We start from the raw sequence: 130166 nt of genomic DNA on the forward strand, positions 1-130166 counted from the left end.
CTACTTCTGGAGAACACAGCCCGCAATGTGAAGTGAGCAAGCAATCCCTCTTAAGCCCATTTCATGCCTACTGACCATTTTCTGTTGAGTATTTCTCCTCCTCTTCTTCCTCCTTCTACTTCTTCCTCTTCTTTCTCCTCTCCTCCCCCTCCTCCTCTTCCTGCTCTTCCTCCTTCTTCCTCTCCTCCTCTTCTTCTTCTATCTCTCTTCTCTCTTTCTCTTCCTTCTCCTCCTCCTCTTCCTCCTTCTCCTCTCTCTCTGTCTCTCTGTCTCTCTCTCTTCCTCTTTCTATTTTGTGCCACTTCTGGGGCTTGAACCCAGAGCTTCATACTCTGACTTGTCCTTTTGGCACCACGCTGGAGCTCTACCAACTGAGTCACACCTCTACTTGGGGCTCTTTGCTGGTTCATTGGAGATAAGAGTCTCGTGGATTTTTCTGCCCAGGCTGGCTTTGTTTAAACTGTGATCCTCAGATCTCAGCTTCTTGAGTAACTAGGATTAAAGGTGTGAGTCACCAGTGTCTGATCATCTTTTTTTTTCTTCCCAATTCGTAGGGTTTCTGTTTAATGTGCATGCAGGTTCTTTGTCAGTTATGTGTGTGGCAATATTTTCCCACTCTGTAGCTGGCCTCATATTTCTTTTTTGTGTGTTTGAAGAACAGAAGACATTCATTTGGACATAATTCAATTTGTTATTTTTTTCCTTTTGGGAAATGCTCTTTGCATTCCATTTTAAAATATTTTCCTCGCCTAAGGTCAAGAATATATTCTCCTATTTCGTATTCTATATTATATTCTTAAGGCTTCTATTGTTTTGCCTTCCAAATTGAAATTTAGAAGGCACCTGGAGTAAATTGTAGAAAGCAGGTTAGAAGAGCCGTCTAGCCTTTTTTTTCTCCAAATGGCTATACCACTATCCCTACACTGTATTTGCTCAAGGCTAGTGCTCTACCACAGTGCCACTTCTGGTTTTCTGGTGATTAATTGGAGCTTAGAGTCTCACAGACTTTCCTGCCTGGGCTGGCAGATCTCAGCCTACTGAGTAGCTAGGATTACAGGCCTGAGTGGGCCTGAATAGATCTCTTATTAGATACATGATGTGCAAGTATTTTCATATTTTCTTCCACATTGTGGGATTTCTTTTTACTCTGTTGATAGCATCTTTTTTTTTTTTTTTTAATTTTTTAGCCAAGGTCTCCGTGTATCCTAAACTAGCTTCAAGGCTATAGGAGCCTTGGCTCCCAGATGCTGAGATTATAATTATATAGATTTGTGCCACCATGCCTGGCTCAAAAGCATTTGTAGTATACAAAATGTTGTTTATGAAGTCTGAACCTTGAATGTCGTATCCAAGAAATAACTGAAAAAATCCAGTATATGCAACTTTTATCTTATGTTTTCTTCTAACCCTTTTTGTAGTCTTATAAGTCTTTAATACTTTGGGGTTAGCATTTGTATTTCACATTAAGGAAGGGCCCAACTTCATTCTTTTGTCTGTGAATATCCAGTTTTCCTAGCACTATTTGCTGGAAATACTTCATTAATTCTTTTCCCTCCATTGATATTCTTGATATCCTTGTTGAAAACCATTTGAGGGTGACATTACCCAAAAAAGAAATGTACTCATAACCTGACTTATGAAACAGTTACACCTTAATAATAAATTTTAAAAAGTCATTTGACCATATATGCAAGGGCTTATTTCTGGACTCTCCATTCTGTTTCTTTAGTCCATATATCTGTCTTTATGCTAGTATCAGAGTTTTGATTACTCTTGCTTTGTGGGAAGTTTTGAAACTGCAACATGTAGAACCTTCAGCTTTGCTCCTTTTAAAGCCTGTTTTGGCTGTTAGGAGGTCCTTTGAAATTCCATGTGAATTTTAAGATTTTTTCTTCTATTTCTGCAAAAAATAGAGATTTTTTTTTTTTTTTTTTTTTTTTTTTTTGTCGGTCGTGGGGCTTGAACTCTGGGCCTGGGCGCTGTCCCTCAGCTCTTCAGCTCAAGGCGAGCGCTCTACCACTTGAGCTACAGCGCCACTTCCGGTTTTCTGGTGGTTTATTGGAGATAGGAGTCTCACAGTCTCTCCTGCCCGGGCTGGCTTTGAACCACGATCCTCAGATCTCAGCCTCCTGAGTAGCTAGGATTACAGGCGTGAGCCACCAGCGCCCGGCCAAAATAGAGATATTTTTAAAGTTTGTTAAAAAGGATAGCATTAAGTCTGTAAATCACTTTGAGAAGCACTGACATGATGAACTTTATATTTCTTTTTAGTAATGTTTTGTAGTTCTCATACTGTAAGTCTTTTATCTCCTTGGTTAATTCCTATTTCCATTCTTTTCTGATGATTTTATAAATGGAATTGCTTTAGTAATTTCCTGTTTGTTTATTGTTACTACTATATGTAACTGCAACTGTGTGTGTGTGTGTGTGTGTGTGTGTGTGTGTGTGTGTGTGTGTGTGTGTGTGTGTGTTTCTGGTCATGGGGCTTGAACTCGGGGCTTGCATGCTATCTTTGAGCTTATTTGCTCAGGCTGGTGCTTCACTTTCAGATTTTTATGATTAGTTGGAGATAAGAGTCTCATGGATGTTAAATGAAATGAACCTCAAGATAGGGACAAAACCGTTTTTTTTCCTTGCTTGCTATTGTTTTTAACATATTTAAAATGTACTATGTGATTTTTTTTTTGCTTCTTTTGTATGTGCTTCCCCCATGGTATAGCCCCTGTTTTCACTGTATTTGATGTCTGTGCCCTGTATTTTGTATATACATTTTTCTAATTTGGGGAGGGGAAGGGAAATAACAAAATGCTGGCATAAGGAAACAGGTTTACCCATTATAACAATGAGATGTACAAGACACTATGTTGAAAGTGAACTCTACAACCGGGGTGGGGGGGGTAGGGGGAAGAAGGAGTTGGGGAGGGGAGGAAGAAAGGGATGGTAGGGGATAAACAAAGGAGGAGGTAACAACGCTGGATAGGAAATGTACTCATGACCTTACTCATGTAACTGTAACCCCTCTGTACAGTATTTTTACAATAAAATTTTTTTAAAGAGTCTCATGGATTGTTCTTGCCCTGGCTGGCTTTAAACTGTGATCCTTGGATCTCAGCCTCCTGAGTAGCCTAGAATCACAAGGATGAGCCACCAGTACCTAGCTACAGCTGATTTTTTTTTTTAATTTTTTTTACTGCTATCTTTAGTTGAACACAACAGTTTCAGTTCAACGAGATAGTTATGAGCACAGTGCATTTCGAACAATGGCGCCTCTTCCATGGTTATCTCCATCTTTCCCCCCCTGCAACTGGTTTTTGTATGATTCTTTGTTCTGAGTTTACCCGCACCGCAGGCTCTTCCATCTCTGCACCCTGCTGGCTCCCAGGGAAGGGACTCTGAGGTGCTGGGTGACTTGAACTCATCAGGCTGGAGAGCTGCAATGAAGCCGGTGGTCACATGGCTACACAGCTTTCCCACAACAGCAAGGAACAGGCTGCCTTCCAGATCACAGGGCTGCCTTCCCCTTAGGTCTTCCTGCTCCTTGTAAGCTTCTCTCTCCAGAGGTGAAATCCAGGTAGTTGTGAGGAGGTCCTTCTCCACCAGCTCTTCCCCAATGAATGCATGTTAATAAATATTAGATGCTCAAACTGAATAGGAGAGGTTTCTTGGCAGCAAGGGGAGGAATCTAACCTTCAAATATTTATTCTGACAGTTCAGAACCCCTGCTCAAATTTCAGTTCAATAAAATGTGCCATACAGTGAGTTAGACTTCAGCTACGTTCAGTCTCCTGCTGCAATTACTATGTAAGAAACTCAAGTAGCTGGTGACCAGCGTTCAAGAGAGATCCAAAATGTTTGCATCTTATTCGGTGAGGATATATTGCTGAGGTACATCTTCCTAAGTGGGGTGACAGCAAAATGGACCTATAAGAAGGAATTTTAGTGTGATTGAATTGAAGCCAATGATCATTTTTCAAACACTACTTTTTCCACCCTCACTCAGTTCCCTCAGGTCAGCCTTCAGCCCGGATGTAGAAAGTATTCGTTAAGTGCAAAGAAGTTCACCAAGAAACAAATACTTGGCCTGGTAAGAGGGATGCTAAAGTTTAGTAACAGAACTTGGAGCAAATCCTTTAGAAGAGTCTGGGTTGAGAAGTGAGATTGAAGGCTACTGGCCCTCTCGGAGAGGTCAGCCTGGGCTGTCTGTTCACCTGTCTATGCCATATCTTGGGCTGCTAAAAGCAAGGTAATCCCATTCCAGACTGAGGGAGACTTTGTTTCTTCTTCAAGATAGGTATCTACAATGGCAGCACTTGCATCTTCCCATGGGGAGCCTTCATGCGCTCGGATTCACCGAACATGGAATCTCACACATCTTGGTAAAATAGGATCTTATGCCAACACAGCATGGGAGCTCTGAGATACACTCAAGTATAAACCCAACCTGCCATCCCAGAACATAAATTCTTGGCTGTGGTAGGGTACAGTTTGCAGTCATGTTAGATCTGACCCAGTGTGTGTGTGTGTGTGTGTGTGTGTGTGTGTGTGTGTGTGTGTGTGTGTGTGTGTGTGTGTGTGTGTGTGTGTGTGTGTGTGTGTGTGTGAAATAGATGGAGGGATGCCTGGGTCCCAGCTACATCTGGCCAGTCCTTTGTTTCCATAACCTTCTCTCCCATGAATTTGTGTCCTCTGTGCTCAACAGGGAGTGCAATTGGCTCTAAAGCAGAGTATCAGAAGAAGCCCCACAGCACTCATCTCTTTTAACTCTCTCTTTCTCTTTCACTAACTTCACCGCTATGGCTCTCCATTGCACTCAGTGATTTTGTTTGCATCCCTACATTACAGCTCTGCTCCTGTTAGGTTGTAGAGATGCTTGGGAGAGGGATAGCTCAATCCGATTTTAAGTACTTTATCCCACATGCAAAGAAAACTGCAAAGATCATACTAAGGTAGAAGAAGCTTTTCTAAGGTTTTATTTCCACTAAAAATTATTCCTTCTAACGCGCTGAATCATTAAAAATTCTACTCAAAACTCAGTATTGCCAAACTTACGGCATGTGAAGTGTGCTGCGCCGGAGGTGTCACTGGTGACATTTAGTGAGATACCCTGTCATTAAGTAGGCAGACTTGAAAGATGTGGAGGCTCCTGGTGTATGAAAACATAATGCTGTGATCATACCACCACAGTTCATCCCCCCCATTCTCAAAAGCACTTTGCTGATAATCACATTAATCCTTATGATTTCCATGACAATAGACCCAGACTGGGAAGTGGGGGCAGGGAGAGGGGGTGAGTAGGGGTGAGTAGGTGGGGCAAGTTCTCCTGAGGATTGTGGGAAAACTAACACCAAGTTCTGAAGCAGGCTGATGTGAGCCCCTTGAAAGGGTGGCCTTGCCTCATTTCAATGTGGGGGCACCTCTCTTGGCTCACTCTCTTCTTATTTTTTATTTTTGCTAGTCCTGGAGCTTCAACTCAGGGTCTGGGCACTATCCATGAGCTTCTGCTCAAAGCTAGCACTCTACCTGAGCCACTGTGCCACTTCCCGCCTTTTCTGTGTATGTGGCACTGAGGAATTGAACCCAGGGCTTCATGCATGCTAGGCAAGCACTCTACCACTAAGTCACATTCCCAGCCTTCCTTCTCTGTTTAATATGTGTGGTCATGTCAAGAGGAACAGTAAGCTTTTGGAGTGACAGAGCATAGCCAGTGACTGGAGAAGGATGTAATTATCAAGAAGAATGTTTTAGCAAAGGTCGGGGCACAGACTTGCACTGTGTCTCTGGGAATCTTCAGACTGGATTCAAAGATCAAAAACTTTATTATAGTCTCTCACTGAATTTTAGATTCATTAAATGCTTTATCATCATCTTTATATATTTTTTTCTCAAACTGCCTGTCAGCAAATTTGCCATTCCCATTCATCTAAATGACCTTTCTGTAGTTGAAACAAAACAAAATCTTGCCTTTTAGAATTTCAACTAGGTGCCATCTCTGAAGTTCTCCATTATTTCAACCAAAGAAGGTCTAATGGCTCCCTGAGCTTATTTGGGCAGTATATTTGGAAAAGAGGCATCACTGAAAGAATCTCAACTGTTCTGCAAGGAACCAGTTCACTGGATGGAGGCACAGGTTCAGTTTGTCTGGAAGGGAAAGGTATGGGTTTTGTTTGCTGGAAACGGAGGGAGAGGCAGCAGTTGGATCCGGAAGGGCACAAGAGCAATTACCAAAATCTTGTATGGTTACAACATACACTAAACAGTACTTCCTTTTTTTTTTAGACACTCCATTTTCTATTATACAACTGACTAGATTCAACTTGGAAAATTCTAGATTTTTTTTTTTTTTAGTGTATAGGTTAAGTGAGCTAAATTCAGTTGTAACATAAAATTATCTTTTGACAATAAGACGTTTTCCAGAGGCTTAAATGTGCCTTGTCATATGCAGTTTCACTGGTCCTAACTTTCACTAAGTAGAACTCACTCCTTACAAAGTAAGAGTTCAATTCCTCTTTGTAAATAAAGATTACCTTTTATGGGTTTCTCACCTTTCTGCATGTTTGTGAGTAAAGGCTCAGGGGCTTTTGTTCCACAGTCTTCTCAGAGATGTTTATATAGCAAACAACCTTGGCAGGCAGAAGGCGTTTGTTCACGGTGAGGATGAGGTGGGCAGGCCGGCTCACATGGCTTTAGGTTAGGTTCCTAAGCCGTAAGAACCCACTGCCTGCACAGTACCTACCTAGCACCACCACCTCCGCCCATATAGAACTTGGGATAACAGGATGCGCAGATGGGGACGGAAAGCTCAATCTGCTGTGACTCTGACCTTCTAGCCATCACCCTAGCAGGTTACCTTGCAGAGTAAAAAAATGCAGACCCTTCATAGACCTCAATCATGCAAAAAATATAAATTGTGTAAAGGAATTTATGTCTAGACTGCTCACTTCTCTCCAACAACATAATACCTCTGTGTGTGTGTGTGTGTGCTAGTCCTGGGGAGCTTAGGGCCTGGATGCTTTCCCAGCTCAAGGCTAGTGTTCTATCCTTTGAGCCACAATTCCACTTCCATTTTTTTTTTTTTTTGTAGTTAATTGGAGATAAAAGTCTCACAAACTTTCCTATTCAGGCTGGTTTTGAACCTCAATCCTCAGAACTCAGCAAGGATTACAGGTGTGAGCCACCAGCACCTGACCTACTATTCATTCTACCACAATGGGCACACACAGAATATCTGTAGGAGTCTGCTGCAAAGGGACTTAGTTCCCAACCAGAAGTAAATTTAGTGAATTAAAGAACACATAATACAAAAGATATAGGTTAGAGGAAAATTCAGAAGATTAAAGAGGAAGGTAATTCTAGAAGGTGCAAGTAGAAATAAGCTGGGTACAGTGGTACATGGCTATTGTCCCAACTACTTGGAAGGCTGGGGCAGGAAGATGGTGAGTCCAGGAGTTTGAGCCCAGCTATACAAACCCTGTGAGACCCTGTCTAAATTTTAATTAAAAAAAAAATTGGTTTAGTCCCACCACTCTTTGCTAAAGAAAATTATAGCCATATCGCCCTCTACTGGAATCAGGTTGGAAATGACAGGGCAATTACTTGAGGGTTACTGCACACGAAGTGGTGTCCATTGCTGCCATCATCCAGGCTTTCAGCTCCTTTCTGTACCCAGGCTCAATTTCAAGCTGAACAATGCAGTGTGGAAAGAGCAGACATCCCTTCCCACACTCACCTTTTTATCAGCAGCAGTTACTGACTGCCTGGCTGTCCTGTCTACTAACAGCTATAGCCTTTGCTCAGAGATCCTAGTTTTGTCCCTTTTCACACCTAACCCACTTCCATTCCACACGCAACAGCCGCACAGATCCCTCCCATGGACTACAAGCCCCACCACCAAGCTACTCAGCTCCACAGGGAAAAAAGAAAGCAGCAGAACTAGACACAGCAACTTCATCTCTATCAGACGATGCCACTTTATGCTCTCATGGCTGAGCATCAGAAGGTCCAAACAATGTACCCAATCAAACCACAAAGCAGTAGTGTCCAAACGTTTTGATCATACACTCAAATCAGAAAAAATATGTATATATTGCACCAGTAAATGTATCATTTATTTATAAATTGTAGAAGTGTACAATTGTACAGTAGATTATGTACATTATAAAACACACAAAAATAGAAATTTAAGAGGATGAGATTAAATACAAATAACCATTTGAACATATTCTCGATGGATTGATCACCTGCATACCCCTGGGATGTACATACCCCCATCCAAAACCACAGCCCTAAAGCCAGCCAATGATTGCTGTTACTTGGGGTTTTTAGCTCATTTACAGGAAAATGTACAAGATCACATCTGTTTTAATTTTTGCAAAATAGCCCTAGCATCAAGTTTTAATGCGTAAAGATGCTTGTTGCTTCTTGAGACATATTTGGTCTAATCACTACCCAACTGGTAAAATGTCACATTACAGTCCACTTACAGTTGTTTTTACTTTAAGGCAGACTAAACAGAGGATTTCATAGATTTGGTCAGAATGGGGGGGGGGGGGGGAGAGGGGAGAGGACAAGGGGAATTTAAAGAAACATTTCATTTAAAAAATAAAGTTGAGGCTTGCCTGTCACAAAGGAAAAGGTCAACTTAGCTAGTCCTAAGAAGAAAATTCCTCTGCTCACAGTAGAAGGACAATAGGGGGTGAGAAGACAGAAGAAACAGTCACTAGCCAAGGCAAATGGATTCCAATGACTGCCACACACAAACTATATCCAATCACATAATGAGGATATAGAAACTCAGTAACATGACCATGAACAATCCCACAAAACTGCCTAAGTATAAAGTACATCTGCAATATGGATTGCTACTAAACTCCCCAGTATATAGTTTGGATTGGCTGAAGCAAGTAAGTGAATAGACATTGTGGTCAAAAGTAACACAGAGCCTTGTCCCATTCCTCAACACCCTGCTCCCCATTTCACATTGGGCATTAGCATCCACACCCTCTGCTTCCACACAGCAACTCCTCCTCCACCGCTCAATGCAAGCTGAGAGTATAGAGCAGAGCACAAGGTACTAGTCTGGGTGCACAGTCTCACTCAATGTGCTCAATTCCTTACAATATTCATAAAGATGTTAAACAGGACACAAACAGTTAACTAATTTGGAGATCTTTACAAGGCAAACATAGAGGCCTCAGTCTCATGAGAAACTGCCATCCTTTCAATGATGGTAACTAAATTTCCTATGGATGCTTGCATTATAAGAGGTTTAAAGGAAAAAAAATGTTAATTTCATAAAAAGCCAATTTCACTTCATATATACATATTGTATGTTTTCATCTAAATATTCATATATTCTACTGACCAACTGTCATTATTTCTGATAAGGAAATGAGAACCAAAATGAGTCAATCCCATGCCAGACAAAGAAAGAAGGGATGTGGAGTCTGGCCATTTATTGGAGAGCCTAAGGCTCAGTTCTCACTCCTATAATTTGGAAAGAGGTTGCCTATGGTACTTATTAGAAGAACACCAATTGTTTTGGTTGGGAAAGTAAAACAGATGAGTGGAATTTCCTCATGTGGAAGTGCTGATTTTCAAAGCACTGTGGCAAGTTACTAGGTTAAGCCCTTTCCACAGTTTCAAAAGCAGAGAAGTCACTTGTGTGAATCAACTTTGCACAGCCTCTCTTAGGGGAAAAGGCCACGAGTAACATTTTTCTTGAGAGGTAAGCTTTAAGAAAACTAGGAATTACGAATACTGTTGTCTTGTTTGCTCCCTTTCCTTGGTCTTCTGCCACACATTTTCTGACCTCTCATTCCTTCCACTGGATGCAATCCCTTGCATAACTATCAACAAGAGCTCACAGCAAAACAAGTTTGAAAACTAAACTGACCCTCTAATAACAGAATCAACTAAAACAAATCCTCAACGTACAGATTTTTGCCATGGAAGGGATGTACCAAACTGGTGATCAATGTTCCAATTAAAAGACTACTTTTAGGGCTTCAGGTTGTGGCTCAAGTGGTAGAGGTCTCGCCTACCAAGCACCAGGCCCTGAGTTCAAATCCCAGTAATGTGAAAAGAAAACAAAAAAATCATTTGTGTTTTTGGTAATCTTCAAATTTTATTTCCAACTACTATAGTAACAAAATACCAGTAGTAATTCTGCATGAAGAGTAGCGACCTTAAATAAGCAAGGTCACGAGTTAGTAGTGCAACAGTGCTTTGGCCTATGGAGATTTTGAGGACTATTACAGTCAGTTTTTCAATATTATATCCTTGGGGTTCCTCCCTATCTAGCACTAAAATATGCTTCTTATCTCAGTGATTCATCATATGAATATTTCTACTCTATATTAAAAGGACTGCTAGAAGCCAAGCGCTGGTGGCTCACACCTGTAATCCTAGCTACACAGGAGGCTGAGATCTGAGGATCGTGGTTTGAAACTAGCCCTAGTAGGAAAGTCTATGAGACTCTTAGCTCCAATTAACCAGAAAAAAGCCAGAAGTGGAGCCGTGGCTCAAGTTCTAGAGCAAAAAAATCCCAGGGCCAGCACTCAGGCCCTGAGTGCAAGCCCCAGGGCCAGCACAAGGGAAAAAAAAAAAAAAAAGGACTGTTCTTCTGGTTCGATTTTCCTATAGTTTACAAAGACAGCAGCAATGACATAAAGTATTACTAAAATTTTAGTTGAATTGCCCTGTTTATGCACTTTGAGAGTAAAAGGACAAAACACAATTACAAACATAAAATGAGTCAAACTTTTGTTTTATTGACTGGAGTCTAAAATGAATACAAAAAAAAATGGCCTCTTTTGCACGTTGTTTTCCTTAAAAGGCTTCTGATATAATCAGGTAGATTAAAAGCCAAGAATGTAGTTTAGCTTTTCTAGTGAACCTTTTAAAAAAGGTTTTGATTACATCAACCACCAATATCAGAGAATGTATGGTCCCACAATTACTTTTAGATCTACAGCTTTATCAAAAGAATTAGATCCTGCAATGATCTGCTAAGAAAGAGGCTTAAAGATTTTGTAAGCCATTAAAAACCATTCATATTGAGATAACTTGGGCAATTAAGAAAGAAAATCTCAAAATGTAGCCCTCTGCATTACGTGGAATGTGAGAGAATGCCAACTCATGATCAAATAGGTAAAAATTAACTCATGTATTGAACTGTTATCGTCTCATCACTTGCAAAATATCAATAAATGAATAACAGAGCTTATCATGAGATTGGACACTTGAACAGATGTTATTTAAATCATATTTGTGATGGTTATCATAGTGTTTACTAAAACTAAAAGTGAACAAAGAAAAGTTGTTCATTTATACATTGCTTTTCAAGTACCTTGACTTTGACTGAGACCTTAAATTGATCAGATAATACATAGCCCACACTGCTGGACAGTTAGAATAACAAAGGATTTATTATCATTTGCAGATGAAATAAATGCACCAACTCATATTCGAAAGGCTTTAAATCAGCCTTTTTCAGATTGTACCAAGGCACTGCCAACTGCCTAATTAGCTTATGAACCCATTTCTAATGAAGAAACCAACACTTCCCTCAACATTAGTTCTGCACTGCTTCTGGTTTATTATACATGTATAAAACAGCAAAAGTTTGCACATATGTGCAAAGGCTGTGGTCCACCCATAGTACTGATTAGTCATCATCTTCGTCCTCCTCCTCTTCTTCCTCAAAGCTATCTTCAAAGCCCTCGCTGTCTTCCTGGTCTTCATCTCCCTCTATTGCTGTATCCCATTGTGGATGATTTTCTGGCACAGGTTTAGCCTCATGAACCTCCAACTATAAAGACAAATTAACTGTAAGCATCAGAAAATTTGAAAGGAACAATGGAATATCTGATAAAGATTTCCTATGAGCACAGTAATTATAAAGAAACAGACATCTATAGATACAACTCAAAATTCAACACTTCATTCAAAATAGGTACTTTATGCTAGAAAATTCTAAAAAGTAAATTTACTAATACATAAATGAAACTAAATTTCTAATAGTTTGATATTTTGGCTTTATATACATTATAGTATTCAGGAACATATGTCTGTGCCAGTCCTGGGGCTCGAACTCAGGGCCTAGGCATCATCTCTGAGCTTTTGTGCTCAAGACTAGCGCTCTACCACTTGAGCCACAACTCCACTTTAGACTTTTTGTTGGTAATTGGAGATAGAGTCTCACAGCCTTTCCTGCCTGGGCTGGCTTTGAACCACAATTTTCAATCTTAGCCTCCTGAGTGAGGTACCAGCATCTGCAAGAATAGTAATTCTTGAGCAATGATACCTACTGGTATTTTAACAGAAGTTTTCTGCTAAAGGAAGAAAAAGCAAATATGACTTTCAAAGAGATATAGAGCAACTGGACTTGTAAAGTAAAATTCTATGTATGGCAGATGCAAAAAATATCTAACTCTCATGGAGAAAAATGACTCACATTGGTTCCCTTCACTCTTTTTTTTTGTTTTGTCGATCATGGGACTTAAACTCTGGGCCTGGGTGCTGTCCCTCAGCTCTTCAGCTCAAGGCTAGCGCTCTACCTCTTGAGCCACAGAGCCACTTCTGGTTTTCTAGTGGTTTTATTGTATATAAGAATCTCACAGCCGGGCGCTGGTGGCTCACGCCTGTAATCCTAGCTACTCAGGAGGCTGAGATCTGAGGATCGCGGTTCAAAGCCAGCCCGGGCAGGAGAGACCGTGAGACTCCTATCTCCAATTAACTACCAGAAAACCGGAAGTGGCGCTGTAGCTCAAGTGGTAGAGCGCTCGCCTTGAGCTGAAGAGCTGAGGGACAGCGCCCAGGCCCAGAGTTCAAGCCCCACGACCGACAAAAAAAAAAAAAAAAAAAAAAGAATCTCACAGACTTTCCTGCCCGGGCTGGCTTTGAACCGAGATCCTCAGATCTCAGTCTCCTGAGTAGCTAGGATTACAGGCGTGAGCCACCGGCGCAGGCCCCTTTACTCTTTACAGTATAACATACTTTAAAAGCATGATCTCTAATGATATAGAATGCCTGTATAAAAACCTGAAGTGAGCCTGGTGTCAATTGCTCACACCTATAATCCTAGCTAATCAAGAGATTATGATCTAAGAACTATAGTTCAAGGCCAGCCAGGGAAGAAAGGTCCCAGAAACTTTACCTCCAATTAGCTAGAAAAAAATTTGGACTGGAGGTATGGCTTAAGCGGTAGAACAATAGCGAGGAGCAGCAAAGGAGTGTGAGACCCTGAGTTCAAGCCCCAGTACTGGCACACACATAAAAGCAGCTCAGGAAAGCTATACTCTATGATGACAAAACAAGTAGAAATGAATAAACTATTTCAATAAAATCTGTGGTAAAAAATGTGTTTTTTTAAAAAATAGAAGGGTGCCTCTGCCATATCAGCTTTATAACAATATAAAAAAAATTTTTTAATAAAAGTTAAAAAAAAAAAACCCACCACCATCTGGCCCCAAGAGTTACACTTTTACAGAATATTAAAATGTATCACTATGGGCTGAGAATGTAGTTTAGTAGTAGAATGCTTGCCCAGCATGCATGAAGCCCTAGTTCAATTCCTCAGTACCACATGAACAGAAAAAGCCAAAAGTGGCACTGTGGCTCAAGTGGTAAAGTGCTAGCCTTGAACAAAAGAAGCTTAGGGACAGTGTCCAGGCCCTGAGTTCAAGCTCCAGGACTGGCAAAAAAGAAAGAAAGAAAGAAAAAGTATCAATAAAGTAATTTATAGTCAGGCCCTAAAACATTACATTCCTTATTTATTATTGAAAGAATATGAGATGGTCTCTTTTTCCTTGTGTTATTCTACATTTCAAAACTAGAACTGCTTCTCTTAGGTTTAGTTACTCAAACAGGCTAATTCACTTCACCATTATTCTTACCTTTAATGGTTTAATCTGATCCAAACCCATATAGGAGTCAGATCTCAGAAACACTGTATACTGATAATTTCCAGGCTTGCCTGGTGCAGGAAACTTCAGTTCTACCTAAAAGATAAAACCAGCATTTAAAACCTGTATTTTAATGGATGGATATACAACAAATCAATTCAAATGAGGTAAACCAAGCTCAGAGAGACAAATGGCTCGTTTTCTTTCATATGCAGAAGCCAGATGTAAAATACTGTGACATGATTAATTATACAGGACTCTAGGCATTCACACACAGTGAGACCAAAGGAGGATATTCTTAGGGGAGGAACACAAAGGACCAATGCCCATGTGCATCTGCTCATATAAAGTAGTATCTATCAAAATGAACTCCAGGAAATGGAAACAAGTTTTTTTCTTTGTTGCTGTTTTTGTTTTCTTTATGTCATTTGTTCATTTATCTGTCTTTGGGAGGAAGAGGAAAGGGGGAGGGGGCACAGAAATGGAAGGACAAAGGATGAACAAATGCAGCAATGGTATTCACTAGATACTGTGTTGAAAATGAACTGTACAACTGGTGGGTGGGATGGAAGGGAAAAGCTGAGAGAGCAAGGGACACATTGTCCAAAAAGAAATGTACCTTTTACCTGACTTACGTAACTGTAACCACTCTGTAACATCACCTTTCTAATCACAAAAAAATTAATCTAAAAAAATTTTAGGGGCTAGGAAGGTGGCTCAGTGTTAGAGCGCTTGCCTTGCATGCATGAGGCCCTGGGTTCGATTCCTCAGCACCACATAAGCAAAAAGAAAAAAGCCAGAAGTGATGCTGTGGCTCAAGTGGTAGAGCGCTAGCCTTGATCTGAAGAGCTGAGGGACAGAGCCCAGGCCCAAAGTTCAGGCCCCATGACCGGACCCCCCCCAAAAAAATTAAAAATTAAAAAAAATTCTAGGATAAATGCCAATGCCTTAACAGTCTAAGAAAATATTTTATTTCTCATCAAATCATAAACCTTTGTACAAATAGGTACAAAGCCTTAGAGGTTCTAATTCCACTATGGCAAAGAAAAAATACATCGTTTAAAATGACATTTGGGTGTTCTGCTTCCAATCTCCAAAATTTTGTAGTTAAGATTATATAACATATAACAAGTTAAGCTATCAAGAATTAAAATTTAAAAAGCCAGAAGTGGAGTTGTGACTCAAGTGGTAGAACACTAGCCTTGAGTAAAAATGCTCAGAGACAGAGCCCAGGCCCTGAGTTCAAGTTCAAAGACCAGCAAAAATAAATAAATAAATAAATAACTAGGGCTGGGAAGGTGGCTCAGTGGTAGAGCACTTGCCTTGCATGCCTGAGGCCCTGGGTTCGATTCCTCAGCACCACATAAGCAGAAAGAAAAAAGCCAGAAGTGGCACTATGGCTCAAGTGGTAGAGCGCTAGCCTTGAGCTGAAGAGCTGAGGGACAGCGCCCAGGCCCGGAGTTCAGGCCCCATGAACGGACCCCAAAAAAATAAAATTAAATAAAAATTAAAAATAAATAAATAAATAACTAGGCCACGTACAGTGGCTCACACATATAATCCCAGCTACTTGTAAGGAAGGGGATCACAGTCCAAGGTCAGCTCCTGCAAGGTAAAAATGCAAGATCATATCAGAAAAATAGCTAAAGCAAAAAAGCGACCAGGGATGTGTCTTGAGTGTTTGAGACTCAAACTAGTACCAACAAGAAAAGAAAATCATGGGAGAATTTTTAACAACAAAACCCCCCAAATGTTCCTAACTAACAAAACTTACTCCGAAGGCTGAGATCTGAGGATTGCAGTTCAAAGCCAGCCAGGGCAGAAAATTATGTAAGACTTTTATCTTTAATAAACTACTCAGAAAAAGCCAGAAGTGGGGCTGTGGCTCAATTGGTAGAGCACTATCCTTGAGCACAAAGAGGCATAGGGATAGCTTCCAGGCCCCAAGTTCAAGCCCCCAGGATGAGGGGTTGTCCACAACAACAAAAAATAACTAAGAAAATGGGTAAATTTATACTTCTTAGTTTATACTTGCCTAGAATGCTCAAGGGCCTGGGTGGGTATGATCTCCAACACTATAAAAAACCAATCACACTAGAGAAACAAACTGGGGAAAATATTTCCAATACATATCACAATAGGGATACAGGTGGACCCATTGCAACAATGAGATGTACAAGACATTATGTCAAAAAATGAACTGTACAACTTTGGAGTAGGGGGATGGGAGGGCAGGGACAGTAAGGGGAAACAAAGGAGGAAGCAACAATGCTTGATAAGAAATGTACTCATTTCCTTGTTCATGTAATTGTAACCCCTCTGTATGGTATTTTCACAAAAAAAAACCTTATTAATAAAAAAATACATATTACAAAGGTCTGATTTCCTCAAATTAATAAAAAACAATCCCAAACTCAATTTACAAGAGCCAATATAAATGAAGAACAGTCACAGACACAGATTGATGACATGAATATAATGAAGGCATTCGATTTTAATCTTAGAATAGAAAAGCTGGGCGCAGGTGGCTCACACCTGCAATCCTAGATAATCAGGAAGCTGAGAGCTAAGGATCTCAGCCAGCTGGGCAGGAAAGTCCATGAGATTTATCTCCAATAAACTACTCAGAAAAAGCTGCAGTGGTGCTGTGGCTCAATTGGTAGAACACTAGCCTTGAGCAAAAGGAGCTCAGGGACAACAGCCAGGCCCAGAGTTCAAGCATTAGGCCTGGCCAAAAAAAAAAAAAAAAAATCAGTGTTACATAAAAGCTGATTTATGTAAGAATCATACATATATACTAAACCAGGTAAAAAACTGTATGAGAACAGGGTAGACCTATATGGCCAAAAATATCACCCCATGGATAAGGAGAAATACTTGTACAATATAGAGAAAAATGTAAATAAGCAACCCTGGTATCACCAAAGTAGGACAAACCAATATAATATTACATTTATGTAATATATTAAGTACATCATCAATATAGCATGTTTGTCAAAGTATTTAAGACAAATATAATGGGTAACCAATGATACAAATTCACAGATATTCTACAAAACATTTTTCTTAAGACTTTTGAAAATGTCAATAGTATGAAAAAAAAAAAAAAACCACGGGGGGGGGGGGGGGCCTTAGGATGGACTTCTGCTAGAATACTGTTTAGCTTGCACAAGGAAGTTAGGCCTTAGCATCTTCACAACCCCTCAACATTACATAAGAAAGTGTCCCAGACTATGGCGATATGGTAACTAAATGCAAAGTTTGTTCTTCGGATTCTGAACTTACAATGATATGAATTATGTATTAGATGATAATGTTAAATTCCTTGAATACTGTGCTCCTGGAAGGAAAAGGCCAATTCTTTTTTTTTTTGGGTCCGGTAGTGGGGCCTGAACTCTGGGCCTGGGCGCTGTCCCTCAGCTCTTCAGCTCAAGGCTAGCGCTCTACCACTTGAGCCACAGCGCCACTTCCGGCTTTTTTCTTTTTGCTTATGTGGTGCTGAGGAATCGAACCCAGGGCCTCGAGCATGCAAGGCAAGCGCTCTACCACTGAGTCACCTTCCCAGCCCGAAAAGGCCAATTCTTAAGAAACACATATCCAAGCTATACATATCCAAGTATATCATTATATGACATCCAAGTAATATATATCCAACAGAGAGAGATGTAAAACATAATGTATGCCACTTTTTGTGTAAAATTTGATTGGGGGGGGATTCTAGGAGGGTGATTATTTGCTTAAGATTTGCAAACAATATCATATGAAGGCTATATAAAAATTTAGTAACATCAATTGATTTTCTAAAGTGGAAGAGTGAAATGCAGAAGGCAAAGTTGTTTGATTTTATATCTTCTGAAATATTTAAAACCAAGTAAAATTTAAACTAAAACCAAAAAATTGCTGTAAAAAAAAAAATCCCTAAGTTGGCTCTACCTTTTAATGCCAAATGAGCAATATTAAATGATTCCACACATTTACCACTTGATTATGAAGATTAAAAAAGAAAAAAAAAGTTTATAGCAGGACGCTAGTGGCTCATTCATGTAATCTAGCTATACTCAGGAGGCTGAGATCTGAGGATCATGGTTCAAAGCCAGTCCAGGTAGACAAATATGAGAGACTTAGCTTCAGTTAACTAGCAAAAAGCCAAAATGGAGCTGTGGTTCAAGTGGTAGAGTGCAGGCCTTGAGCAAAAATGCAAAGGGACAGTGCCTAAGTCCTGAGTTCAAGCCTCAACACTGGCACACAACACAAAAAAAAAAGTTATAATAAAATTCAACATCTAGAATTATCTTGAAATTCAAAAGTTTTATGTCCACCAAGATCACTAAAATCAAGGCTGACAGGAGCTCCTTCCTTGAAAAGATAACAGAAAAATAAATTATTAAAATATACTGTGACAGAGAGTCTTAAAGATTCATACGTGTAATCCTAGCTACTCTAGAGGATCATGTTTCTAAGACCATGCAGAAAATTTCCCAAGGCATCTTCAGTTAACCATCAAAATTCTTGACTGGAGGATGGTGCAAGTGGTAGAGCCATGAGAAAAAGAGCCAAGCAAGAGGTGCTGGGAAGGTGGCTCAGTGGTAGAGTGCTTGCCTTGCATGCATGAGGCCCTGGGTTTGATTCCTCAGCACCACATAAGCAGAAAAAGCCGGAAGTGGGGCTGAGGCTCAAGTGGTAGAGCGCTGGTCTACAGCTGAAGAGCTGGGGGACGGCTCCAGGCCAAGAGTCCACGTTCCACAACTGACAGAAAAAGAAAAAAAAAAAAGAGCCAAGGAAGAATGAGAAGTCCTGAGTTCAAGTTCCAATACTGGCATCCCCTACCTTCTTGTCCTCAAAAATCAAGTACACAGAACTTCATGCCCACTGGTAAATATGCTCATCACAATCTTCATTTTGTGTTATCACTTTAATGACTAATCTTGATTTTCATTTCCTAATCATTTCTTAAGATGAATGAGAAATGACTAAATCAATGAAAAATATATGTCTGGGTGTGTCTGGAAAGGTGTTCCCAGAAATAGTATGTCATGAGGGCTTTAACCTAATCAATGATTCCTCCTCTGATAGAGCCATAATTTGATAGCATTATTGTTGGGGTGTGTGATGGATTCTTGAGGCAGAGCTTAGGGGAAGACGTAGGTTGCTTGGATGTGCCCTTGAAAGGCGCATCTCATCTCTGATAGCTTTCCTTGAACTCCCTGGCTGCCGTGAGGCAAGCTTTCTTCTGCCATATCCTTCCTCCATGATAGTTCTTAAACCTAAAAGCAATGCAGCCAACAGACCATGGAATAATATTTCTGAAACTAGAAGCCTAAATAAGTATCCTTTTTCCTTTCGTTTCTCTGATATGTCGGTTACAAAAAACAAACAAAACCTAACACAGACATTAACAGCGGAGAGTGACATACAAATCAAACTTCCATTCTAAAACCTAATCATTAGCTCTTAGGGCTTTTTGTTTTGTTTTTGCATTTGGATTTTGAAATCAGGATCTTGTGCTTGCTAAAGAGGTGCTCAACCACTGAACCCATGTTCTTTTCCAGGGTTTCTTTTTAGTACTAAGCATATAATACTTAGCAGGAATCCAACAAGAACAAAACCTTATGCATTTTTTTTTTTTTGGGTCTGGTTGTGGGGCCTGAACTCTGGGCCTGGGCGCTGTCCCTCAGCTCTTCAGCTCAAGGCTAGCGCTCTACCACTTGAGCCATAGCGCCACTTCCGGCTTTTTTCTTTTTGCTTATATGGTGTTGAGGAATCGAACCCAGGGCCTCAGGCATGCAAGGCAAGCACTCTACCACTGAGCCAACTTCCCATCCCCAACCTTATGCATTTTTATAAAACATTAAATTCTGGGGGAGAGAAAAAACTGTAAGCTTATAGATAGTAATGGTAAAAACTAATAAAAATATCTTGCTTTTTAAAGACTAACCAGCAGGGCACTGGTGGCTCACTCCTGTAATCCTAGCTACTCAGGAGGTTGAGATCTGAAGATCATGGTTCAAAGCCAGCCCAGGCAGGAAAGTCCATGAGACTTTTATGTCCAATTAACCACCAGAAAACCAGAAGTGGCGCTGTGGCTCAAATGGTAGGGCACTCGCCTTGAGCTGAAGAGCTGAAGGGCAGACAGCACCTAGGCCCAGAGTTCAATCTCCACAACAAACAACAACAACAAAAAAAGATCATAAAAAGAAAGACTAACCAAACTGCCTACCTTTAACAATACTTCATACATTTCAAATAAGCTTATCTCCCAAAACACTACAGAATGATTATAACATGTGTTATAATGGAATGCAGTAAGCTAACTGTGGAAAAAAAATATGAAGCATTATGAAGGAGATATGCTACATTGTTAAAAATGGAAATATCGTTGCATAATTACCTCTTCTGTATCTTTTAGTGTACACACATGATATGGCATTGATATTAATGTCTGTTCTTTCCTATCTGCAATATAAAGCCACCACCATTCTTGTTTTTCCTGGAAAGAAAAATGGGAGTACAAATAATCAGAATTAGAGGAACAGAATTTAGTCTTATTTTAGACATATTACATTTATTTAGTTCATTGCTACACCGTTAGCATTGACACAGTATCTGGTTCAGTAAGTATTTACTGAATGAATAAATGGTTCTTAACCATTTATAGATCTACTTACTGTTCTCCTAAATAATTCTGTATGCAATTTTGAGGGTTTTAATGATTTCTTGAAGTCTATTGATGGGTCTGGGTCTGGGTCTCCCTATTAAAAAATTCCCAATTTACCTTAAATGGGAAAAGAGATTCTAAAGAAATACATTATTATGGGGCTGGGAAGAGGACTCAGTAGTAGAGTGCTTGCCTTGCATGCATGAGGCCCTGGGTTCGATTCCTCAGCACCATATAAGCAGAAAAGGCCGGAAGTGGCGCTATGGCTCTAGTGGTAGAGTGCTAGCCTTGAGCTGAAGAGCTGAGGGACAGCGCCCAAGCTCAGAGTTCAGGCCCATGACCGAAAAAAAAAAAAGAAGAAATACATTATTATAATACCATATGGCAAGTAATCTTAGCAATTTTACTTCTTAATAAATAAAAGCCATAATGTAGATGTGGAAGGACTTGGACAAGCCAAGTTAAAGATAAATACATTAAAATATTTTATACTCTTTCATAAGAGAGCTTCTTAGATTCTAAGAGCCTGTGTATACCTTTCTTTGCATATCATCAATAGTAGCCACAGCAGCACTGAGATCTGAATTTAGGGCTTCATGCTCTGCTAGGCAGGCACTCTACTGTTGAGCCATATTTCAGTCCCAATGCATATTATTTTAATAAGCCTAGCATTTCTAGTTGAACTTTAAAACATCAGGAACCAATGTACAACACCAGAGAGAATAACAGAACAGAGGTACAAAACTAGTTTCTAAAACCACTAAGGAGACTAAACAGTTTGAAACACCAAACCTACGAATGCCTGGCAACCATGGCTATATTATGGTTCCCCTCAGTAACCATATGATTATCTGCTTAATATCATTTGTATAAAAAACTGGGTAGGGAAGATATCTTTTTTTTATTTATTTTTATTTTTTTTATTTTTGGGTCTGGTCATGGGGCCTGAACTCTGGGCCTGGGCACTGTCCCTCAGCTCTTCAGCTCAAGGCTAGTGCTCTACCACTTGAGCCACAGCGCCACTTCCAGCTTTTTGCTTATGTGGTGCTGAGGAATCGAACCCAGGGCCTCATGCATACAAGGCAAGCACTCTACCACTGAGCCACCTTCCCAGCCAGGGAAGACATCTTTTAAAGAGAATCTAAAGATATGTTTTAAAGAAATGTTTCAAAAATAAAATTCTAGGATGTTCTAAATATTCATTTAATCAAAACAACACTACATTTAACTTTCAATTTTCAAAATTAACTGTAAAAATCATTGGGGGGAGGGGTCCTAGGTTGTTTTGTTTCCTACTTTTTTCATTTTGTGACTTTAACCCAAAATTGCAACATTTTCTATTTCAGCCTTTAACGTAGGGTTTAATATTTTTTAAATAATGCTACACTAGGTTCAACTAAAAACTCTTCTGTTAAATACCTTTGGCTACAAAGCACTGCAGCATTAATAAGTCGAACAAGTCACAAAATGTATAATGATATAAACAAGCATCTAATAAAAAAATTTCAACTCTGCTTAACCTGAGGGTTAGAAAAACCTCAGTAGAGAAACATATGTATGCTTGTATATGTGAGTTTTACGTTCACAAACTATATAAAAAACATAGTGGTCTCAAAATGAAGTATGAATACCTAGACCTTATTTAGAGTCACAAAGCCTCTCTGTTTTTTGTTTTTTTTTTGGCCAGTCCTGGAGCTTCAACTCAGGGACTGGGCATTGTCCTTGAGCCTCTCTGTACTTAAGGCTAGCACTCTACCACTTGAGCCACAGCACCATTTCTGGTTTTTCTGTTTATGTGGTACTGAGGAATCGAACCCAGGGCTTCATGCATACTAGGCAAGCACTCTACCACTAAGCCACCTTCCCAGCCCCACAAAGTCTCTCTACTCAAATCTACTGGTACAATATGAAAAGAATAACTGGGGCTGTGCTCTTTTTCTTTTCCAGAAGTCACCAGATTTGGAATTTCAAGGTCTCACGCTTGCTAAGCAGGCACTTACCACTTACACCACCCCACCCCATACCTTAGCTAAAATGATGCTACAGTCTAATAAAAATTTGTTTACAAATAAGGCCTAGGGAGCTAGAATTGGCCTGCTGCAGGCTGTATTTGCCAATACTTGCTTTAAAAATCACAAAGACCTGGGCTGTTTGGTCTCTCTAAATCTAGCTTTCCTTTCTTTTAAATGGAAAGTGCCCACCATTGATTATGTGGGAAGATGGAGATAACACAAGTCAAACACTTGTTAGAATTTTAGCACACAAAGTATACTGACAACCATAATTACTAGTGAAATGAAGTACAATAATAACATACGCCCCTTTTAAGTATGTGGTTCTGACATTTGTAGTAGTACCACAGTTTATATATAATATAAGAAATATAAGGAAATGTTCTAGAACATGTATTGCTTCTTAATTTACCTCTCAACTTGGAAAATGCCTCTCTCTCACTTTCCTGTGTATTTAATTACAATGACATTTATTCAAAAATATTTTTACCTATGGACATTTTTGACTGATCTAGACTTTAACATTTTATGATACTACAGTTAGTATTTGTACATTATAATTTAATTAAAAATAAAAACAATCCTAATTAGTACATAAGTTAAAATAAAGAAATGAGATCATGTTAGACTTATAAATGCATAAAAATACATGCTTTAAATATATCCCACTTTCAATAGTGTTTGGTTACTATTTTTATCCAATAATAGGTCATAGAAGTTATGGTATTATAGTGAAGATAGTATTTGAGTTATTTAAAAATCCTGTTTCTGATTAAGAAAATAAACAATTTGAGATGATTATAATTCAACTCACAGAAAGTACTAAAAAAAACCTCAATGCATTTTTTCTTCCTGAGTTTAAAATTTTTAAGAAAATAATATTTAAAAATTCATTAAAAACTAGTAATCTGAAAAGGTAACCTGAAGCTACCTAGGAGGCTGAGATCTGAGGATCACAGTTCAAAGTCAGCTCTAACAGAAATGTCTGTAAGACTCTTTTTTCCAATTAACCAGCAAAACAAGTCAGAAGTGGAGGTGTGGTTCAAGTGATAGGGTACTAACCTTGAACAGAAAAAAGCCAAGTGAGAGCATGAAGCCCTTAGTTCAAGCACTAAAAGACAAAAACAAAAAAATGCTGGTGTCCCAGAGAGAGAAAACAAAATGGATCAGAAGGAAATAGTTGAAAACCAAGACAAAAATGTCAGTTAATTTTAACTAAAGAAATACTAAACATTGGTGTGTTAGTGCATATTAATCAGTAATACTACACCTATGGCTGACTTATTAATGTATATGTTTAAAAAGTGAAACAGATGTTCTAGCCGTTAGTCAATAATTACAAAATAGGTACACACAAAAAGGTAGAGAATTGAATGTCAAGAAGATTCTAAATAAATTTCCTATGATAAATGGGGCGGGGGGGGGGGGGGGTGTCAGTTGTGTACTTGAACTCTGGGCCTGGGCGCTGGCCCTGAGCTCTTCAATTCAAGGTAAGCATTCTACCACTTGAGCCACAGAGCCACTTCCAGTTTTCTGGAGGTTAACTGGAGATAAGAGTCTCACGGACTTCCTGCCTGGGCTGGCTCTGAACCACAATCCTCAAATCTCAGCCTCCTGAGTAGCTAGGATTCCAGGCATGAGCCACTGGTGCCCGGCTTGATAAATGGTACTTTTCAGGTATTTGCCATATAGATGTAGATTATACTAGAAAACAGTCTTTCACTTAAGGGAATAAATGAAGTATTTCAATTATCAACTAAGCAAGGTCCAAAATGAACTAGTTACATGGATACCAATTATGTAGTTTTCAGCATCCTACAATACGAAACCAATCCATGGACAGGACCAATGCTTGATTTTGAGATGCCTGATGCTGACAGACTACTGCAATGAGCAAAATATACTTAATAGATAGGCTAAAACTCAGGACATACCAAAAGATCAGTATGTACATTAAGACAGAATCCTGAGCTGACTTCTTACTAAGTCAAAACAACAGCCTGTGCAAAGCCACTCATTTATCTAGGAGAGTCAAACTACTTAGGAATTTTCCTTAAGCAGCCTCCAGCATCTCTAGATTAGCATTCTCAAAGAGAAAGGAGATTAATATAGGAAACCACTAGCCAAACATGAGTAGTATGTGGCAAAGCTGTGAGGCATCCTGTGGAATAGTTTTCCTCAAATGGGAGAACAAGTTGTTGACCTCAGCTCCACAGGGTATGGTGGGAGATTTATAACGGTCAAGTGAAAAGCAAAATATATGTGAAGTTTTGCACTACCAATGACAAATAAACTGTAAGCACAACACTGAGTAATGTGCGCACAGAAAATACAAAAGAACAGGAAACCCTGGAAATGCTTAAATCGTTAACAATCCCCCCCCCTTTTTTTTTTTATTGTGAAGCTACTATACAGAGGGTTACAGTTACATGAGTGAGGTAATGAGTACACTTCCTCTTGAACATTGTTACCCCCCTCCATTGTTTTCCCCCTACCATCCCCTCCCCCTCCCTCCCTTCCCCGAGGTTCTTTTTTTTTTTTTTGAACAATCCCCTTTTAAAGAACATTTTCATTAAAAGTAATTCATATTGTAATAAATTCTTCAAAAAGGTGACCTATCAAGAGAAGACTGCACTCAGTATGCTAAACATAGAACAATAAAAGTCAAATGAGACATATTTGAGAAAATGAACAGAATAAGGAAAACCCAAGAATTGAGTGAAACTTACTTCAGGAAAGTAAAGACTGTATACAGGATGTGTTATTTTTGATTTAGTTTCCAGTAGCGCTCTCTCCTTTCGTTGTATACTCTGTTGTAATTCTTGCCACTCCTAGAAAAAATAAAAATACTTGAAATATGACACATTTTTGACCATTTTAAGGATTTTGTAACTGTTTTTTCCTGACAGTGTTAATTAACTACTGAAGTTTAGTAAAATCTATTCATCCTCTGGCTCAAACTTACTATTCCTGTAACCCCTGTAAGCATGCACAACATGGTGTTCTTGATCTGACACAGATTACTGCTCCACCCTCCTGGCATTACTGCTTTCCTGCTTGTTTTTTTATTCTCATCATTTTAAAACTACCTACACTTCTCGGAAAGTTACCAAATGACTTCACTCCACTTAAATACCATCTGGAATTTTATTCTTCCCTTTCTGTCTTGTAAATGCTTACTCAATCTTCTTTTAGGACCATTAAAACCTAAGGTATCAAGTCTACCACAAATGTTCCTCTGACTGAGAACTCAGCTGATCACTCTTTCCTTTGTGCTATCACTACACCTTGTATGGGCTCAAATGTTTATTTATAAGTCTATTGACCCTACCAATCCATGTATCACATCTGGCTTACATTCTTTGTCATTCAAACAGTGCTTGCAATGGGATAGATCCTGAGTAATTATTTGTTGGTTGCAATGAATGTATTTTTGGTCTTCTGAAGAAACAAGTCTGTCAAAACCTTAAGACTCATCTCTAGTAACACTAAAATACTAAAAAATGAATATTCTTAAAATGAAGCTACGGAGAAATTAACCTCTCTTATAGATTTTGATTACCTAACAATCACTTTAATTCTCAAAATATAAAAACAGTGAAGGCAACAACTAATAAAAACCATAACCTACATTTACTTCCCATTATGCCCAAGTATGAGTTTATTATCTCTTTATACTTTTACCTTCTGCCTCTACCTCTACATCCTCCTCTTTCTGGCCTTTCCTTCTTTTTCAGAGGTTACTCAAAGGATCCCTTTTTCTCTTCTAAACTTCCAGGGGATCTTTTAGACTGATAGCTCAGTCATAAACATACTAACAAACACAATGAGAATAGCAAATCAGGTTATACTTGACTTGCATTAACTTCCACTGTTTGTCCACCAAATATATTCTTCTCTATAGCATGTGTTTCTTTACAACTTAATACACATATACCATAAATTCTTTATCTTACCATATTCTGTATGAAGCTTTCCCTTAACTAACTTCTTAGAATCTCTGGTAAAAGCCTTCTAAATAACAGCTACCATTTCACCACCCATCTTTGCTCATTCATTCCATTAAAAAAAAAAATGCCCTTAAGAAGCCAAACTGATGTACTTAGCAAACTACTTTTTTTTAAGTGAACTTAAGAAAACTAGGGACGGGTACTGGTATCTCACGCCTGTAATCCTAGCTACTCAGGAGGCTGAGATCTGAGAATCACTGTTCAAAGCCAGCCAGGGAAGAAAGTCTGTGAGACTCATCTCCAATAAACCACCAGAAAACTGGAAGTGGCTCTGTGGCTCAAGTGGTAGAGCTCCTAGCCTTCAGCTGAAGAGCTGAGGGACAGTGCCCAGGCCCAGTGTTCAAGCCCCACAATTTAAAAAAAAGAAGAAAAAAGAAAACTAGGATTCCAGCCTTTGTCTGATACAATTTTAGTATATAAAAAGCAAAATACACTAGTAATAAAGTTGTAAAAATATATGGGTATTAGACAAGTAAACAGACAAGCAAACAAAGAATAACAAAATCCATGAGAAATATTATCCCAATTCTTTAGAACCGTAAGACTTACTGCTTCATCATCTTTGTTTTGTTTTTCATCTTGCTCTCTATCAGATTCTCTGTCGCTACCATCATCTTTTTCACTCTGGGAATCTCTATTGGTTTCTTCTTCTTCAGAATCACTGCCTTTGTCAGATAGTTCTTCTTCATCCTCCTTTATTGTAGCTTCCTATAAGGAAAAGGCAAGTATGAAAGTTCTGAATATCTCACTAAGTCTATCGTTCTGAATCCTTGACATTTCTTAGCATCACTAAATACAGCATACAGAATTATTTACCATATGTAGAGAATCTTATAAAAATATGAACATTATAATAAGAGACAGAAAACATCTCATTTCTATTTGTAAAATACACTACACCACAATGGCTAAAACTCAGCCTTCAAAAACATAGCATATAAAATACTTCAGTTGATGAGAGGAAATAGGCTATTTGTAGAAGAATACCACTTTGGGAGTTTAAGATCATTTTCTGTAACTGCCAGAGAATAATTTAGAAAGAAAGATAACACTCCAGGTAAAGTATCTACTAGCTCACTTCAAGAAGAAAAACAACAGTAATGAAATGCCAAGAAAGTAAAATGACTAGAAATCAGGAAAAAAAAAAGTTGATACACAAAAGAGAAACTCAAAACCAACAGTTTTCTGAAGATTAAAAAAAGTAATAAGTCCCTTAACAAGAATGCTAAAGAAAAAGAAATCAAATTATAGTACAAGAAATAGTACTATATCTGCATTAAAAAATAAAAGGATAGTATGAATTGTCATCCCAATAAACACAACTTAAAAGAAAAAGACAAATCCCTTGAAAAAACTTACAAACCAGTAAGAAAAAAAGCAGAATGTTAAAGAAAAAGACTCTACAATTAAAGTGCTCTTAAAAATTCCAGACTCAGTTTATCTAGAAAATAGCTTCCAAATAAAATAAAACATGAACTTACACAAACTCCCTAAAAAGGGAAAGAATATTCCCTAACATGTGAGTATAACCTGGTAAGAATATTACAAGAAAGGTGAATAATGAAGCAGTATTCTCCTATAAATATAGATGTAAGAGGGCTGGAAAGGTGGCTCAGTGGTAGAGTGCTTGCCTTGCCTGCAGGAGGCCCTGGGTTTGATTTCTCAGCATCACAGAAGCAAAAAAAGCCAGAAGTGGTGCTGTGGTTCAAGTGGTAGAGCGCTAGACTCAAGCTGAAGAGCTAGCTGAGGAACAGTGCCCAGGCCCAGAGCTCAGGCCCCCACAACCAGAAAAAAAAAGTAAATAAATAGATGTAAGAATTCAAACAGAATATTATCAAGTCTAAGGGACCACTATTTTTTTTTTAATGATCCTATGTTATCACCAAATGAAATCTGACTCAGGAACAAGGATGTTTTAAGACTTTTTTAAAAAATTCATCAATTCAGCATATTAACAAAAGGGAAAAAAGAAATTTTATCAACTGACTGAATTCAGACAAAGCATGCGAAATACCCAAAAGAAAATAAAATAGACGGAAATACTTCTTATTCTAAGTAAAGAATATGTCCAAAAGCCTACAGCTAAAAACACACTTAGTGGTGAAAGTGTTTGCTTTCTTCCTAAGATCAAAAGACAAGTCAAGGGTGTTTACTTTTATCACTCTTAATCAGTATTACACTGAAAATTATAGCTATCAGAGAAAGACAAAAAGGAGGACATAAAGCTTAGAAACAGTAGTCTGCATTTATATGAAGAATGTCTGGACTAAAATATCTGCAAAATTAGCCAGGCATTTTTATTTAGTAGGCTGAAAGTCAAAGGATCATAGACCAAAGCCAGACTTGGTAGAAAAGTCTTATGAGAGTCTGTCTTCAAAATAACCAGCAAAAATACCAGGTTGAAGACATGATTCAAATGGTAGCGTAAACTACATAAGCAAACCTCATGTAAGTTCAAACCCCAGTACTGCCAAATACATACACATACACACACACACACACACACACACACACACACACACACACACACACTCTCTCTCTCCACACAATTAAGATGTGTCAATTCATTAAGATTTCTTGATACAAAGTCGATATTTAGGGAGCAACTTCATTATTATATACCAGTAATATTGAAGAATGAAATTTTACAATAATTTCCCTTTTCCTAAAAGCATTAAATCATGTATATCTAGTGAAGGAAATGCCCTATCTGTGGTATTGGAAATTACAAAACAATACTAAAAAAAATTAAGGAAGATCCAATTTAATGAAGAAAACACATGATCATGAATAAAAGACACAATACTGGTCACATGTCAATTCTCCCCATACTGAACCATTGATATGATGCAATAACAAGCTAAATTCACTATTTATGATGAAATTATTAAGCTCATTGTAAATATTTAACCAAAATGGAAGAATTTAAAAACTGCAAAGCTGTTAAGACAACGAAGAATTAGTAAAGTAAGCTATGGAGGACTTAACAGTATTTCAAAATAACATAAAGCTATAATTAAGTCAGTATGATTCTATACCAAGAATAAACAAACAGAATGGACTAGATAATGTGTAGATTAACATATCAAACTCCATAGTTACTTGTTTTATAAAAAATACCATTAATATTGTTAGATTTCATAAATAGTGCTGCAAAAGTGACCCATATTTCAAACCTCATACCATTTTAATTAATCCAGGATAGATTACAGAGCAAAATACAGTAAATGAAATAGTACTTCTAGAAGAAAAAACTACCTCTACCTCCTTGAGGTAGGCTGAGATGCTTTAGACAAAATACAATAGCATTAACCGTGAGAGAAAAGAAAGCTAAACTATACTTTATTAAAATTAAGAACTATCAAAAGATACCATTAATTAAGTGGGAAAAGATACTGATGAACTTCAACAAATCTAGAAATAAAAAGGTTATCCAAATAGCTAGTGTGGTACATGTAAGTCATCAGATAAATACAAATAAAGACAAAGTAGTATTGGTATAGTTCAACCAAATGGCTATAACAGAAGACTGGAAAACCATGTATTAATGAAGATGAAGAACAATTTGGCTCTCATATTCTGCTGGCCAAGAGTGTACACTTGGAAAACAGGATCTTTTGATCAGTTGAACATACTTCTATCTTATAACCCAGCAATTCCATAGCTTTATTCATATTAGGTTAAAAACTGTAAAGCACAGAATAGAGAAATAAAGTATAGTATATTCATACAATGAATTACTACACACACAAGAATGGATAATAATACATAAAAATGAATAGCACAGGTATGATGTTGAATGAAAACACCAAGACAAAATAAGTCCACTAAAGTTTAAGAACAGGTAAAACTAAATTATGCTCATCACAATCAGAATGAAAGGATGGGTCACTGACTGAGAATACAAGGAAGTGCTAGGGTGCTGGGAATTTTAAAATCTGGGTTTGAGTTTAATGGGTATATATATATACAAAGAAATATGTGAAATGTATGTAATCACCTAATCTCATTTAAAGAAAAACAGTGGGATGGGTTAAGAGAGATGGTGACAATGTTGGAAACGCGCGCACACACACACGGAGCTATGCTAAACCATACTCATCACAATCAGAATGAAAGGACAGGTCACTGACCGAGATGAAACACTAGGAAGCTCTAGGGTGCTAAGAATTTTAAAATCTGGATTTGAGTTTCATGGGTAAATATATATTTTATATATATACACAAGGAGCTATATACATAAGATACGTATGTGTGTAACTATGTACACCATAACAACACCATCAATAATACACTTACATTCCCAACAACTCCATTAGCCTGCTTTTGTCTCTGTTGCTTTGACTGTGGTAATGGCACAGATGCAGGCTTTTTTTTCAAAGGTTTCTTTTTTTTTGACTTAGCTGTTTTCTTGGGTCCTTTGCTCTTCTGCTGCCATCCTCCTTTTGCCTTGTTTTTATTAGCATCATTCTGCTGTAAGTCACAACACATAGCACATTCAGTAATAGGATCATTTGGAAGTCACAGTAATTCTTACATGAGATTGGCTCAAATAAATGTTTCCTAAGTTCTTCTTCCACAGTAACCTAAGTTAATCAGAGAAATAAAACATTTCTTTCACCAGAAAGGACAGGTTAAGAAAAGTCAATTTTTTACCCCATCTTCTGCAGGCTGTTCCTCAGCAGCACAGATGGACTGTTCCTTTTCAAACACTTCCTAGAGATTGCAAAAGAAAAACATAAAATGTTAGCCTATGTTTATCTTCCAGATGAACAAATACAGCTTCCAAAATGTCTATTCGTTTAGCCCTTTTGAGGCTGGCTATAACTTGGGGGAAGGGAGGAGATTTAGCAATTACTAATGTATATATATTCAGGTAGATATCTTTTTCTATGTATGTGTGCCAGTCTTGGGCCTAGAATTTTGCTCAAGGCTAGCATTCTACCACTTAAGCCTTAGCTCTACTTTCAACTTTTTGTAATTTATTGGAGGTAAGGGTCTCAGACTTTCCTGCCCAGGCTAGCCTTAAACCATAATCCTCAGATCCCAGCCTCCTGAGTAGCTAGGATAGCAGGATGAGTCACAAGCACCCAGCTAGTAGCTACTTTTTGAAGTATACTATCTTGAATATATTTTGAAAACTATAGTGTACTTAAATTCAGTAACTTAATATATAAATTTATTATAAAATAAAAAAATTTCAGTTAAAAATTTCACCCTACTTTAACAGCAACCAAATGAATATTTAAAATTTTTGAATGTAAGCCAGGCGCCGGTGGCTCACACCTGTAATCCTACCTACTCAGGAGGCTGAGATCTGAGGATCATGGTTCAAAGCCAGCCCGGCAGAAAAGTCTGAGACTCTTTTTTTTTGTTTTTTTTTTTGGGTCCAGTCGTGGGGCCTGAACTCTGGGCCTGGGCACTGTCCCTCAGCTCTTCAGCTCAAGGCTAGTGCTCTACCGCTTGAGCCACAGCGCCACTTCTGGCTTTTTTTCTTTTTGCTTATGTGGTGCTGAGGAATCAAACCCAGGGCCTCAGACATGCAAGGCAAGCGCTCTACCACTGAGCCACCTTCCCAGCCAAGTCTGAGACTCTTATCTCCAATAAACCACTAGAAAACTGGAAGTGGTGCTGTGGCTCAAGTGATAGAGCGAAAAAAAAATTTTTTTTGAATGTATCACATTATTTTCTAACATTAAAAGTTTAATGGGACTACTATTAATTTAGTTTATCTTTTTTTTTTTGCCAGTTTTGGGCCTTGAACTTAGAGCTTGGGCACTGTCCCTGAGCTTTGTTTGCTCAAGATTAGCACTCTACCACTTGAGCCACAGCACCACTTCCAGCTTCTTCTGTTTAGGTGGTGCTGAGGAACCGAACTCAGGGCTTCATATATGCCCAGCATGCATTCTACCACTAAGCCACATTCCCAGCCCTATTAGTTAATTTTTTATTGCCAGTGATACTGCTCATTGGATCTGTGCTTAAGGAGATCAGTAAGAAAATCAACAAATCCTAAAACAATAATTACAACCACTACAAAAGCTGTGAATTTAAGATCTAAATCTCACTAAAAACCTGACCAGAATCTATAGTAGAAGATGGAAAGTAATATGGTTATGCTTAATATACTTCATGGAAGTAATAAACAAGTAAGCACTTAAACAACAGAGATGGTCTAAACAGGTTAAATTGAACTATAGCATACCACCAGCTTTTCTTGCTTGCTTTTGGAAGTAGGGTCTTGAGATGTACTGGAACTCTGTATTTTTTATTTATTTATTTATTTTTAGGTAGTACTGGGTTTTAATTCAGGGCTGTGTACATAGCAGGCTGGTAATAATACCAGCTGCTGAGCCATGTCTCCAGGCTTTTTGGTCCAGAATTTGTGATCCTCCTGCTTCAGCCTTCCAAAACTAAATGTTTGGATTACAGATGTACCCTACACCAAACTAGGTACCATCAGAGTTTTTGTTGGTTTTTGGTATTCTGTTTTATGTTACTGGGATAGAGCCTATCATGCTAGGCAAGTGTCTTGCCACTAGTCATATCCTGGGCTCACCACAGCTTTGGAAACAATTGCTTTATAGAAACATAAGTGAGTTCAGCAGATGTTCCAAACATCTGTAAGACCTGTGAAAACTAAAATATTTACTATCACTTTCTCATTTCTTCTCTTATTATCCAGGTTCAACTACGACATATGTCATCAGTCGAAGTCTTAATTTACTGCTTGTGTCACATAGTTCAGAGCAGAGTATGTGAGGGTTTAGTTTTAGGTTCTAAACCTGATTTTGAAAATAGGTTAATTTACCCTTCTCCTAGGAAGCACATTTCATCCAGAATCCAAATGACACAAATGTTTCCTGACCACTTGCTATCACAAAAATTAACATTTTATTTGGTATCACCAGATAAATACCCACTAGGGTATTTAAAACAATCAGTTTCAAAATATATCATTCAAAGTAGTGAGACTTTGGGTGATTGTTTATTAATCTATTGTGTTAATTTTTAATTCTAAAAAGTATATATTAAACTATTATATCTATTTACCTAGTATATGAAACTATGACTCATAAAATAAAATTCCAAAACAGCTAACCTGTTAATAAGAGTAGTTCTGACTTTAAGACAGCACTTAAGGTGAGGAAAGTAAGCATAAAAATCTTGCCAGGAGTGGTGGCTCAAGGCTGTAATTCTAGCTATTTGGGAGACAGAAATCAGGGGATGGTTGTTTGAGGCCAGCCCAGGCACAAAGAAGTGGGCAAAACTTCATCTTACTCAATGGACAGGCACAGTGCCATGTGCCTGTTATCTCAGCTCTGGGAAAAGCACAAGTAGAAGGACCTTAGCCCAGAACAGTCCAGGTATAGAAGAGTGACCCTACCTAGAAAATAACCAACATAAACAGGGGCTATCGCTGAAGTGGTAGGGCATCTGTCTGCTTAGCAAGTTAAAAGCCCTGAGTTCAATCCCAGTACTGCCAAATAAAACAAAAAACAACAACAACAAAAAACTTTGAAACTACAAATGGATTACTTACTGCCATTGTTTGCCTTGTCAATTTAACCAACACTGTAACCAGGGAACCTACTGTGATGTTGTTACTATCTTCATCATCCAATACTATAAAATCAAAGAGAAAATAAAAATTTTAAAAACTGTTATAAGGTAATATAAACAATAATTATTAAACTTACAAAAATCAATTTGATACTTCAGTACTCCGAGCATATTATATTATACTAAAAAATCATTTATTGCTACTCTGTATATGCTTTAAAACGACTGATTCCTTTAATCCTTACAATAGCTCTACAAAATATAATTTTCACTTTTAAAGAAGAAACCCAACTCCCAAACTGAAGTAAAATGTCCCGTAACACGAAAGCTGGCATTGGTACTGCCAAGTTTCAAACCCAAGTCTTTAAAACCAATGCTAATGTGAGGACTAACAACACAGCTCTGTCACTCTATTATGAAATTAGCAAAGCTTAAAATTCACAAGATTTTACTCATCTACTTAGTGCTTGAACACAAGATTAAAATAATGAAAACTAATACTCTAAAACATCTTAAAGAGATATCTTTTTTTTTTTCTTTTCTGGGTCATGGGGCTTCAACTCTGGGCCTTGGTGCTGTCCCTCAGCTCTTCAACTCAAGGCAAGCGCTCTACCAATTGAGCCACAGCACCACTTCTGGTTTTCTAGTGGTTTATTGGAGATTGAGTCTCAAGGATTTTCCTGCTGGGGCTGGCTTTGAACTGAGATCCTCAGATCTAAGCCTCCTGAATAGCTAGGATTACAGGCATGAGCCATTGGTGCCCGGCTTAAAGAGATATCTTTTAAAGGAAGAACATCAGTATCTTTTCTTTTCACAAAGAAAAGAGTTGTAACCACTCAATTTGGCAGCACATATGCTACAATTAGAATGACAGAGATTAGCAGCCTTGCCCTTGTACAAGGATGACATGAAAATTTATGAAGTGTTCCATAGTTTTTTTTAAATAATGTTACTAATAGTCCAAGCTTTATAATAGGTATTAATTAACTAATAGGTATTAAATTAAATTACACTCAATGTGACTGAGGGAAAAGGGAACCAGAACTCTATGCTATTATTGCAACTTTTTCTCTTAAGTCTAAAATTATTTCAAAATATAAAGTTTAAACAATAGGATTATTACCTGTTAATCTACCATTTAGGAGAGTGAGGTAGGAAAATATAGTTTCAGGCCAGCCTAGACTACACAGTGTGACCATGTCTCAAAACAGAAAAACAAAACAAAACAAAACAAAAAACAACCAAAAACCCACATATATTTCTTATTAGCAATGCACAGTGGTTCCTAGCTGTTTGCAAGGTGAAACCAGGGGACTGTAGACTAAGGCCAGACTGGGCAAAAAAAAAGTTTACAATACTCGACTAATGGCTGGACAAGGTAGTACAAATCTGTCATCCCATTAACACAAGGAAGCATAAAAAGGAAGATCAGAGTCCAAGACAGCCCCAGATATAGAATAATACCTTAAAAATAATCAACCTAGGTGGGCACTGGTGGCTCACACCTGACCTGTAATCTTAGTTTTTCAGGAGACTGAGATCTGAGGACTGTAGTTCAAGGCCAGCCCGGGGTAAGAAAATCCCTGAAACTCTTATCTCCAATTGACCACCAGAAAACTGAAGTGGAAGCACTTAATTTCAATTAAAGAAAATAAAAAAGAAAAAGAATAAGAAACAATACTGAAGTTGAGCTGTGGCTCAAAGTGGTAGAGCAATACCCTTGACAAATGTGCTCAGGAACAGTGCTCAGGCCCAAAGTTTAAGCTTTACAACCAACCGACAAAAAAAAAAAATTTATCCTAAAGAACTCCAGGGAAGGTGGCTCAGTGGTAGAGCGCTTGCCTTGCATGCTTGAGGCCCTGGGTTCGATTCCTCAGCACCACATAAGCAGAAAAAAAAAGCCGGAAGTGGTGCTGTGGCTCAAGTGGTAGAGCGCTAGCCTTGAGCTGAAGAGCTGAGGGACAGCACCCAGGCCCAGAGTTCAGGCCCCACAACCGGACCCAAAAAAAGAAAGAAAGAAAGAACTCCACAGCCAAGGATAAGATACTGAGTTTAAACTCCACTATGCCAAAATGCTTTTTAATTTTCAAGAATTGCAGCCAGATGTGCAGAAAAGTTCGAGAGACTCATCTCCAATAAAATACTCAGAAAAACCTTCAAGTAGTGCTGTAGCTCAAGTGAACAACACCATCCTTGAGCAAAAGCAGCTCAGGAATGGCATCTAGGCCCTGAGTTCAAGCACCAGGACTGGTACCAAAAAACAGAATTATAATAAATAGTGCTAAATATAATAAATGTTCAGGTATTTAATGTTTAAAAACTGTGTTTGTCATGTCTTTCCAAGGGTAAGGGGAGGGCACAGAAATAGAGACAAAGGGTGAACAATGCAACAGTGGTACTCACTAGACACTGTCGAAAATGAACTGTACAACTTGGGGGTGGGGGGGATGGGAAGGGAGAGTGAAAGAGAACAAAGAAGGAAGTGACACTGTCCAAAAAGAAATGTACTCCTTACCTGACTTTGTAACTGTAGCCCTTCTATACACCACCTTTTTAATGAAAATATTTAGAAAAAAAACCATACTTGACAACTGTATGCTAGTGGCTTATGCCTGTAATCCTAGCTACTAAGGAGACTGAGATCTGAGGATTGAGTTTGAAGTCAGACAAAGCACAAGTCCATGAGACTCTCATCTCTAACTAACCACCAAAAAGCTAGAAGTAGAGCTGTAGCTTAAGTGGTAACACCCTATCCTTGAGCAAAACATCTCAGGGATTAGAAATAGTGCTGTAGCTAAAAAGTGGTAGAACACTAGCCTTGAGCAAAGGAGCTCACAGATAGTGTGTCCAAGCCCTGAGGTCAAGCCCCAGCATAGAAAGGAGGAATGAAGGAAGAAGGAAGGGAGAGAGGGAGGGAGGAAGGAGGAAAAAGGAGAGGGAGGAGGGAAGGAAGGAGGGAAGAAAAGTACTGGTCCATACATGCTCAAAAACTCTATAATTAAACTGAAGTTAAAATTAGGGAAACTTAGCAAACAGACTTTCCATTCAATCAATCTATTCTTTTTACTGTTTTATTTTTCCTATAAGAGATTTCTTTACTATTTGGTCAATTGTTTTGTTTGTTGTTTTGATGCCAATACTGGGGCCTGAACTTAGAGCCACACTTCCATTTCTGGTTTTTTGCTCATTAATTGGAGATAAGAGTCTCTTGGATCTGTCTGCCTTGGCTGGCTTTAAACTACAATCCTCAGATCTCATCCTCTAGAGTAGCTAGGGATTACAGGCATAAGCCACCGCGCATAGCAATGTCCAGTTTTTTTAAGTTTGTTATGACTGTTTTACAGATTTAATGTAGCATATAGTTCTGGTCTTTCTTTTTTTTGGGAGGGAGGGTCCGGTTGTGGGGCCTAAACTCTGGGCCTGGGCGCTGTCCCTCAGTTCTTCAGCTCAAGGCTAGCGCTCTACCACTTGAGCCACAGCGCCACTCTGGCTTTTTTCTTTTTGCTTATGTGGTGCTGAAGAATTGACCCAGGGCCTCATGCATGCAAGGCAAGTGCTCTACCACTGAGCCACCCTCCTAGCCCCTGGTTCTGGTCTTTATTAAACACCAACAACTGTAAATTAATGGTTCTAATACCTTATAACTGTTAACTCTACTACCAACTTCCAGGTATGATATCTGTACATCAACCAAGTATATAGTATTTTTTCTTTAATCTGGTCCATGTGCCTATCTATATTTTTCATTTTGCAAAGTTGTATATATATGAGAAAAACATTTGATATAGCTGCCCTTTTTTTTTTTTCCTTTCTTTTTTTGTCAGTCGTGGGGCTTGAATTCTGGGCATGGGCGCTGTCTGGTCTTTTGTTTTTTTTGGGGGGGGGGGGGGGAGGGCCTAGATGTGGGGCCTGAATTTTGGGCCTGGGCGCTGTCCCTCAGCTCAAGGCTGGCTTTGAACTGTGATCCTCAGATCTCAGCCTCCTCAGTAGCTAGGATTATAGGCATGAGCCACCAACGACCAGCAATATAGCTGCTTTATTGATGCTGACATGCTAATTTGTTGCTTTAGTGAAGAAAAAGCCTACAGAGAGATTCTATACACCCCTGGTGATAAGGGAAACAAGAGGCTCAACATCTCTACACTCTACTATGATGTACCTTTGCTTCTATAATTCTTCTCTTGTTTCCAACTACAACCCTCACATTACAGTTTGATAACACTATAAAAATATAAACTGTCTATAGGAAGTGGTATACACTAGGACACATTGGTTTTGTGGTTGAGAATGAGTATTCTTTCCTTGATCCTTAAAGGATAATTTCTTGTAACATATGTTCTTCTAAGAAGCAAATGCTTTTTATAATTCTTAATTATATGAAAGTTTATCACTAAATCCTAAACTAGATTTTGAATCGTCATTTAAATTTCCTTTTTGGTTAAATCACTGTAACCCTTTAAGTGCAGCCTTTATATTAGTATTTATAAAGTCTAAAAACTCATGGACAACAAAAAGAAACCACAAATCAGACCAGTAATCCTAGCAGTTCAAGTCCAGTCTGAGCAAAAAAAAATAGGTAGCAAAACCCCAACTCAACAAATAAGCTGGGTATGTTGGCTTATTAAGGTAGTACTGCAGGATTATTGGAGTGAGCCTTCAGTGCCCAGCCTCACTTGGTTTTAATCCTCTCATCTAGCTAAATGATAAAGACAAACTATTTCTAAGATGTCCCTATATTTCTGATGCCTATAGGAATGTTCTTACAACAGTATCTCAAATGTTAAGCTCAGAACTATACCACTAAAAAGGAACAGATAAACTCCAAGTCTATAAGTGTTCAATATGTTACTCAGCTATTAAATGGTCATGGAGCAATTATGTAGATAGAAAAATAATCATTTGCACTTAAAATAGACTAAAAGGTAGAGATACTGTTAAATATGGCAGGAAGCATGATACTTTCAAGATAATATAAAGTTGGGATTTTAAAAATTAATGGTTATTCCTTTCACAGATATTTAACAATATATTTGAAATATCTCATTCTTTATTATACCTAGAAATCTCCCAGGTATTCCTTAAAGCTAAGTTACAAAATAGAATTCTCACAGTTAATACTACTATAACAAAAATAAAAACAAAGTTGTTTGTGTTTTCCTAAAAACCAAATAGACATCATTTTTCATAATAGAAGTCTAATAGTAAACTACCAATCTGTAAAGTCTACTTGCAAGCACTGTTATTAAATGTTTTGAGAATCCTGAGTCAAATAAATGAGAAGCAATCAACAGGGGAGCTTTACACCTACCCTGGGATTTTATATCCATGGTCACATATGGAAAACTCCCAAGGACAGCCATAACTTCTTCATATTTTTCATCTTCAAGGAAATGTAGTAGACTATGACGATCTGATTCTTTTAAACTCACCAAATCCTGGATAGTTTTAATTTTGTACTATTGAATAAAGAAAGAAAACAAATACAACTTTTCAGAAAAAGAAAACTCTTGACATGTCATCTGCAGGAAAATAGAGCAAGATAAGTCAAGCTCAAAAAGTTAAAAAGCACGTGTTTTTGCTCATATCTAGACCTAAAATAGTGTTGTAGTAGTAGCAGTAGTAGTTGTAGGAGCAGCAGCAGCAGCAGCAGCAACAGGACATGAGTGTTAAAATGGAACTGTCTGGTGGTTAGAAGCTGTGGAAGAGAGAAGGTACTGGATAGTGAATATGACCAAAACACAGTATGTATGTACATGAAATATATACAATGAAACATACTAAATACTGTTTGTTCATTGCTTTTGTCAGTTATAGGGCTTGAACTCAGAGCCTGGGTATTGTTCCTGAGCTCTTTGGCACAAGGCTAGTGCTCTACCACTTTAAGCCACAGCTCCACTTCCAGTTTTTGAGTAGTTAACTGGAGTTAAGAGTATCATGGGGACTTTTCTGCCCAGACTGGCTCTGAACCACTATCCTCAGATCTCAGCCTCCTGAATACCTAGGATTACAGGCCTGAAACTCCTTTTATATCAATTTACACTTATTAAAAAAAAAAATCTATTGGTATGTTGGTCACAATAATACCCAGCAACTTTTAGAAAAATGTTAAGATTACAGGCTTTCAAAGCAGGAAGAAATAAAAACTACAATAACAAAAAACAAATACAAAAAAGCTACTATACATCTACCTTTTAATTAGAGGAAATAAAGTTAGGGAAAAAAAATATTCATATAGAACCTTGACCAAATTAAAAACTGTTGTCCTTTAACTTATATTTCCAACTTTAAGAATAAAAATCTTTAATAATTAACCAACATATAAAAATAAAATTCCCAAGTATAGTTGTACCCTTAGGATTTTACTATATAGTATCTTCAATTTATTTAATTCTTAATATACTGCAATATATTTTTTACCATACTAGAGTAATACCAACCTTAGATAAATGGTTACTATGAGTGTTCTTTGATTTCTAGGTGTCTGGTATTAATTATTTAATGTTATATTTTTCAAAGATTAGACCACAAGGCAGGTAAAATTTCTGTTTTGAGGTTTTAAATTATGACTCAACATTTTCATCAAATTTCTAAGAGCAAATCTGATACTAATGTTCTAATATTGACTCTACCAAAAAAATCAATGTCAATGCCTATCTTATGCTTACTTTATCTACTATATTAAGTAACATAGGAAATCTACAGAATTAGCAGTTTCTTACATTTTCTCAACATTTTCATTTATGTATTTTTGTAACTCCTTATGATTCAATATAAAAGCATGGTAATGTCTTTATTTAGATATATTGTCATTACTTGATTTACTTATTTTTGAAAGCTTAATCTTAATCTATTCATTCTCAACCAATAAAGCACTGTCCAAAAAACAAACAAACAAAAACAAACCAGGGCTGGGAAGGTGGCTCAGTGGTAGAGCGCTTGCCTTGCATGCCTAAGGCCCTGGGTTCGATTCCTCAGCACCACATAAGCAAAAAGAAAAAAGACGGAAGTAGTGTTGTGGCTCAAGTGGTAGAGCGCTAGTCTTGAGCTGAAGAGCTGAGGGACAGCGCTCAGGCCCAGAGTTCAGGCCCCACAACTGGACCCCCCCCCCCAAAAAAAAAACATTGTCCAGCTTCTTTTAAGCCAAGAACTAAATGACTAAAATGTAGAAAATTAATTTTTGACCTACTAAATCTATTTCTAGTAATTCAAATGAGCAACATATTAACTGCTAAAACACACTTCCCCAAAAAACATTAACACTAAACTAGCAGAATTTTGTAAGATAGATACCTAACAAAGAAAATATTACCAGAACCACTTGATAGTTTTAGAATCTTGGAAATTCATAACAATCTTTCAAAGCTTTGTATTCTTACTACCTTTAAACTGTACAATAAATTGCTAAAAAAAAAAATTATCTTTGAAGCAGCAAAGAGTTACCTTTTTATGATTAGAAACTCTTCTAAGATTGTCCTCTTCAATGTGAGGAAGCTGCAGAAGGGGAGACTTAAATTGCTGAAGGCCTTGAACAGCCATTTGGGAAAGCTTCATGCAGTTTTCTAAGGATGCCAAAGTTGGAGCACGAAACTCCCTTTCTTAGAAAGAAGAGCAAAAAAAGAAACAACAGAGCTGGACTTATTACAAGTTTAGGAATATATACTTCCTTCATCATAAAAACAAAAATCACATGGTTACTAGAGAAAATATTAAAAATATAAAAACTTGGTCAAATGCACATGACCTAGGAATGATCACTGATTTATGTGTGTGTACGCGTGTGTGTACACGTGCGTGCGTGTGTGCATGTTTCAGTCCTGAGGCTTGACCTCAGGGGCTAGGCCCTGTCCCTGAGATTTTTTTTTTCTTTTTTGCTCAATGCTAGTGTTCTACCACTTGAGCCACAGCTCCATTTCTGGCTTTTTTATGGTTAATTGGAGATTAAGAGTCTCAAAACGGAGTTTCCTGACTGGCTTCAAACCTTAATCCTCAGATCTCAGCCTCCAGAGTAACTAGGATTATAGGCGTGAACGTCCATAGCGTGGATTTGTTGACAAAATTTTTAAAAATTGTTTGTACCAATTCCAGTAACAGTATACTGCAACCATGCCCAAAACTAACATCACCAATAACAAATGACAGGCTGTCTCCTTTTTAAGTTCTCTTTTCCTTAATGACAAAATAAGAAAAAGGAAAAAAAAACAATTATTTTCCTTAAAAAAAAAGTTACATATCAGATAAGTCATCATTACAAGTTAGATATAGATTATACAGAATTAGCTGGGAGTCAGTAGCTCCCAGCTACTCAGGACACACTCAGGACACAGATCTGAGGATCTTGGTTCAAAAGAAAGCTATGAGACTCTTATCTCCAATAAACCACCAAAAATCCAGAAGTGGCCCTGTGGCTCAAGCAGTACAACACTAGCCTTGAGCTGATGAGGGACCAGTGCCCAGGCCCAGAGTTCAAGCCCCATGACACACACGCACGCACGCACGCAGAATTAACCAGCTCCAAAAATATCCAGAAGGAAAAGGAAATTTTAAATTGTTGCAAAGTAAACAATAAAGTGGTAAGAAAAAGCATGAGCAAATCTAAAAAAACTGATTGAACTGGTAGAATTATAATAAGCACTGTAAATCCTAAAGCTATCAAGTATAATCTGCATGTGATTGCAAGAAAAAGTAAAATATAATTAATTACATTTTTCCTCCTCACCTTCACGGCTCCGGGCCATTATTATTAGTTGGCAGATTACATTAACCATTTCTTGAAGTAGTGCAGGGCATTTTTTCAGCATAAACTGCTGATCTGCAAAAACAATCAAAAACCCAAGACAAATCATTCTAATTTTATTATTAAAATATCTTTAACACTCAAAACCTAAGGCTAGTACTAAATTTGTCTTACATATATTTCATATGGTCTCAGAACATGGGGGATTAAAGGGAAGTTCCTCTTCAAATACTGTCAAAAATTAGAAACCTTCACTCTCAAATGTAGCAAGGGCAAATTTTCAGTATTACAATGTTAAAGCTCAGTAAGTCAATTCGCTATTTTCTTTAAAACATCCCTAATCAGCTGGGCGCGGTGCCTGTAATCCCAGCTACTCGGAAGGCTGAGCCCGGAGGATCGCTTGAGTCCAGGAGTTCTGGGCTGCAGTGCACTATGCTGATCGGGTGTCCACACTAAGTTTGGCATCAATATGGTGACCTCCCGGGAGCTGAGGAACACCAGGTTGCCTAAGGAGAGGTGAACCGGCCCAGGTTGGAAACAGAGCAGGTCAAAACACCCCTAATCATAAATTTTATTTTATCATAATATATTAAAAACTAAGAGATTTCTTCTTGGGCACTTAGTTCCTATAGGACTAATTATGAGTAAGCACAAAGACTTCAAAAGAATATGTATCAACTACAGAAAGAGATGAGGACGAAGGCAACACAGACAGATTTATACTGCATATACTACTGGCTAAAGACATAGCTGAAAGCCAGGCACTGGTGGTTCATACCTATAATCCTAGATACTCAGGAGGCTGAGATCTGAGGATCAAGGTTCAAAGCCAGCCCAGGCAGGAAAGTCTGTGAGACTCTTATGTCCAATAAACTACTAGAAAACAGGAAGCGGCACTGTGGCTCAAGCGGTAGAATGCTCGCCTTGAGCTGAAGAATGCAGGGACAGCGCCCAAGCCCAGAGTTCAAGCCCCATGACCGACCAAAAAAAAACAAAAACAAAAAACTGAGTGGTAGAGCACTCACCTAGCATGTGTGAGTTTTGAAATTCAATCCCCAGTACCACAAAAAACAAAAACCCATGGTAACTATAAGACTATCCATTGGGTCTAGAACTCAACTTTTTAAAAATGACTATTTGAAAATAGTAATAATGATAAAAATTATGGGGAAAATGAAAATAGCAATTAGCAACAGAATTACTAATTAATATTTTAAAGGAACTCCTGTGACAATGACTTAACAATACTCGTTCATTCTACCAAAAGCATCCTTCTTCCAGGCATCAGTGGCTTATACCTGTAATCTTAGCTTCTCAGGAGACTGAGATCTGAGGATCGAAGTTTAAAGCCAACCCAGGCAGGAAAGTCTGTGAGACTATTATCTCCAATAAATCACCAGAAAACTGAAAGTGGTGCTATGGCTCATGTGGTAGAGTACACGCCTTAAGCTAAAGAGCTCAGGGACAGTGCCCAGAGTTCAAACTCTAAGACCACCACCACCACTACCAACAACAAAAAGCATCCTTCCTATTACCAATTAGTAGGTGCATCAAAGGTTAAGATGATTTCATTCAGAAAAAAAAACAAAAACACCTGTTTTCTAGGGTAACAAACTTCTTTTAAAGCTTCAACTGAAATAATACAAGTGAAATAGAGAGGGCACTCCAATTATGACATCCCTGAAAACACTGTTGTTTCAATCAACTGTTTCTATTTTAAAGAGAGATGGTTTCAGTAATTATGAAGCTTTAAATAAATATCCAACAGATATAACCACTATCTAAAAGAGTTGATGGAAGGAGGAGTGTGGTTAACAGACACATTTGCTATGAAATCCATTTATATCCCTCTAAAAAGCTTATAAGTTCTTTTATAAATGTCATTAGGAACTAATTCTTGGCTGGAGGCATTTTTTTTGGTTGGGGGAGGGAGGAATTGTAGGGCCTGAACTCTGGGACTGGGGCTTTCCCTCAGCTCTTCAGCTCAAGGCTAGTGCTCTACCACTTGAGCCACAACGCCACTTCTGGCTTTTTCTGCTTCTGTGGTGCTGAGGAATCGAACCCAGAGCCTCATGCATGCAAGGCAAGCACTCTACCACTGAGCTACCTTCCCAGCCCATTAGGAACTAATTCTATAATCTACAATTAAACATTTCTCATATTTTCATCATTTGCCAAAACAACTGACTTAGACCATCAAATTATTTTGTAAAGTAATTATGAAATATGTAAATTTTTGGAGTTTTGTGGGTATGGGTGTGTGCACGTGCACACATGCACGTGCACACACACACACACTAGTGCTGGGGTTTGAACTCAGAGCCTAAGCTTTTCTGTCCTTGAGCTTTTCTGCTCAAAGCTCTACCACTTGAACCACAACTCCACTTCCAACTTTTTTTTTTTTTATGGTTAATTGGAAAAATGAGTCTCACAGACTTTATTGCTAAGGCTGGCTTTGGACCAGGATCCTAAGATCTCAGCCTCCTGAGTAACTAGGATTAGTCATGAGCCACTGGTGCCTGACCTTAGATTTTTGTTTGTTGTTTTAAATCCCTTTGAACAACTAATTATCTGATTGAGCACAAAGGAACACCAATAAAGCTGTGTATCACAAGGTCAAATTATAAACTGTTGCTTTGGTTCCACTAAAATTATGTAGATATTAGAATCACAAGTACCTTCTTCAAGGGTCTCAGGAATTTTCATTCTAGCAAGATGACAAAGTAAAAGAACTCTGGCTTTCAGGCTATATGGGCAGGTAAGTGGAGGCTCATTCTTCTTTAAGTTAATGCTGCCAATTTCTCTGATTAGCTAAAGTAAATAAAATAATTAGTCAAAACTATATACTTAAAAAAGGATTCATTTTAGTAGTAACTAACTGCTCATCAAAGAGTTGGGAGATTAGCCTAACCTGTGGTATAAGAATATTATCTGTTGGTCTGCTTGTGGCATCTTTATTATACTGAGGATCAAATTCAGAAGCACCAGCTAAAACCATAATAAGACCTATGGAAACAAAAGGAATATAAAAGTAAATAAATAAATCTTCTTACCTATTTCTCTTCCTGAGATATTTCCTTAATCTTAGAGTGAGAAACTTTTTTTTAATCAGGTACAATGCTAAAAGTTATCTGAACTCCACTACAGACAAGTATTAATTTCTCTCATAAAAGAAGAAATATCTCACCTTTTAAAATGGACATAGTATTACCTAACCTCTGTTGTATACTGTGTATCATTGGGCAGGATAACTTTTCTGCACTCAGGTTGACTCATGAATAAGATAAGCTTAGTATAAATTAAATGAGATAAATGCGTAGATAGTACACTTTGTTGTACCAATCATAGTACAAATAAGAAATGTTACCTGATAATATTATAAAATTTGCACTTAAGCATTTCTAGATTTTTGACAAGACACATAACTGAATAAATGGTAATAATGGAAATGGAAATCAAGAAAAATGATAACAGGTCTTAACATCTCCCTCTAGTTTTAGCTATATAACTGATTATCTATAAAACTACAAAATGGAATCTCTCCATTATGGAGTTAAAAATATATCAATCACACATAAATGACTCAGATAATAATACCAAAGTTACTTAAGTTTACTTACGTTTCATATCCATATTTCGGGTTTTATAAACGAAGTATGTATAAATCTGTGTTGTCCGTATTAGAATCTGATCTCCACTATAGCGTATTGAACGATACCACCAAGAGCCCTAAAACACAAAATTTAACAAGTAGTAACACATAAATACTAAGTTTGATGCAGAACATACTTAGGTCAAACTTTCAAAATATTTATAAAACAATAGAAGTACAAGCTTTAAACAAATGACTGTTATATATTTCAAACAAGTATATTGTCTAAAGCCTAAACACCAACAAGTTACTACATATCTATGATTAAATAGTTCTAGGTTTCAAGTTAAAACTATTTAAAGATAAAATAGGAGGTAAAGAGGCTGGGAATGTGGCTTAGTGGTAGAGTGCTTGCCTAGCATGCATGAAGCCCTGGGTTAGATTCTTCAGCACCACATACACAGAAAAAGCCAGAAGTGGCACTGTGGCTCAAGTGGTAGAGTGCTATCCTTGAGCAAAAGAAGCTCAGGGACAATGCCTAGACCCTGAGTTCAAGCCACAGGACTGGCAAAAATAAATAAATAGGAGTAAAATTATTTTTAAAAAATTAGCTGGTTGCTAAAATGTATCATGTTACTGATAAATATGTGATAAATATAAGAGTGATTTTACAATTACTATAATATTTTCACATAACTATCTCACAAAACAAATTTTTTAATTTATTGTTACTCCAGAGGTGATATACAGAGGGATTAGGGAATGAGTACATTTCCTTTCATACAGTGTCTTCTGTTTCCTCACCCTCTCCCAGTCCCTTCCTCCCATTCCCACCTATGTATAGTTCACTTTCATCCATGTCCAGTGAGTTCCACTGCTGTACTTTTCACCTTTTTTCCTTGAGTTCTGTGCCCTTCCCCTCATCCTCCCAAAGATATACAAAATCATCAAAAACTAACAACAACAACAAAAATTGTTTCATATCTTGGAGTTCATTTCAATATGTATATTATTTTATATAAATATGAAGAGACACTTAAGTATTGCGCCTTATAAAACAATCCTATGAAAAAATTAAGACAGACTCATTACTATCCTCCCTACAGGACCCAGATACTCAATCATCAGAAAGTATACATGTCACAAAAGTAACAAGTGATTAAAATCACAAACTATATGATAGCTGCACACTATAACAGTATGCAGCTGTTTTGAAAACTGAGGCTGCTGTAAATGTTGCGCTTCTAATATGTTAATTAAAAAAAATTACAACATAAAGAATCATATAAAAGTTTTAGAGTATCTATCTATCTATCTATACCTAGAAAAAATTACAATAAAGAACCAAGGTAGCAGTGGTTATCCATGAGAGAAAAGGAGTACAAGATAATGAGAAGACTTCCATTTTAAATTCAAGTTAATCTAAATTATCTTAGTTTTGTGCAAATTTTAGATTGAACCAATTATGCCTTTAGATATTTAAATGTTATCATCTTTAGAAAATCTTTAAGTACAGTTGACTAAGAGTCTCTTAAATTCAAAGATCAATGGATGGGGCTGGGAAGGTAGCTCAGTGGTAGAGTGCTTGCCTTGCAAGCATGAGGCCCTGGGTTCGATTCCTCAGCACCACATAAACAGAAAAAGCCGGAAGTGGCGCTGTGGCTCCAGTGGTAGAACGCTAGCCTTGAGCTGAAGAGCTGAGGGACAGTGCCCAGGCCCAGAGTTCAGGCCCCACGACCGGCAAAAAAAAAAAAAAAAAAGATCAATGGATTGCCTCGCCATAGCGCCACTTCCAGTTTTCTACTGGTTTACTGGAGATAAAGAGTCTCACGGACTTTCCTTGCCTGAGCTGGCTTTGAACCATGATCCTCAGATCTCAGCCTCCTGAGTAGCTAGGATTACAGGCGTGAGCCACTGGCGCAATTGAAATCTTATAGGGAATCCCAAAACATGTCTTAACCCTCCCAAACAAAATAAATAAAAAGTTAGACGTTACCACAACAACTGGAAGGATAACCATAAATGCCAATCCATACACAAGTAAAACCTAGAATTGAAGACAAAAATGTTATGGCCTTCATTAAATTATAGCATTCGTACTTATTTTCAAGCTTAACAAAGGGGAAGTAATGTTAAAAGTACTCCAAATGTATTATTTTACTTACACCTTATTATCAAACTCTATATAGAAAGGTACCATTATAGTCTTTCTTTTGTGAATAAGGTACCTCAATAGGTTACATAGTTTGTGCATGCTGGTAATAATACTCCTAGAGATGAAGTCTAGGACGTATACTTTTATCCATTATAAGAAGTCACCTTTCAATTTTCTACTTACTGAGACAATATAATTAACAACAAAACAGTTTCATGAATTATGTCCCCCATTCCAGTCAAGTGCTTCCTATATCCACACCTTGAAAACAGTGTCCTGAAAATAAACCATGTAAGTAAGATGCTCTTGGACAAACTGGCTCCTCTGCCTAAATATCAAGATGCAATCTCATTAAATTTTTGCTAGTAATTTTTAGCTACTGATTTTTTTCCTTCCTACTGCTTGATCCTAAAACTATTAGCTATCTATCCCTTCTTCATTATGCCCACAGAGTAACCCTAAGAATGATAAATGCACCAACAATAGACACCTGAAGATGACCAATTTTATTGTCATATAATAGCTTTTTTCAATGAAAAATTACAACAGAGTGTGTGGATTTTGCTTCTGCTACTTCAAAAATAGTTCCTAGACAATTATACTAAAGAAATTTCAAGTTAGGAATCATCTATACCTGAACAGTAAGTTAAAACCAGTACTTCCCTAAACCAAACAACAGTAGGGCCTGATCTAGAAAGACTTCAAAAAGTAAACAAGAAAAATGAAACTTTCAAAACTACATTTAGCAGGGCACTGGTGGCTCACACCTGTAATTGTAGCTACTCAGAAGGCTGAGATCTGAGGATCGAAGTTCGAAGCCAGCCCAGGCAAAAAAGTCTGTTAGACTTTTATCTCCAATAAACTACTCAGAAAATGCTGGAAGTGGCTCTGTGGCTCAAGTGATAGACTGCTTGCCTTGAGCCAAAGAAGCTCAGAGATAATGCACTGGCCCACTTCAGAGTTCAAGCTCAGGACTGGCAAAAAAAACAAAATTAAAAAAAATTATATTTGGGGGGCTGGGAAGGTGGCTCAGTGGTAGAGCGCTTGCCTTGCATGCCTGAGGCCCTGGGTTCGATTCCTCAGCACCCCATAAGCAAAAAGAAAAAAGCCGGGAGTGGCGCTGTGGCTCAAGTGGTAGAGCGCTAGCCTTGAACTGAAGAGCTGAGAGACAGCGCCCAGGCCCCACGACTGGACCAAAAAAAAAAAAAAAATTATTTTTGTTTACCAATTATGTAAAAACTTTCACAACATAGTTATTTTAAAACAGTAAACTAGTACTTTTTTTTTATTTGAAAGCACTTGTTTTTATGTTTTTATTTTTTTTTTTTGTCGGTCGTGGGGCTTGAACTCTGGGCTTGGGTGCTGTCCCTGTGCTCTTCAGCTCAAGGCAAGAACCCTACCACTTGAGCCAAAGCACCACTCCCGGTTTTCTGGTGGTTTATTGGAGATAAGAGTTTCACAGACTTTCCTGCCTGGGCTGGCTTGTTTTTATTTTTAATTTTAAATTATATTTTATTATCTTTAAGTAGTTATACAAAAGGGGTTATGATTCAACATGACAATTTATGAGTACAAAATGCATCTTGATCAATATCACCCCTTTTGCCATTCTCCCCCATCCCTCCCAACCCACCTGTCCTCTCAATTTTCCTAGTTTCGTACGATATGCAATGGATATTATGATTGCATTCTAGTACTTTCTTTGTTAAACTAAGAGACAAACTACATAACAAAAATTATGTCAAACATATTACAATGTGTCTTATTTAAATGCACTCACCAAAATTGAATTTTTTTGGTCAACTATCCAGGCTGGCAAGGCAATTCCAAAACTTGTAGCTAAAATAGAAAGAATATCATAGTTTCCAAAGAGTCTCTATTTCTAGTTTTATTTATATCTCAAAATTCTACTTTTTCACCCTTTCCCCAAAAACTTTAATATCATATTATGTGGATCCCTATTAAATGAAGGAATAAAAATACCTGAAATTTCCCATTTCCAAAGAGAGAAAAAAAACTAAGTATACAAATTTCTTTCTAGAAAATATTATTGTCAGTAAAGCAATATAGATATACCTAATTTTTACCTACTAACTGGCAAGGATTAATGATGATAGTACGTATTCTTCTCTCTAAATCAATCTGTTTTATATTTCAAACCAGTCTTCAGAAAGGAAATTAAGTAAAAATTATACAGGAGCTCCAGCTCTGTATAATTCCTGATTGAAATTTTCCCATCCATAAACTAAGAAAGTCAAAATATTCCTTCTAATATAGTTAACATTTTCATAATATGTACAATATTACCAACATCTTATAATCATCATTTACCACACCTTGTGGCCCATCTGGATTTCCAAATTCTTCCCAATTTTTCCGGGACTCTTCATCTGTTAAACTGGCAGGAAAACATCAACTTAGCAAAATTAGAAAGCCACATCTGGAAAATAATAATCTTAGAAACAAACCAAATCAACAAAATAAAAAATCTTACAAGATATAAATCAAAGAGTCAAGAATTAAGTCTCTCATAAATTCTGAGGGGAATACAGAGGAGTAGCACAAGATATGTATCCTGAACTTTGATAAAAATTGCTGACTGACCCTTGAGTTTTCAGATTCAGCTAGTAAATTTTAAAAGCCATCAAATTTTCTAATACAGTAAGAAAGATTAAGAAATTTTACTTTTCCTCTTACATTCTATCTCTCAAAATGTCTTCAGTGAGTAGATTTATACTTCACAATGAAAAAAAACAAATGAACACCACCTTGGAAAACTACTGCTGTGGCAAAGGTCACATGTATTATGTAAGATCAGATGTTTTTCCTAAGCTAAGTACCAGAAGACCTAGGAACACTCTGAAACAAGAGTTTGCCAGGACAGGCAAGATAAAAAGCAACAAAATAATTTTAAACACCTAAATACAATATTATCCACAACTTGCACAATGGCTTCAGGCAGAATCAAATGGTATTTTCAACTGGGCCAATAGTGACTCAAGCCTGTTATCCTAACTACTCAGGAGGCTGAGTACAGGAAAGTCCTGTACAGGAAAGTCCTGAGACTCTTATTTTCAATTAACCACCAAAAAGCTGGAAATGGAACTGTGGCTCAAGTTGTAGAACACCAGCCTTGAGCAAAAAAAGTTACGAATACCTCCCAGGCCTGAGTTCATGTCGTAGTACTAACATTAAAAATGGGGGGGGGGGGGGGAAGGAAGAGGAAGGAGGAAGCAGGAGGAAGGAGGAGGAAGGAAGAGGAAGGAGGAGGAGGAAGAGGGAGGAGGAGGAGGAGGAGGAGGAAGAGGGGGGAGGAGGAGGAGGAGGAGGAAGAGGGAGGAGGAGGAGGGAGGAAGAGGGAGGAGGATGGGGGAAGGGGAGGAGGAGGAAGAGGAAGAGGAGGAAAAGAAAAGAAATTTTTCCAGATTGCAATGCAGATATTAAAAGCACTAAAAGAAATTTTCAGCCAGGCATTGATGACTCATGCCTGTAATCCTAGCTACTCAGGAGGCTGAAATCTGAGGATCACTATTCAAAGCCAGCCCAGGCAGGAAAAGTCTTATCTCCTCCGATAAACCACCAGAAAGCAGGAAATAGTGCTGTGGCACATGAGAGCTCGGGAGGCTCATCCCAACGCCCCCAGCTCTTCAGGAGAGGAACAGCCAGCCAGGCACTGGAGACTCACACCTGTAATCCTAACTCTTCAGGAGACAGATCTCAGGATCCATGTTCTAAGCCAGCCAGGCAAGAGAGTCTGATGACTCATCTCCAATTAACCACCAAAAAGCTGCAAGTGGAGCTGTGGTTCAAGTAGTACAGCACCAAACTTGAGCAAAAACAAAAAGCTAAGTGACCGTGCTCAGGGCCTGAGTTCCAGCCCCAATACCAGTGCACGCACATACAAATTGAGACCCAGGAAAGAGGAGGATGCACCCTGTGTGTGCGCGGAAGTGGGACAAGAACTCTGGCTGTATCCCTCCCCCTCCCATCCCCCATTATCCAGACCCTGGGAAGGAACCTCAGCTTAAAGTGGTAGAGTGCTTGCCTTGAGCCGAAGAGCTCAGGGACAGCACCTCAGGCCCAGAGTTCAAGCCCCACGACTGACAAAAAAAAAAAAAAAATTAAAGAAAAAAGAAAATTCCAATTTCTTAAAAAACCTTGCAATGCAGATAAGGAAGACAAGGAAAATCCATTTTTTAAAAAAAATGACCACTATCAAAGACAGCATTCCGGCATTCTCTTTCTTTTTTTCTGTTTTCTTTTTGAAACAGAATCTTTGTATGGTAGCCTAGGCTAGCCTCAAACTGGTAATCCTCCTGCCTCTGCCTCCTAAGTGCTCAGATGACAGAGGTGCATCAATCACATGCCTAACAAGGAAGATATTCTTGTAGACCAACTGGTAAAAATTCCACTCATGAATAATCCTACTTGTAACCACATTTCTTTTTCCAAAAACTTAAGCAGCAATGCAGTTTTAACTCTACAAAGCTCCAATTGAAAGTGGCAATGAAGAAATTTTTATAAAATAGCAAAAAGTACACTTATTAATTAGCCAGGTACCAATGGCTCCCAGCAATTCAGGAGGCTGATATCTAAGGATCACAGTTTGAAGCCAGCATGCGCAGGAAAATCTGTTAAATACTGATCTCCAAATAACTACCATAAAAACAGAAATAGCGCTGTGGCTCAAAGTAGTAGAGTGCTGGCCTTGAGAGAAAAAGCTCAGGAACAGTGCCCCAGGCCCTGAGTTCAAGTTCCAGAACCAACAACAACAAAAAAGTGAAAACAATTTTAAGCTCATCAAATTTTTTAAAACAACTGCTTTGAAATCTGTGGTTTTTTATTTAACTATAACTTCACTTATACTATTTGACCCAAGGCCATAGTAAACTAGAAAAGCCAATGAAAGCATTTGGTTTCAGATTAATAGTACCAATTTGTTTTCTGCTGGGGGATATTCCTCAAAATATTTTACACTGATTTCCCTGTACAGTTATCTACCATACATAAAACTTTAGCTGTGTTCTTCTCAATATTAAGTCTTCTAATAAACTCTTCCTTCAAAATAATTCTGTCTCTTCTGCCTTTTTGATGATGGTGGCAAGAAACTTCTTTGCTCTCTATATGTTCAGATTTTACAAACTACAGTTCTTGATTTTACAACCTGTACATGCATACTTGATGATGACACTAGCTCATCCATTAAACTGATTCATATAATTGCTGTGGCAGGCACCAATCAACCAGAAGGAATCACCAATTCTTTTTTTTTTCTATTGAGATAAGACTCTTCCAATTTATGTCATGTTAGCTTTGAACTCACCTCAGCCTACCACGTAATGAGATTAATGGCATGTACCACCATACCTGTTTCAGCCCTTTTTAAAAACTCAGTTTAAAAAAGTAATTTTTTTACTTATGAATATTTCTGTATATTATTCCTAAAAGTTAATATAACTTTGCCATCTTTCTACACCACTGTGAACATCCTGGTCAATGAGAATATGGTTAAAGAATTTTATTTGCATGTATCAAAGCAGAACCATGAAATATTTATATAATTAATGCATGCCAATCCAAAAAATACTGAAAATATGACAGCAACATTTAATCAAAGTATATGACACACAATTTCCTTGTTTATTAAAAACAGAAAACTATCCCTTCTTTACAATGTACACTTGGACCTATGGTACTCACGCTGCATAAGCCTTTGCTATCCTCATAAACATAACTTCATCACCTCCTTTGTCTGGATGGTATTTAAGTGACAGCAACCGATACTGTTTTTTAATTTCTGCTACAGTTGCTCCCTAAAAAAGAAAAGCTTTGTGTAAATAAAAGTAAGCAAAATGTTGTCAATAAACAATTCATCCTATTTTGAACTTGAAATACAAACTGCTTAGTATTCTGACAAAAGAAAATATTTTATCCTCCATTTTTTAAGGGCAGGGTGCTGGTATTGGGGCTTGAACTCAAGGCCTTGAACTCTCACTTAACTTTTTCCACTCAAGTCTTGTGCTCTACCACTTGAGCCACAGCTCAACTTCTACCTTTTTTGCTGATTAACTGGAAATAAGGGTCCCACAAATTTGTCTGAGTTGGCTTTAAATGGAGATTCTCAGATCTCAGTCTCTTGGGTAGCTAGGATTACAGGAGTGAACCATCAATGCCTTGCCATCCTATGTACTTTATCACATACATTTTTTTTAACCAAAAAAAAAAAAAAAAACCCTTATCTTGTCCAATATAGTTATTTACTGAGCACTGGTGTGATTTCTCTTCCATTAATTTCATTCTAATGTTTTAATGATAATTCCAAAAGACTAATGTTCTATGGAAGCTCATTCATCAAGTTCAATTTTATAGATATAGATGTCTTTTAAACACTTGTTTATTGCCTTCTCATTTTCAAATATTCTTACATGTCAGCAATTATAAACCAATCCTTACTTAATAGTATGGCAATCAAAAGCTGGAAGCTTTAAAAAATACATATTCAGAATGATAATAAATTAGATAACCTTTTTCTTTTTTACAGTATAATGAGGATCGCACCCACAGCCTCATATATGTACTCTAAGACTAGAGCCATGTTCCAGGCTTTATGTTTCCATTTGCTTTTGAGATAAGGTTTTACCAATTTTACCCAGTCTCACTAACTTTATTACCTTTAGCCTCGAACTTGTGATCTTGGCTTTGCTCCTCAAGTAGCTGGAATTATAGATATGTACTGCCACACTCACATACATATTTTATTTTAATAAAAAAGACTTTAATTATTGAATGTTGGTGGCTCATGACTGTACCCCTTGCTACTCAAAAGGCTGAGTCCTAAAGATCACAGTTCAAAGACATCCTGGGCAGGCAAGTTCATGAGACTTGACTACCAAAAAGCCAGAAGTGGAGTTGTGGCTCAAGTGGTAGAGTACTAGCCTTGAGCAAAAAAGCTCAGGAACAGAGCCCAGCCCCAGGTCCCAGATAAACCAAAACAAACAAATAAAAAAACTTAACTGATGGGCTGGGAAGGTGGCTCAGTGGTAGAGCGCTTGCCTTGCATGCATAAGGCCCTGGGTTCAATTCCTCAGCACCACATAAGCCAGAAAAAAAAAAAAGCCGGAAGTGGCACTGTGGCTCAAGTGGTAGAGCATTATCCTTGAGCTGAAGAGCTGAGGGACAGTGCCCAGGCCCAGAGTTCAGGCCCTCTACTGGACCCCAAAAAAAAAAAACTTAACTGATCAAAGCTGGACTTATTTAGGTAATGATTCAATTTCTTTTTAAGATGTGGTCCTATAGAATTTTCACAAGATCTTTAAAATAATGTTCACTGTATAAAAACATTACTTACAGGATCCAAATTTAATACTTCATAAGGATTGTATTCTTGATATTCTCGGTCTGTTTTGGAAACTTTGTACGCAAGGAATAAGAACAATGCCCACCCTGCAAGCAGAACTATTTTCCTGTTTAGGAAGAAGATAAATGAAGTAAATATGAATACATATGAATTCATATGAATTTGAATTCATATGATTATGAATAAATATGAATTTAAGTCTAATTTGTGGAACAATCAAGGCATAAAAAAAATCTAAAGTAGTTCTATATCATGATACTGATTCAATTTCTATACATGCTAACTTGCAAAACTTGTATACAGCAAGGATGTCTTTTTCACCTCTGAACTGTCTAAAAATCTATGCAGTGTCTCCCATGTAAGATTTCCTCAGCTACTCTTTGCATAATTTCAAGTACAGAAGGTCACAATGGACTCATTAAATAGGTTAAAATATATAAGAAATATTCAGTAATCTAGTTAATATAAAAAAAAAATTGTTCAAACTAAAAAAAAACTGGTCAATCTGTGCAAAGATTAATAAATAGAAATATTTGGAAACAAGCTAATGTCCATTTGTAATAAATTAAAGAATTATTTGTAAGGGACTATTAAACAATGATGAAGTCATATAATAAGACATTTTGTAGTTAAAACATAAAGATATGAATTTGTTTAAAATAAATTTAACATTTTGAGGCAGAATTCTCCCTCTAGGGCTAGGAAGGTGGCTCAGTGGTAGAGCGCTTGTCTTGCATGCATGAGGCCCTGGGTTCGATTCCTCAGCACCACATAAGCAAAAAAAAAAAAAAAAGCCGGAAGTGGCATTGTGGCTCAAGTGGTAGAGCACTAGCCTTGAGCTGAAGAGCTGAGGGACAGCACCCAGGCCCAGAGTTCAGGCCCACGACTGGACCCAAAAAAAAAAAAAAAGAATTCTCCCTCTAATGTGTTAGATTTAGTAATAATATTTAAAAAAACTGGTACTGCCATCTAAAGAAAAAAATTCTTCCATATTCTAACCTGATAAACATCTGATAATAAAGTACTAAACGCCTTCAAGAGTGCCAGCCAGGTACAGGTAGCTGACACCTGTGATTCTAGCTACTCAGAAGGCGAGAATCTCGGTTCAAAGCCAGCCCAGGCAGGAAGGTCCATGAGACTCATCTCCAATTAACCACTAGAAAACTGGAAGTAGAACTGTAGCTACCAACACCCGAGTTCAATCTCCACAACTGACAAAAAAAAACAACGTTAAAGAACTAGGTGCCAGGGCTGGGAAGGTAGCTCAGCGGTAGAGTGCATGCCTTGCAAGCATGAGGTCCTGGGTTCGATTCCTCAGCACCACATAAACAGAAAAGCCGGAAGTGGTGCTGTGGCTCCAGTGGTAGAGCGCTAGCCTTGAGCTGAAGAGCTGAGGGACAGGGCCCAGACCCAGAGTTCAGGCCCCATGACTGGCAAAAAAAAAAAAAAGAACTAGATGCCAGTAGCTCACAACTGTAATCCTAACTACTCAAAAAGGTTGATATCTGAGGGTCAAGGTTGTAATGCAGCCTGGGCAGGAAAGTCCATGAGACTCTTATCTCCAATTAACCCACTCTAAATGCTGGAAGTAGATCACTCTGGTTCCAGTGGTAGAGCACTAGCCATAAGCAAATAGGCTCAGGGACAGCACCTAGGCTCTGAGATTCAAGCTCCAGACCAGAGGAAAAACAAAGTAAAAGAAAACATAAAGTCTTAAAAAAAAATACATCCCAGCCTGGTGCTGGTAGCACACGCCTGTAATCCTAGCTGCTCAGGAGGCTGAGATCTGAGGATCGCAGTTCAAAGCCAGCCCGGGCAGGAGAGACCTATCTCCAATAAACCACCAGAAAACCGGAAGTGGCGCTGTAGCTCAAGTGGTAGAGCGCTAGCCTTGAGCTGAAGAGCTGAGGGACAGTGCTCAGGCCCAGAGTTCAAGGCCCATGACCGACAAAAAAAATACATCCCCATTTTAAGCTATACATTCATTACTTTAAGAAGTTAGTAGGAGCCGGGCGCTGGTGGCTCACGCCTGTAATCCTAGCTACTCAGGAGGCTGAGATCTGAGGATAGCGGTTCAAAGCCAGCCCAGGCAGGAGAGACCGTGAGACTCCTATCTCCAATAAACCACCAGAAAACCGGAAGTGGCGCTGTAGCTCAAGTGGTAGAGCGCTCGCCTTGAGCTGAAGAGCTGAGGGACAGCGCCCAGGCCCAGAGTTCAAGCCCCACGACCAACAAAAAAAAAAAAAAAAAAAAAAGAAGTTAGTAGGGGGGCTGGGAAGGTGGCTCAGTGGTAGAGCGCTTGCCTTGCATGCATGAGGCCCTGGGTTTGATTCCTCAGCACCACATAAGCAAAAAGAAAAAAGCCGGAAGTGGCGCTGTGGCTCAAGTGGTAGAGCGTTAGCCTTGAACTGAAGAGCTGAGGGACAGGGCCCAGGCCCAGAGTTCAGGCCCCATGACAGGACCCAAAAAAAAAAAAAAAAAAATTAGTAGGAAATAAACTAGAATTAAATGTACAATAAAAGGAGTAGTTACGTATATTATAGGAAAAAAATCCTAAACATCTGAAATGTCCATCAATAAATTACTAGACAAATAAGTTAGTGAAACAACCACACAATGAAATACTTTCTACCCACTAAAACAGTTCATTCTGAAAGTCTGCCTACCTTACATTGCTGTATTTAAGAAAACAACTTTTATACCATGTAAAACATTATCCAATTTCTAAACCAAAAAAGTATACCAGAAATAAATACATGCTATAATCATACTGCTGGCTACCTTTAGGTGATGAAATTGAATGACTAATTTGTTTACCACTTGTGTGACAATTTGTTACAATGAACAAAAATATAAAATGAATCATAAGGTCAAATCAAAATCAAAGTGATTTGTTTTTAAAACTGGGAAGAAAAACCTTTATTACTTGGCATGAACCCCGCCATTTGGAATGATCCAGTTCATCTACCTGCTTACCTTTAGTACCCCAATTTTTCATATAAAACAAAATCCCCATGTCCACAGCTTTTCCCACCATTGTACATTGCTTTTTTGATATGTCTGCAAAAAATTCCAATGTTTCATCACTACTTACCCAAAACTCTATATTCATCCTTCAAGAGCTAACTCAAATAATTCATCCTCTAAGAAGTACTTCTTAATCTTGGGGAGAGATCATTAATGGGAGATCATAGTTACAACCACAAAGAAGCACAACCATGAATGACTCTTCTCTGAGTCATTTCAATTTCAAGTTCTTTGGGTAGCTGGGGCAGATCTTACTCAGTTTGTTTTATTTTATGTGTGTGTGTTTTTGTTTTTGTTTTGCTGGTCCTGGGGCTTGAACTCACGGCCTGGGTATTGTCCACAGCATCTCTGTGCTCAAGGCTAGTGCTCCACCACTTGAGCTACAGTGCCACTTCCAGATTTTTTTAGTTCTTTTTTTTTTTTTAAATAAGAATTTCATGGGGACTTTTCAGCCCAGGCTGGCTTCAAACCATGATCTTCAGAATCTCGGCCTCCTAAGCAGCTAGGATTACAGGCGTGATCTTATTCAATTTTGACTAATTGCAAAAAAGCTTAAACAAAACTAGCACTCAGATACAAATTTCTATCCATTTAGCCAAATTAAATATTATAAAATTAATTAAGGGCATATAATTTCAAACTGCTTTCCATACTACAGATGCCCATCTATGCCTAAAAAGGACAGGAAGTCAATGTGGAAGGCTTTCCCACTTTTACCTGGTTATTTATTTATTTAAGCCAATTACTGGGGTTTGAACTCAGGGCCTTTGAACTCTCAGTTTTTTTACTCAAGTTTGGCATTCTACCTCTTGAGCCATGCCTCTACTTCCTTACCTAGTTCTCTAAGAAGAGAGTTCAGAACATAGACTTACAAAACAAAACTTCCTCAATTCAACCTCCTAGCTTTACCACTTAACAAAGAAAGCTTGGCAAACACCATTTACACCTCTGTTTCTAACTTTTTCTTTTGCAAGGGCTGGGGGGCGTGGGGAAGGGGGTCCTTCCAGTACTAGGGCTTGAATTCAGGATGAGAATACTTTTTCTCTTAGCTTTTTCATTCAAGGCTGGTGCTTTGCCCACTTGAATCACAGTTCCATTTTTAGCTGTTTGCTGGTTAATTGAAGAAAACAGTCTCATAGACATTGTTGCCTAAGCTGGCTTTTGTTGTTGTTTTTTGTCAGTTGTGGGGCTTGAACTCTGGGCCTGGGTGCTGTCCCTCAGCTCTTCAGCTCAAGGCTAGCGCTCTACCACTTGAGCCACAGCACTACTTCCAGCCTTTTCTGTTTACTGTGGTGCTGAGGAAATCAAACCCAGGGCCTCATGCATGCAAGGCAAGCATTCTATCACTGAGCTACCTTCCCAGCCCTAAGCTGGCTTTGAACTATGATTGTCAGAGCTCAGCCTCCTAAGTAGGTAGCATTATAGGCAGGAGCCACTGGCACCTAGCAGTTTCCAACTTCCAAGGTAAATTTGAGAATTAAATAAAATGTGGTATGCTAAGTACTTAGAAGGTACTTGCATATTAGCTATAGCCTGTTATTAATAACTGTTAGCCAAATCTCAGCTATTACTATCAGCTTAGATCTCACTCAAGAAAGCATTTCTGTCTTAGGCCAAAGTTAGGAGCTCTTCTGTATCTTTATGGTACTCTCCCTACCCTCCAAGCCCATAGGTATAGGGAGAGGACCAAGAAGGACCACTGATCTGAATAAGGTTATCCTCCGAGGGTACTAAGTAAAAGCTTAATCTCTACTGTGGCAGCATAAAACCTTTAAGAGGTAAGGCTGAGCAGAAAATCTCTTATCATGTCTAGCCACAGTATACCCAACATCTAATACACCTGATACTTAGTTGGCATACTAAGTAATTATAAATGAATGAGGATAAATTTGAAATAGATAATTTTAAATTCAAAGCCAACATTTGCTTGTATCTTCAAAATGCTAACACTCAAGAAATACATTATCCTCACATCTTTACCCATTCAATAATGCTTACCAAACAAATAATTCCATGTTTTATTGTGTCTACTATCTCAAAGACTATAAAACCTCAAAAGATAAAAGTGAAAATGAAAACCTGAAGAAAAGAGCAAACATGGGAAAGGGAACAAAATGCCTCATGTGCTATACTGTATGTTAAATGCTAATTCTCAGAGCCAGTAGAAAAAGGAGGAGTCTCTTTTTTTTTTTTTTGGGGGGGGGGTCCAGTCATGGGGCCTGAACTCTGGGCCTGGGCACTGTCCCTCAGCTCTTCAGCTCAAGGCTAATGCTCTACCACTTGAGCCACAGCACCACTTCCGGCTTCTTTCTTTTTGCTTATGTGGTGCTGAGGAATCAAACCCAGGGCCTCAGGCATGGAAGGCAAGCGCTCTACCACTGAGCCACCTTCCCAGCCCAGGAGGAGTCTCTTGATAGACTCTCCCATGTGGATCAAAATTACCACAGCCAACAAAAACATACTATAATTTCCTAAGCACCAAAGCAAAAGTAGAAAACATATTACATCATACTGTGTTTTGTTTTATTTTTAAGAATTTGGTTCTTATTAGAGGCTCACACATAATCCTAGCTAGTTACAAGGTTGAGATCTGAGGATCCCAGTTTGAAGCCAGCCCAGGCAAAAAAGTCCATGAGACTTTTATCTCTAATAAACCACTCAGAAAAATCTGGAAGTGGTGCTGTGGTCAAGTGGTAGTGAGTTAGCCTTGAGCACAAAGAGGCTCAGGGACAGTGCCCAGGCCAAGTTCAAAACTTAGGACCAGCCAAAAACACAAAAACAGAATTTGGTTTTTCAATGAAGATAAGCTTCTTCCCTGAATGTATAGTTTCAGAAAATACTTGTGACAACTTGTATTTTTCTTTCAAGCATATTTTTAATGTTATTTTGGAAGCAACTTCCAAAAATTACATACTTGGTTACAGCTATATTGTCAGAAAAGAAACACAATATCTGCTTAATTTTGAGAGTATGCTTAAGTAGCAAAAAGATTTCATAGTTTATAACCTTACCTACACTGTTACTAGTGTTTACTTAGATAGCTCTTAATCAGTACTTCAAATACATCAGTTTACTAACCACTAGAAAGAACTTGAGTTTTTTTCTTGATTACTCAGGTTCAGATGCTCTCAAAATATCTAACAAAATCAGAAAAGTTTGGGGATAGAAAAATGGGGAGAATGAAGAAAAAAAGGCTGACAGTGACCAAGGTACAGTATACTCATAAACTGACATGTTGAATTGAAACCCTTTTATATAGCTACTTAAGTATATGTGACTTAGCCGTAGAGTGCTTGTCTAGCATGCATGAAGCCCTGAGTTCGATTCCTCAGTAGCACATAAACAGAAAAAGCCAGAAGTAGCACTGTAGTGTTAAGTGGTAGAGTGCTAGCCTTGAGCACATAGAGGCTCAGGAACAGTGTAAAGGCCCTGAGTATAAGCCCCAGGACTCACAAAAATAAAGAAATAACACAAAATTTTGAAACATGGAAAGTAATATGCTACACTACAAATGTTTACTTTAAATGAGAATGAACAGCAAAGAACAAAAGAAATGTACAGAAATCTACTGTGATCAAGACTAACTCTGTCTTAGTTCACATCATTGAATAATGCTTACCACTAAAGCTAAGGTTTTTCTTATTTTTGTAGGATACCTAAGCAAAGTCAAACCTACCAAAAAAAAAAAAAAAAAGTCCTGAGGAACATGACGACATGGAAAATTATAGTCACTTAAACAAAATTTTAGGTAGACATGGGTAATTCACAAGATGGAATCCTGCAACAATAGCAACTCCTTCACTTTTTGCAGTAGTTTCATGATTTCAGGTAAAAGGAGGTGTAAAGCACATCTCACAGCAGCCTCATGGAATCAAATAGATCTGTGCTAATTAAACATGCCAGTAATCTATTTAAGCAGCTGGGCCTGCCAAAATCATTAAGGTGCCTTGGCACCTGTTTCATCCACTACTTTAGCCTATTTGAAAAAAAGGAAAAAACATTTACCTTGAAATTTAAATGAGATATTATATAAAGCACTTGATATACAGTATGTGCTCAATGACTTCAATTATTATGAAATACTAATGTGACTGTGTCACTTCTGTAAGATATCTATTTTATCTAAAATACACTGGGACATGATAAATTTTAAAGGACTCTCAGCATCCACATACAATGACACCAAAGGAGGATACTCAGGTGACGAACACAAAGGTACAATGCCAATGTGCACCTGATCATGTAAAACAGTATTTACTGAAATGAATTCCAAGAAATGGAAACAAAGTTTTTTCTTTGTTGCTATTTTTTGTTTTCTTTTCCTTTTGTCTTGTTTTTTTATCTGTCTTAGGGAAGCAGCAAGGAAATGGAGGGACAAAGGCTAACAAATGGAGCGCTGGTAGACAAGGTTGAAAATGAACTATACAACTTGTGGATGTGAATGGGAGGGGAAAACTGAGTGAGAGTTGGGTACTCTTTACCCAACTTATGTAACTGTAACCCCTCTACTGTGGCTCAAGTGGTAGAGTGCTAGCCTTGAGCAAAAGAGCTCAGGGACAGCACCCAGTCCTTGAGTTCAAGCACTACAACAGACCAAAAAAAAAAAAAAAGTATTTTAAGCCAGGCACCAGTGGCTCACACCTCTAATCCTAGCTACTCAAAAGGCTAAGATCTGACCATAGTGTTTACAAGCCAGCCTGTGCAGGAAAATCCTTGAGAGACTCTAACTCCAATTAACTACCAGAAAAACCAGAACTGGAGTTGTGCTCAAAGTGGCATAGAGTTAGCTTTGAGCAAAAGAGCATGGGGACAGTGCCCAGAACCCATGTACAAGTCCTACAATCATATATATATATATATATATATATATATATTTTTTTTTTTTTTAAGATGCTTCTACAGTCTTTAATGTAAAACTCAAATCATAGCACACAGTACATAAAGTCTTCACAATTTGAAGCTCTCTTTCCTACTTTGGACTTCAAAAACTACTCTTTTCATACAGTTCTTAAACTTACTAATAAGCATGTATTACCTCTACACAGGTTATAATTTCTTTACAGACATGTATTTGTCACCACTAAACCCCTACTTTGTATGATAACTAGCAAAAAGTAAGCAACATTTCTTAGCAAAATTCACCACTTACTTTACTGTAGGAATAATATTTGGCTGGGGTTTCAATAACCGTAAGCGATACCACATACATCTTCCATATACTTTTCTGATATTCTTTAGTCGGATTTGCTCTGTTAATAAAGAAAAATTACATGAATTAAGTCATTTCTCACAGTTAAAGCAAAACCATACTAACCTCATTGCCATCCTAATATGTGTGTGTGCACATGTACACATGCGACTGCCAGCTACGGGCTTGAACTCAGGCCTAGGCACTGTGCCTGAGAGCTTTTTTGCTCAAAGCTAGTACTCTACCACTTGAACCACAGTTCCACTTTCCATTTTTCAGTCATTAATTCGAGACTTTCTTGCCTGGGCTGGCTTTGAACACTGATCCTCAGATATCAGCCTCCAAGTAGCTAGGATTACAGGCATGAGCCACTTGGCATGCAGCACATCCTGATATTTTATTGGAGCATGAAAGTGCTTTCTATTCAAATAATCTTTATAAAATTCTTAAGGTAGGTTAATTTTCTGTTATTTAGAACAAATGCTCTATCTGGAAAACCATCCACCAACTACTTTTCGTATGAGACTATTTCTTGTTGAAAACAGACTTGAATCCAAAATATTAAGTTAAAAACAGACTTGAATCCAAAATATTAAGTCACAGAATCAATATATCTGAGAAATTTCTCTATTCTCTTCTCCTACTCAAGAAATAAAAAGTAAGGGTAGAGATGTGGCTCAGGAGAAGAGTACCTGCCTCACAGCATGAGGAGGTCCTCAGTTCACAACCTAATACTGTAAAAACAAGAAAAATAGGTTTTGTTAAGGAAGCTAAGGAGAAATGGTATTTTCAAACATTGAAAATGCTTACCAAAATACATTCTAATCAATGAAGTTTAGAATGATACCTATTTAAGATGTAAAACTAATAGAATTTGAAGTTCTGACATAAACTCCAAAATCAGCTTCCAGCTGAAGCAACAGTAGAGAAAAATTCAGTATAATTTCTAAGGTATTAGAAAAGCTGTCCAGGGCTGGGAAGGTGGCTCATTAGTAGAGTACTTGCCTTGCAGGCATGAGGTCCTGGGTTCGATTCCTCAGCACCACATAAGCAGAAAAAAAAAAAGCATGAAGTAGCCTTGAGCTGAAGAGCTGAGGGATAGCACACAGGCCCAGAGTTCAGGCCCCACAACCAGACCCCCCCCCAAAAAAAGCTGTCCAAACCCCTAACTAAGGACTTTAGATTGGTTTATACAAAAGTTGTGTCAAGGAAGTGGCGCTGTGGCTCAAGTGGTAGAGCACTAGCCTTGAGCTGAAGAGCTGAGGGACAGCACCCAGGCCCAGAGTTCAAGCCCCACAACCGACAAAAAAAAAAAAAAAAAAAAAAAAAAAACCTGCCAGCAAAAGTTGTGTCAAACTGGCACCAATGTTTCACACCTGTAATCCTACTTACTCAGGAGGCTGAGATCTGAGGATGAAGGTTTAAAGCCAGCCCAGACAAAAAGTCCCCCTGACACTCTTATCTCTAATTAACCACCTGAAAATCAGAAGCTAAACTGTGACTCAAAGTGGTAGAGCATTAGCCTTGGGCAAAAGAACTCAATGACAGCACTATGAGTTCAAGCCCTGAAGCCAACAACAACAAAAAAGTCCTGACAAAATTTTATGTCACAATGAAAAAAAATTGTAATTCAGTCAAAAGTTAAACCAATGTTAAAATATATTTTACCTTAATAAAAACATGATTTGAATAACCCTCCCAAGACTTAAAAAAAAGTTTCACTTGGGAGAGTAAAGGAAGGGGCAACGTTGTCCAAGAAGAACTGCACTCAGTACCTGACTCATGAAAGTGAAACCCCTCTGTACAACTCCTTGATAACAATAAAATACTGAAAAATTAAGTTTCAAAATGAAAATGTATTTTCATAAAGCTGATACAGAAAGCAGAAGAAAGCCCCTGACAATTCCAAAACTAAACTCAAAGCAAAAGCTGTAAAGGCCAGAAAGGCAGTACTCAAAGGCATACACAAACTGCCACCACCGCCACCACCCATACACACACAAAAGAGCTACATGACACTCACGTTGCAGTAGCCTAGTACACTACAGATTTGAAAGTATCTCAGACATCCTCACAAGAGTACCCTCACAAGCAACAAGCTTGACCATCATGCCAATCAAGTTCCTCTGACCAATGAGTAAATCATGAAGACAGAAGGCAGCCACCCACTTGCGTTCATTGTATATACCAAAATCAAATGAGCTGTGAAGAAGCTCCATGACATTAACAGGCTAAGGTAAACACACTGATTAGGCTTGATAAAGAAAAGTGACTACTGACCATGCAGTATGGATCCATGGGTAGATGGATGGGTATATATACTGACATTTGCACTCAGGACTTCACATTTGCTAGGCAGGTACTTTACCACTTGAGCCGTGCCCCCAGCCCCAATGTTTTAAATACAGCCAACAAGGTTGGGGACCATGTGAACTGAGTTTAATGAATTCAGAATATATCAATTTTTCAACATCTTAAAAAAAATTGTGGCTCAAACCTGTAAGCGTAGTTACTAGGGAGGTAGAGATTTGATGATGTGGTTTGAGACAGACCAGGCAAAAAATAAGTTTGAAAGATTCCAGCTTAACTAATGGCTAGAAACAGTGACAAGTGCTTGTTATCCCAGCTACATGTATGAAAAGCTAAATGGCTGAATACACTGGCATATGCCTCTCATCCCCAGGTAACAGGTAAATACAAGTAGGTTGATTACAGCCCAGACCCATCCAGGCATAAATCCTTATCCTACCTTGAAAATAACTTAGGGTACTGAGTGCTGTGGCCCATGCCTGTAAGTCTAGCTACTAAGTAGGCTAAGATCTAAGTTACCAACCCAGACAAATCTTCAAACTGTTAGGTCCAATTAACCAGCAAAGAACTGAAACTGAAGACAGGACTCAGTGGTAAAACACCAGCTGTGAGCAAAAAAATCTGAGCAAGGAGGCCGAGTTGAAGCCATAAATTAAAACTCATAAATTATATAAATAACTAAGAAAAGGGGTTGCAGGTGCCGTTGCTCATGTGGTAATGCTCCTGCCTAACAATCACAATGTTTGAGCTCAGTCTTCAGTACTACCACCACTATCCCTCCACCAAAAAAACATAAAAGATGACAGGTAGGGAAAAAAATGGTATTCTGAATGAATCAAAGCGATTTTAATGTGTAATAAGTTCAACTACCCTAATACTACATGTTGAGGAAGGCATCCACATGGGATATTCCTAGAAGTATCCGAAGAGGTTGAAGAAGGATACATAGGAGAAGAGTTGGTGACAGAAAAGGGGACTTGTATATATGCAGTAAAATTGAGAAATAAGTTAATATATTGAAAAAAAACTGAAATACATTTTTCCTGTCAAAAAAAGACAGTAATACGAGAATATAAACAAATAAATTTGGTATTACATTGATCAGTATGAATTAATACCTTAATACAGAAAAATAGACACACACAACTGTATAGATATACATACATACTCCCTAGCTCTTTTAAGAAGGACTAGGGCCAACAAAACAAGAGTAGTATTACTGTACCCAGCTTCTGGCTTCTGAACTCCATTCTCCACAACAGAAATCCAGGATTCCAATACTTTCCCTCAAAATATTATTTGCCAATGGGGAAAAGAGTGATTTCACAATAAGGAAGTATTCCCCTCAGGAGGTCCATATCTTAGCCAGACACCACTGGCTCACATCTGTAATCCTAGCTACTCAGGAGACTGAGATCTGATCAAAATCAGTCCAGGCAGAAAAGTCTATGAGACTATTTAGCAAAAAGAAGCAGACGTATGGCTCAACTAGAAGAACTACAAGTGTATACCAACCTTGTCTTGCTGTTTGACTTTTTCTTTCATCCGTGTGTGTGTGTGTGTGTGTGTGTGTGTGTGTGTGTGTGTGTGTGTGTGTGTGGATGGGGGAGGGAAGAGCAGGGCAGGCAAAAAACTCAGCCTTAAGGTTTTCTAATATTGAAGCCTTCACTATTCAACTATATTCAGCTAGCTCATGAAACAGTACCTATATATCCACGGCCAACTTTTTACATGAATATAAAGCCATGCAATGAGAACAGAACAGTCACTTCAATAATACTGCTGAAACAAATGGATTTCCACATTAAAAAGAATGAAGCTGGACCTTCAAAAGAATAAAAAGGCATTAAAAGTTTCCTCTAAGCAGTAGGGAGGTTCCTCAAAAGACTCCACATAGAGCTCCCCTATGACCTAGCAATCCCACTTTTGGGTATTTACCCAAATGTTCACAAACAAGACCACACTAAAGCTACTAGCAAGACTATGTTTATTGCAGCATTACTTACCATAGCTAAGATATGGAACCAACTCAGATGCCCCTCAGTAGATGAATGGATCAAGAAAAAGTGGTATATATACACAATGGAATTCTATGCCTCCATCAGAAAGAATGACATTGCCCCATTTGTTAGGAAATGGAAAGACTTGGAAAAAATTATATTAAGTGAAGTAAGCCAGGCACAAAAAAACACAGGTCCCATGATTTCCCTTATTTGCAATAACTAGTATATGTCTGAGTCAAGCAGAAAAGGTCAGATAATTTGATGTTAGGGAAATGAACCCTAAAATATGTATTCAAGTATTTTTTTCTTTCATGCGATTGTTTCTACCCCATTTATAAGATTATTTCTTTGTTGTTTTGTATGTCCTTCCCCCACAGTATAACCCCTGCTTTCACTGTATTTGATGTCGGTATAATTTGTGGAGGGGAAGGGAAAAAACAAATTGTTTAAATAGGGATACAGGTGGACCCATTGCAACATTGAGATGTATAAGTCATTATGTCGAAAACGAACTTTACAACTTTGGTGGAGGGGGCGGAGGGAAGATGGGAAGAGATGGGAAGGGGAAACAAAGGAGGAGGCTACAATGCTTGATAAGAAATGTACTCATTATCTTGCCCATGTAATTGTAACCCCTCTGTACAGTATTTTCACAATTAAAAAAAAAAAGTTGCCTCTAAAGCCAGGCACCAGTGGCTCATGCCTATAATCCTACCTACTCAGGAAGCTGAGATCTGAGGATAGGGGTCCAAAGCTAGCTGGGGCAGGAAAGTCCATCACTCTTATCTCCAATTAACTACCAGAAAACTGGAAGTAGTGCTGTGACACAATTGGCATAGGACTCGCCTTGAGCTGAAGAGCACAGGGACAGTGCCCTGGCCCAGAGTTCAAGCCCCACGACTGACACACACACAAAAAAGCTTCTAAATGGTTCAGATATTGAAAGACTTAAAACCATAAATCTCTCAGAAGAAATCGCAAGTACATTTTCATAACCTTTGATTTGGGAGTGGTTTCCTAGATAGGGCCTCAAAAGCATAAACAAGAGACAAAATAAAATATAATAAAATAAACTGGACTTCACCAAAATAAATGAAAAATAGCTTCTGGTTCACCAGAGGACATTACTAAGAAAGTGGAAAATAATGTACAGTTTGAGAGAAAATATCTATAGACTCAAATCCAGAATACATGAAGAATTCCTACAGATGAACAAAGAACTCAATACAATAAAAGGGTGGGGCAAAGGATTTAGATAAACATTTCTCCAAAGACATGCAAATAACATATAAAAGATGCTTAGAATCATTAGGCAATTAAAAAAATATCAAGACTATAATAATACCACTTGAAACCTATTAGAATAATTATAATTACTCATTTTTTTTCCAAAAAGAAAACAAGTGTTGGAGAAGATAAACAGAAAATGGAGCCCCTGTACATGACTGATTATGGAAAATAGTTCGGCAGATTCTTAAAAAGTTAAAGAGTACTATATGATCTAGCTGTTCTACTCTTCAGGAATATGCTCTAAAGAACTGACAGGGGACTACAAATGTGGCTAAATGGTAGAGTGCTTGCCTAGCATGCATGAAGCCCTAGGTTTGATTCCTCAGTACCACATAAACAGATAAAGCCGGAAGTGGTGCTATGGCTCAAGTGATAGAGTGCTACCCTTGAGCAAAAGCAGCTCAGGGACGGTGCCCAGGCCCTGAATGCGAGCCCCAGGACTGGCAAAAAAAAAAAAAACTGACAGGAAGGATTCAAACAGATATACTTCAACACCACTGTTCACTGAGCATTATTTACAATTACCTAAGTGTGGACTGTTTTCTCAGAGACATAATACATGAATTTAGTTCAAAATATTGGTAGTGGGCACTCCCTAGTTAGAAGTTATTAAGCTTTCAATAAACATCAGATATGCCTGAGAAGCTACCAGAAAGAGGTTATGCAACTCACAGTGGATGGAGGGGGAATTCTTCCCCCCATAAAATGGATTATGTCAAAAGTCATCCCTGTAAGAATTTTGTGTAGCCAGGCACTGATGGCTCATGCCTATAATCCTAGGATCAAGGTTCAAAGCCAGCCCAGGTAGAAGAGTCCCCATGAGACTCTTACATCCAATTAACCCTCAAAAGCCAGAAGTAGAGCTGTGGCTCAGAGTGGTAGAGCACTATCCTTGAGCGCAACTCAGGGAGAGCACCCAGCCCCTGAATTCACACCCCACAGCCGCCAACAACAACAACAACAAGTAGAGCTGAAGTTGTAGGTCAAGTGATTGAACACTGACGTAGCAAGCAAATTGAGTAAGTGTAGAGCTCTCAGAATCAGGGGGGAATAGGGGAGAGAGAAGGGTCTTAAGGCAGAATAAAAGTGATTTCTTACATATAGGGAACTCCAATAAGGTTATCATCCAATTTTTCATCACACTCTTGGAAAACAAAAGACAGAGAGACAATATAGTCAAAGTACTAAAAGAAAGAAATTATCAACCAAGAAATGTACCTCACAAAGGTTTGTTTCAAAAGTGAATTAGAAAATGAGACATTCTTAAATATACAAAAGCTGAGATGTTTCAAACATTGTGTCTATGTATGAAGATAGCTTAAGGAAACTCAGTTAAGTCTACTGCAAAATAAAGAAGAAAGGGACTGCCGGGGAAAATGGTAAAGAGAGAACAATGGATGAGATTCATCTGATTAAATTTTATATATAAATATAGATATGGATATGTATGCATGCAAAATACTATGATGAAAACCCTCTGATTAATTAATATATGCTAAAACATAGTTTTATTTTTTTTGCCAGGGCCTGGGCACTGTCCCTGAGCTTCTTTTGCTCAAGGCTAGTGCTCTACTACTTGAACCACAGTGCTGCTTCTAGCTTTATTTTTTTTTTTTGGGTCCGGTCGTGGGGCCTGAACTCTGGGCCTAGACACTGTCCCTCAGCTCTTCAGCTCAAGGCTAGCACTCTACCACTTGAGCAACAGCGCCACTTCCGGCTTTTTTCTTATGTGGTGCTGAGGAATCGAACCCAGAGCCTCAGGCATGCAAGGCAAGCGCTCTACCACTGAGTCACCTTCCCAGCCCCGCTTCTAGCTTTTTCTGAGTAGTTTATTGGAGATGAGTCTCATAAGCTGGGTGCTGGGGGCTCACGTCTGTAATCCTAGCTACTCAGAAGGCTGAGTTCTGAGGATCGTGGTTCAAAGCCAGCCCAGGCAGGAAAGTCCCTGACTCTTATCTCCAATTAACCTCCAGAAAACCAGAAGTGGTGCTGTGGCTCAAGTGGTAGAACACTTGCATTGAGCTTAAGAGCTCAGGGACAGAGGGCCCAGGCACAGAGTTCAAACCTCATGACTGACAAAAAAAAAAAAAAGTCTCATGGCCTTTCCTACCTAGGCTGACTTCAAACTGCAATTCCCAAATCTCAGCCTTCTGAATAGCTAGGATTACAGGTGAGAGCCACCTGCTATCCTTTTAGCACCTGGCTAAAAGTTTTAATTTAAAAAAAAAAAATTAAGGAATTGTCAGGCACCGGGCTCAGGCCTGTAATCCTAGCTACTCAGGAGGTTGAGATCAGAGAATTGCAGTTCAAAGTCAGCCCAGGTAAAGGAAAATCTATGAGACTCTTATCTCCAATAAACCATGGGGGGACACCACAGGAAAGTAAAACAGGCTACTGTGGGGAAAGGTAGTAGGGAGAAGGGGACTGGGCCAATGAAGAGAATAAATGTGGGTAAATAAATGGTCAACATCCTTTATGTATAGCAGGATAATGAGGAGCAGGGAAATTTAAAATATATTGAAAGTATTAGATTCAGAAATCAACCCAGGAAGGAAAAAAAAACACACCTGAAATACTGAAACAACTGGTCTTCCCTAACGCTATTGCTAGTTTTTGAATAGGAGACATAGGGACTATCTGCATGTCTTCTAAGAGATGTTCAAAGGTATAAACTCTTGACAATGAGTCAAAACACAAAAAACTGGAAGGCATGTCCGGCAAAGGGAAGCTATAAAATCACCTACTATCTCTGTATTTTGGGTAGGTTTAGTTCACATCTCCACCAGTGTTACCTACCCAAAAACACTGTCCAAGACTCAGGATGTATTCTCACAGCTTAGAAGTATAAAGGTTATAGTTAGGAACCCATTGTAAATCTATAATTCCATTTTCTTAAAGGAGAATGGGAAATGTTTCTCTTTTCTTTTTCCCATTTGTTACACAAAAATAAATCCTTGCTAAAACTTAGTTCCGTTTAAATGTTTTTCATATGTGGATCTCAAGGACCTTTCTTTTTTTTTTTTCTGTGGAAACTAAGATCCCAAGGGAACCCCTCATCCATCATCCATGACACATGAATGAAAACAGAACAAGGAAGTTGGGTGTCTATAAGCCTAGCTATTCAGGAGGCTGAGATTTGAGCACCTTGACTCAAAAGCCAGCTCAAGCACACAAATTGGAAATACTTCTCTCCAATTAAGGGACATAAAGCAGGAACTGGAGGAATGTCTCAAGAACTAGAATTCCAGCCATGAGTGAAAAAGCCAAATAAGACCCCTAGTTCAAGCCCTTAGTACCAGTACAGAAAGAAAAAGAAAAGAAAAAAGGAGTTTGAAGCCAGCCCAGGCAGGAAAGTCCATGAGATTTTTACTTCTCATCAACCACCAGAAAACCTGAAGTAGAGCTCTGGCTCAAGTGGTAGAGCACTAGACTTGAGCACAAAAGCTCAGGGACAGAGCCTAGGCCCTCAGTTCAAGTCTTGTCACCCCTCTCCCCAAAAAAAGAAAAGAAAAGAGAGGGGAGGAAATGAGGGAAAGAGGGAAAGAAGAAGAAAAAAGAGAGGCTGGGAAGGTGGCTCAGTTGGTAGAGTGCTTGCCTCGCATGCATGAGGCTCTAGGTTCGATTCCTCAGCACCACATAAGCAGAAAAAGCTCGAAGTGGCACTGTGGCTCAAGTGGTAGAGCGCTAACCTTGAGCTGAAGAGCTGAGGGACAGCGCCCAGACCTAGAGTTCAAGCCCCACAACCGACAAAAGAAAAAAAAAAAAAAAAATGAAGAGAAAATACAAGAAAACCTGGCGACATTTTTTAAGAAATGGGGAAGTTGGATGAGAGTGAGTGATAGAGGGGATTAATGTGGTGATGGGGGTACACTGTATATATTATATTGTTAGAATGAACCTCCCTGCACAACTAACATATGCTAATAAAAATAATCTTTAAAAAGGCCTTTGTAAGCTGGGTGCCTGGGTGTGGGTGGCTCATTCTTGAAATCCTAGCTACTCAGGAGGCTGAGAGCTGAGAATTATAGTTCCAAGCCAGACTGGACAGGAATGTCTATGAAACTTATCTCCAATTAACTACCAAAAATATTGGAAAAAGACCTGTAGCTCAAGAAGTAGAGTACTAAGCTTTGAACAAAACAGCACAGGGATAGCACCCAGGCTCTGAGTTCGAACCTCAGGATCAGCACCAAAACAAAAATCTAAAGAAAGAAAAAAAGCTTCATAGTTAAAAAGAAGACATGGCTTTGAACACTTAAAAGCAAGGTCATTCACATGTTTGAGATGATCCACTTTCACTCTAAAATACATTCTTTTTCTAATAAACATTTTTATAGGAAAGAAAAAGGAAAGGGGGAAGGTAGGCTTAATAAAGTCCTGCCTGGTAAAAGAGAAGACCACTAGACAGTACCTCAGAATCATATGAGTAAATAAAGATCTCAATAAAAGTAAATGTATGGATTATTATAAAAAGCTAATGTTACTGTAACAATGTTTTGTTACTGTAACAATGGTTTGTAACTTTTTTTTTCTACGTTAAGAGTCTAATGCATTTAAACGTAATATTAGCAGGACATGGGCTCACACTGATCTCAGGATTGAGGCTCAAAGCCAGCCCTGGTAGAAAAGCCAATGAGACTCTTATCTCCAACTAAGTAACAAAAACCTGGAAATAGAGGTATGGCTCAAGTACTAGAGCATCAGCCTTGGGCTAAAAAGCCAAGTCTGAGTATGGAGAGCATCAGCCTTGGGCTAAAAAGCCAAGTCTGAGTATGGAGTACTCAGGGCTTCTGAGTTCAATCCTCAGTACTGACATATAAAAAAGTAAAGTAATAAAGTATAAAATTAATAAAATATAAAAGAAGCATTAGTTTAGGTTTGAGGATACACAATGATTAAATATGTAATTTTGCCACATCAAGAGCTTTAAGTATAAAGATGGAGCTACAAAAGAGCAGAGTTTTTGAATGTTCCTGAAGTTAAATGGAATAAGTTCAAATTAGTGTTATAACTTTAGGATGTTTAATATAATCTCCACAGTAACCACAAGGAAAGTAACTAGAGATACAAAAAGATTACAAAGAGAAATGAGAAGAAACTTGAACATTTCACTACCAAAAAATAAAAACTGAACACAAAATGACAGTAATGCAAGAAATGAATTAAGTATTCCAACAACAAAAAAAAACAGAAATTGATAGGATAAAACATGATCCAACAATAGGCGAGTTAAAACAGACTCATTTTAGACCCTGAGACAAAAGGTTGACAGTAAAAAGATGGGAAACAATACTGCAGGGGTGGCTATATTAACATCAGAAAAAACAGACTTCAAACCAAAAGAGGTTATAAAAAATCTGATGCAGCCAGGCACCAGTGGCTCATGCTTGTAATCCTAGCTACTCAGGAAGCTGAGATCTAAGGATCACCGTTCAAAGCCAGCCCGGGCAGGAAAGTCCATGAGACTCTTATCTGCAATAAATCTGCTCAACTGGCAGCCTTGAGCTGAAGAGCTGAGGGACAGTGCCCAGGCCCAGGCTCAGGAGGCTGAGATCTGAGGATTAAGGTTCAAAGTCAGCCCAGGCAGACAAATGTGGGAAACTCTTAGCTCCAATTAACCAGAAAAAAAGCTGGAACTTGAGGTATAGCTCAAGTCATAGGTCTCCTACCTTGAGCAAAAAAGTCAAAAGACAAAGAAAGATATTTTGTATTAGGGGCTGGGAAGGTGGCTCAGTGGTAGAGTGTGGCCTCACATGCATGAGGCCCTGGGTTCCATTCCTCAGCACCACATAAGTGGTGCTGTGGCTCAAATGGTAGAGCTCTATCCTTGAGCTGAGGAGCTGAGGGACAGTGCCCAGGCCCAGAGTTCAAGAAGCCCCACGACTTACCAAAAAAAAAAAAAAAAAGACTGATAACTTGCTGTTTAATCCTTTTGATTGCTTTTTTTTTTTTATTGTAAAGATACTATACAGAGGGTTACAGTTACATGAGTGAGGTAATGAGTACACTTCCTCTTGAACATTGTTACCCCCTCCATTGTTTTCCCCCTACCATCCCCTCCCTCCCTCCCCCGAGGTTTTTTTTTTTTTAATTGTGATTAATTACATAATTTCAAAGTCACAAGTTCATTCTTGATTGCTTTTTTATTAATAAGTTTTTTTATTGTGAAAATACTGTACAGAGGGATTACAATTCATGAGCAAGGTAATGAGTACATTTCTTATCAAGCATTGTTGCCTCCTCCTTTGTTTCCCCTTACTATCCCTGCCCTTCCATTGTAAAGTTTGTTTTTCGACATAAATCTTGTACATCTCATTGCTGCAATGGGTCCACCTGTATCCCTATTTAAACAATTTGTTTTTTCCCTGCCCCTCCCCAAACCATACCAACATCAAATACAGTGAAAACAGGAATTATACCGTAGAGGAGGGACATACAAAGCAACAAAGAAATCATCTTATAAATATGTAATTTGATTGCTTTTGAGCCACAGTGCCACTTTCAGTTTTCTAGTGGTTAATTGGAGATAAGAGTCTCATGGAGTTTCCTGCCCAGACTGGCTAGGAACCTCGATCCTTAGATCTCAACTTCTTGAGTAGCTAGGATTACAGGTATAAGCCACCAGTGCCTGCCTATAGAAACACTCCATAACAAGAACATCTATCTACAATGTTCTTCAAGTGCACATGTGACATTTTCCAGGAAATTCACTGTGTAACACAAATTAAGTCTCAAAAGGATTTAGATACCTGGGGCTGGGAAGATGGCTCAGTGGTAGAATCCTTGCCTTACATGCATGAGGCCCTGGGTTCGATTCCTCAGCACCACATAAGCAGAAAAAGCTGGAAGTGGTGCTATGGTTCAAAGTGGTAGAGTGCTAGCCTTGAGCTGAAGAGCTGAGGGACAGTGCCCAGGCCCAGAGTTCAGGCCCCATGACCGACAAAAAAAAAAGAATTTAGATACCATAAAAAGTATCTTTTTTTCCAACTTTAATGGGATGACATTGGAAATTAATAACAGGTGAAACACAAAATTGTGGATATTAACATAATGAACAGAGGAAATAGAAAGTTTTTAGAGATTAAGGAAAATAAAAACACAATATACCAAAACTTATGGCGTGCGCATGCGCGCACGCACGCACGCACACGCACACATGCACACACACACACTGCTGAGGGGAAAAGTCATAGTTTCATATACAGTAAACTCATAACTATAGGAAGATAAGTGAAGTACATACATTGAAATGTTTAATGGCCCTTCAGTAATATTGGTAATGGAATTACAGCAACTTTTGTTTATTTTTTTGTGCTTTTCTGCATTGGGTACCTACAGCTTTGAAAAAAAAGTTACATATACTTAAAAATCTGATCCAAGGTCTTGGAATTGGTGTAGTGGTAGTGCTTGCCTAGTATGCATTAAGCCCTGGACTCAATTCCTCAGTACCACATATACAGAAAAAGCCAGAAGTGGTACTGTAGTTCAAGTGGTAGAGTGCTTAGCCTGAGCAAAAGAAACTCAGGGACAGTGACCAGGTCCTGAGTTCAAGCCCCAGCACTGGCAAAATATATATATATGATCCAAGGTACCTGTGGTTCCCACCTATAATCCTAGCTTCTCAGGAGGCTGGGATCTGGGAATTGCAGTTTGAAGTCAGCTTGAGCAGGAAAGTCCATGAGACTTAATAAACTACCAAAAAGCTGGAAGTTGGAGCTCTGGCTCAAATGGTAGAGTGCTAGTTTTGAGCATGGACAGTGTTGGAGCCCCAAGACTGGCTCACACACTTGCACACATGCATGCATACACACACACACACACACACACACACACAATCTGATCCATAACCTAGAAGCAACATCCAGCAAAAAGATGAAGCTCTAGGAATTTCTGCAGTGTATGTACTTTTCCAAGCATATTTATATGCACTTCCTTCTTTGCTACTTACAACTACTGCTTGGTTACTTAAAACAGATTATTATTACTACCCCTAGAAAAAGAGGCTCAAAGTTCAGAGTAACTAAATAAGGACTAGACTAGAGGCCAGGTGCTGATTGCTCATGCCTGTAATCCTACCTATTCAGGAGGCTGAGATCTAAGGATCACGGTTCAAAGCCAGCCGGGGCAGGGGAGGAAAGTCCATGAGACTCTTATCTCTAATAAACCACCAGAAAACTGGAAGTGGCCCTGTGACTCAAGTGGTGAGGGCTAGCTTTGAACAGAGCTGAGGGACAGTGCCCAGGCCCAGAGTTCAAGCCCCACGACTGACCAAAAAAATAAAAAAGGACTAGGCTAGAACTTAGAACATCTTCATAGGATTTTCTTACATTGTATATGCACGCGCATGCGTGTGTTCTTTATGGTTATTTTTTCTTGAGGTTTTTTCCCTTTGGTTTATTCCCTGTGGTCTCTGTTTTTTATTTTGGTACCTTCTGTCTTGTATATAAGTTTATCTAATTTGGGGAAGGAAAGGGGAATCACAGAAAGGGACAAAGGGTGAACCAAAGGTAACAGCTCACTAGACACTATATTGGAAATGAACTTCACAACTCAGGGTGAGGGAGATGGGAGAGAGGGAAAGCAGGAGAAAATAAGAGGTAACACTGTTCAAAAAGAAATGTGTTGGGGGGAGGCTGGGAAGGGATGTGAAGGGTAAACAAAGGAGGAGGCTGCAATGCTTGATAAGAAATGTACTCATTATCTTGCCCATGTAATTGTAACCCCTCTGTACAGTATGTTCACAATAAAAATAAAAATTAAAAAAAAGAAATGTGTTCATTGCCTTACTTATGTAACCGTAATCCCTTTGTATATCACCTTTACGATTAAAAAATAAAAATAAAGTGAATGCCTACTCACGTCTGTCATGTAGAATAAATAGAATTTAAGTTTCATAATCCTTTCAAACAATTAAAAATCAAATCTCTCAGTTAAGTACTAAATCAAAACAGTAGGAGCTAACCATATCTCTATGGGCCAACACTGTGCTGAACACCTCACATGTATCTCACTGTTGAAACCTCAAACTTCATAACACTGTGTCTAATTTGTAGAGTCCTATACTGAAACATAAAGACATTAAAATAACTTGCATAAAAACACAGTAAACTACAAAGCCAGGCTTCAAAAACAGGCAGTTTCAAAAAAAATAATAAGAAGATTAAGATCAAACAATAAACAAGGACTGAAAATATAATGGTTTATTAATCTTAATTCAAAAGATTATAATCATTAAGCTATGGAAAAAAGAAAATTATGCTTCTTTTGATTATTTGATATTTATAAGTAATTTGTTTATTTTTCTTACTAATATGAATCTAGTATAAGCAATGAGAACAATTTGAAATAACTCCTCCATTAGAAAATCAAAGTAACAATAAACAAACATACATTTACAAGTAACCTTCAGATTGAAATTATTATAATTATTAAGAAAAAGTTCATTTAAAAAGTACTAGACAAGAAAACGAACTTTATAAATTGGGGGTGGGAGGATTGGGTGGGGCGGGAAGGGAGGATGGGAAGGGATGGGAAGAGTAAACAAAGGAGGAGGCTACAATGCTTGATAAGAAATGTACTCACTATCTTGCCCATGTAATTGTAACCCCTCTGTACATAAAAAAATAAAAAAAATAAAAAAAAAAAACAATGAAAAAAAAAAAGTACTAGACAACGGGCTGGAAAGGTGGCTCAGTGGTAGAGCGCTTGCCTTGCATGCATGAGGCCCTGGGTTCGATTCCTCAGCACCCCATAAGAAAAAAGAAAAAAGCTGGAAGTGGCACTGTGGCTCAAGTGGTAGAGCGCTAGCCTAGAGCTGAAGAGCTGAGGTACAGTGCCCAAGCCCAGAGTTCAGGCCCCACAACCGGACCAAAAAAAAAAAGTACTGGACAAGCCAGGTGCCAGTGGCTCATGCCTGTAACCCTAGCTACTCAGGAGGCTGAGATCTGAGGATCTGGGTTCTAGGCTAGCCAGGACAGATAAATCTCCATGAGACTCTTATCTCCAATAAACCACTCAAAAAAGACAGAAGAGTGCTGTGGCTCAAGTGGCAGAGTGCTAGCCTTGAGCAGAGTGCTAGCCTTGAGCATAAAGAAGCTCAGGGACAGCACCCAAGCCCTGAGGACCAGCAAAAAAAAAAAGTACTAAACAAATATTGACAGTTGTCAGCAAGAAAGAATGAGTGGGCAGTCCACACAAAAGGTCCCAATGTAATATTGTAGACAGCATCAAAGCTGGGAGCTGATTAAGGTCACTACAATTATTTCAAAATATATCTAAGAGTAGCTAAATACATAAAGTTCCAATCACAGAACAGTAAATACTTTGAAAGCTATTGATAGATGACTATCATAATCTGGCTAAATCTATATTACTAAAGTTTGCTTTGACAAAAATATTTCACCTTCAACTATCAGAACTTTACATAATGGTTTTGCAGTAATAATCATTTTATAAATCAAAAAGGATAAGAATTAGTTTGGGTGTTTTGGTTTGGTTTTGCTTTACCAAAGGGTACATACCAAAACAAATATAATACCACCCAAAATGACAACTCCAGCAAAAAGACTATTCAAGGAAGTTCTCTTCCAAGTAAGATTTCTCTGTTGAGAACCATCTTTTAAATTACCAATACAAAGCTGGGCACCAGTGATTTATGCCCATAATCCCAGCTCCTAAGGAGGCTGAGATCTGAGGATTGCAGTTCAAAAGGAGTCCAGGTAAGAAAGTCTGTGAGACTTCTATCTCCAATAAACTACTCAAAAAATCTGAACTGTCACTGTGGTGGTACAGCACTAGCTGTGAGCAAAAGCAGCTCAGGGACAGTGCCCAGGCCCAGAGTTCAAGCCCTAGAATGGGAAAAACAAAAACAAAAACAGAAAATCAAAAAACAACAAGTAGGTACAGGTAGTTCATACTTGTAATCCTATTAATGATTTGAGGTCAGCTTGGGCAGAAAAGTCTACAAGACTGTTATCAAATTACCCAACAAAAATGCTGGATTGGAAGCACAGCTAAAGTACCAGTGCATCGGCCATAAGCAAGAAAATCATAAGCAAGAAAATCCAGCAAAAACATTGAATCCCTGAGTTAAATCCCATACCAGTACAAAAGTGTGTGTGTATCAATTCACAACACCCATACTAGAAAAATTAGATCAGAATATCTGAGGATGGAATGAATAAGCATGTTTAAAAGCTCCCAAGTGGTTTGAGGATGTAGCTCAGTGATAGAACACTATCATGTATAAAGTCCTGGGTTAATCCTTAGTCTGATTATTTGATTGATTAATTAAATTCCCAAACCATCTTAATGTGTCACCACAAGTAAGAATCACTGTGATAAGGAAATTTAAGCCTGCCATGCTTTGAGTTCTTAATATAGACCTTTTGTCCATAATTGAAAAGGTATTCAGTTAATTTGTAAGCAATCCTGAGAGTATGACAAATAAGACTCTTTAATAAAATGAGTGTGAATTGTGGTAAGTGTAACATACTAGTTTAACATAGTATAACATACTAGACAAAGTAAGTATAACATACTAGACAAAAATTAAAGCAAAAGAAGCCCATAACAGTATTTTAGATACCAGGGTAAAGTAAATAAACACATCAAACATGCCAATGACCAAGCTACTCCTGTTTTTTAAGCCCTAGATTTTACAACCTGTAAATGGAACTAATGTACTCAAGAACCCAATAATTAAAAAAAAAAAAAAAAAAACCAAACAAACAAAACCGAGGGTCCCAAACATTTCCTTTAACTAACACTTTTTAAAGCTAAATAAAATTACTTAAGTACAAGTGGAAGAATGTATAATTGTTAACAAAGCAAATCTTTTCATGATTTCACACAGAGGATATACCTGAAAAGTGAAGTCTGTCAGAAAAATCTGAAACTCATACTCATACCTACATTATTTTTTGGGGGGGGGAGGGGGTCCAGTTGTGGGGCCTGACCTCTGGGCCTGGGCACTGCCCCTCAGCTCTTCAGCTCAAGGCTAACGCTCTACCACTTGAGCCACAGCACCACTTCCGGCTTTTTTCTTTTTGCTTATGTGGTGCTGAGGAATCGAACCCAGGGCCTCAGGCATGCAAGACAAGCACTCTACCACTGAGCCACCTTCCCAGCCCATCATACCTACATTATTGTATCTGGCTACTTAATAGTTTTGCAGAAAAATTTATCTTCAAGAGGAAGTATTAAAATGTGTTGTTGAGTTATTCAAAAACAGTACTACAGGTCTACATTCTTTACTTTTAGAACCTCTATGGCAGATGTATTTCACAGTTTTTTAGATTTTACAAAGATAATGTAGTGTTTATTCCTAACATGCCACAGAAAGTCTAAAACATGACCAATTGCCAATAAATTACTATCCCAAAAGCAGAACTTCACAATTTTCTAAGTGAGATAAATAAAAATTATTAGTATCCTGAGAGTATAAATCATCAACTTATTTTGCTATAGACATGTGAAAAACTTTTTCAGAACTTTGGAAAACTTGTGATTGAAGATTTCTCTTTTGATATTCAAGACCTTACAATTGGGTTGAGATGGGGAGATTCACTATTATGAAAATATCCACGATAATTCTAAAGAAGCAACTTGTGGTAAGCACCCCCCCCCAAAAAAAAAAAAAAAAACAGTAATGCCCAACAATTTTCATAATGATTAGGAAAGAAAAACATTTAAATGTTCATCTTAATTTCCCTAATGGAATTTTGAACAACACCAAACAAATACATCTAGTTGTGGCAAGGTGAAACAGAACTAGACGTCCAGAAGGGGTAAATCTATACCATAGCTCACCTAACTTTCTAGCACGATGGAAACACAGGCTTTGATGCTAAGTAGACCAATGTTCTAATCAGGACTCTACCATACAGGAAAGTTACACCCTGCAAACCTCCAGTTTCTTCATTTGAACAACAGGATAGTGCCGGGTGCCAGTGGCTCACACCTGTTTTCCTAGCTACTCAGGAGGCTGAAATCTGAGGACAGCGGTTCAAAGCCAGCCCAGGCAAAGTCCATGAAACTCTTACCTTCAATAACCACTAGAAAACCGGAAGTGGCGCTGTGGCTCAAGTGGTGAGCGCTAGCTTTGAGCTGTAGAGCTGAGGGACAGCACCCAGGCCCAGAGTTCAAACCCCACAATAAAAGAAAAAAGAAAAACAAGGCAGTAACTACCCACCTCACTTCATTTGTAAGAGAATGAAATAAAGTAACATTGGAAGTTCATGACTTGCAAGTAGTGAATATTAATTTCCTCAACATAAACTACTAGCATTTCTTCATGTCTATTTACAGGAAAGCGGCACAAGTATGCCTTTCCTATATGTTACCAAACAAATTTTTGTAACATAAAATCCACCATGAAAAATGACTTTCATTTTTCAAAAAGCAAGTAAAAGTGATGGCAAGTTTTTAAAATCAAAGCAGCTTCTCAAATCAAAGCAGATTCCAATCAAATCTATCTACTTTCCAAATACCCTTTTGTTTTCTACATAACCAACTACACACACACACACACACACACACACACACACACACGAATGGGTGATAAACATATGCCGCCATAATGAAACCTGGACTCTTTACCTTGAGATACTAAAAGGCCTGCATTTGTTGAGAAACCATTTCGGAATTAAGCCTTTACACACAACCACTGTCCAAGAACCCACTCAAATTTAAATGTACTTAGAAAAATAAAGCACAGTAGTCCAAAATTCCAAATCCAGAAACTAGCCACTGATTAAGACTGATAGCTTTGGGTAGAATTTTGCATTCAAAGAATATTTAGACATTTATATTCGCTTATTGTGAAGTGTACAGAAAAAGTGGAATTCTTTGTTGCTCTTTATCTTACATTTATTTTAATACCATTATATAACTCAAGAATTTTACAAGACACTGAATTGTCTCAAAGCATAACAAGTTCTAAGTTGACTCAACGCTTCACTGTTAACTAGTTCTCCAAACTTCAGCACATAACTTAAACAACCTGGATCACCACCACACCCAATTTAAACTGGTTAGGCAACTAGGCAGCTCTCTTGTGCAATAGAAAGCTTTTCCTAAATGTTGTTATACTAAAAACCAACTAGTTATTGTTAACACTATCATAAAAAAAAAATCCTTTAGGCACTTGCAGTTCTGCCTCAGCTTCAAAAGCATCACTCACCATATGTCTTTGTCGACTGCAACAAATGGGATCTAACATCATCCAAACACAAAATATCTTGAAAAAGAATGTATTAGTCTGTGTTCTAATTCGATGTTTAACGCGAAAAATAATCAGAACTCCATTCAAATGGACCAGCTACCTCACAACTACCTTCAAGATGAATGAGACAAGAGTTGAGCCCTGGATGCTTGTACTTTTTCCGTCATACACAGGAAACTCCAAAGGGAAGGAAAACAGAGAAATGCCTATTTCTGCGAAGAGGGATAACGGCACTGCTTCCAACCCCCACAGCGAGAGTGAACAAATGAAAAACGCGAGAGAGGAAGTGACGGGGGCTGGGGGGCGGCTGGTGAGCTCACTGGAGAGTCCTAACCGTGCCCCCCGGCTCCAGGGTGCCCCCAAACCGCGGTAACAGCAGCTACCCAGAGGGAAACCGGGGCTGTCACAGACGGAGAGGGGTCGCGGCGGGATGGGGGGGGCGGTTAAGAGTAGTGTCTGCCCGTTCGGTTTCCTCCTTGGCCAACTCTTCCCTCACGTCCCAGTTCCCACCCTCCCCACCCCATCCCACCCCATCCCACCCCATCCCGCTCCCTCCTGCGAGAACACCCCAGAAAGCCGAGGCAGACCAGACAAAGGGGCAGCGGGAGGCTGCGAGGGGCGGCCGGAACAATGCGAGGCTGCGAAGCAAAGCCCCGCCGAGGACAAGGCAAGGAGAAGGGGCGGTGCGGGGGGACCCGCTGCCCAGCCCGGGCCCCGCGGCGGCGGACGCCGGGACGGACGCGAGGCCCGACCGCGCGGGCGGTGTCACCCGGGACGCCGCCGGCAGGGCCGGGCCGGCGGGGCAGGCGGCAGCGGCGGGGCCCGGGGGGGCTTCCGCGGCCTGCGCCGGTCCCCAGGCGGCCGGCGGCCGCACTCACCGGCGTTCTGGTCTCGGGGCCAGAGGTAGTAAGTAGCTGGAATCACGATGAGCCCCACGAAGGAGGTGAGGAAGTAGAAGAAGGTGTTCCCGCTGTCATCGTACTGGAACTGCTGCCCCGCCATGGCTCCCCCTCCTCCTCCTTCTCCTCGCTCCCCTCGCCGCCGCCGCCACGACCCCGCTCCACGCTCCGGCTCCCAGCGCCCCGGCCCCGTGTGGCGTAGCTCGGACGCCGCCGCTCCTCTCCTCCCCGCCCCCACGCTACTCTCACAGACACGCCGCCGTTGCCGTCGCCAGCTCTCGCGAGAGGAGGTAGTGCCCGCCCCCTCTCGGTTCTTCCCGCCCCCGTCGGTACCCTACACGCTCTCTGAGGAAGACGTGGCGCGTGCTGCGAACGAACTCGGCGAGGTCCCGCCTCCGAGCTCCGCCCCTTGCTACAGCCCCGCCCCCGACCCCAATTGGGCTCTTCCACAGACCACGCCCCTACACCGGAGTCCCGCCCCCTTCCGCCCCTACTTCCTTCTCCCACCACCCTTTCTGGCGCTGAGTGGGATGATCGGCGAGCCTAGCTGTGGGAAGGCTTTCCGACCTGTGGGTGGGCATGAGCTGTTCGCTAGGTACAACGGGTGTCCAAGCTATTCGGAATGGAACGAGGATTCTCTCCAATCTCTACACTTCTTAGTTGTCCCACGTTCGGAGCCGCTCCTCCCGCATTTTGGAAACAAGTGTCATTTATATTTGGGGGGGCGGGAAGGGGGCGAGAAGATAGTTTTGTTTGCAAAAGTAATGTTTGGTGTTTAAAAGCTGCGAGCCGATGGGCTGGGAAGGTGGCTCAGTGGTAGAGCGCTTGCCTTGCACGCATGAGGCCCTGGGTTCGATTCCTCAGCACCACATAAGCAAAAAGAAAAAAGCCGGAAGTGGTGCTGTGGCTCAAGTGGTAGAGCGCTAGCCTTGAGCTGAAGAGCTGAGGGACAGCACCCAGGCCCAGAGTTCAGGCCCCATGACCGGACCCAAAAAAAAAAAAAAAAATTAAAAGCTGCAATCTGAGTTCAAGCCCCTTGACTAACAAAAAAGACAAGAAGCCGGGCCACCCGTGGTTCACGCCTGTAATCCTCGCTACTCAGGAGGCTGAGATCTGAGGATCACGGTTCAAAGCCACCCTGGGCAGGGAAGTTCGTAAGACTGTTAATTCCAATAAACTACCCCAAAAAGCCAGAAGCTCAAGTGGTAGCCTCCAGCAAAAGGATCTCAGGGACAAGGCCCAGGGCCCCAGGACCAGCAAACTACCACCACAACCACAACAAAACAGCAAAAACCCACAGGGAAAATATAGCAACACTGCAATCCAATCTGCGTGCACCCATTTTGCAGATGAAGATTCCCCAAACCTACGTGATTCTGTGCCAATTTACCGATGGTATAAACTACCCAACAATAAGCTAAGACCTTAATTGCTTTGTATCGCTTAATTGTCGCTAAAAAATAAACAAAAAACATAAAGTAACGCTATGCCCTCTTTGTAGATGAGGAAATTGAGCCTCAGAAAGATTACCCAAAGTCGTGCACACTGGAGAGGCCCTAGGGATTCAAACCCAAATCTCTCTGATGCCACAAAGCCGGTGCCCTTGACTATTATATCACATTTCCCAGAATGCGGTTGGCATCCCCTTGCAGGCTCTGGGCTGGAGTCTTCCCTTTGGAGGAGCAGTGGCTGGGGGAACCTTCTCTCCCCTCTCCCCAGACTGGTATCCACTGAGCTGCAGCTGGGCACAGTCCTGTGCCAGCCTCTGCTGGATGTGTCCCAGTATCACCCCTCTGTGGTGATGGGTGTTTCAAAGGAAACATCAAGTATTATGTGAATATTTCAACTGTATTTCACTATATTTTAAAGATTCACATTAAGATTTTATATTCTGTTCCCTAAATGGCTTTCAAGATAACTCCTTGTTGGAGAAGAAATCCTCTTTAACTTCATGTCTTCAAAATAAGTATTTATTGGGCTGGGAATGTGGCTTAGTGGTATAGTGCTTGCCTAGCATGCGTGAAAAAGCCAGAAGTGGAACTGTGGCTCAAGTGGTAGAGTGCTAGCCTTGAGCAAAAGAAGCTCAGGGACAGTGCCCTGGCCCTGAGTTCAAGCCCCAGGAATGGCCAAAAAGAAAAAAAAGGAAAAAGGAAAGAAAAACAAACATTAATCTTAATTTGTTATGCTTTCCTTCATGATAGATTATGGTCACATGTATTCTCTTTTCCCTTTTCAAATCTCTTATCTACCCACTTTGAAAGGAAATTTCTGAAAATCATTTCCTCTGCATTTTCCCCTTCACTTTTACCTGAATAAAGTTTCCAAGGACTGTTTATTATAAGGAAACAAGTAACACAGAAGTAGGAAGAGCCAAGCTCCAGTGGCTCACACCGTGAATCCTAGCTACTCAAGAGGCTGAGATTTGAGAATCACAATTCAAAACCAGCCTGGTCAGGAAGTCCATAAGACTTTTAGCTACTAAAAAGCCAGAGGGGCTGGGAAGGTGGCTCAGTGGTAGAGCGCTTGCCTTGCATGCCTGAGGCCCTGGGTTCGATTCCCAGCACCACATAAGCAAAAAGAAAAAAGCCAGAAGTGGCACTGTGGCTCAAGTGGTAGAGCACTAGCCTTGAGCTGAAGAGCTGAGGGACAGCGCCCAGGCCCAGAGTTCAGGCCCCATGACCGGACCCAAAAAATAAATAAATAAATAAAAAGCCAGAAATGGAACTGTGGTTCAAATGGTACAGCATTATCCTTGTCACAAAAGCTCAGGGACAATGCCCAGGCCCTGAATTCAAGCCCCAGGATTGACGCCAAAAAAAAAAATTTTTTTTTAAGTAAAAAGGAAGATTGGTGGGGCTGGGAAGGTGGCTCAGTGGTAGAGCACATACCTTGTGTGCCAGAGGCCCTGGGTTCGATTCCTCAGCACCATATAAGCAAAAAGAAAAAAGCCGGAAGTGGTGTTGTGGCTCAAGTGGTAGAGTGCTAGCCTTGAGCTGAAGAGCTGAGGGACACTGCCCAGGCCCAGAGTTCAGGCCCCATGAGCGGACCCCCCCCCCTCAAAAAAAAAGAAAGGAAGATTGGTATAAGTGGACATAGTATTGTGGTCATCTAATGTTGGCATGCCTAGAATGAACAATTTGCCTTGGTCCAAACACAAAGTTGGCTCGACTCAAGTGTAGAAGACTCTTACTTAGGTTGAATCTGTTAAGTCTTCCCAGGTTTTTAATAATGTTTAACTGGATTTTTCTATTTTTTTTTCTGTTTTTTCCAATTATGTTTTACTCAGCATTTTTGTGAAGATAATACATTAGTTTCCTAATATTAGGGCAATTAAGTAATTGATCTTAAATATTCTAACTTTCTTCAAGAATTATCTCTTCGTGCCGGGCGCTGGTGGCTCACGCCTGTAATCCTAGCTACTCAGGAGGCTGAGATCTGAGGATCGCAGTTCAAAGCCAGCCCGGGCAGGAGAGACCTATCTCCAATAAACCACCAGAAAATCAGAAGTGGCGCTGTAGCTCAAGTGGTAGAGCGCTATCCTTGAGCTGAAGAGCTGAGGGACAGCGCCCAGGCCCAGAGTTCAAGCCCCACGACTGCACCCCCCCCCAAAAAAAAACAAAAACAAAAACAAAAACCCAAATCTACACGAAGAGATAATTTTTTTTTTTTTTTTTTGTCGGTCGTGGGGCTTGAACTCTGGGCCTGGGCGCTGTCCCTCAGCTCTTCAGCTCAAGGCGAGCGCTCTACCACTTGAGCTACAGCGCCACTTCCCGCTTTTTTTTTTTCTTTTTGCTTATATGGTGCTGAGGAACCGAACCCAGGGCCTCAGGCATGCAAGGCAAGCGCTCTACCATTGAACCACCTTCCCAGCCCCATCTTCGTGCATATTTGGGATCATGTATAAGAATGACTTGAACCAATTTAACCATGAAATAACAATATGAACAAGCTACATTAATTTGTCAATCATAAGACAAATCCAAAATATTAATATTTTAACCAAGGACCATGAAAATTTGAAAACATACCATATTTTTTAAAGTATAAATACAAAGCCGGGCACTGGTGGCTCACACCTTTAATCCTAGCCACTCAGGAGGCTGAGATCTGAGAATCCCAATTCACAGTCTGTGAGCAAAAACCCAGAAGTGGAGCTGCGGCTCAAGTGGTAGAGCACTAGCCTTGAGCTTAAAAGTTCAAGGACATTGCCCAGGCCCTGAGTTCAAGCCCCAGGACCACCACCAAAAAAAAAAAAGTATAAATACATTTTATCTTAGAACTTAACACAGACACAGAATATTCTCCAAATACTCTCCAAATACATAACAAACTGGAATCAATTCCACTTAATTTCACTCAATTTCTGATTCATAGTGGTATTTTAATACCTATTTTAAGAGATCATTTTAGTGAAATAATGATAGCAAATGAACACAGAAGATGGAAAGCTACAAGCACATCTGTGTCCAATAGCACTAAAATCTATTTTAGTATTGTCTCTAAATGTGTCTGAAATGGAATATATATATATATATATATATATATACACATATATGTGTACTAGGGGATTTATTTTTTTTAAAGTCACAAGCACCTTTTAATCACAATGATAGCCATCATTATCTTAATCTACATTGCTTATGAACTCTATGATGTAAGGGAATAAATTAACCATCTTTATATAATTGCTAGGCAGATTACTTCCTCTCAGGCATACAAAGCCGATTTTTAGGTTCCTTTCAATATTTGCTTTTTCTTTAGAGTAAATCTTTAGTGTAAGTCATTCTAGTATTAATGATACAGACAAATTTATAAATGCAAAGAACTTTTGTGCAGTTTCAATCAGCATCATTCGGTTTTCCGTTTAATGGAATTAGCTGCAGAGACTGGAAAGAATCACATTATTAAGTAGGTATATGCAATTATTTCTACTCTCTCTTCCTCACACCTCAATGCAATACCCACCCCATTTCAATGGGTCTGCAAATGATTCCAAGCCCCCTAGTGGATGCTTGAAAGCACAGGTAATACCAACCCCATGTATACTGTTTTTTCCCTTACAAACACATGCACAAATGTAATGCCTTTTCCATCTTAGCTAAGTGCTTACACTTTGTTGCCACAGCACAGTGAATACAAATTTCTTTTCCTTTATTCACGATTCCATGGATGGAAGATTCTTGGTTTTTTGTTTTGTTTTGCTTTTGTTTTGGTGCCAGTACTGGGGCTTAAACATAAATAGGGCCTTGGTGCCATCCCTGAGCTGCTTTTGCTCAAGGATAGTGTTCTACTACTTAAGCCACAGCTCTACCTTCAGCTTTTTAATAGTTTATTTTATTTTTATTTTTGCCAGTCCTGGAGCTTGAACTCTGAGCCTAGGCACTGTCCCTGAGCTTCTTTTGCTCAAGGGTAGCACTGTACCATTTGAGCCACAGTGCCACTTCCAGCTTTTTCTATCATGTGGTACTGAGGAATCAAACCCAGGGCTTCAAGCATGTGAGGCAAGCACAATTCCACTAAGCCACAGTACCAGCCCTTAGTAGTTTATTAGAGATAGGAATCTTTGTGATTTTCTGCCTGGGATGTCTTCAAACCATGATCCTTAGATCTCAGCCTCCTAAGTAGCTAAGACTATAGCTATAAGCCATATGTACCAGTTTAGAAGATTCTATCTTATCAATCTCTTTCTATATTAAGTTGAGAATTTTTACCTTTTCAAGAAGCACTTTATAAATTGGGCATCGGGTACATGTCTGTAATTTCAGCACTTTGGAGACCGAGACAGGAAGATCTCTAGTTTGAGACCAGCCTGGACTACATAGCAAGGATTTATCTAAAAAATAAACTAGCTGGCACCAGTGGCTAATGCTTGTAGTCTTAGCTACTGAGGAGGTTTAACATCTGAAGACAGCCCTGGAAGATAGAGATACTTATCACCAATTAAACAACAAAAAGACAGATACAGAAGTGTGGCTCAAGTGGTAGAATGCCAACCCTGAGCAGAAAAACCAAGCAAGAAAGTGAGGCCCTGAATTCAAGCCCGATTACTGACACTAAATAAATTATAAGCTGGGTGCCGGTGGCTCATGCCTATAATCCTACCCACTCAGGAGGCTGAGAGCTGAGGATCATGATTCAAAGCCAGTCTAGGCAGGAAAGTCCATTATCTCCAATTAACCACCAGAAAATTGAAAGTGTAGCTGTCGCTCAAAGTGGTAGAACTCTAGCCTTAAAAAAAATAGCTTAGGAACAGTGCCCAGGCCCTGAGTTTAAGCCCCATGACTAACCAAAAATTAATGAAGAATGAATTAATATAATTTAATTATGTCTATGGCAAAGTGAGCCCATTCCAACAAGAGGGATTTTCCTTCTTAACAAAGAAATCCAAATCTTGTGCATATATTTTTTGTATTTGATAAGTAGAAATTTCCATAAAGGCCGGGCACTGGTGGCTCATGCCTGTAATCCTAGCTACTCAGGAGGCTAAGATCTGAGGATCATGGTCCAAAGCCAGCCTGGGCAGGAAAGTCTGTGAGACTGTTATCTCCAATTAACTGCTAGAAAACCAGAAGTGGCACTGTGGCTCGAGTGGTAGAGCACTAACGTTGAGCTAAAGAGCTGAGGAACAGAGCCCAGGCCCATAGTTCAAGCCCCATGACCCACCAAAAAAAAAAAAAAATCCATAGAATTATTGTAATTGGTAAGTAGAATTTTCCATAGAGGGCTGGGAGTGTGGCTAAGTGGTAAAGTGCTTGCCTAGCATACATGAAGCCCTGGGTTCAATTCCTCAGTATCACACAGAGAAAGCCAGAAGTGGCACTGTGGCTCAAATGGTAGAATGCTAGCCTTGAGCAAAAGAAGCTCAGCAACAGTGCCCAGGCCTTGAGTTCAATCCCCAGGACCAGCAAAAAAATTCCATAGAATAATGTTTCTCTTACAGTATCCCCATACTTTATGAGATGTTTTCATATTGTAAATCAAAGTATATCACTCTTTCATATTATAAGGCTCTGCCCCTTGGTTAGAGGAAACATTCCTGGAAGTGGAAACAACTACACATAAAACTAAGTGCATCTAACACCTCTAAGGAGTGAGTAGCTATAGCCACTGCAGCTTACCTGCATGCCTCACTTTTACAGCTAACATCACATTAGCAAGGACTTCAGTACCTACCCCAGACCTATTTTTTATTATCCAGCCAAGAAGTTTCAGCATCAGCAGTAATTTCCAGTCTACCAAAAGCCAACTGGTATGGCCTAACAGGTAAGGTGAGAGAACTTAGACCTACAGTTAGATTCGTTTCAGCCTAGCCCTCAATTTCTGATTCACTGGACAATTTGGCAAGAGGCCATATGTGTTAAAGATGTGAATAAATTTGCCCTTCGGGTAAAGTTATTGCCTTACTTTGATAAGTAGACAATGGCCACACCTATAAAACAGCTCTGACCCACAACCCTTCCAGCAACTAGTGCAGGAAGCCAAACCTCTGTCACAACTTGCTACAGAGAAGGAGAACCTCCAGCCCACTGTCCTTACAAAACATGTAATACCTGGAGGAACAGATACCTATGCTTCTTATATGCCTCCCCTTTACAGCCTGTGACCATCTGCCTGTATTGATAATTCTGTATGGCCCTCAAATAATGCTATATCCAAATGGCCCCTGGCAACAAAACACTCCACCACTCCTGGAACATTAAGACTTGGTCAAGGACTATCAGCCCTCCCTCCACCCCCATTTCTAAATCAAGATCAACCAGTCACATGTGCTCCCTAAACCAATTACAGAGCATGTCCCACTTTAGGTTAGCCTGCCTCCAGCTTCTCCATGCCAACAACCTACATTTAGAGCATACCTAAAGCCTTCTCTCTTTTCTCTACTTTACTGTCTGGCTTCACATCTCTGTGAAATACAAGTGAATCTCTTGGTACAGAAAGTTCCAAATCAATTGCATATGGTTGTTCCTATTTGGGTGGTCATCATTTATGTCTTGGATAAGAAGATGCTATACAGCTCAGGCTAAGCTTTAACTCACAATGCCTCAACCTCCCAACTGCTGGTTAGGATTGAAGTATAAACCACTACACCTGGCTCTATGAATTGCTCTTAACAATTACTAAGTACTATATAGTATAGAGTATATACACAATCTATTAGATGGTATGACAGTGTCTACATTTCTTCTCATCAAAACCTGAGGCATTTAGGGGAACAAAACAGATAACTAACCCGAGACTGCTCCATAGAATTAAAAAAAAATTCAGAATCTAAGAAATGTTCTTGGGCTGGGAAGGTGGCTCAGTGGTAGAGCGCTTGCCTTGCATGCCTGAGGCCCTGGGTTCAGTTCCTCAGCACCACATAATGCAAAAAGAAAAAAGCCGGAAGTGATGCTGTGGCTCAAGGGGTAGAGTGCTAGCCTTGAGCTGAAGAGCTGAGGGACAGCGCCCAGGCCCAGAGTTCAGGCCCCACGACCGGACCCCCCCCCCCCCCCCAAAAAAAGAAATGTCCTTCCTTAGCAAAGATTACTAACTATATCCTTAAAACTAACCTGCATTTCTATTTATATGGCATGCTCTGTTCACATAGGTGAGAAATAACTACCAAATCTCATGTCCCATACAGCTATACTTTTCAAAAGTTCTCCTTTTTTGCCATGATTCATAACAAATTTATATTGTGGCTTAGTATATTACTGAAAAAAGTGTGATTTTAAAAATACTTCACCTTCACCTAGGGGATATGCATAGTGATACATTATTATTTTATTCCATATATTTATATTAAATATAATATTAATATATGATACTGATATGAATGCATTCGTAATATGAATTGTTGGTAGTTAATTATTGATTATAGTAATATATTAAGTATAATACGCATGATTACATACAAGATAATAAATACTTCACTGTTGTCTGGAAGCTGTCTGAAGGTCCATGGGGTACTCCATCATAAGAAGCATCTTAGTAAGTATCTTCTCAAACATTCTTTGTATTATAAGGTGAGAAGCTTCTAACATAGTTCCCAAGCTCTGGTTGCATGAAAATCAACGGATAGACCTGTTAAAAATATAGCTTGTGCCAGATCCACTGGTCAAGTCTATAATCTTAGCTACATGGGATGCAGTTTGATACCAGCCCAGTCCAGTAGAGTATGAGACCCATTCTTAGCCCAAATCTGGGTGCAGTGGCATGTGCCTCTCATCCTAGCCTCATGGTAGGCTGAGATTTGGAAGATCAAAGTTCCAGGCTAGCAAAGGCAGCAAAGTCTGAGAGACTTCTCAACAGAAGAAGCTAGATGTGGTAGTGTACTTGTCATCAGAGCAATGAAGCAACACTGTGTCTCAAAAATAACCAGAAAAAAAAAACAGGGCTGGAGACATGGCGTAGGGACAGAGCCCTTGCCTTGCAAGCAGTGGCCCTGAGTTCAGGTGCCCTTCTAAGAAAACAATGACATTACACACACACACACACACACACACACACACACACACACACACACACACACACACACAAACAGAGCTTACAGTCAGACATAGTACAGATTGTGGTCTAGGCCAGCCCAGGCCAAAGGTAAGACCCTATTAGAATGGCTCAAATAGCCCAGGCCCAGAGTTCAAGCTCCATGACCGACCAAAAAAAAAAGAAAAAGAAAAAGAATGGCTGAAATGGAAGAGTGCCTGTCTAGCAAGTATAAGGTCCTGATTTCAAACCTTAGTATCTACTTTCCAGCCCCCTTCCCAAATCACTTGGGTAACTGAAAATAATTTTTTTCAATGCAGAAACCACCCTGTATACCAATTACATCAGAATTGATATAGTAATTATGTCAGAATTGATAGATTGGTATAGAGAGTGATTTAGTAGCCAAGTTTTAGAACCAGAACAATCACTTACATAAGTTAAGCTCCTCTTCATGTTGAAGCACTTTTCAGTTTCATCCTCTTATAACCAATTCCCATTACCATGACAACCTATATCCTGCTTGGGGAGGGTTGGGGACTTAAGTGTTGGGGAGACAGAAGTTTTATCAAGTCATTCCCAGGGCTTTGAATCTACTCCAACAGGAGCTAATGGAGCTTTTAAAGACTGTAAGAGATCAGGAACTCCCCTCTAATAATTTGAAGTTTGGTGACTTCAGGGATTCTGCTAAAAGCTATAGACAGCATTTCTCAATTTTTAACATGTATTTATGAATCCCCCGAGGGCTTAATTAAAATAGATTCTGATTCAGATCAGAACCACAATCTGGGATGGGATTCTGTGATTTTTGCATTTACAACAAGCTCTGGGTGATGGTTAGGCTGTTCTTTAGAGTAGCAAAGCTGTGGTCTCTATCTCTCCAAAATTCAGTATTGATGAATAAGAGCAGCAAATGTATGCTTCCAGGAAAGCTAAGGGGGCTAAGATAAGGGACCAATGAGTGACATGTAGTCAGGATGCTCTAATATTGCTAAACAGTGTAGAAGATACTATTTGGAAAAGCAAGAGTAGAAAGAATTATAAATCATATGGATAAACAGACTTGTGATAGTCAAGGTTAAACTCTAGAGTGTGTAATGACAATAAGGAAAGATCTAAGTAGGTGAGTAGGAGGAAAATAGTATAATACAAAGGAAAGAGATTGGGCTTCCAAAACATGTTAAAATTTCAAAGTAAAGGGATAAGGGAAGAGAATGCAGTTTAGAATTCGTTGTATAGGGCTGGGAAGGTGGCTCAGTGGTAGAGTGCTTGCCTTGCATGCTCGAGGTCCTGGGTTCGATTCCTCAGCACCACATAAGCAAAAAGAAAAAAGCTGGAAGTGGTGCTGTGGCTCAAGTGGTAGAGTGCTAGCCTTGAGCTGAAGAGCTGAGGGACAGCGCCCAGGCCCAGAGTTCAGGCCTCACAACCAGACCAAAAAAAAAAAAAAAGAATTCATAGTATATACAACAACATTAAGAAAAACAGAAGGGGTGGGCCAACGGGGATGAAAAGTGATAACACAGATCAAGATGTATTATGTACACATACTGCTTAGCTAACTGGCTAAAATAATTCAATATATATCCTACAAAATTAAGAAAAGTGAGGGAAGAGGTGGGTTGGGAGGGCAGGGTGAGAATGTTGAAAGGGGTGACATTGATCAAGATGCACTCATTTCACAAACTGCTTTGTTGAGTGGTAACTCCTCTGTATAACTACTTAAAGATAATAAAAATATATTTTTATTTTTAATTGTTACTATAAAGGTGATTATAGAGCAGTTACAGTTTCATAAGTTAGGTAAAGAATACATTTTTTTTGGACAATGAATAAAAATATTTTTAGCTGGGCGTCGGTGGCTCATGCATGTAATCCTAGCTACTCAAGAGGCTGAGATCAAAGCCAGCTGGGGCAGGAAAGTCCATGAGACTCTTATCTCCAATAAAATACTAGAAAACCAGAAGTGGTGCTGTGGCTCAAGTGGTAAAGTGCTAGCCTTGGGCTGAAGAGCTGAGGGACAGTGCCCAGGCCCAGAGTTCAGGCCCCACGACCGACAAAAAAAAAAAAAAAAAAAAAAAAAAAAATATATATATATATATATATATATACATATTATATATATATATATATATATATATATATATATATATATATATATATATATAAAAATTCAAACCTCAGCCAGCCAGGTGCCAGTGGCTCATGCCTGTAATCCTAGATACTCAGTAGGATGAGACCTGAGGATCATGGTTCAAAGCCAGCCTGGGCAGGAAAGTCAGTGAGACTCTTATCTCCAATAAACCATCAGAAAACCAGAAATGGCATTGTGGCTCAAATGGTAGAGTGCTGGCCTTGAGCTGAAGGCCTCAGGGACAGTGTCCAGGCCTGGAGTTCAAGCCCTACAACTGACCGCCCCCCCCCCCCCCAAAAAAAAAAAAAAATCAAACTTGGCTCTTACTACCTATGTGACCTGGGCCAAGTGACTTAATTTGATCTGAAAGATGAGAATACCTTTTCCTGCTTCATAAATTTTTGTTCCTTGATAAATGAGTTAACATATGAAAGTTCTCTATAAAATACTTCTAACAGTATTTAAATATAGCCCAGTGTATAGGGCTTCACCAGATCTATTTCATTCATACAATGTCATGTGTTGTTACTGAAGTTTCTTATTGCTTTCTGCCATGGCTGTGATAGGGTTTGAATTTAGAATGTCTCTTAAAGGTCCATGTGTTGAAGAATTAGGTTTGGGGGAATTGAATGGATCATGATGATTCTGATCTTACCAATTGATTAGTCCACTGATAGGTTCATAATTAAATGGACTATTGGGAGGTGGTAGAAAACTATAGGGGTAAGGTCTAGTTGGAGGAAGTAAGTCTCTGAAGTCCATGACCTTGAAAGGTATATCTTGTTTCAGCTCTCCTCTCTTCCTCCCCTCCCCCCCCACCTCTTCCTTTTCTTCTTCCTCCCTTCTGTGGTCAACTGCTTTGCTCTACCACATGCTTTTCTGCCATGATCTTACCACAGGCCTAGAAGCCAAAGACTAAGATGGAAATCTCTGAAACCAAGAGCCAAAATAAGTCTTTCCTCTTTTAAGTTGTTTTTCTTAGGAATTTTGTCACAGCAACGGAAAGTTGACTAATATTGGCTGGTCCTGTTATATTTGTTTTATTTGTCTTTGTTTTGCCAGTCCTAGGGCTTGAACTCAGGGCCTGGGCACTGTCCCTGAGAGCTTTTTTTGCTCAAGGCTAGCACTCTACCACTTGAGCCACAGAGCCACTTCTGGCCTTTTCTGTTTATGTGGTACTGAGGAATCGAACCCAGGGCTTCATGCATGCTAGGCAAGCACTCTACCCACTAAGCCACATTCCCAGCCTGGCTGCAGGGTTTAACAGAATCAGCCTAAAAAGTATGTAAAAGGACCATTGCTTGTGCCCTCACAATCATTGCCACTACCTAAATGCTGAAGCCTTTGCATCTTGACTGCTGAAATGCATGTCCTCACTCTACAACAATAGCAATAACAATAACAAAAACAACAATATAGTTGAGAACTACCTATATTGTTAGTTTAGAAGTTGGTGATAAGCCAGCGCGGGTGGCTCATGCCTGTAATCCTAGCTACTCAAGAGGTTGAGATCTGAGAATCATGGTTCAAAGCCAGGCTGGGGAGGAAAGTCTGTGAGACTCTTATTGCCAATAAACCACCAGAAAACCAGAAGTGGAGCTGTGGCTCAAGTGGTAGAGTGCTAGCCTTTTTTTTTCTCATTTTTATAATATATATATTTTATTGTAAAGATACTGTACAGAGGGGTTACAATTACATGAGTAAGTTAATGAGTATATTTCCTATCGAGCATTGTTACCCTCCTTTGTTTTTCCCCTACCATCCCAGAATGCTAGCCTTGAGCTGAAGAGCTCAGGGACAGTGCCCAGGCCTAGAGTTCAAGCCCCATATCTGACAAAAGAAGTTAGTGATGTCAGTATGGTGTTCTCAGAAGTTGGGGTGGGGACAGAGGAGCCAATAAAAAAGTTCATAGAAAATATTCTTCGCTAGGAATGTGGCTTAGAGGTAGAGTGCTTGCCTAACATGCACAAGGTCCAGGTTTGATCCCCAGCACCAAAAACAGAACAAAAATCCTGAGTATCATCTGGTAGCAGCACATTCAGCTCACACACATAGGCATTTTCTCCCCAGGGTCAACTTTCTCCCTACCCAGAACTGCTCACCACCTCCTACTGAAACAAAAACCATGCTGTTAGTGACACAAAACACAAACGCTTGCCATGCTGTAAACACACCAGCCCAAATCACGCCATCCTCAAATAGCCCTGTGAACTAGGAACTCTAACCACATCCAGTTTCCACATGACGAAGGCTTAGAGAGATCAAGAAATATGCCCTTGCTTCTCTTACAAAGATGCCATGAAGGTCAAAGTAGATTACACTGAAATTAAAAATTACAATAAAATTAAAATGAAAGGGCTGGGAATGTGGCTTAGTGGTAGATTACTTGCCTAGCATGCATGAGTTTGATTCCTCAGTACCACATAAACAGAAAATTCCAGAAGTGGTACTGTGGCTCAAGTAGTAAAGTGCTAGCTTTGAGCAAAAAGAAACTCAGGGACATACTTAGCTAGCAGGGGAGATACCATGATCATGAAGGTGGTTTTCCCTGGGCGAGGTGCTGACCCTTGCGATTTCCCCAAATGCAGGAAACTCAACTGCATAATTTGTAGTAGTAGGGGACTGCGTTTGCATTCTCCCCTGAAAAAAAAGAAACAAAGAAACAAACAAAGAAACAAACAAACTCAGGGACAGTGCCCAGGCCCTCAAGTTCAAATCCCAGAACTAGCAGTAAATAAATAAGTAAATAAAAATCAGATTACATTAAAATAGCTATAATTTAACCAATTATTTATTTGCATCCACAAAGCATCATTCAAAAGCATTTCTACGTTGGACGCCAATGATTCATGCCTGTAATCTTAGCTACTCAGAAGGCGGATATCTGAGGATTGCAATTCAAATCCAGCCCAGGAACATACGTGAGACTTATCTCCAATTAACCACCAGAAAACCAGAAGTGGCACTGTGGCTCAAGTGGTAGAGTGATAGTCTTGAGCTGAAGAGCTCAGGGACAGCACCCAGGCCTGGTGTTCAAGACCCACAACCAACAAAAAACAAACAAACAAAAAATTTCTACATATATTATTCCATTTGCACAAAAGAGCTTTAAAAAGTTATAAAGTGGCCTTTGGATACCAGCTCCATTTCTCTCTGCTTCTGAATGCTCATTAGTAAAATGAAGTGGATTTCCATCACCTATTTCATAGGTGTTGAAAGGATTATACAAAGACTGAGCAGAAAGATTTATGCCCGTAATCCCAGTACTCAAAAGGCATTGTAAGGAAAATTGACAGGCAAAAACAAGAGGCACTATCCAAAAAGAAAAAAGGATTGAGGATATAGTTCAGGGTAGAAATGCTTGCCTAGCAAGCATAATGCCTTGCATTCAAATCCTGTACAAAAGTTTACATATGCTGTGTGAAAGTTGTTTGCTCAGTGGAGAAATGTGTCAGCAAAATTCAACTTGTTCAGACCTATATGAGAGGTTATCTCTCAGAAATAACACTCTCCCTCGCCTGTCACTTTTCCTTCCTGCTTTATTTTGCTGGTATCACGTACCACTTTCTGAGATCATGTTAACTTATTTGCTTCCTGCCTACTGCATTCAAATCAAATATTTGTGAAGACAGATTTTGTCTGACCTGGTTATCACTGTATCCCTAGAACCTAGACCACAGTAAATGCTCAACAAATATTTGTTGAATGAATGGATTTATCTGTTAGAATAGCTGTTATCATTACCTAAGGTTCTTTTTCTTTTTGTCGGTCATGAGGCCTGAACTCTGGGCCTGGGCGCTGTCCCTCAGCTCTTCAGCTCAAGGCTAGTGCTTTACCACTAGAACCACAGAGCCACTTTTGGCTTTTTCTGCTTATGTGGTGCCAAGGAACAGAACCCAGGGCCTCATGCATGTGAGGCAAGCACTCCTAGCCCCTTCCTAAGGTTCTATACACACATTGCCTTTTACTCTCTTACATCACCATGGGCATTAAAATATTCTTATCCAGGCAAGGCAAAACATGTACAGGCCCTCAGGAAGCTGAGGCAAGAGTATCCTTTGAACTCAAGAGTTTGGGGCCAGCCTGGGTAAGAAGAGAAGGCAAAGAAAAGAAGAATGAAGGAGGAAGGAAGGGGAGGGAGAGAGAGAAAAGAGAAGTGAAGGAAGAAAGGAAGAAAGGAAGGAAAGAAGGAAGGAAGGAAGGGAGGGAGGGAGGGAGGAAGGAAGGAAGGAAGGAAGGAAGGAAGGAAGGGAGGGAGGGAGGGAGGGAGGGAGGGAGGGAGGAAGGAAGGGAGAGAGGAAGGGGAGAAAAGGAAAGGAAAAGGAAAAAAGGCAAGAAAAGTTGAGTGGTAAATTCTAGAGTTGCAAGAAGTACTTAAATCAAGTCGGGCGCTGGTGGCTCACACCTGTAATCCTAGCTACTCAGGAGGCTGAGATCTGAGGATCGCAGTTCAAAGCCAGCCCAGGCAGGAAAGACCGTGAGACTCCTATCTCCAATAAATCACCAGGAAACTGGAAGTGGCACTGTAGCTCAAGTGGTAGAATGCTCACCTTGAGCTGAAGAGCTGAGGGATAGTGCCCAGGCCCAGAGTTCAAGTCCCGTGACCAAAAAAAAAAAAAAAAGAAGTACTTAAATCAAGTTATCGCAATCTTCTGGGGAATTTATCTGTAAGATGAGAATACCTCTTCCTATTTCATGAAGATTTGCTCCTTGATAAATGAGATAACATAGGAAAGTTCTAAGTATTCAATAAAAAAGCCTGCTCTAGTATTTAAATATAGTCTCTAATATGGAGGTCCACCAGCAGATGGCAATCAAGGAATACAAAACTGGAGCTTACATTTTCCTAGATTTTGGTATGCCTAAAGTGGTAAATTTAAGGGAAGCAGACCACTGTATCACACACAAAACTGTGGTTATTATTTTAATGATACAGACAAACATGTATTTTTCTACAGAGCCCAACTCTTGCCTGAATCCTAGTTACAGGGAATCCTGGAAACCTTGAGATCAGAAGGATGTGGCTCAAGGCCAGGCTGAGCATACACATGAAACTCTCTCTCAACAAATAGCTGGGTGTGGTGGTGCATGCCTGTCACCCTAGCTACACAGGAAACCAAAATTGGAAGGATCAAGATTCTAGACCCACCTGGTCTGAAAAGCCCAGGAAACTCTGGAATCAATGGAAGACACAGGACATGGTGTACTGTCACCCCAGCTACAACAGGGAAAGAGAAACCAGAGAGGTGTAGTCCAGGCAGTGAGAACTTATCTCAAAAATTAACCAGGAGCCTAGCGATGGTGGCTCACCCAGTTATCCTAGCTACTTAGAAGGCTGAGATCTGAGGATCATGCTTTAAAGCCAGCCCGGACAGGAAAATTCCTAAGACTCTTACCTCTGATTAACCACTCAGAAAACCGGAAGTGGTGTAGTGGCTCAAGTAGTGGAGTGCTAGCCTTGAGCTGAAGAGCTGAGGGACAGCATTCAGGCACAAGTTCAAGCCCCATAACCAACAAAAACAAACCAGGAAGCTGAGTGCTGGTGGCTCACACCTTTAATCCTAGCTACCCAGGAGGCTGAGATCTGAGGATCCTGATTCAAAGACACCCAGGTAGGAAATTCCTTGAGACTCTAATCTCCAATTAACCACCAGAAAACCGGAAGTGGTGTTGTAGCTCAAGCGGTAGAGTACTTGCCTTGAGCTGAAGAGCTCAGGGACAGCACCCAGGCCCAGCGTTTAAGCCTCGTGACCGACCTACAGAGGGGGTGGGAAGACCCAAAACAAAACAGGAAATGTACAAAAAAGGAAAAGAGGCATGGCTCAGTGATAAAACACTTACCAGTGAGCACAAGTACTATCCCCACCACCACCAAAAAAAGCCTAGTGCTGGTGATTCACACCTATAATCCTATTCAGAAAACCTGAGGATCACGGTTCAAAGCTACTTGGGCCAGGAAAGTCTATGAGACTCTTACGTCCAATAAACTACTCAGAAAAAGCCAGAAGTTAGGCTGGGAATGTGGCTTAGTGCTTGCCTAGCATGTATGAAGCACTGGGTTCAATTCCTCGATACCAGATAAACAGAAAAAGCCAGAAGTGGCGCTGTGGCTCAAGTGGTAGAGTGCTAACCTTGAGCTGAAGAGTTGAGGGGCAGTGCCCAGGCCCAGAGTTCAAACCCCATGACTAACAAAAAAAGAAAGAAAGAAAGAGAAAAAGCCAGAAGTAGAACAATGACTCAAGTGGTAGAGGGCTAGCCTTGAATACAAAGAGGCTCAGGGATAGTGCTCACACCCTGAATTCAAGCCCCAGGACTGGCAAAAAACAAAAACAAAAAACAAAAAAACTAACATCAGGTTCTTACATTGTTTAGATAGTCAAATGAACATTTTGCTTAGTCTATGTGAAAATAAATTAATAGTTTGTTGTTTTGAGATTAGATATTGTAAAAAATTAGCTGTTGTAAAAAAAATTATTTTGCAATAATTGGGCTTCAAAATCAACAGAGGGAGGTGATTTGTTCAATCTAGTCCAGTGTGCATATGGTGTGTTTGTGTGCACGTGCAGGCACATATGTGTGAAGGAGAGAAAAGGGAGTTCATACCAAATATCAGATTTTATAACTTGTTTTCCAAAAACAAGAATTTCTACTTTTTTCCTTTTTTATTGTCTGCTTCCTTAGACATACTAGCTAGTAGAGTCTTAATTAAATCAATGCTCTCAGTAATGACTATTCAGATAAAAGGACATCAGAAGAGCTATCCTTCCGAGAAAACCATCCCATTACCAATGGGAAGGTTATATTGGGATTTTTGTCTTCCATTTGCCAGAATTGTGGTGTTCACAGAGATTTTCAGTGTGGCGCACATAGCAGAAAATTAATATTTGCTCATATTTCTGAGTGCATGGCAAACAGTCCATTTAGCAAGCATGAGATCCTGAGTTCAAATTCCAGTACACACACACACACACACACACACACACACACACACACACACACACACACCACACCACACCAGCTAGGATTGAAAAGTTTGGGGAAATATTCAGTGTTTAATAGAAACTATGAATAGTAAATATCTTAGACTCTCTATGTATTGGGCAACATTTCCTAAACCAGTTAAATTATTTTGCTTCATATTTTCAGATGAGTGCCTATGGATCAGTGAGATTCATAAGTTGCTAAGGTGATTGAGCCAGAAAGTAGTAGAGCTGGAATTTTCATACTGGTCTACTGGGGGAAATGTAGGCATTCTTTATACCATAACTGCTGATTATTTTAAAGCAAATTATGTTAAGATTGCAAGATTTCTAGCTAATTCAGAAAATTTCACCAGATCATCTGGGAGAAATTGTTAAAAATACAGAGTTCCAGGCTGGGAATGTGGCTTAGTGGTAGAGTGCTTGCCTAGCACACATGAAGCCCTGGGTTTGAATCCTCAGTACCACATAAACAGAAAAAGCCAGAAGTGGCTCTATGGCTCAAGAGATGGAGTGCTAGCCTTGAGCAAAAGAAGCTCAGAGACAGTGACCAGGTCCTGAGTTCAAGCCCCAAGACTGGCAAAAATAAAAACAAAAATGGAAAGAGTCCCAGGCCATGTCTCTAGAGGTCCACTTGAAATCTTCTGTAGGACCCAGGAATCTGAGTCTTACCCCACCCAACCACATTGTCAAAATTTAAGCCCAACCCCATGACCTTACTTAATCTTTCATAAGAACCTAATTAGAGGGCCTGGGAAGGTGGCTCAGTGGTAGAGTGCTTGCCTCGCATGCATGAAGCCCTGGGTTTGATTCCTAGCTCCACATAAACAGAAAAAGCCAGAAGTGGTGCTGTGGCTCAAGTGGTAGAGTACTAGCCTTGAGCTGAAGTGCCCAGGGCTAGAGTTCAAGACCCACAACCAACAACAAAAAAAAAAGAAAAAAAGAACCTAATTAGAGGGGCTGGAAGTGGTAGAGTGCTTGCCTCCAGGGTTTGATTCTTCAGCACCACATAAGCAGAAAAGCTGGAAGTGGTGCTGTGGCTCCAGTGGTAGGGTGCTAACTTTGAACTGAAGAGCTGAGGGACTGTGCCCAGGCCCAGAGTTCAAGCCCCACAACTGGCAAAAAATAAATAAATAAAAATAAAAATAAAACAATCCCCCAAAGTTTCATAAAACTTTAGAAAGCTGATGAACACTTAAATGGGGTGCTTGGTATCTCCTGCCCCATTTAAAACCAGCCCCTTCCTTTCTCCACCAAGAGATGTCACTCTTTAACCTCAAAAGTCCTCAAAACACAAGATTTTTTTTTTCTTTCCTTTCTCAGCCACAAAGAGAAGAGTTTCCCAGGAAAATGTGCTTGAAATAGAATACCACCTTTCTTGTAAATCAGACACTGGTGGCTCATACATCCTGGCTTACTTAGGAAACTGAGATCTGAAGACTATGGTTCAAAACCAGCCAGGAGAAAAAGTCCACAAGACTCCATCTCTAATTAACCACCAATGTACCTGACTGGAGGCATGGCTTAAGTGATGAGTGCCAGCCAAGAGAAGAAAAAAAAAAAGCTGAAAGTGAGTATTAGGCCCAAAGTTCAAATTCTGGCACCAACACACACACATACACACACACACACAATTAAGTTGCAATAGAATAACAGTTTTGTATAATCATCATGAAAGCTAATCTAGAAATAGAAATGTTGTGATTAAACAGTAGGGACCAGATTAAGAGATTAAGAGGGACAGAGGTACATTCTTGTTGTGTGTAGGGGGGGTGTTATTTTTGTTGTTGTTTTTTTCCCCATTTTACTCAGGGTCTGGGCACAGTCCCTGAACTTTTTTGCTCAAGGCTAGGACTCTACCACTTGAGCCACAGCTCCACTTGCAGGTTTCTGTGGTTAACATTCCTGCTCAGGCTGGCTTCAAACCACAATCCTCAGATCTCAGCCTTCTGAGTCGTTAGGATTACAGGTGTGAGCCACAGGTACCCAGCTGTCATTCTTTTTGTGAAAGTCCTTTTTTCATGGCTGCTGCCAGGCGAGTGAAGCAAAGCTTGTAGCCTAAGCAGCCCAGGAGGAACCCAGGAGCCAGCTGCTGGGAGGCTTAAGATGGAAATCATAAGCCAGATCATACTATCAAGGAAAATTTAATTTGTTGTTGGTGGTGGTGGTGGTTGTGGGGCCTGAACTCTGGGCCTGGATGCTGTCCCTCAGCTCTTCAGCTCAAGGCTAGCTTCCACTACTTGAACCACAGCACTACTTCTGGCTTTATCTGTTTATGTGGTGCTGAGAAATCAAACCCAGGGCCTCATGCATGCAAGGCAAGCGCTCTACCACTGAGCCACCTTCCCAGCATGGAAAACTTAATCTTTTATATCAGAAACCAAAAAATTAATCAACTTCCCCAGGAAGACAGGAATGTCCTTTAACATGGATCAACATACCTCAGACTTAATGCTGCTCTCTGTGGCCTAATAGCTAACAGTCTTTTTCAAAGCATCTTGCACATGACACACATGACGAAGGATCCAGTGGCATCTGGCTTACCAATGGCAGTGATCCCATTTTTGACAGCTAATGAGGTTTACCAAGGTTTTGTAAGTTTACCTTGGAGTACAGGTGATTTGAGTTGGGAAAGCTGCACTGTGACATGGGGTGGACTGATTGGTTTAGTTTGGGGGTAGTCTGTACTCTATTATCTTGGCTATACTGTCAATCGTGGTCTAGCAGCCAGATAGGGATCCGCACTGCTACCGGACAAAGGAAACATCTTAACTTACTGGATCAGGATTTCTTGCTTTTTGTTTTTGTTTCGCCAGCTAGGGCTTGAACTCAGGGCCTGAGTGCTATCTCTGAGCTTGTTTTGTTCAAGACTAGCACTGTACCACTTGAGCCATAGCACCACTTCCAGCATTTTCTGTTTATGTAGTACTGAGGAATTGAACTCAGGGCTTCATGCATGCTATGCAAGTGCTCTACCCCTAAGCCACATTCCCAGCTGTGGATCAGGATTTCTAAGCCTATCTTTAGAAAGATGCCATTTCCCATTTTACTTCAGACTGCATTTGCAGCATACCTTGGATCAAAACAATAGAAACTACTCATAAAGGCTTGCTTCTCTATCCTCTATTCAATCCCTGGATTTTCTCTTGGGTCTCCACTTTTAGGGTTTACACCTTTAAAGAACCCAAGACTTACCTGGACCATCATTCAAAGCATGCACATAAATATTACTGACACAGAGACCTCCTGAGAAAGAGGTTAGGAAAACATACTATGCTCTTAGAACCAGAGGTTCTAGACCTGGAGTTTCGAGGCACCTGTAATAGAAAGCTCCATGATATTATAAACAAATTCCTCTACTTTAGGCTTCTCAGCCTTGCTGAGATCACAGGTGTGTGCTACCATATCCAGTTTCTTTCCATACAGGCTGATTCACATAGTGTTTTCTGCCCAGGCTAGCCTGACACCTCAACCCCCCTGATTTTAGCCTTGTTTCTTGGGGTGGCAGAAGCACATCATTGTGCCTACCTATGGGTCCAGAAAGGGTCTCCCAATTTTATTTTCCAAGGATGGCCTTGAAATATGGTCCTCCCATTCTTGGCCTTCCAAGTAATTAGGATTACACAGGCATGAGCCACTAGTATGTTGGTTGAGCAATATTTTTAAAGTAGGGGAAGAAAGAGGAGAGGGAAAGAATATGCTGAAAGCAAGCTAACAAAGGAAAGAGTGCCGTGGGAGGGTAAAGAGGGAAATGGACATAGGGCAGATTTGCAGGCCAGCAGGGAAGCCACACTTGAGGGCTTGTGAAAAGAGGATAGCAGTTAGGTGTGGGAGTCGGGAGGCAGCTAATTGGTGGAGATCCTTGAAGGCCATGATTAGTAGTTTTAATTTAATTCAAGAGGCAATTGGAGCTATTGCAGACTTCTAAGAAAGGGAGTGATATGATCAAGATGGTGCTTGAGGACAATGGTTCATGCCTCTGGAAGGGGGGATTAGATGAAGGAGCCCCTCAATCAGGATGCTAAATTGCACCTGTTTCCCCACCAGGTGTAAGAGGGACATGGCATAGGACAGGAGTGTGAGGTGCGCAGAGCGGAGCTGGGAGACATTATAAAGGATAAAGCTTCATTCCTTCTTGTTAAAATCAGGCACTGGGTTAGGCAGCAGGCTGCCAAAAAGAACAGGCACAGAGGTTGGGACAAAAAGAGACAATTAAGCAATTCTAATACTGTGAGATAAGTGCTGTGACTACGAAATCAGAGAGATTTGAGAATGCTTGGCGGGAGCTGCACCTGTGGCTTGGGAAGGGACACAGGTGGTCAGGGAAGTTCCCCCCAGAGGACGGGGTTTCAAGCTGGGAAATTAGTGAGGGAACAGATATCGGTGAAATGAAAAGTCATTAGGAGCAATGTTACAAATTGGAAGGACAGGAATGGAGTCAGGGGCCGGAAGAGCATGAGGGACCTCTCATTTGCAACAGGGACTTCATCCTAGGAGCAGCGAAAGACCAAAAGAGAGGCGTGATTTTGGTTTCATTGTAAAACGAAAATATCCCTCTGGCTACGTTCATTACAGGTGGTAGGGATTAGAATGGGAATCTGGGAGCCTTCCCCATAGTTTAGGGGAGAGACGAAGACATGGGAATGTATTCAAAATATATTTAGGTTATAGAATTTACAGAACAAGAAAGAGATCGAAGCTGGGAGCCGGTGGCTCATGCCTTTAATCCTAGCTACTCAGGAGGCTGAGATTCGAGGATAATGGTTCAAGCCAGCCTGGGTAGGAAAGTCCCTGAGACTCTTATCTCCAATTAAATCACCAGAAAACTGGAAGTGGTGCTGTGGCTCAAGTGGTAGAGTACTAGCTTTGAGGTGAAGAGCTCAGAGACAGTGCCCAGAGTTCAAGTCCCAAGACTGAGAGAGAGAGAGAGATTGAAGAAAAGGAGAAAGTCTAAGAGAGGATATCATATCAGGGGCTGGGAAGTGGCTCAGCAGTAGAGTGCTGGCCTCACATGCGTGAGGCCCTGGATTTGATTCCTCAGCACCACATAAACAGAAAAGGCACTGTAGCTCAAGTGTTAGAGTGCTAGCTTTGAGCTGAAGAGCTCAGGGACAGTGCCCAGGCCTAGAGTTCAAGACCTACCACCGACCCAAAAAATAATAATAAATAAATAAATAAAAATAAATAAGGGGCTGGGAAGGTGACTCAGTGGTAGAGTGCTTGCCTTGCATGCATGAGGCCCTGGGTTCAATTCCTCATCACCACATAAGCAGAAGAAGCCAGAAGTGGTGCTGCAGCTCAAGTGGTAGAGCACTAGCCTTGAGCTGAAGAGCTCAGGGACATTTCCCAGGCCCAGAGTTCAGGCCCCACAACTGACAAAAAAAAATCAGTAAGTAAATAAGTAAATAAATAAATGAAAGAGGATATCATCAGAGGGACTACCAAACCTGTGGTAGTACCAATACTAGAAAATGAATTTCTGCGTCTTTTTTTTTTTTAAGTATATATCTTGACCCAGGCACCAGTGGCTTACCCCTGTAATCCTAGCTGTTTAGGAGGCTGAATGCAGAATGATGGTTTAAGACTACCCCAGAGAGAGGGATGGTCATGAAACTCAATCTCAAAGATAACGAGCAAAAAAAAAAAAAAAAGAAAGAAAAGAAAAAAAGCAACCCACCAATAAACAAAGCTGGAGGTGTGGCTCAAGTGGCAGAGCACCAGCTTAGGAAGTATGAGATCCTGAGCTCAACCACAGTACTACCAACATCTTTTATTTCTCATAATGTCCTTTATTTGCTATAGCTTGGTCTTGAAATGTCCAAGGCTCACTGTTCAAGACCTCTTCACCAGCCTGTAGCACTGTTGGGAGGTGATGGAACTTTTAAGAGGTAGGACTGAGCCGGAAACCACATGGCTCATGCTACTCAGGAGACTGAGATCTAAGGATCGAGGTTCAAAGCCAGCCTGGACAGGAAAGTCTGTAAGATCTCCAATTAATCACCAGAAAACTAGAAGTGGCACTGTGGCTCAACATGGTAGAGTACTAGCTTTGAGTAAAAAAAGCTCAGGGATAGTGCCCCACAACTGACCAAAAACAAACAAGCAAACAAACAAAAAAAATGTAGGGCCTATCTGCAGCAAGTTAGGGCATTGGCTTATCCTCTTGAAAGGGATATTATAGGGCAGGGCATATGCTTGTAACTCAGCACTCCAGAGGTGGAAGCAGGAGGATTGTGAGTTTGAAGCCAGCTGAGTAACATACTTAGTTCAAGGCCAGCTTAGGTCACTAGAGAGACCATGCCCAAAAACTGGGGAGGAGGGAATATTGGAACCTTTATCCCTCTCCACACCCTCTCTGTGCATACCAGCTGCCATGGAGGTAAGCGGTCCTCATTTCCCACATGCTCCACCATGCTATACTATGCTGTGCAGGCCCAGTAAAATGAGGGTCAGAAAGCAGTCTGAAACATCTGCAACCCCAAGCCAAAACATTTTTTAAGTTAAAAAAATTCATTGTTATTATGGAGCTGTACAGAGGGGTCACTGTCTCTTAAGTCAGGTAATGAATATTTTTCATTATTTTTTTCTGTCAGTTGTGGGGCTTGAACTCTGGGACTAGGCGCTGTCCCAGCACTCATCAGCTCAAGGCCAGTGCTCTACCACTGGAGCCACTGCACCATTTCTGGTTTTCTGGTGGTTAAGTGGAGATTAAGAGTCTCACAAACTTTCCTGCCCAAGCTGGCTTTGAAACACAATCCTCAGATTTCAGCCTCCTGAGTAGCTAGGATTACAGGCGTGAGCGACTGTACTCGGCTAATGAGTATATTTCTTTTTGGACAATGTCACCCCTTCCTTTAAAAAATATTCTCATTATCAGTAAGTAGTGGTACAAAGGAGATGCTATTCAACAAAGCCATTTATGAATACAACGCATCTTGATCAATGTTATTCTTTTCAACATTCTTACCCATCTCTCCCAACTCACCCCTTGATATTTTTTATTATTTAACTGAATTCTCCCCTCCCCTTCTCTTAATTTTTTTTTTACTGGGATACAGTACTTTGCTTTTGCTGGTTATTTTGGATACAACTTTTCTGCCCAGGCTGACCTCAGACTGTAATCCTCTAGATTTTAGCCTTCTCCCAAGTAGCTAAGATTACAGATACTCAACCCTTTTTTCTTCTTAGTCTTCTTTTTTCAGGTATTTGTCACAATGAAGAAAATATGACTAGCACACTTCTTAAAAGCTATTTGAAAGAGTTATACTATATGTTTTAAATTCTTGTCTATGAATTCCATTATCTCTGTCATTTTTGGATCTGTTACTCATTGGTTTCTATGTCAGTCCACAGGGCTCTGTATATGTGCATGCATATTTTATCGGAAAAGCCGATAAAAACCGTGACTATTCAGCAGACTAGTTGGCAAGTGTTAGTTCTGTGCATGCATACAACCTGTGTCTTCCTAGGAATGGAAGCCTGGGGTAATTCTAGGCGTTTTCTGCTAGCCCTACCCTACATGTCCAACCTCTTTTGATGAGTTGCTAATAATTTCAGAAATGGTTCTTTCTACTTCTTATAAAATAAAATAAGGGCTGGGAAGGTGGCTCAGTGGTAGAATGCTTGCCTTGCATGCATGAGGCCCTGGGTTCAATTCCTCAGCACCACAGAAGCAGAAAAAGCTAGGAGTGGCGCTGTGGCTCAAGTGGTAGAGCACTAGCCTTGAGCTGAAGAGCTGAGGTATAGCGCCCAGGCCTAAAGTTCAAGCCCCACGACAGACATAAATAAACACATAAATAAATAAACAAACAAATAAATAAATAATAAAAATTTGTACTTGTTACAACTACTTAAAGATCATAAAAAGTTATTTAGGGCTGGGAATGTGGCTCAGAGGTAGAGTGCTTGCCTAGCAAGCATGAAGCCCTGGGTTCGATTCCTCAGTAGCACATACAAAAAAAAAAAAGCCAGAAGTGGTGCTGTGGCTCAAGTGGTAGAGTGCTAGCCTTGAGCAAAAGAAGTTCAGGGACAGCGCCCAGGCCCTGAGTTCAAGCCCTGGCAAAAATAAATAAATAAATAAGAAAAGAGGCTGGGAAGGTGGCTCAGTGGTAGAGCGCTTACCTTGCATGCTCGAGGCCCTGGGTTCGATTCCTCAGCACCACATAAGCAAAAAGAAAAAAGCCGGAAGTGGCACTGTGGCTCAAGTGGTAGAGCGCTAGCCTTGAGCTGAAGAGCTGAGGGACAGCGCCCAGGCCCAGAGTTCAGGCCCCATGACCGGACCCAAAAAAAAAAAAAAAAAGAAAAGAAAAAAGAAATGAAGAATGAGAGAGAAAAGCAGATGAGTTAGGGTAATCTGCCACTGGAGGAATTTTATCCAGAACAAGTGAACCATGCCAATAAGATTTTCAGAAAACACAGGCATAAATCACTTCCTTGTTCAGATATGTCCCAAAGGGAACAACAATAAAAGTCCTCCAATCAAGTAAGTCCTCTGACTCCTGGACTTTGACCTAGAAGAACGATTTTCTGCCAAAGCGATATTGTTTTACAGGCAAGTTAAGAGTCTTGATAAGCAGGATTTCCACACAAAGACTGATAGTCATGCTGGCTTGCAGAACTTGCCTACATTTTTAATAAAACTGTCAGATTAAGCAATGCCTAGCTGCAGTATATTAATAATACAAATTCTTAACTGTCAATTAGTTAACAGGCTAGTAAAAAGAACCTGGCTTATAAGATTGTTGCTAATGAATATAATGCTTTGTGCTCCAGCAAAACATATGCTTAGGTTATGTAATTAGAGGTGTACCCCCTCCTTTTTTCCCCATAGGGAGAACATGTACGACTGAATAAAGGAGCTTATTATACCTGTGTGGGGTCAAAGTCTGTGGATCTGTGGCTTATGGTATTATGACAGATTACAAAAATCGTTCTATTATGTTAGTCAATCTGTTTCCAAGCACCTAGCAGGGAACTAACTGAGCACTAGAAGCCCAGAAGCAGACTTCTCGTTCTTTTTTTTTTTTTTGTCTAAGGTCTCATGATAGGTCAGCTGTTGTTGATATCACTCTGCAGCTCTCACATCAGTCAAACCTTTTTGTCTGACTTCTGCCTCTCTTGGGGCCTAGCTCTTCTCCGAGAGTCAGCCCAGCCTCATGCCACACCAGTCCCTAAGAAGAAAGAATTTGAAATCCTTGGGAGGCCTACTACTGATACTAGAGAAAAGAAAAGAAAGAAGAAAGATGTAGAATATTTCAGTCTCTGGGGCTGGGAAGGTGGCTCAGTGGTAGAGTGCTTGCCTTGTATGTATGAGGCCCTGGGTTCGATTCCTCAGCACCGCATAAACAGAAAAAGCTGAAATGGCACTGTGGCTCAAGTGGTAGAGCACTTGCCTTGAGCTGAAGAGCTGAGAGAGAGCACCCAGACCCAGAGTTCAAGCCCAACCAAAAAAAAAAACCAAAAAACAAAAAAGAAGAATAAGAGTATTTTAATCTCTTGCTCCTTATTTGCCCGCTCCTGATCTTTCCCAGCTCCTTGGATCCTTTTCCCTGTCCTTTTCACCCTGGGCATATGCCTTCTTCAGAAACACATTTAGAGAGGTGATCAGCTGGTAGAGATCCAGTTCCTCCAAAAGATTTGGTTTCAGTTAAAAGGCAGGCTAGGTAGGACAGATGATAGAGAAATTAGAAAACATCTGAAACTCAGCCAGAGTCAGGAACCAGAACTAAAAAAAAAAATCACTGGAAGATTTCAATACTTCATATATGAGTAAAATGTCATGTTTATAACAATGGCCATTCCCCTGGGTGATGTCCTTGGAAGAGTGACTTTTGCTTCCCCTTCCTATGCCCTACATTCTAAATGCTAAAGAATCCATACCTTTTTCTTCCAGATGTTAAATGAGCCCCAATTTTATTAGATGAGTTCAGATTCAGAAACCTCTAAAGATAATCTATACCCTTTTCTTCTGGCTGTTGAGTTCCAATTTTATTAGGTGAGTCCTGATTCAGAAATCCTTTGACCAGAAAGAAATGTCCAAGGTCACAAGAAACAGACACCCAAGTCAAAAGGTCCTTTGTTTGTAAAACCACCCTAAACCTATTGTCTCCTTATGGGTTTGATAGCATCAAAACAGGAATTTAGCAAAATGGTTGTAAGTTGCCAGGTGATCTCTTATCTAGAGACAGAAATCTCTCCAGTTTAGGTGGTATAAACCTTCTCCTGGGATGAAGACTGCCCCCTGGAGCCCCTTCCTCTATCCTTGTTGTATCAAAGGATGTGTCACTCTTTTGCCTTTTATTTTATTTTTCTTGTTTCACCCTGTTTCTTAGTAAATCTTTGCTATCCTCATAGCTCTTAAAACACCTTTTGTGAATCTCTTCAAAATATATTTTGTTGTTGAATTCAGGAGCCTAGGAGCCAGAGAGTAATTGGGAATCTGAGTCAAGGATTTTCTCTCATACTGGATTTTGAACTTTGACTAGCCTGAACAGATTCTTACCTCCAATTAACCAGCAAGAAGCTGGAAGCAGAGCTCAAGTGGTAAAATGCCAGCCTGGAGCAAGAACTCAAGGCCCTAAGTTCAAGCGCCTATACCAGTATCAAAACCAAAATAGATTATCAAGCTTTTTCAGGTGCTAAGATGCTGGGGATACTTCTTTTTTTTTTTTTTTTTAAATTTTATTTTATTTTATTTGAGAACATACTGTACAGAGGGGTTACAATTACATGGGCAGGATAATGCATACATTTCTTACCAAGCATTGCAGCCTCCTCCTTTGTTTACCCTTCACCTCCCTTCCCAGCCTCCCCCCTCCCCCCCACCCAATCATAACCCCCCTCCCCCCCCCCCCACACCGACATTGTAAAGCTGGTTTTGACATGACATTTTGTACTTCTCATTGTTGCAACAGGTCCACCTGAATCCTTAAACGACTTGGGGATACTTCTTATGGGCAAGATGAGTAAATTCCTAAAGAACTTACCTTCTAGAGGGAGAAGACAAACACGGACCCAAAAAGTAAAAAGTCAACTCACTGGTTTCATTCCAGGTACTATGGGGGAGACAAATAGAATAAAGGGCTGGAGACTGAGGGGATGGAGGTAAAGAGCCTCGGAAAGCTTCCTTGGGAGGAGGCGCCAGCTCAAGGGAACAGGTGAGGGCAGGGGAAAGGCCTAGGGGCTGGGAGCAGCAGGTGGAATTGGAGGATGAGAATGGAAGACAACTGGGCGGAGCATATTGACTGGGGGGAGCAGGAGTCACATTGAGATGAGCATGGAGAAGAAAGCCCAGTCAGTTCATTTGGCCATGCAGGCTACAGAGAGAGGGGTTCAGGCTGACACAAGGTGCTTAGTATGCTCTGTCATAACATTATATACTTTTCACTGTGTACACTCTGCCACCAGGTTTTTGTTTTGTTTTTGTCAGTCATGGGCCTTGAACTCAGGACCTAGGCACTGTCCCTGAGCTCTTTTGCTCAAGGCTGGTGCTCTACCACTTTGAGCCATAGCACCATTTCCTGATTTATGTACACTCTGGTCATTCTGTAGGGTACCAGGAGGGTTATCAGATGGTAAGAAATGGAAACGTGTTACTCAGCATCCCAAGTGATGGAAAATTATCACTCCATTGTACAAGTAAAACAAAAAAATTCCAGGGAAGGAGGAAGGGTGAACAGATGCACTCATGCCATTCAGTAGACACTATGTGAAAAATGACCTATGTAACTTGGGGGCAGGGATGGGAGGGGGAAACTGGAAAAAAAAAAAAAAAGCAAAGGAAGGGGTGACATTGTCCAAAAAAAATAAATGTATTCATTACTTGATTGAAATGGTACCCCCTTTGTACAAGTAATATTAACAATAAAATTCTTTTAGAAATCCCTTTGCACTACAAACCACATCATAAGTTAATGTTCTTTTTAAAATAATTTTTATTAGCATACATTATTGGGAGGGGAGCTCACTGTGACATTTCCATACACGCATACTAACTACCCTGATCAACCTCATGCCCTCTTTCATTATCCCTTCACCCTGTCCCCAAGTTACTACTCTTAAATTAGTTTTGGTTTCTACTAGAAAGCCACAGGCCTAATGTTCTCAATTCTTACTTAAAGACTGATTTGGCAGTGGTTCTTTCTAGGAACATTTTATGCATGCATATGCACACATGTGCTGCTACTAGGACTTAAGCTTAGGGCCTAGGCTCTGTATCTTAGCTTTTTCACTCAATTATGATACTACCACTTGAGGCACAGCTCTACTTTTAGCTTTTGGGTAGTTAATTGGCGATAAGAGCCTCCTGGCCAGGCGCCGGTGGCTCATGCCTATAAGGCTGAGATCTGAGTATTGTGGTTCAATGCCAGCCTGGGCAGGAAAGTCTGTGAGACTCTTACCTCCAATAACCACCAGAAAACCGGAAGTGGTGCTATGGCTCAAGTGGTAGAGCACTAGCCTTGAGCTGAAGAGCTTAGAGACAGTGTCCAGGCCCAGAGTTCAAGCCCCATGGCAACAACAACAAAAAAAAGACTTTCTGGCCCAGGCTGACCTTGATCTGTAATCCTCAGATCTCTGCTTTCTGAGTAGCTAGAATTGTAGGCATGAGCCACTGGCATCTGGTTCATTTTGAAATGCTGGAAGCAAACCCAGGGTTTCATGTATACTAGTCAAGTGCTCTACCACTGACCCATATCCCCAGCCCCTCAACTTTAATTCTTATGGTGTACTTGAATAAAAAGATCCCTTTTAAGCTAGAACTGGTTCACACCTGTAATTCTAGCTACTCAGGAGGCTGAGATCTGAGGATCATGTTCAAAGCCAAAGCCAACCTGGGCAGGAAAGTCCATGGGACTCTTATCTTCAACAAACTATTAACTACTCAGAAAAAGCTGGAAGTGCACTGTGATTCAAGTGGCAGAGCACCAAAGCTCAGGGAGCACTCAGGCCCTGAGTTCAAGCCCCAGGACCAGGCCAAAAAAAAAAAAAGAGAGAGAGAGATAGAGATACCTTTTTTTTTTTTTAATTGGTCATGGGGCTTGAACTCTGAGCCTGGGCACTGTCCCTGAGCTCTTCAACTCAAGGCTAGTGCTCTATCATTTTGAGCCACAGTGCCACTTCTGGTTTCCTGGTGGTTATTGGCGATAAGAGTCTCAGGGACTTTCCTGCCTGGGCTGGCTTTAAACCACAATCCTAAGATCTCAACCTCCTGAGTAGCTAGGCTTACAGGCATGAACCACCGATGCCCTGCGATCCTCAGATCTCAGCCTCCTGAATAACTAGGCTTACAGGCTTACTGGTGCCTGGTGAGAGATACCTTTTAAACATCTGAGAATGTATAAGGAAAATGGTCAGCCAAGTCCACGCATAGATAATGAAGAAAACTATGGAAGGGGTAACATTGATCAATATGCATTGTATTTATAAGCTGATGTGTTGAACTGAATCTACAACTACTTAAAGATAATTTTAAAAAAATAAAAAAGAAAAGAAAGTGAAGACACTAGTAGGTTACATAGACAATGTGGGTTTTTGGATTCTCCATTGCTCAAAGGGTGTGATTAGTACATTATTAGAGCTTTGCTCTGGAGAAACACTGGACAGCTGACATGTTAACTGCAGAAACAAATCAGAGATTTAAGGATTCAACTGAAATCCTTTTTAGTTTCTAATTCAATTGAGATTTCTTTTTCATTCTGTTACATGGGTTTGGCTTTTTCAACTCTGGAATCATTCAGAAATCACATGCATACATGATATTGCTATTACTTCTTTTTCCTAGTAAAAACAAAACCTACAGGGCCTGCAGTTTTGTTTTTCTTTTCACTGCTGTCTTAGGGAAGTAAGACAGCATTACACAATGAAAGAATTTCAGCCATGAGCCAAGAAAATTGGTTCTTGACTCTCAGAGGCAAATCATTTCTTATCTCTGAGCCTCAATTTCCCCTCAGGATATATTGTGCCAGCTACTGAAGTCTCTCAAAGTCTTTCTCATTCTGAATGCATGTAGAAAACAAGGTATTTCTAAGGAAGGATAAAGGAAATATAATGGAAAATGAGGGAGGCAAGAAGAGACAGAATCTAAGAAAAATAAAGATTTAAGCAAGCTCTCATGATTGTGCTAGGAAGGCCAACCTGCTGTGATGCTGACTTAACTTTACTGAACTTCTCTTTTGCCTGTGTACCTGTTGGCAGAAGCTCAAATGGGCCCTGATTTGGAGAAAGCCAGGAAGCTGTAGGACTTAGGACAAGAAATGAAATGGCAGATCATTCACACACTATGTTGTGAGCCCCTAAGTCACAGACAAGTGAAAGTGGCTCTTTCCTCCACTGACAGGGTAAAACGGAAGTCCAAAAATGTGAAAAAGGAATCTTCTCTCTGAGTTGCTCCCAGTAACTTTAATTCAAAAGCATCATATTATTTCTTAACCCAAATCTTTTCTTAAGCTTTTTCCAGTGTGCATCACTGGGGAGTTCAACAAGATTGCTACCCTGAAGACATTTTGATAGGTAAAGTTCAGACAAGTTTTTAGCTAGGTGCTGGTGGCTCACACCTGTAATCCTAACTACTCAGGAGGCTGAGATCTGAGGGTTACAGATCAGAGCCAGCCCTGGAAGGAAAATCTATGAGAATCTTCTCTCCAATTAACTAGCAAAGAGTAAGAAGTAAAGCTGTGGCTCAAGAGGTAGAATGCCAGCTTGAATGAAAAGGCTAAAGGACAGCGCCCAGGCCCTGAGTTTCTGCCTTAGTACTAGCACATACAAGTTTTAAATCAAGTCTTCCCTTTTAGTGTCTAAACTAGTCCAAATCCATTTCAGGCTAGGTTATCCTTAAATATCTATCTGAAGTTTTCTTTCAGTGTCCAGAGGCCAGGAGTAAAGAAAGAAGTTTCTTATTCAATATGCTAAATAAAATTCATAACCTCAATTTCTAACAGTGACTTACAAATGAGTCTTACTCAAGTGCATTCATCTATTCAGAATCTACACTGAGCTAGAGTTAATGAATGAATAGCAATTTTTGTAAGAAACAGTAAGGGAGCTGGGAAACATGAGAGGACATTGCAAATAAGCCGCCAGGGTGACTTTGGATTAGGAAGGTAGCAGAGGACAGAGGGAAGTAGAAGGATTAGTCTATGTAATAGACTAGTAGGTAAGGGGAAAAACTGACAAGAAAGGGTGCTAGACTGCATGAGTTACATGGGAAAGATATGTTTGTCTTTTGAGAAACAGGGTAAGCATCAGCATCTGCGTAGTGGGTAGAAAATCTGGAAGTCAGTCTGGAACTATTGTTTGCTGTACCTCCTCCTGAGGAAGAGGTACATTTTATAGGAATGTGCCAAGAATCACCAGGGTGAAATGAGAGTAGTGGAGATACAGGCAGTTGGCTTGTTATTTTAGAGGCAGAGACCATCCATTGCCTATAGAGAAAGCAAATGGCCATGTTGTCAGGAATACAGGCCCAGTCTCTAGAGAAAAGCTGCTGCCACTTCCTCTTGTCTTTCCTCATCTAAGTCCTTCCCTGCCCCTGTAGTGGTGCTGGTTGTTCTGGTCCTGAAAAGATTTGGTGGAAAACTTTTCCTCAATTGTTTCTTACCTTACCTTATCCCCAAAGTTAGAGTAAAACCTGCCCTTGTCCACTGCCCTTGATAGAGGCATGGCAGAAGCTTCTAAAAGCCTGCCAGTCTCTGTCCCTGGGAAAGGATATAAGTCATCCTAATCAGTAACATGAAAGGGGAAGAGCTGGATTAAGTAGAACTGTATGTTCATAGAGAAAGGGAGAAAGAGGCAGAGAAAGAGACTACTGTTTGTTGGAAGGCAAACTTCTGAACTCTGAGTCTCAGAAACCACTCTTCTTCAAAGCTATCTAAACCTAGCAGGTCTTCCCACACTCACACAGAGAAACACTTTGAAATACATCCTCATTTCAAATATTCTTTATAACAAACCCTCATCTCTCAACATATAAATACGTACCATTCACTTGACACCTAAATGGTTTGAAAGGTAAGTGTGGTAGCTCATACCTATAATCCCAGCTACATGAGAGGTAGAGATTGGGATAGTAGTAGTATGAGGACAGTCTAGGTCGGCCCCATTGCAACCAACAAACTGGAGATGGTGGCAAATATCTGTAATCCCTGCTATGCTGGAGGAATAGGTAGGAGAATTGCTGTCCAAAACTGACCTTTGGCAAAATTGAGATCCTATCTTAAAAATATAAAAGGGCTAGTATAGAGCTCAAGTGGTAGAGTGCCAGTCTTGCAAGTGAGAGGCCCTGAATTCAAATTCTAATACTACTGAATAAATGATAAATAAATATGTTTGAACAAAAGATTTTTTTAAAATTGCTTTTATTTATTTAAAGTGCAAACAGAATAGTTTATCCTCCCCACCCAATCCCCCAGTCCTGGGGCTTGAATTCAGGACCTGGGCGCTGTACCTGACCTTCTTTTCCTCAAGGCTAGCATTCTATCACTTGAGCCACAGCACCACTTCCAGCTTTTTTTTTTTTTCTTCTGTTTATGTGGTACTGAGGAATTGAACTCAGGGCTTCATGCATGCTAGACAAGTACTCTACCACTAAGCCACATTCCCAGCTACTGAACAAAAGATTTTTAGTTACAACAGCCTCATAAAGTTTTATCTTAGCTTCTTTTGTACTGCAATTACATTCTGTAGCACCCAGTAAACTTGGGTATGATTATGTTACTTATACGATTTGTTAAATGGTTGCACTTTTTATCCTCAACTTGTCTTTTCATGGACCATCTGTTAGTATTATGCCCACCTTTGATCCTCAGCTCCACCTAGACCTGAGCTCCTCCCTGCCCTAGAGTTCCCGCCCTACAGCTGGCCACTCCCTCTCTTTGCCAAGATCTACCCATGCACACATTTACCTCACTTCCGCCCTCACTTCCCCACAGACCTACCCCGTGATTTAGATGGGGGCAGATGCCATGCGCTCCCTCTTCCGGGGAGATATGGCCCCTCTATTAAACCTTAACAATAATGTTTCTCCTGTGCCTGCCTGCCTCTGTGTGGTCCTCTGGGATGGTGGCGAAAAACAAATTTTTGGTGGAGGTGTGGTGGTCATGAGGATTGAACTCAAGGCCTCATGCTTGTAGGGAAGTACTCTAAAACTTAACCCAGACCCCCAGTACTTTTAGTTGGTTTTTCTGGTAGGGTCTTGAGATGTTGCCTTATGATTATGATCCTCTTATCTATACTCCAGTAGTGAGATTTTACATGTACTCATCAGACTGGGCCCAAATATGAGAATTCTTTGTTAAAACGACCGAATAAACAGTCATCACTGTATTTTAAAGGTTATGCAAATTTAGTTTCAAGTGAAATTGCCTACATACAATTAAGTTCCCTGATCATTAATAATTGGTCATCTGTCCTGGGCATGAGAAACCCCTTTGCATTGGCATTAGATCCCAAGGTTTGTTAAGTCCAGTTTACATCCTTCTGGTTATTGCTACAGCCTCATAACTGGCATACTGCCTGCTTCATCTTAGGGGACCAGCGATACATCTTCAATAAATGAATGAGTGGACACGGTCCAGATCCAGGGCTTTGGATAAATTGTTTGGCCATATTATTTCTGGAGTAGCTGAGATAGAATCTAAGGGGTCAAAGTGAGTGAAAGCAGAGGAAAGGAGCCAATACCAGAAAAGTATCAGATATGCTGTTTTAGTTTGTGTCCTCCCTGAGGGATTTTTATGAAGCCAAAATTAGAGATAAGGAGGCAGAGGAGGTTACAAACTTCTCCCAAGAACTTCTCAGGAACTTCTCAGAAAAGATTGATAGATTCAGAACAAAATAGAGTTCCAGGAATCATGCTTCTTGATCCTGGTCATGTGTCAAACAGGCAGGTCTTTAGATTAGACTCAGTCCTTATAGGCCTTTTCTTGAAATCAGATCTCTCCTTGGACGGGATTACAAAACAACAGACTACTAGTATCTTTACAATGAGTTAGACTGTAGTGAAGGGAACTTTGGTTCAAGGCTGTCACATTCCCTGAAGCACACTTCTTTAAATTTTTTTTAATAACTTACGTGGGGGATAAGTAATATTTGTACAAGAAAGTAAAAAGTGAGTGCTGGGAATGTGACTTAGTAATAGAGTGCTTGCTAGCATGCATGAACCCTGGGTTGGATTCCTCAGTACCACATAAACAGAACAAGCTGGAAGTGGTGCTGTGGCTCAAGTGGTAGAGTGCTAGCTAACCTTCAGTAAAAAGCAGCTCAGGGACAGCGCTCAGGCCCTGAGGTCAAGCCCCAGGACTGGCAAAATAAATAAATAAGAATATAATAAATATTAAGTAGGTTTATTTATTGTTATAATTCTCATAGCCATTAATATTTACAATATAAAGAGAGAGAAAGAAATAGGTCTCCTAAGACTAGAGTTTAGCAGAATCCTACATGGCAGTGTTGATAACTTTATAAAAGCTTTGATTTGGCCCATGCAGGCTGCTGAGATTTTTTTTCTCATTAAAGCAATATTCTGTTCTAGGTGAGCAGTATCATTCCGCCCCCAGAAACTTATATAATCAGAATTTCTCTTTCCCTTTTCCTCCAAATAACATGCTTTTTCATACTTAATAAGTACTAAGTATTCTCTTAGGGGAAATCAACTTCTGGAACTTTTTCCTTTGTGGAAATAAAAAGACAGGAGCTAATTGGTCTGTTTATCCTTCATTTCACTCAAAATATTTTCTTACCAGTTCCCAACATCTGCCTTCCTACCTTTAGAAAGGTTTGCAAGTACAGTGGGGCACACTGTAGTGTTAGGTAGTGGTCTGGACCTTTGTCTGTCATCACTTGTCATGTAACAGGTGGTTACTGCAACTTGGAGCTAAATTTTGGGCTCCAATTAATATAATACTCATTGTTTATATAAAAAATTACAACTGGGCACTGATGGCCCGCTCACACCTATAATCCTAGCTACTCAGGAGGCTGAGATCTGAGGATCAGGGTTGAAACCAGCCTGGGAAGGAATGCCTATGAGACGTTTTGTTTTGTTTTATTTTGCCAGTCCTGGTGCTTGAAATCAGGGCCTGAGTACTGTCACTGAGCTTCTTTTGCTCAAGGCCAGTACTTTACCACTGGAGCCACAGTGCCACTTCTGACTTTTTCTATTTATGTGGTACTGAGGAATCGAAGTCAGAGCTTTCTGCATGCTAGATAACCACTCTACCACTAAGCCACATTCCCAGCCCTGTGAGACTCTTTATCTCCAATAAACTACCAAAAAAAGAGCCAGAAGTGGAGCTGTGGTTCAAGTGGTAGAGGGCCAACTTTGAGCAAAAAAGCCAAGGGAGAGGCCCTGAGTTCAAGCCCCAATATCAGAGCTCATGTGTGTGTGCGCACACACACACATACACAATTATAAAAAATGATTTCAATAAATAAATGAATACAGCAGACCCCAGTAAAGTAAGAAATACATGGTAGTTATGGAAGGAACTTTGTGATTGGCCATCATCCATTCATTGCTGGGCCCTGCCAGAAGCCTCTCCTTCCTATAGGTAAGCAGGAATCAGAATTAGAGGCTGAGAGTCTACTAAAAGATGACTGGAGATGGGGCCTTGAAATCAGACTACAGCAGGACTTTCCAGAAGGTTCTGTTCAGTACCTTCACAAAACTGAGTATGCTTGAAGAGTTGCCCCTCAATCCTGGGGAATTTTTCCCTCAAAGAATTGCCCAGAGAGCCCATTTTCGAGAAAAGTGTTGAGTGATGGCTAGATTAGTATCCATCAATAGTTCAGTAAAGATTGAAATTAATATTTTTATGCCACTATGCTTGAACTCAAGGCCAGGACACCAAGTTTCCTTAGCTTTCTCTTAGTTTTTTCACTTAAGTATGGTGCGCAAGTGTGTGTGTGTGTGTGTGTGTGTGTGTGTGTGTGTGTGTGTGTGTGTGTGTGTGTGTGTGTGTGTGTGTCTCCCCTGGGGCTTGATCTCAGGGCTTGGTCTCTGACCTTCTTTTTGCTCAAGGCTAGTACTCTACCACTTGAGCTACAGCTCCACTTCTGGCTGTTTGGTGGTTATTTGTAGATGAGAATCTCACAAATTTGCTTTGAAACTTGATCCTCAGATCTCAGTCTCTTGAGCAGCTAGCCAGGTTTAAGTCACCAGTGCCCAGTTCAGTAAATCATAATTAATAATTTGAGAGGCAGTGAAAGAAGGTTTGGGAACAGAGTGGGAAATGAAGGAGTGGAATGGAATCCTGGTCCTGGCTCTGCCACTAGCACTTCATCTGCTTAGTTAAGCCACATTGACAGCCATAACTTCTTAGTCGTAGAAATAAGGAGGCTTGGAAGAAAGTGTACTTATTGCCTCTTTCCACTGACAGTGTCATTTTCTGGTGTGTCCTCTGATTGTAACAGGAACATAAAGGCAGCAAGGAGTGAGCATAATTAGTAGAATCACATACTCTGAACATGACTCAGGTTTCTCAAGAGGTCCTACTCAGGAGAAGCTGCTCTACCACTCCCAAGTCAGCATCTGATCATCCCACAGGCAGCGGGAGCTTTGGCTTTTCCCTGGGGACATCAAGACCTGGTCAATGACTAGAAGCCAGCATTGCAGGGGCAGGAGCGCTGTGGTGGGAATCAGAATCAACCCAATCTCCCCTTCCCACGCCCTCACTGAAGGAATCCTGATCCAAACTAAATCCTATCCAGATGAAAGTACCTGGAGCCCATCCAACCTGGTAATAAAGGCAGCCTGCAGGGCTGAGACCTAAACAAACCAGTTTCATACAGCAAAATTCAATAGGTAGCTATTGTCACAGCCAGGGAGGCAGGGGAGCAGGTGACAACAGAGAAGGCGGTGGCTAATTCAGGAAAGGAAGCCTTAGAAAGCTTGCCCTGCTCCACACTTGGGCTCCAAGGCCAGTGTGTAAGAAGAAATGAGCTGTTCCCTAATTCTTTGTGTGTGTGTTCTGGTCCTGGAGCTTGAACTCAGGGCCTGAGAATTGTCCCTAGGCTTTTTTGCTCAAGGCTAGTGCTCTACCACGTTAGCCACAGCTCCATGTCCAGCTTTTTGGTGGTTAATTGGAGATAAGAGTCTCAAAGACTTTCCTACCGTGATCCTCAGATCTCAGCCTCCTGTGTAGCTAGGAGTACAGGCGTGAGCCACTGGTACTCCACTTTCCCACATTTTATTCTTCTTCAATTTCTTTCTTTCTTTCTCTTTCTTTTTTTTTTTTTGGTCGGTCGAGGGGCTTGAACTCTGGGCCTGAGCGCTGTCCCTCGGCTCTTCAGCTCAAGGCAAGCGCCCTACCACTTGAGCCACAGCGCCACTTCCAGTTTTCTAGTGGTTTATTGGAGATAGGAGTCTCATGGCCTTTCCTGCCTGGGCTGGCTTTGAACTGCGATCCTTAGATCTCAGCCTCCTGAGTAGCTAGGATTACAGGCGTGAGCCACTGGCCTCTGGCGTTCTTCAATTTCTGCCAAAATGCAGGAACATTATTAGTTCTTTTCTTGAGAACAGTGAGTCAGCACATGGGTTCATAACAGACTCATAGCAGGTTCTTAAAATGTGCTGAAGAAATACATGAATGGATGGACAATTCTGTTGGTCATCATGTTGATTCTTTGTGGTACTGACTATCATGAAGCACAAAGACAGAATGTGTTTCCCAGAAGAGAAGGCATGACAAGCACAGGGTACCTTCTGAACATTCCAGAACATTCCAGGCCATTGTCGTGGATCCCAGGGCACAGGGCATGTCCTGCTGCTGGGGAGCACAGGACCCTGTGGTTATTTGTACTGAACTCCTCAAAGCTTGCAGTCTAACAATACAATTTGTCAGCTCCTATGGAACAATGATACAATTCATGTAAATCAATAATAATCAGCCTGAAATAATGATGGGAGAAGTATGATTATAATTAGAGTTCAAAGGGAAAAGATGAGTATAGCTGGAACAATCCAGAAAGCTCCACTGAAAGACGTGCAGGAGAATGTTCATTCATGTGCAGGTTAATTTCCTGGCCCCTGTTCCCATCAAGGGGCATCCTAGTGCTGTTTCCAGAAGCATGTTCAAGTCTCCTTTCAATTTTCCTCTCTTCTGCATGGGGAAAGATTTGCATCAGCATTGGGGCAGAGGGGCCTTTACAATGAGCAGTGCAATTTGAGGGTTGATGAGGCCACCAGCCAGGTTTGATTCTCAATGTTGTCAGGGCTGCCAGTCTATAACCCAGTCATACAAATTGGCTGCTCCAAACGTTCCATCAGGAAAATCAGCCGGGGAGCTTTAATCCTAAGTGAAACCATCTTGATTACAGAGGAAGGAAAGAAAACACCGGATTGTCTAACTGCTGAACCTTCCAATGAAACACAAAGCGGCATTAAAGTCCTCTTTCCAGAATGCCATGGTTTAAGTAGTTAATCTTATTTTAGCTGAATGACATGTTCATTATAGCAAATAAGTAGGTAATGTGTGAGATTACTGAAGAGGAAAGATAAATTAAACCAGTTATGGGCATCGTGTAGAGGTTTGACATTGGTATTTTTAAAGATAGATCTAATAAGCACTCATTTAGCAGAAGCTGAGTAGATGGAATTGGTACCCAGGAATGTATTGGGTATGACTGAAGATGCTGGTTCCAGGGCAGTAATACTAGACACCCTACACTTGTCCCACCTGGAATCTGAATGGGGGAAGGGGTGTCTAAACATAAGCTAGTACTTCTCATCTTCTACCATATAGGTATGTTTTTACTATGTATGCTTTCTACAGACAGCTGGACTTCTCTTACAGATTCAAGAATTCCTTTACATGCATGAACCACAAAAACACCTAATAAGTCAAACAAATGTAACTAAGATATGTTTTGTTTGCTTGTTTTTGCAGGTATAAGGGTTTGAACTCAGGACCTTGTGTTTTGTAAGCAAGAGCTCTACCACATGAGCCATATCATTAACCAATTTTGTTTTATTTTTCAGGTAAGGTTTTTTTTGCTTGGGGTCAGCCTTGAGATCCTCTTGTCTCTGCCTCCCATGTAGAGGAGATTATAGGTATGATCCACTATACCCAGCCTTCAGCTGAGCTGTCTTCCCTCAAACAACCATTTGTTGAACTACTGGTACAGAGAACTAAACAGGAAATGTACCTGAACTAGGCGAGATTATACTCTAGTCTGGAGAGGAAGAATAAAAATAATCACAAGCATAGAGAATCTAGGAAATAATAAAAGGGGGTACACATCAAATGCTACTTGCATGGAGTAGTTTGTGCACAGTATAGTCCCTCAGGGAAGAGATGGGCTAGTACTTGCTGGATATAATTAAAGTATTTTTATACTTAACCTCATTTCTTTTGTGAATCAAGTATTATTACTTCCTGTTTCAAGTGTGAAACTGAGGCTCAGGAAATTAAACTGCTGGCTTAAATAAAAGGAAGAGTGGGAGTTTTAACCTAGCTGAATTTCAAAGCCTTTGATTTTCCCTGTATGGTAAACTGCTTCCTTAAGAAATATGAAGCAGGGGCTGGGAAGGTGGCTCAGTGGTAGAGCGCTTGCCTTGCATGCAAAAGGCCCTGGGTTCAATTCCTCAGCACCACATAAGCAAAAAGAAAAAAAAAGCCAGAAGTGGTGCTGTGGCTCAAGTGGTAGGGTGCTAGCCTTGAGCTGAAGAGCTGAGGGACAGCGCCCAAGCCCAGAGTTCAGGCCCCATGACTGTACCAAAAAAAAACAAAACCAAAAACAAAAAAGAAATATGAAGCAGGGCACTGGTGGCTCATGCCTGTAATCCTAGCTACTTAGGAAGCTGAGATATGAGGATTATGGTTCAAAGCCAGCCTAGGCAGGAAAGTCTGGTTCATAGTTAGTGTAGGCAGGAAAGGCTGTTAGACTCTTCAGTTAACCACTAGAAAACCAGAAGTGGTCTGTGGCTCCAGTGGCAGAGCACTCGCCTTGAGCTGAAGAGCTCAGGGACAGCCGCCAGGCCCAGAGTTCAAGCCCATGACCAAAAAAAAGGGAGGAGGGGGAGGAGGAGGAGGGGGAGGAGGAGGAGGGGGAGGGGAGGAGGAAGGGGAGGGGGAGGAGGGGGGGGAGGAGGGGGGGAGGAGGGGGAGGAGGGGGAAGAGGAGGAGGAGGGGGGGAGGGGAGGAGGAGAGAAAGAGAGAAAGAAGGAAAGAAAGAAAGAATAAGAAGGGAGACTGGGAATAAGGCTCGGTGCCTTCCTTATAATTAATATAGTCATTTTATGGAATTCTTTTTGGTGGGGGATTTGAACTCAGGGCTTCATAGTTGTGAGACAAGTAATCTAATACTTGAGACATGCCCACAGTACCTTTTCCACTGCAATACAATTCAGGTAGGATCTTGGGTTTTTGCCCTGGTCAACTTGGAGAGGAATCTTCCTTCCTATAGCCTCCCAAGTAGCTGGGATTATAGGGGCACACTATTATGCCTAAATTATTGATCTGTACCCCCTGATTATCTGGGACTATAAACATGAGCTATGGTGTCCGGTCTATTTTATGAGAATTCTCAAAGTGAAACAGGGTGGTACAGTGGCAAGATATATGCTTAAGTATCTCAGGTCTCAATTTTAGAGTTGACTCTCAAGGAATAACCATTATAGGGCTGAGAATGTGGCTTAGTGGTAAACTGCTTGCCTAGCATGCATGAAACCCTGGGTTTGATTCCGCAGTACCACATAAATAGAGCCAGAAGTGATGCTGTGGTTTAAGTGGTAGAGTGCTAGTCTTGAGCAAAAGAAGCTCAGGGACAGTGACCAGGCCTTGAATTCAAGCCCCAGGACTGGCCAAAAAAAAAAAAGGAATAACCATTATAAACAAAGAGCTCTAGGATGTTCTTCTTCCACAGTTAATACAATAAGGAAATAAATCACATACTTGTTAGTCACATTCACACTGTGTATAGAAAATCAGATTCCAGTGGGAATTCTATGACCAGATGACCTCTAAGGTAATATGGGTACTTAATGAGCATAATGGCTCAAGCCTTGGGAGATCAAGATCAGAGGATCATGGTTTGAAGCTAGCCCAGTTTGAGAGACTCTATCTCATTTAATGATTGGGCATGGTGACGTCACATGGGCTAGGAGGGGAGTCACATGCCTGTGGTCCCCAGTGATATAGAGACAAACAAGCCCAAGATGGCTCAGGCATAAAGTGAGACCTACCTTGGAATTAACAAATTAACAAATGCAAACAGGATTGGGAGTGTAGTGCAAGTAGTTGAGCACCTGCCCTGAATAGGGGCAAATGATTAAAGAGGCCCTGAGTTTAAATATCAGTACCACAAAAAAAAATTACCTATGTTAATAGTCTATTTTTTTGTTTTTAAAATTCATTGCTAATGATGTCTATTTTTTTTCCTGAGGTCAAACCTGTGGACAAGAATGCAATCCTGATTATAATGATGCTCTGGGAAAACATTTTATTTCTGCAGTATAAGGAGTATATTATAGCCGAGCACCGGTGGCTCACACCTGTAATTCTAGCTACTCAGGGGGCTGAGATCTGAGGATTGCGGTTCAAAACCAGCCCAGGCAGGAAACTGCATGAGATTCTCATCTCTAACCACTCAGAAAACCAGAAGCGGTGCTGTGGCTCAAGTGATAGAGCGTCCGCCTAGATCTGAAGAAATGAGGGATAATGCCCAGGCCCAGAGTTCAAGCCCCACAACCAACAACAACAACAACAAAAGGAGTATATTATAACACCGGGCACCACTGGCTCATGCCTGTAATTCTAGCTACTCAGGAAGCTGAGATCTGAGGATCACAGTACAAAGCCAGCCTGGGCAGAAAAGTCTGTGAGACTCTTATCTCCAATTAACCAACAGAAAACCAGAAGTGGAGCTGTGGCTCAAGTGGTAGAGCACTTGCTTTGAGCTGAAGAGCTGAGGAACAGCACCCAGGCTCAGAGGTCAAGCCCTAGGACCAACAACAACAACAAAAAAGTATATTACAGTAAAAAGCAGAGTCTATCCACAGAACTATAGAGCACTGGTCCCAACAGAGATAATGTTTACCTCCTAGGGTTCTTCACTGACTTAGAATTACACATTAGGGCTGAGGCTATAGCTCCACCACTGAACCATATACCCTTCACATACACAGTCCCCGTGTTCAACCCCCAGCACTGAAAAAGCAAAACACACACAAATATACACACACATATCTACACAAATACCTTCATACAGAAAGAGTAACAGTTGAAATTCTCAAATTATACTTAAAAATACAATCATAGCACTGCAATTTCCTTAAGTTACTTCCTTTATTGTTCAAGTGTCAAGAAAAGAAGGTCTTGTACATAAACACAATGCTGTGTGTTAGAATTCAGAGCTCAGCCAAGAACATTTCCCTATGACTTCAAAATGACATATTTATGCTATTTAGTGTAGTACTTCACACTTACTTTTGAAATCTGCTGCTGCAACTTCTAAGGAGCAGTGACCCCACCAGAAAAGTAGAAAGGGCTGTCTTTGCATGTTTAAAGTGCTCATTAGCTTTATATTGAAAAGCAATGGGTTTTATGCACAAATAATATTGAAAGGTGCTCCAAGTCACTACTTACAGACTCAAATATATCATTTTTCTAACTTGGCCCATGTAAACTGTATTTTTCCTTCAGTAATGAAGATTGCCTTCAATGGCCCTCAACTACA

At 40.0% G+C, this 130166-nt stretch overlaps 1 protein-coding gene, 1 non-coding gene and 2 pseudogenes across 2 annotated transcripts; 3 read left to right on the top strand and 1 right to left on the bottom strand.

Annotated features, from left to right (window-relative positions):
* Nucleotides 1–10749: 10749 nt before the first annotated feature.
* Nucleotides 10750–85156, bottom strand: Sec63 (SEC63 homolog, protein translocation regulator). The gene is made up of 21 exons (XM_042685889.1): nucleotides 84903–85156; nucleotides 64159–64258; nucleotides 55974–56088; nucleotides 54326–54438; nucleotides 50962–51023; nucleotides 50406–50464; nucleotides 48467–48517; nucleotides 46499–46607; nucleotides 45790–45884; nucleotides 45557–45689; nucleotides 42861–42953; nucleotides 41585–41739; nucleotides 39453–39600; nucleotides 34125–34207; nucleotides 31238–31297; nucleotides 30881–31054; nucleotides 27131–27289; nucleotides 25301–25402; nucleotides 20293–20391; nucleotides 13896–14000; nucleotides 10750–11809 (listed from the first exon to the last, which is right to left on the bottom strand). The coding sequence occupies exons 1-21, from the start codon at nucleotides 85024–85026 to the stop codon at nucleotides 11666–11668; spliced, it is 2283 nt and encodes a 760-aa protein (XP_042541823.1). The 5' UTR covers nucleotides 85027–85156; the 3' UTR covers nucleotides 10750–11665.
* LOC122103470 lies at nucleotides 34973–35081 on the top strand. The gene has a single exon (XR_006146761.1). It is a non-coding gene; the product is annotated as a U6 spliceosomal RNA (small nuclear RNA).
* Nucleotides 85157–99020: 13864 nt separating the features above from the next.
* On the top strand, nucleotides 99021–99162 carry LOC122103371 (annotated as a pseudogene).
* Nucleotides 99163–101308: 2146 nt separating this feature from the next.
* Nucleotides 101309–106749, top strand: LOC122119217 (annotated as a pseudogene).
* Nucleotides 106750–130166: the final 23417 nt, after the last annotated feature.

Source organism: Dipodomys spectabilis, unplaced genomic scaffold (assembly GCF_019054845.1).
Source record: "Dipodomys spectabilis isolate Male_0828 unplaced genomic scaffold, ASM1905484v1 ptg000001l, whole genome shotgun sequence".
Taxonomy (NCBI): Eukaryota; Metazoa; Chordata; class Mammalia; order Rodentia; family Heteromyidae; genus Dipodomys; species Dipodomys spectabilis.

What these genes read in the sequence shown, in the direction of transcription:
- Sec63 (XM_042685889.1), bottom strand. Translation starts at nt 85,026, where the DNA reads ATGGCGGGGCAGCAGTTCCAGTACGATGACAGCGGGAACACCTTCTTC. An exon ending in TTATCCTTCCAGTTGTTGTG is followed by an intron (nt 46,608 to 48,466) that starts GTAACGTCTAAC and finishes TTTGTGTTTTAG; the next exon opens with GGCTCTTGGTGGTATCGTTC. An exon ending in ATCAGATTAAACCATTAAAG is followed by an intron (nt 11,810 to 13,895) that starts GTAAGAATAATG and finishes TTGTCTTTATAG; the next exon opens with TTGGAGGTTCATGAGGCTAA.